The 144,179-nt window shown below is 28.9% G+C and overlaps 2 protein-coding genes across 3 annotated transcripts; both read left to right on the forward strand.

Annotated features, from left to right (window-relative positions):
* The first annotated feature begins 1,824 nt into the window (after window positions 1–1,824).
* Window positions 1,825–45,136, forward strand: LOC123305697. The gene is made up of 7 exons (XM_044887486.1): window positions 1,825–1,893; window positions 35,655–35,925; window positions 36,293–36,489; window positions 38,860–39,211; window positions 39,283–39,450; window positions 39,922–40,219; window positions 44,805–45,136. The coding sequence occupies exons 2-7, from the start codon at window positions 35,672–35,674 to the stop codon at window positions 45,084–45,086; spliced, it is 1,551 nt and encodes a 516-aa protein (XP_044743421.1). The 5' UTR covers window positions 1,825–1,893; window positions 35,655–35,671; the 3' UTR covers window positions 45,087–45,136.
* A 2,430-nt stretch (window positions 45,137–47,566) lies between these two features.
* On the forward strand, window positions 47,567–83,527 carry LOC123305693 (G protein-coupled receptor kinase 2). Of its 2 annotated transcripts, none has more exons than XM_044887480.1 (8): window positions 47,567–48,183; window positions 58,377–58,472; window positions 74,222–74,724; window positions 79,494–79,941; window positions 80,662–81,014; window positions 81,085–81,348; window positions 81,407–81,513; window positions 82,762–83,527. In XM_044887480.1, the coding sequence occupies exons 1-7, from the start codon at window positions 48,132–48,134 to the stop codon at window positions 81,479–81,481; spliced, it is 1,791 nt and encodes a 596-aa protein (XP_044743415.1). In that variant the 5' UTR covers window positions 47,567–48,131; the 3' UTR covers window positions 81,482–81,513; window positions 82,762–83,527. The 2 variants fall into 2 exon arrangements, with proteins under 2 accessions (XP_044743415.1, XP_044743416.1); XM_044887481.1 differs by having other exon boundaries at window positions 81,410–81,513; window positions 82,762–83,517.
* Window positions 83,528–144,179: the final 60,652 nt, after the last annotated feature.

Raw genomic sequence — 144,179 nt, forward strand, 5'->3', positions numbered from 1 at the left:
AGAACAAAATAAAATTTTTTGAATTCTTAAGTAAAAAAATACGATTTTTTTGTTAACACAGGTAAATTAGATCCGATCTTATTGGAATTTTTTTAAAACCCACTAATTTTGGATCATTCTTTTCAGCTGTAATGTCATTTTTTAGATAGCTAACACTTGCTTAATTCTGGGACCATGAACTCCACATTCTTGAAATCCGTTAGAGCTAGGTTAATTTTGATCACAAATTTGAAAAGTATGCCTCAAATTTAATACGATTACATACTTGCCTTAACAAAATTGAATAAAATTTGGATGTGATGGTGAAAAATTAAATTTTTTTGATTCTGATGACGTCATTAAGTTAAAAAATTCCATTTTTTTGATAACACAAGCAAATTTGACCCGATCTTCTTGAAATTTTTTTTAAAACCCACTAATATTTGGTCGTTCATTTCAGCTGTAATGTCAGTTTTTCGCTAGCTATCACTTTATGTGCTTAATTCCGAGACCAGTCTCAATATTCTTGAAACTTATTAGAGCTAGGCTAATTTTGATCACAAATTTGAAAAGTATGCCCCAAATTTAATAGGATTACATACTTGGTTTATCAAAATTGGTTAAAATTTGGATGTGATGGAGCAAAATTAAAATTTTAGATTCTGATCACGTCATAAAGTTAAAAAATTTGATTTTTTTGATAACACAAGCAAATTTGATCCGATCTTATTGGAATTTTTTTAAAACCCACTAATATTGGGTCATTCTTTTTAGCTGTAATGTCAGTTTTTCGCTAGCTAACACTTATGTGCTTAATTCTGGGACCATAACTCAACATTCTTGAAATCTATTAGAGCTAGGTTAATTTTGATCACAAATTTGAAAAGTACGCCTCAAATTATATAGGATATATACTTGGTTTATCAAAATTGAATAAAATTTGGATGTGATAGAGCAAAAATAAATGTTTTGGATTCTGATGACGTCATTAAGTTAAAAAATTCCATTTTTTTTGATAACACAAGCAAATTTGATCCGATCTTATTGGAATTTTTTTTGAAACCAACTAATTTTGTTAATTTTAATCACAAATTTGAAAAGTATGGCCTAAATTTAGTAGGATTACATACTTGATGTATCTAAATTGCCAAAATGGTACTTTTTGATACATTTTAATGAACATCGAATATGTTAATAATAACTATAATTTTAATCTAATTTTATTTGTATTCCATATACCTTCTGCTGATTTTACGCTTACAACACTGGGACTACATAAATTATAAGAGTAAAGTATCTCAAAATCTACCACAATCTTAAGCCAAAAAAATTTCTCAATGTATATACGGAATTCTAAATTAAATAGTCAAAGAATCAAAAGACTGTATATGTATAAACCGGTTACAGACGAATGCGTTTTATGTTGTTGGAGTAAAAATATGATCATGAATAAAAGTAGAGGAAATAATTGTTGATTTGTGTTTGGTTCTTTCTTCAACTTCTTCTTCAATATCACATTGAGAGAGTAAAGAGTTGATTCGTTTTCTGCTGTACACCAGAAGACAACACTGCAAGCCTCCGCAATATTAAAATTCAAATATACGTAGTAGCCGCAGCAGAACAAGAAATAGTGATACCCACACTTGAATGGTTTAGAATGTTTACGATTTTAGTGCCACTAACTCAAATAGTGTTTGTTATTTATTGATTATTGGGATTGATTTATTCTGTGTAAAAAAAATTTTTTAAGTGAATTAATTTTGTCCAAAAGACCACCACGCATGTGTATAGTTTTTTTGTGTGAAAACTCGTGGAAAAGTGCTTTATTTAAAATGTAAAAGTTGTTTCATTTTTATATTTATTTGGGATATTTTAAATGTAAGCCATATTTGCGAGTATTTGGAATAAATTTGGGTAAGTTCTGAGTAAAAAAAAACATTTATTTCATTTACATTGATAGTAAATGCTATTTAAAGTTAGATATAGAGCTTTTTTAATTGACTTTAACTGGATGTATCTTTATGAAAAATTAACTAAAAAACAGCTATATTTGCTTTATTCTGAATTTAAAATTATAAATAAAATTAAAAAGGGTACATTATTTAATGTAAAAAGTTTTTACAAATAGTTTACCGAGATTCAGTTTAATTAAGTTGAAATAAATGAAAATTGATTATTTAGTGCGTAAGTGTATGTGTACGCATATGTATAATATAGATTATAGACTACTGAAAATGAATATCTTTCTATAAACAGCTATTATTAAACCCATATTGAAAACCAACAATGTAAAGACGAAAAGATCATAAACCAAATAGTTTCACAAAAAAAAAATCCTTTGTCATGAATTTTTCACTGACTAAAAATACACGATGCCAAAGTCTATTATGTTCTCTGCTTAACTTAAGGAATCGGGATAGCAAAAAGAGCCTCCGAAAAAGTTGTTATCGCGAGAAGGCGGTAAAATCGAAACAAATCTTCCCTTTTTTAAATTTTTAAAACATTTTCAAATAATTCATTTCAAAAAACAATTATAGTCATTGTATGTTGGAAGACGTCACTATAAAATCTCGCACCACCCTTAACTTAAGAGTGGACTTCCTATTACTGCCTCTGCCTTCAAGTAAGGAAGGACATTGAATATTTCTCAATAATAAAAATGCGTATTCATTACATATTTACTCAAACCGCTAGGGGTAGTGTTCAATAAGGGACCCTTGCGCGATCTCATCAAAGGAGTTAACGGCGAAATAAGCTCCCCAATTCAACTATGAACTAGAGAAATGAGAGTAAAAAAGGGGGAGCACATTATGTATGGAATGACTGCGAATCCGGGAATCCAACTTCAAAAGTAAATAAAGCAAAATAGATTAACGCCATAACGTGTAATTAAGTAATCAAAATGTCCAAATTAAAGTAAAATGTAACAAGTTATAACAGCAGGATTTTATCAAATGTTTGATATCCTTAAAGTAATGTCAATTTCTCTTAGCCGGGAAAACGTCCTTTTCTAAACACAGATTGTTTAAATTTTGGAAGAAAAATAATTATTTGTGAATATTGCTAAATAAAATCTGTAGCGCCACTGAATTACATTGGCCAATGGCAAACACAATAATGTTATGCCCCTTTCTTTCAGTAGTACAGTAACAGATTTTTAAAAAATCGGCTAATAAAGGAAAATGAAAGAGACCTCGCATTTTGCTAAAACCCCATGGAATGTATTTCGTGGTTGCCAAATATCATTAGTAACACATAAATTAGTGGTGTAAATGTTTCTATTTGATAATAAACAATAAATTTTTAATTCAATGAAACGATCAGGTACATTTGAAAAATTAGTAAATAGGCAACTTGTATGACGTAAATGAAATGTGTATAATACATGTGTAACTATTATACATGTATAACGTATACGTGATTCAAGTTGCTTATTTATTAATTTTGTAAGTCAACTTTAACATTAACCGTTTCATTGAATTAATAATTTATTAACGAGCTCGTTTAAATACGAGCGGTTTCATACCTTTTCCTTTATTTGTAACATCTTTAAATGTACTATAGCATTGTATGCCAAATTAAAATTTTTCTAAACAATCGTTTTGACAACACTTACAATAAATCCCTTTTTCTAAAATTTCATCGCCCTGTAAGTATTTAAAAAAACGCTTTTCCGGCTATAAATATACTTAAAAATTATATGAAGTCAAACTGTTACTTGAACCACAGGGTGGTTCAAGTAACAGTAGGTTATTTGAACCAACTTAATACGTGAAGTTCATACTATTAAAACAATTATTATAAAGGCATAATAATAATAATAAAATTTAATAATTTTTAAAAAATAGAGTTAAAATCCCCCCGAAACTTTTCTTCTGATTCAAATGTTCAGGCATAGACTAAAAAAGCAAAGCATGCAATTGTTACCGATAACAATCTGGATCAGATACACTCACAGGCTCGGAATTTTGATTCCAAAAATCATAAAAATGCTTAAAGTTTCATGCAAGTATATGCTTTTATAAGAGAGTTGTCATACGAGTTGTCTCAATGTGATGGTTTTTTGATCTACGAACCTTTTTGATAGCATTCATACTCTTCGTTTTCTTACTTTAACTTATAATTTGTTTTTTCACAGTCATGTTTTCACGATTTCAAAGAATTCTCTTCGTGTGAGGTCTAAACCATAATTTCCAAACTAAATTTTTTTTAAATAATTTGATTCTTCACGCTAAATTATATAATAAAATGCAAAGCGTTTAATATTTACTACTTAAGGTAGTACTATCAGTAATAGACTTTGCATTCAAAATTTAATGAAACTTGGCATAGTTGTCCATTATTATATCATAATTAACCAGTTAAATTTTTAGGGGCCTTCAGAGAACTGAAAAAAAGATATTTAAAAGATATTTTAACATTGATCCTTATGGGAAATCACAGATTTTATTTTATTTCACAAAACTGGACGTTCAGATTTTCAGGTCTCTGAAGGCCCCTAAAAATTTAACTGGTTAATTATGATATAATAATGGACAACTATGCCAAGTTTCATTAAATTCTGAATGCAAAGTCTATTACCGATAGTACTACCTTAAGATGCTATTGTAAATGGATTCATAACTTATTTTTAATTATCATTGCGTATATCCAAAAATTTTTATCTCATTAAACGGATATCCGATTATTAAAATGAAACAAAATCCTTGACTTTAATCTTTACGACCTTTTTTTTTTTAATTATTTAAACATCAACTTAAAAACTATTAGGTATTTTTTACTGTGTTACAAAATAATTTTCTAAAATATTAATTAATTATTTAAATTATAATATAATTAATAATGTATTATTTTTATATATAGAAAATTAAGTTTTAAAAAATATTAAAATTCTAAAAATAATATTATTATTACTTATTGTAACCACAAAAAATAATAATATAATAATATTTAATGATATAATAATTATATTTTTAATTAATTATAGTATTTATTATTTTATATACAGAATGATTCAGTTTTAATAATTATTTTTAAAGGTGTATTTAAACTATTTATTTAATAAATATGTATATATACATTTTTTATAATGAACTTTAGTACTTTGAGTGTCTCTGGTATAGGGCTTTTCATTTACAAAATAATTCTTTTTTGTTTCGGACTGTTTTCAATCAAGTAACGACATATCTTATATTTTCTATCATTGTCAAAAAGCTCTGCTTGATTAACTTTCTAAAGTTGAATAGTTTTTTGACAACTGTCCGAAACAAAAGCAAATCGATGCAAAGGTCTATTCGCATGAGGCATATAATTGAAATTTCCATGGTAACGAAACACCACTTTGGAAAATTCTTTAATAATATTTATCATAATCAAAGTTATACAAAATAAATTGTTCTAAAGTTTAATTTACTTAATCAGAAAATTATTTATTTGATCCTGAATGGTGCCAAAACTTGTAACAGTAGGTTATGATTGGGAATTAAATATCTATTGTTTGAATAATACATTAAATTCCTGTATTGCCTAAACTTTGGCCGAAAATATCAAATCCTTGTAATTTAATTCATTATAACCATATACTGGAGTTCCAATCAAGAGCATATTGCATATTCACTAATAACAAATTATAATTGAATTCCGCTAATAACCAACGAATAAATTTTATTCCACATAAAATGATAACTCATTGGATTGATAATAATTTTGTTGCTCATGAATTTAAATCACTACGGAATTTTATTTTAAATATGACAACTTCTTACAACAAAAAAATAAATATAATAACACATTATATAACAATTATTACAGTACTTTTGCATTGTGTTTTTTCTATGTAAGATGGGGTCAAATCTCACCGAATAAATATAAATAAATTATATTTTATTAAAAATATTACAATTTTTTTATTTTTAAATATAAATATATCCGGTCGAGAAATAAATTAAATAAACTAAAACAAAAAAAAATTTTATTTTTAATATTTATAATGAGAGCTTCTCAAAGAAAAATAGTGATTTTTTCTGAAGAATAATGTTTTTTGTTCTTATTATATTAAATTTAAATTAAATTTGCCGTTAAACGAGGTCGTTTTAATTACATGTGTGTGTAATTAAATTTTGAATTATGGAAATTCTCTTTTGAATTATATTGATTGTCCACTTATACGCCGTAGAATTATTTCAAAATAAATTAATATCTTAGTGAATTGTTTTTAAGCATAAACTAATAAAATTTGCTTATCCAATTATCTAAATAATTTCTGTGTGAAGGCTGTTGTTGCATTAGTTTTTTTTTGCCACAAATTCTTATATAAATGAAAGAATAATTCATCTAAAGTGCATTTAAGTAATTTTTTTTTAAATTAATAATTCCATTTTTTTATAAATTATTAATTAAAAAATTGTTATACTGTTGAATAAATTGAATAAATAAAGCGGTAGTGACATATTATCCTCCATTGAGGCTGTAAACCAACCGGTTTCTATGAAAATTTGCGTTATAATATATTGAACGCCAGCTGAGAGACAAACCATTTATCATTATTCATGTTATTTTATGATTTCCCCGTGCGATAGCGTTACGAAAGCGATGAGTTGACGTCACTGCCGTTTGTACTTATAGTTTAGAAATACCATTTGAAATTGTAAAATTGCATAACAAATAAATTTAAAAAAAAATTTTTTTTTTTTAGTAGTGTTTCTTTTCTTTAATTCTGTATAAAATAAATAATATTTTAATCAGTTTAATGAATTTTAAATTAAATATCGCGTAGATATAGGCATGAATTCATTAAATAGAAATGTAAATATTTCAGACATTTCCTTTTCTGTGTTAGCCCTTCATCCATCGCGAGAAATTTCTATACACAACTGGATGCGTCGTGGTGATGTAACTCAATATTAATTTTTTTACGGGGTCATATTGTAGCAATGTATGTGCGCTAAACTACGCAAATGTGTTAAAATTGAAGAAAAATTTACATTATTTTTAAAGATGAGATATGAATTGATAATAATCATCACATTTAGAGATGAAACTGATAATGCAAGTTGAAAATTTCGAATAATCCTGCTCTTTAGACTTTTTATTTTATATGCAAGTTTTTATTCATAAAGTTTTTTTTTAAATTAAGTCTCTAACAGCCAAACAATCTAACTAACTAACCAATAAATTTGTAAATTTTGCCTATTAGGTTTTTTAATAGAAAAAATATTGTGCGATTATAACATTAAAACTGTAATGGCTTCATCCTTAGACACCAAAGTTTTCTTAGATCCAGTGCTTTATTTAATTAGGCTTAAGCAAGGGCAATCTTAATTTTTTCAATAAAATGTATTGGATAATACATTTTACTGCAAGTATCTGTATCTATCTCTTAATCATGAAGAAAAATTCATAGCGCAGAATCTGCGTTAGCAGCTAATTCCCTCAGAGATTGAAAAAATCATACATTTATCTTAAAATCAAATATTGCATTTTTAGTTTTCCAAGAATATTTATTTCGAAAACTAAGCATCTAGAGAACAAAATCACAAGAATACTATTTTGCCTAAAACTGATAAGAAAAAACAAAAATATTTTTTATTTTGAAAAAATTCAAAACTTTGTACTTTGCGCATCTCCTCGCCTCTTGCTTATCTGTCGATTTTTCTCGTTGACAAACTTGACTTTTCAAATACCAAAATCTTTCTTGATACCAAATTTTATTTAAATCGGAATTAAATTGCGATATTTATAAATTTTCTATTTTCTATTCAAACATCTATTAGGATCGATGAACATTTCCAGAAATTTTTGAAAATTCCATCATTAGTACAAAAACAATATCAGCTTCGGCAATTCGCTAAATGAACTTACTAATTTAAGATGGAAAAATTAAATAAAATTCGATGAAAATAGATTTTTTGCTATTTTGAACTACCATAAACTTTGAGTTAACAGTATCACAGTTAATTTTTCTAATCTGATGAATGATGATTATTTAGACAGAGCGTGTATAAAGACAAAAACAAAATTTTTTATCGACTTTAGAAAGTATCACTTACGCCATTAAAATTAAATATTGACGCAAGGTATATTTTTTAGTTTCCGGGAATTTATATTTACAAAAATTTTTTTGGTTCTAATAGAAAACAGTAGAAAAATAAACATTTATAATTTTTAGTTGTAAATAAAATGTGTTATTTTTTTTGTTATATTTAAAAATATATTTAAGAATTGCATGACCAACAGTTATTACCAAAAATTATTATAAGCGCTTAGTGTTTTTATTTATAAAGATGTTATATCATTTTTTTTCGGTTTGTTAATATATCACAGTAATATTTTAAAGCTTTCACACTGTTTTAAGGCTAGCAAAAATATGATATAATATAATACATATCAATAATTTAGGAGGTACACAAAAAAAGCACTTAGGCATGAAAAGAATGAGAAACACGAGCTTGAAAACGCTCCTTTTCAGAGCTACAGGATTTAGAACTATGCGATAAAGAATTATTTACAACTTTTGGGCGAAACAATTTTTCGAGAACGAATTCAGCAGAAACTCGATTCAATATTTTCTAAAAATCATTTCGGAATGCGGCAACCAGTACCTTGGAAATGGAACTACGATAACAGGCTTAAACGTAATAATTAGATGTACATAAAGAAACCATAGTAACTTACAATAACACTGTTCAAATGTACGAATGAATTGTCTAATAAAAAATAGCCAAAATCTTTTAATGAGACCACTGCTGTTCTTTTTAAGAATTAAGCCTTCAAAGAACGTCCCATGAGATTTGTTATCCGTTCCCTATATTCCTCGGCATTCTAATTTATCTCTCATAATTATGGTTATACTTATTTTAGTTTTCATAATCACTATGTATGGTGTGCTATTAACAATGCGATAATTTGTGCAAAAACTAAAAATTATGCAGGGTCTGCCATTTAATCAAGATAAAATTAGGCTTTAATTTCATTTTTATGTCTTTTCCTAGTTCAGTGCCATTTATCGAAAGTCACATTCAATAAAGGACTGAATTGATGCCTTAAATTCCAATATAAGAAGCAAAGATAATAATGGTTTAGTGTGAAAGTAATTCAAAAACTATTGGTATCCGGTTGATCAAAACTTGACATGATTGAAAAATGTAATACAAAATTTCGATCATATTATTGACGTCTGTAAATGCATTCGTAATTTAATTTTTTTATTTGACTGATATTAAACTAAATTTTACTAAATTTAATAAGCGCTAATTTTCTTCAGCTGAATTGGCTGACTATTATAATATCACCACAAATTTTCTAGAATAGTGCACTAGCGCAAGAAATGTAAAACAATCGATAAGATTAATAATGATTGTTTTTAATTTTACTAGTATAATTATAAATGCAAGTCTTTGATTTTCTTGTCACATTATATACTTATATGCAAGTACATTTATTTATTATGTTTGTCATTTAAAAAATAATTTAATTTTCAATAATTATATACTTCTGTAGTTCTGTGTATAAATAAATAAAATGATCAAGTAATCAAGGTTACTATCTACTACATTTTTGTAAATTTTTTTTATGAATTATTAAATTATAGTTAATTTGTAAGTTTTACATATTTATTTATTAGGAATTAATTATATTTTTTAATGAAAATTTAAGTAGTCAATTCATAGCAATTCAGATGTATGGACAAGTGACGAGTTGGTCTAAATCTCTATTTTTCTACAGTTGAAACACTAAACAATTTTGAAATGGCCTCTGCCAAAAATGATATGTGCGAGTGAAAAAAATTTTAGTGGAACTTGGTCTTAATTTATGTATTGTTTTGTAAAGACACAACTTCGGTAATAGGGCTTACATATACGCAATGTATTGAATTAAGAAGAAAGTTGTATAAAATGATCGCTGGAGATAAAACGATCCTCTTCTGTTTAAGCGACTTTTGCAGTCTTATATAGTAATTTAAGTGGAAAATATATTCCTCACTGGTGGATTCGCGGTCTGTCAAAATTCGTGTTAAATCTGGCTATCAGTATAAATATAATTTTAAGATAGACTCTTTAAAAATTTTATAAATGCTTGGTTTTCAAACCAAACAAAAAATTCATGAAAGATACACAAAAACTGATCTGAACCATTTTTCTTCACCAGTTAGGTTTCTTTCATCATTGACAATTTATTTCGCGATATTCATTTAATATATGCAGAGAAATGTTTTTTTTTGAGAATTCGAGAAATATTTTATTTTAATGCACCAAATTTTGTGAACTTCTCTTGCTATTAAAATTTCATGTCCTGTTCATTGTATGATTTTCGCTTATATTTTGTCAACTGATTATAAAATGGGGAATTTTTTGGAGTAGAAATTACTCTGAAATTGACCTAAACGTTCAAAATACAAGTGTCCAATATTTCTACAATAATTAATAATTATAAAAGTCATTTAAAAAAGATCTCTCACTTTTTGCAAACAACGTAAACTTATAGTGACATATATAGTTTGATGAGACGTACCCAATAAAAATTATTTGCATCTCCAAGATGGGTCCAACATTACAATTACGGAACCCTAAATTCGCACTTGAAATATAACTTAGAAAACTCTACATTACGTAACATTTCAAACAAATAAAAAAAATCAAAATCTGTTCGTCCGAAATATGATGCCACACACAAATAGTCAAACAGGCACACATAGCGGTCAAACTTACCTCTTTTTGGTGGGGTGGTTAAAACAGAGGCGAGAGAATGCAAAAAATTTTTACTTCTTTCTACAGAAAAGTTCACTTGGATTTTATATGTCATCATGGAGAATTTTTGCAAATAAAATGAAAAAATAGTTCTATGGATCAAATAATATCGATAAAACTTAATTAACAACAATATTTTTCGGAGATTCCTAAAAATAATAATTTCACTATTATTTTAATTTTTTTATTTCAAATGATTTTGACGGTATATGCAAACAAAGTTTTTTGGCGCAGAAAAGTCCAGAATTTATGGTTGGGACCATTGTACACATGTAAACTTTTTTCTTTGGGTTCTATTATATTATTCAAACTCTTTAAGCCACTAAAAGTTTATCAGGTTTACAGAAAGTAAGAAGTGAAAATCCATTACTATTTACTACCTATTTAGAAAATAAATTTTCCGTTAATAAAATATCTGTATGTTTCCAGGATAACTTCCAGGATATATTCATTGTTTACTGTCCTACTACAATCAAAACTCGATTCAATACGTGTATTTACAAAAATTTTTAATTATCAACGTTTAATAAAATTAAGTAGGTACACATTATTAATATAACAACATTAATATAATTGTAAATGTGTCCCCAATTTCCTATTTTCAATTCCAGTTCAGCTAGTTTTTTATTATTGAATGACATTTTCGACCCCAAACTACATTAAAAAATTATATATTTATTGAAAATTGATAAATTAATTCTAAACTGTTTATTGTGGTTTATTGTATTTGCTCGCGTTCACCTACAAAAATTACATAAAACCGTTATACTTATTCAGGTTTTTTTTTTTGTTTTGTTATGAGAAAATCCATATTGAACACAAACGAATGATCTATGTGATTAATTGGTCGTTGCTTGAAGTGTAATTATTATAATTATTCTAAATTATGACAAGCATTAATTATTTAATACCTTATATAGATGTTAATTACTAAAAAAAATACTATTAATTATTATTATACATCTTTATTTCAAACATTTAGAAATCTTTTTAATTGTAATTTATTTTACGTGACTTAAAATGTTTAAATAAGTTTTTATTTATATGTTATAAGGATTCTTAATGTTCCAATTCTCAACCATGTTTATCATGAATTAAATGCGTAATCAATTTAGTATAATTATTGTTATCATTGCTCGTGTAATTATTTAAATTCTGAATCAGATTAAAGGTGACATTAAATAACTTGTTTTAACCCTTCGGCCGAACCATATATTTTTTTGTCGCTAAAACGAGCCCAATTCCATGTACAAGAAAACTGCAGAGATTTTTTTAAAGGTAAAATCCTCCAGAAAAATGATGTCGTATTTTTAATAAGAATCGAGTAAAATGAAATTGAAGAGTTGTATACGTTTTTGAATGGATAAGTATTGTATATATGACTTAACTAAAATAGTACGCTTGCCACTTACACACATGCGCATATCTCGAGGACCAAAAATTATACGGCTATGAAATGGACTGCAAATTAGAGAAGAGAAATAGTACAGCTATCTAAAGAACATTACAGCTTTCAAAATGAGTCTTATAAAAATTGGAATAGCGCATCTTCAAGTTTATTTCCTTTGGGAATGATCCTTGGTAGAACTTAAAAGAGACAAGGGAAACAAAGTTACATGCCTGCATATAATATGCATTTTTAACAAAATAAAAAGTGTCGCAATTTTGTTTATTGAGCTTACACAGGCTGTTTTTTTTTTAAGTTGACATATGCTTAAAACTCGAAAATTAAGTTTTATCGATAAAAATGTTTCAAGCGAAAAGTATTGGGTGTGTACTCCATAACTGATAATCGATAGATATGGACACTTTAAATTAGAAAGTTGTTATTGATAAATAATGTAACATTTTTCCGCAAAATGTACACCTTAGGCAAAAACGAACTGAAAAGTTTTACCCAAAAAAATTGATTTATTTCGTATAACTGTTTCTGCAAAATCTAGACACTCTTCGAAAAAAATTTTCCAATAAATTCAATGAAAGTAGTTTACTTTCTATAAAGACCATTTTTGTTCAAATTGAAGGAACAGACGCACAAAGAGCTATAGTTTTGGTATCAATTACTGCCTAAAATATTCGATTTACAAACAAATGTTTGCGTATTTATAAAGAACAACTTTCTAATTTAAAGCGTCCATCTAATGTTTACCAGTTATGGATCAGAGTGAGGTTTTAGTTGAACCTGGAAACTTAGATCGAATTCGATGCCGGTAAAAGTTGTGTGCCCTTGAACAAACATTTTTCTTTTAAAACATTTTCCTCGATTAAATTTATTTATCGAGTCTGAAGCATATGTCAACTTTAAAAACACTCTGTATATTAAAGCTGATGACGTCGTAAATATCTATTTATACAGAACCATTTACATATTTTTAATGCAAATTTTTTACTCGATACAATCAAAAATGAAATAAATAATTGAAAGTGATTAAATATAATAATACTAGTTTTAAAATGAAATACTTATAGCCATTTTAAAAAAAAATTGTCTTTTTCAAATCCTACCAACATAATGAACCCACCTTAAAAATAAATTTTAAGTTCTGAAAGACCTTAATCTTTACAATTTAATTTAACAAACCATTTACACCCTGTACAACTTACAATGAATACTTCAGACACTCGTGTTGATAGCCTTAGCAGCTAAACACAAAAAAAAAAAAAAAAAAAAAAAAAAATAAATAAATTTTAATAAATTATTTATCCTATTGTTATACACAAATACTTATTCTTGTTAAATGATAGTAAAAGTAAAATATAAGTCTTATGCCTACTAAGTGGTTTGTCGACATAATCTGAGACGATTCAATTGTGTGATTTTAATCAAAGCCGTTGAGTGATAACTTCTCGGCGTGGTAGGTAATAAAAAAAATATCTACATAGTTATTTTGTATGTTAGTATGCAAATAATGGTTGAACGAAATACAGGTTGTCACTTATATATCTTTCTAAAGTAGATTGTAACGAAACGAATATAACTGATTAAACGAATCACAGAATTATATATTCTTCATTCATACTACAAATTTAATTTTAATTCTCAAAAATTCATTGTAGAAATAAGTTTTGAATTTCGACTGCCTTCATTAGGTACTTATGATACGGACATGAGCTAAATGGCATCTTTTTCATAACATCTCAACAAAAGATCCAGAATCGTAACTTGTTTTCGAAAATTTTTATTAAGGATTATGTCGCATCGTAATTCGAAAAGAGCTTTGGCCATTTGGAGATCGTTTAAAACTGATTTCTGTATATTGATATACGTTTATTAACAAAAGCTACACGTAGGTTTCTGCCCATTCCTGTTTTTTTCTTCAGGGAAAATTTCTTTATAAGATACTAACCGTTTCCCGATTCAAATTAAAGAAGAAAAACTATTTATTTATAGTCGTCATCTCCCTTATCCTTTCCCTCTGAAACACTCGCAATATAACCAATGCTAACTTTAAAAACAAATCCACCATATATTATCCTTCAATCCAGTGGCCCGCCTCCTAAACACAAGCTTCTATCTCTTGGGCAATAAGACAGTCTTTGCCTTATGAGCTCAGACCGTTCGCTGAACCACCTGCACTGTGTGTATTCAATATACCATTGGAATATCATAAAGAGCCTAAAAGCCTAGATGTTTCCCTCCTAGGCAGTGACTCCTGACCTTAAGTATATCAAGAAAGCACATAAAAAATTTGTTATATTGTAAACTGATTTTTGACAACCGAGAGTATCAATTTTTTATGGATATTCTAGGAACGAATATATAATTTTCATTCATAAATTCAAGCTCTGTTACTTATATCTTTTATGCACGTACACAATGAGCATAATAACTTTAGAATTGTAAGGCAGTGTTATCATGAACAGATGAATACATTCAGCTAGCTCTCCAACTACAAGGATTTCCTTATAGCATCCTATACATTCCAGATACAAACAGATAGTGAAATATACAATATCTATGTTTTTATGTAAGGCATTATGGATGGGCGTTGTACTATGCTATACCCTGGTAATATTTTATATTACCATATAATGTAGAGACATAATATAGAAATACGTCTTTTGTTGTTTGAATGTGGGATGAACTTAGAAATATCAAAAAAGGAAACAAAAAACAATAATGTTATTATTAAATTCTATTTATAATTTAATATTACGTTTTGTAGAGTTGATGTAAATTTGGTTGAGAATTTTGAAGTTTGATTCACTCTACTAGGTATTTAGTGGAGTCTACTAAATTTTAAAAGTCCAGTCACATCTCTAATTTATATGACTCTACTAGGTCCAACATTAGTTGCTTATGGGTAAAGGGAGAATTTTGAGGTTTGATTCGCTCTACTACATAGTGAATACATAAATATTGTTTCATAACATTATAATCGATTGTCCTTGTTAGTAAAGTGTGATAAAAGTCGCAGAAACGAAACAATGAAGTTCGAAATTTTACAATTTGCATAAATAATATGCATTTTCTATTTGCATTTTAAATTGACCGTAAATATACTAAATTCACAATTCGGTTAATAGTGATGAAAATGATTCCAAACTTGTTACTCGGAAGTTTTTGGGGTCGCTGGGTGCCACCTAAACTGATCATCAGAAATTTATTTGCAATTCTGGTGCGAGTTCAGGACTACACTTTTTTAAATTCACTCCGACAATTCACTTTATGTAATTCCATTCCCAATAAAATTTGAACCAGCTCTATTATAAAAACAAAAATAACATGTTACAAATATTGACCTTCATTCAATCAATATATTTAAATTTTAATTTCTAATAAGGTAAGAAGTTTTTCTTTGTCCAAAACGACTTTGCCATTGTCCATATTTATAATTATATATAGAATAAAAAAAGTTTTCTCTGCTTGAATACATAAAACAAATTCTTACTAAATACGGTTAGAAAGTTTTAGATTCGTTTTTATTTTGCATTTTTACTTTACATTCATGTTGACCTATAAAATAAAATATAAATAAATAATTGGTTGATTTTTATATGGGCGATTAAACAAATTAATATAACTCACTTACTCATTGAGTACAAATGATAAATAAATAATAGAGTATTTAATTGCATGCGAATATTTTTAAGTAACACAATCAGTAATTAACATAAATAATGTGATCATTTTCAAATCATTTTAAATACTTTCGTCTTGCTGATGCGGGAATTAATGTTTTGGTGAGGAAATTAAAAAAAAAGAAACGAATTTTTTCTCTTCCCTAAACTTAAATACTTAATTGTTTGTCGACTTGCGTCGAGAACAAGAAGTAAGCCTCAGCCAAAATTCCTCGCAACCCCCAGAACACTCAGATTAATATTTACCAAATCAAAAAAAAGAAATATTAAACAGTGTCACTAAAGGGAAACATCCCGGTCTGAAAATAAAACCGAAACAGATCAAACTGCGTGCTAGGCCCAAAGATAACGCCGAAGGCGATTACCCCCCAGAAAGTATTAACAATACAAATAAAAAGTCTACGTTTAAAATAAAAAAAATATAAAGTTTGTTTATTTCATTAATTCAAAAAATATAAAATGTTTTACATAACGTAATTGAACTTGAAACTTACATGAAATTTCACATGTTGAATTTAAAGCCAAAATACAAAGTTTTTGAAAAAAACATCTTTCGATATAACTTTAGAAAAAAATTAACATATCTAAATATATAATAAAATGTTACCTGTATGTAGCTTGCGATCACTGTGAATCCAGCTCCCTAATTTACATTTTTAAGGGGCTGTGCTCACATATGAGATTCGAAAAGTCACAAAAACACAGGTAGAAAAAACCAATATTAAATTACACAATTTTAAATAATTGAAGAGTGTCTATTTCACTCTTCAAACTGTGCGTCTTTCAAAGAAACGACATTTCACAAAATATTTGATAACATTGTCGTATTGCAAATAAATATAAATTCTTATTAAGAATTAAAAAAAAGAAATATTAAAATTTAATAAATTTAATTATATTGCCACACACTAAAGGTGTGTTAAAAAATAAAGTGAAGGCATGATGGAATAAATAATTTAGATTAATTATTCCAACATGTTGTTGCTGTGCCAGTTCGAATTTCAAAGAGGTAGTTCTTAAACATGAATCTAGTTAGCTGCGTTTTTTGTGTACCGACTGGTGGCAATAAAAGGAACTAAAGTTGAAAAAAAATAAGGTACAGTCGCAGACAGAGTAAACTTTTCAATACAATATGTACCGTCACAGACAGATTTAAAGTTTGATATTTTACATTATTGTTGCATACTTTATTACTAATTAATTAATTATAATTAGTTTGCCAACAATTTGTAACACTCCCCCGCCCTAAAAAAATTCGAAGAATAAAGAAAAAGAGAATAAAGCGGAGAGAGGAGAGAAAAAAAAAAATTAATTTTGCACTATTTGTGGTTGATAGGGCTTCAGGTGACTAACATGCACACGAGATAAAGTATTATCATTCTCGTCAAAAAGCTCGACCGACACTGGTCCAGTAAAACGTAAAATTCTTTTTGGACCTGAATATCTAGGTTGAAATTTACTGTCAGTATCAAAGGTCGCACGATACTTAGGAAGCTTCACACAGACTATCTGATCCACCCTGTATTTAACATCTACAGTATTACCTTTACGTTTATTTATAATTTGATTCATTTTAACTAATGCTTGTTTAACCTCTTCATGTGTTGGTGGTTTATCTGCCGTAAAATAATTATAAGTTTCTAGCCCTAAATCCAAGGTGTTATTTAAACGTCGTTTAAAAAAAATTTCGACTGGAGAAGTTCCAATAGAAGTATGATAACTATTGTTATATTGAAAAGTAAAATATGGTAAAACTTTAGTCCAAGCTTTATGCTCCAAGGCATATTGCTTTATAATACACGCCATATTAATTTTTAAATTTCTATTTAATCTCTCTGACATATTAGCACATGCGTGATAGCTTGAAATATAAGCTGCTCTAACACCATGATTGAATAAAAAATTTTTGTATTTTTGGGCCACAAAACATTTGGCATTATCACTAACAACACATGCAGGGTAACCAAATTGCATAAAAGTTTTATGAAGAAATTTAATAACCACTTCCGCCGTTGCCCTACGTGTAGAGTATGTAATAGCAAATTTACTAAATGAATCAAGAATAACTAAAATATATTTCATTCCACCATCCAAAGATGGAATTAAAGGACCGATAAAGTCTATGTAAAGTTTATCCCAAATACCAGTGGGAACCGTTGACTTTGTGTGCACATTTGTATTTTTATTATAAGGTTTAAATTGTTGACAAACTGTACAATTTTTAATAAATTCTACAACTTTTTTATATAATAAATTATGATAAAATCTCTTGGCAATTTCTCTATACGTTTTAGTTACAGCACCATGCTGACCATATAAAGAATTATGATAATATTTAATGACATATTCAAGCATTGAATCTGGTAGAACTATTCGTTTCAATTTATTCCGTCCAACTTCGCGCAGCAAAAGACCGTCTTTAAGTGAAAAGTTATTAACATTATGGCCATTTTTTAATTGATCCATTATGAATTTACACTGATTACAATTCTCTTGTGCAAGCTTAATTGAAAGAAAACCCTGAGGTTCAGTAACTAAAGTATTTAATAGAAAAACCGGGTCGTTTTGTAAAGATTCATCCTTGACCAAATTATTATTGTCAACTAAAGATGGATCTTCACCCGAATAATTACTACCATTATCATTTTTTAATAAAAAATTATTTGTAGAGAAATTACCATTCGAAAATAATCTAGATAAACAATCTGCTGCAGTATTATCTATGCCCTTAATATGTTTCGGTGTAAAATTGAATTTTGACAGTGTCAAAATCCATCTCGAAAGTTTGTTAAATTTTTGTGGTGAATTAAAAAGATACACTAAAGCATTGTTATCGGTTTCTAAGAAAAAATGTCTATCGACAAGGTAGTCACTAAAAGTATTTAATGAAAAAATTACAGCTAAAAGCTCTAACTCATAAGCGGAATATCTCATTTCAGCGGGATTTAATTTTCTAGAACAATATTCAATTGGGTGTAAATTCCCATTAATATTTTGTAATAAAACGGCTCCTAGGCCAACAGATGACGCATCCGTTCTCACAACAAAGGGATATTTATCGTCAAAAATAGGAAATTTCAAAATTGGTGCAGATGTTAAAGCTCTTTTTAATTTAGAAATAGCTTCGACATGTACATGAGTTATTTTAAATTGAACATTTTTCTTTTTTAATTCATTCAACGGTGCAACAATAGAACTAAAATGCTCAATATAGCGAGCAAAAAACGCTGCCATTCCGATAAATTTTTGCAATTCCTTTATATTTTTTGGAATTGGCATGTCACAAATAGCACTAATTTTGTCAGGATTAGGACGTCTACCTTCTGATGATATAATATGGCCAAGAATTTTTAGACGTGCCATAAAAAATTTATTTTTCTTTGGATTTAAAGTTAAATTAAGTTTTTTAAATCTACTTAATACCTGGTTTAAATGAATTTTATGATCATCAATCGAGCTTGAAAAAACTATAATATCGTCGTAATAAATTAAGATACACACATTCAACAAATCGTTAAATTCTTTAATTAGAAAACGATATAAGCATTGAGAACTAATATTAAGTCCAAACGGACAACAAACAAAAGAAAATTGTCCCCATTGCGTATTAATAGCAGTAATATCTCTGCTCTCTTTACTCAAGCTACACTGGTAGTAGCTCTTTGACATATCCAAGGTAGAAAACACTTTTGCGCCTCCTAGACTAGAAAATACGTGATTGATCGATACATTTGAAATCGGATCAAACACAATTTTTTTATTAACGAACCTATAGTCAGCTACCATGCGAAAACCATCCTGTTTTTTAACAAAAAACACAGGAGATGCATAACTAGACTGGCTAGGAACTATAATATTTAATTTCAAAAGCTCATCCAAATGTTGCTTTAAGAGTAAAGATTTATCTTTTGGTAAAAAATATGCAGTTTTATAAACTGGTGTATCATCTTTAAGTTTAATATGATATTCATAATTTTTTGCTCTCCCAGGAATTTCAGAAAATACCGACTTATACTTTTTATATAATGCATCCATAAATTCTTTATCCCTTTCTGACAAATTTAGTGGTAATTCACAAATAATATTAACGAAAAATTGTGTGCAATTTTTTTCAAAAGGAATTTCAATATTTCTAAATGAATTAAAAAATACTTTGTTATTACTAAGGTCTAATATCATACCACATTTGTTGAGAGACGGTGCTCCAATAATCATATCAAAAATGGATTTTTCCATTAAGTAAAATTCTAAATTCCAGCTGAAATTACTAATCTTGACGTGTAACGTAACCTTCTTCTTCATAGTTACATAATTTGATCCCGGTAATGTAACAGTAATTTTTTCATCTTCATAAATAACTTTCTTAATTTTTAATTTACTAAACATTTTTCTAGAAATAACATTTATAGTTGATCCCGAATCTAAAAGAGATAATATTTTAATATTGTTCACAGAAACATAAATTAAGGGCATCGAAGATGCATTTATTGAAGAATTTAATGTGTGGCATGGTTCAAGTTTTTTGAACTTGTTGTGTCTCTATTGGCTAATTTAACACATTGTTGAATTTTGTGTCCTGTTCGTTTGCAATAAACACAAAATATAGATTTACTTTTATTTAAATTTGATTTTGCTATCTGAACAGAAGCTTTTTTATCATTTTGACCTGTAGTTTCAGGCTTAAGATCCTTAACATTTTGAACATTTTGAACATTTTGTTCAATATTAACTAAACTAGAATTTTGATCATTAACACTATTTTGTCTTCTATTTTGATACAAGTTAAATTTATTAAATGAATTTTCTCTTGTTATTATTTCTTGTAAATTTCTTACAAAAGAATTTAAAGAAACTAAAGTTTCAGGAATTGGAAGCAATTTAATCAAATTAAAGGTTTTCTGATTAACATGGGCAAATATAATTTGTATAACTATTTTAATGTCCTCTTTAGGCATTAGTATTTGCGAGTATTTCAAAATATCAGTTACGAAATCAGAAAACTTTTCATTTGGAAGTTGTCTTCTTCTAATGTATCTATCAATTGCAATTTGCAATTGTGCAGGAGATATATACTCAGATAATAAAATATTTGAAATATAAGTCCAAGTTTTATTATTTGAAATTTGCTTTGACCAAAAGTGTTTTGTATTTGAATTACATTTTGTAATTAAAAATTTAATAAGAGAATTTTCATCAACTAAACTTAATGAAACAACACTATTAGTTTCAATAATAAAATTAATAATTGAACTTGTATCAAATAAATCTAAAATTTTAATGTTATTTGTAAGAGATTCAAATCTAAATTTAAAATCTTGAGATTTCTCTTTACTTATCTTGGTATTTAGTGATGAAATAATGTGTGTTAAATGATCTACATGAATATATTTTGCCGCTTGCGTATCATACGACGTTGATGGTACCGGATCAATTAAACATTGTATTGTCTCATCCTTTTGTTGAACTGATACTTGAACATCTTTGTCAACGACATTAAAATCCGTTTGTATTCTTTTGTTGTTGTATTTTTCGTCTTTAACAGGTTTTGGAAAACCACGAAAATCTTCGTCGTCAGACGACATTTTTCCCTTTTATTTGATTTCCTCAAAAAAAAAATTAACGAAACGAAAACAAAAAAAGAAATTAGTAAAGTTCAACAAAGTAAAAATTACAAACGTTTGAATTAATTTTGATGAAATATGAACTTGTTTCAAAATAAATATTCATGTAAATAAAAAAAAAGTTTTTTTTTTAAAAATAGCCAATAAAGAAACATACAAAAAAAAACTATGAAATAAAATTTGGATTTACAACTTAAATAGTAGACCAATAAAGGTAATCAAAATAGCAATATATTTTAAGATTACATAAAATGTGTAAAAAAACAAAAACAAAATCTAATTAATTCAAACTAGTCAATGTTATATAATTGGATTTATAATGTCAATTCCTTGAACAAATACCAAAAAAAATATTAGATATTATTTTAATAAATATCCAATATTATGTAAAAAAATTTTTTTTTAATTTTCAAAATTTCAAATTTATATACGAAAATATTCAACTTACGTGATTCCACAAACTACATACAAGAAAACTCTACTAGTCAAAAAAATTTTAGAGAAAATCAAACGTAGATTCTTTAAAGTAATGTAACCAGATATAACGCAAAAAACTAAAAAAAGTGTTACGCTCACTACCAAATGTACGAAAATCGTAGATCGCGGAGCTCTGCTAACAAAGTGATACGCTCGCTACCAAGTGTAAACGAAATTGGTAGTTAACGCTCTCGCTACCAAGTGATGCGGGAATTAATGTTTTGGTGAGGAAATTAAAAAAAAAGAAACGAATTTTTTCTCTTCCCTAAACTTAAATACTTAATTGTTTGTCGACTTGCGTCGAGAACAAGAAGTAAGCCTCAGCCAAAATTCCTCGCAACCCCCAGAACACTCAGATTAATATTTACCAAATCAAAAAAAAGAAATATTAAACAGTGTCACTAAAGGGAAACATCCCGGTCTGAAAATAAAACCGAAACAGATCAAACTGCGTGCTAGGCCCAAAGATAACGCCGAAGGCGATTACCCCCCAGAAAGTATTAACAATACAAATAAAAAGTCTACGTTTAAAATAAAAAAAATATAAAGTTTGTTTATTTCATTAATTCAAAAAATATAAAATGTTTTACATAACGTAATTGAACTTGAAACTTACATGAAATTTCACATGTTGAATTTAAAGCCAAAATACAAAGTTTTTGAAAAAAACATCTTTCGATATAACTTTAGAAAAAAATTAACATATCTAAATATATAATAAAATGTTACCTGTATGTAGCTTGCGATCACTGTGAATCCAGCTCCCTAATTTACATTTTTAAGGGGCTGTGCTCACATATGAGATTCGAAAAGTCACAAAAACACAGGTAGAAAAAACCAATATTAAATTACACAATTTTAAATAATTGAAGAGTGTCTATTTCACTCTTCAAACTGTGCGTCTTTCAAAGAAACGACATTTCACAAAATATTTGATAACATTGTCGTATTGCAAATAAATATAAATTCTTATTAAGAATTAAAAAAAAGAAATATTAAAATTTAATAAATTTAATTATATTGCCACACACTAAAGGTGTGTTAAAAAATAAAGTGAAGGCATGATGGAATAAATAATTTAGATTAATTATTCCAACATGTTGTTGCTGTGCCAGTTCGAATTTCAAAGAGGTAGTTCTTAAACATGAATCTAGTTAGCTGCGTTTTTTGTGTACCGACTGGTGGCAATAAAAGGAACTAAAGTTGAAAAAAAATAAGGTACAGTCGCAGACAGAGTAAACTTTTCAATACAATATGTACCGTCACAGACAGATTTAAAGTTTGATATTTTACATTATTGTTGCATACTTTATTACTAATTAATTAATTATAATTAGTTTGCCAACAATTTGTAACATTGCGATTTCTTCTACTGGTTCTGTTTACATGCTAATATGCAAAATCTATTTACACGTTAAATATGGTATTTTTTGTATTGATGGAATTGACATTATCGAATGTTCTCATTAATAATTATAGTCCCGGAACCTCGTAAGGCCCACTTAACTTCAAAACGCTATAAATGTTTTAAACTAATATTTTTTTAGCGAATTGCCGAAGGAAATGGAGTATTACAAAATTTTGAATTCTTTCAAAAATAAAAACAATTTTGTGTTTTTGATCAGTTTTAAGCAAAAAAGTAATTTTGAGATATTTTCTCTAGTCGCTTAGTTTTCTTAAAAATTCTTGAAAAATTAAAAATGCAATGTTCGATTTTTAGAAAAATATGTTATTTTTTCCATCTCTGAGAGAATTCGCTTAGCTAATATTTTAATAAATGGGTAATTACTACAACCGGAAGATGAACGGGATCAGTGAATCACTATATATGTTTGGTGTAAGTTGCTAGTCTCTACATTCATGACCATTCTCTCTATGTCATTGGCCTTTGCCAAAGGTTGGTCAAGGCCTGGCAGACCAATACTTAGTTTATTAGCCTTGGCTAAGTCATTAGCAGAGGTTTTCAAAACAAGACTTGTTTTGAAAGCCTTGGCCTAGGTTTTGGCAAAGTTCAAGAAAATACGGAGTGAGACAGAGAAGTGTGCAATTTTGAAAACGATATAAAAAGAATTCCATCAAGTTTTCCAAATTATCTATTTAACTCCTTAAACTACATAAAAAAACATTAAAAATATTTAAATACTGAAGAAAAGTCCTTATTACTTTTAACTCCAATAAAATGACTCCCGTCTAAATGAACACATTTGTTCAGGTGAGCCTAGAAGTTATTCACCATATGTATCAGCATTGCCACTTTGGTTTGCCACGGCCTACTGATTTATTTGCTTAAAAACACAATTTATTTTCTTCATTAGGTACAAACTTAATTTTCTAAAATTCATTTTTAAATAGTTTAGAGTGATAAAAACGGAATTTTAAGAAATTTTATAGATCCTTAAATTATAATACGCCTTGAGCCTTCAAAATATTTGCAAGAAACAATTTTATATGCAATTTTGGAGTTATATTTTTCAGGTAATTCAGCAAGCTACAAAATATATATTTAGCAAGTTAGGTATTTGCAAAGCACTGATATCCATAACATTGAATTTAACGTGTAAATAATTGTTAATTAACTATTGACACGTCAACATGAAAATAATCGCAGTGTTTATTTAGTCTAAAAAGATCTTCTCTAGTCGTTAATTTGCAACTATTTGTTTAAGTGTTGACAAGAATATACTGAAAAAATATTAAAAATAAATAATGAAAGTCAAAATCAAATATTGACATTAAAAGGTCTTTCTTAACCGGATACTTCTACTATCTATAAGTTAAAATGAACATACTTTCTTCATTTGAATTAGCATTAACAAATTTTGCAGTGGGTTTAGTTTTATTTTTAATTCGTTAGATTAATTAGAATCCAATGTTCCATTCAGTCGAATGGGCTTTAAAGTTTCCCATTTTTGTTTTAATAGAGAGAAAAATTAACCAAAAGTATTTTGAAAAATGTAAAATTGGTGGAAATACCGGGAAAATTTATGTAACCCCTAAAAAATAAAAAAAATTGATTCGAATCAACTTTTAATAATTTTTTGAACACTAACTCTTTGAAGTTGTCGCTAAGCAAAACATAAATATTAAGTAAATATGAATTTCGGCTACAGTATAGTCATTCATCATCAGTAATTTTTCTCCTTACAAATATGTTGCTCATCGCTAATTTGGTGGCACTCCTGTTAGTGCTGTTCTAGCCAATCTTAATAGCATGGGACAGGATGGCTAAAAAAATTAAACAAAAAATTAAATAATGAATAAGCACCCTTGAGACTCAATTTGTAAGGCCGTTAAAGTTCCTACGAAATGTCGAAATCGTAGTTTCGATTCCTACCAAAATGTATTTATTTCTTCATGTGCGATTATTACAAAAAAAATTATTACAAATGTAATTATATCTTTAATAAAAAATTCTTATTTAATTAAAGAGTCTTTAAAAAAAGTTTTTTGTTAATATGACTTTGGTAGATGGATAAAAACCACCACAATCAAAAGCCACATTTATTTATGAAATAATTCACAAGCCGTTGAAGATAATTTAAGTATTAATTTTTTTATGGTAGATAAATCATATTGGACATCAACTGTTTATTACATTATGATTTCTTATCCCAAAAATTGTTTAATAAATAATGTAGGTAATTACTTTTTGTAATATCCGTTTACTGCCGCAATAAATATCACACAATAATAAATAACTAACTGTTCGTTAAAATTAATGAATCAAAAAAATTTTAATAAAAATATCAAAATTTATTTATTTCCTTTTACTGTCAAAAATAATGTCAATTAAAAAAAAAAGTATCGATTTGAATATGATTTTTACTTTACCATTATACAATGTATATAGATATAGTAATCATGTAAAAAATAGTTTTCGGGTTTTCATCAATATTTCATGTTTTAAGGACTCCTAATAAAATTCTTATATTTTAGAAGTAAGATCTAGTCATTCTCAAAAGTTAGATCTGGGATTTACTCAAAAACTTCTGTGTGGTTCACTGTTTGAAATGCAATATAATTCAGTATATACATATTGGTTAAGAAGAAAACGAAGAGTTCTTATTGTTTTTTGGAAAAATCTTAAGAGGGGAAGGTGTAGTTAACAAGAGACCCAAAATTGAAAACTTTTAAACTGTGAGAGATACAGAAAATCTTTAACAACAAAAAATGTTTATTTTATTAAACAGTTTTTTCATACTTTTAATGATTTGATAGAAAATTTACTGAAAACTATTTTCCTTTCACATGCAGTATGTCGAAATTCATTTAACAAAATTAAAGCGATTATTTGAATTTATTATGACTAAGTTTTACCATCATCGATACAACATTTCTCATGTTAAAATACAGGGTGGATCAAAATGTACACAGGAAAAACATTGCTTCAAACTGGTTTAAAAAATTTAATTTTTCAATTTTATTACAATAATTTTTTTACTTTTAATTTTTATCAAGCGGTTCCCTGTATGATAAAGTCAAATTGAAGTCCCTCAACATTTGGTCATGAAAAAATTTCATTTCCTTTGAAATAGATTTATCATTGTCTTACTCTATAAACAAATTAATACAAGGACTACTGGATGCCGTTATCCTGAAATTATGGAAAAAATTTGCAAGTATTACCGCTACTTCCTAAAAGCTAACATCAAATTTTTGTTAGAAAATATTACCTCTATTTTTACCCTACGTTTATAGAAATCAGCAAGTGAAAACAAGCAATTGACTGTGATTTATTGACATCACGTAAGTTAAGAAAGATATCCCCTCTTAGATAGCCACACATTCATAAATGATATTTCCATAGAATACATACTATAAAATTTGCACCTAATTTGCGCCCTCGTGGGTAAACAGTGATGATTACAAAAAAATGTATCAAATAAAAGTTGTTTATTTTTTTATAATAAACATTTTTTATATTTAAACTTTTATTCGATCTCTAACGGTGTACAAGATGGGTCCTTCGGACCCGAAATTCAATTGACCTATGTTGTTCATTTACGAACTCGAGCTCATTTTTTATGTACTGAACACGCTATAAAATTTCAGCTTGATATTTTTTCGTTTTCGAGTTATCGTGTACACAGACGGGAAAACGGACAGACAGACAACCGTAAATTGTAATCAATATTTTTAAGCGTTACAAACTTGAGACTAAACTTAATATACCATGATATATTTCATATATACATGATTTAAAAAGCGACCAATATTGAATTTTCAAACCATAAACTATTGAAGAGGTTGTTCTTCAGATACAAAAACAAATATTTAAGACAATATCAAATGTATTTTTCATCGTTTTGCTTATGGGCAGTTATACTTCAAATATATATATTTTATTTGAAACCTTACAACAAAATTTTATGATTTTAATTGTAAGTAAATATCAAAAACAAATCTAAATATATTACGAATGAACTTTAAAAACAGTTATTTGCATAAAGTTTTCAAAGTTATTACATATATGTTGTATGTATATGTTAGATTGTATATTATAGAATGGAGATGAGGTAAAAATCCATTATTAAATATTTACATTTATATAATATAAAGCGTGGGTTTGTTGTATAATATTATATTTAATACACATATATTTATAAATACATTACTTCCAATATACTATATTAACTCAAAAGATTTGTAATATATGGTAACTAATCTCAATTATACTCATTTGTAATTGAGTTGTTTTTTTTTTTCGTAATAATTGAAAAGTTACATACAGTTTTAAAGAACTTTTCGAAAGAATAACGAAAACGTCCGATGAAAATCATGTGACGTATTTATTTCATTTTTTGGGACGGTCAACAAAAGATTTATTAAAATTTAAGATTTGTATAATCATACATCACGCTAAAGGGTAAATCGACGAAAACGAATTTTTAAAATTATATACAATTAAACATTATTCAGCTAAAACTAAATAGATGGAGTGACAGTAACTCCGTGTCTAGGATAACATAATGAATGTGATGAACAAGCGCAAATGGACTACTTAGGTGAATTTATGAACACCAATACCATAATTTTGTTTGTAGCATCAATATTTGTAACCGATACAAATTTGTGACTAAACTAAATATAGGTACCCTGATATAACAATACATTGTATAAATCGTTTCCGTCTGTCTGTTCCTAATCCCTATGTGTGCTCAGATCTTTAAAACTACGCATCGGATTTTGACGCTTTTTTTCAAATATATATAGAGATTCGTGAGGGAGGTTTTATGTATAATGCATGCGTAATATAGTAGAGTAAGGGTTTGAAATAGGGATTTAAGGGAATGTGCTTCAAAAACTTATAAAGTTGTGCATCGATTAAGCTCAAATATTGACAAGATTTACAACCAGCTTCAAGGATTGCTTTTATTTAATTTTAACCTACGGGGGCATGAAAGGGTGGAGCAAGAAAGTGGGGATGAATAATCGTCGAATATTTTCAAATATTCCCAAATGGGGTATCAAATAAAAGAGCATGACGTGAACATTACAAAACTGTAACCCCTACGCAAGGGGATATGGAAGAAGGGGTGAGAGTGGGGATGTTGCCCAGCAAAGCGGGTAGTTCACAGCTAGTTTCATATATATTGTATAAAAATTAAAACTGAAAGGTGAATAAAAATTCTTCTACTTCAGCTACATTATTGTTTTTAGTTCAAGCGCTTGAAGGATTTTTGTGACTGATTAAGATATATGTACCGTGAAAAATCACTCAAAACAAACGTCTAATTTTTGTAAAACTTTTGACTTACTTTAAAATGTCTATAATTTTTCGAATTTTAACCCTTATTAATCGATGGTTTATGCATACGTCGAGATTTAAAATATTGACTTCTCGACTCTTTGGTGGGAAAATTTCTCTTGTCGGCAGTTTCTAATCAGTTGAACACGTTTAACCCGTTCGTTGCAAGAGCTTCAACACCTGAAATTTAAATCCAATACACACGTGATTATTTTAAATTTGGTTCTTTGCCACTGGTTATTATTATCACTGGTTCTTTAGTCACAAAACAATTCCCATTTTTCATCTCCTGCTTTACGATATTTTATTTTTTATTTTAACAGAACCTTTTACATGTAAATGGTAGGCCAATCTTTAAATAAGATATCTATACAAACAAATAAAATTGAACTTACATAATGTATATGGAATGTTTACACAGTACTTATACCAAAACAACCAATTTTTGTCAGTCTGTCTGATTGTTCCGGCTAATCTCCGAAACGGTTGGACTGATTTTTACGGGGCAGATAGCTGATAAAATCAAATTCCTTTACAATATGCAGCGAGCTACATGGTCGAAGGTTGACGTGGGTTAAAGGATAATGTGGTAGATTTGCTTTAAAGTTGGCATTATTTATATTGCCAGTATTATGAACAGGAGTAAGTGAGAGCAATGTGAGAACAAAAGCTATAACGCGGTCGTTGTTTTCAAAGTTGAAATTGCACAGCGAAGCGGGCCGGTAACTGCTAGTTCTAATAATATACTGATTTATTGGAAGTATGTTTAATTAAAAATGGGTGTGGAACACACAAAAAACGATTTCATAAATGTTTAAATTAATTCCAAATAAAATTTCTTAATCTAAAATTTAATTCAAAGTAATTAAAATTAAAAAAATATATTCATGGCATTTTTTGATAATTATTCCAAGAATAGGGATTTATTATTCCTTTTAAAAAAATTTTGTGAATTAATGATTTAAACATTATATACATATATGTATTACCCTGTATACATGTATATATATCAAGGTATACTAAATTTAGTCCCAAGTTTGTAACGCTTAAAAATATTGATGCTACTAACAAAATTTTGGTTTAAATGTATTTGAAATTATAAAATCACCTAAATAATCGATTCTATTTCCGGTTGTCCATCCGTCTGTCCATGAACACGATAACTCAAAAACTCATCTCAAATCAAAACTCATCAAAATTTCATCTTGATATCCCAAGACGAAATTTTTATAGCGTACTCGGGACGTAAAAAGTGAGTTTGAGTTCGTAAATGAGCATCATAGATCAAAAGAATCTTGTAAGCCGTTAGAGATAGAACAAAAGCTTAAATGTAAAGAATGTTCCTAATAAAAACAACTTTTTTTTTGAAACCTTATATTTTTTTGTATTGAGGAAATAAATTAAGAGAAATCTTTGATATTTTTTTCTCCAAAACTAATAATTTTGAAATTTTCGAAAACCAAATATAGTGGTGTCATAATTGTGTTAGTTTTTGTCTTGCATAATTTATTAGAAATAATGCAAGAATGGCATTCAACACTTTCTATACAGGGTTTCCACAACTCAGTCAATTTTTTGTTTTCACTTATTTTATTAATCTTTAAAATTTGTGGGGCAATTTGCTAGACTTATTTAAGTTGTTTTAACTTATTTATGGTATTGTAAAATCCTAAATGGCCGAGCGTTTGACTACTTAGCCTTAGGTTGCGTGTTCGAATCCAGGCAGCGGCAGTGTGAACAAATATAATTAATGCGTTCTGTGGAATTGATCACATTGTCGTCTCTTGGATAAGCATGAAGTAACCGATTTCACCCACATCATAAAAATGTAATTGTAAAAATTAATGTAATTTAATGAATAAAAATTAACAAACAATCAATGATGTGGGTGGCCTCTGTGATAAGGCGTATGTCAGAAAAACGGAAGTTAAACCTCATTATTATTTATTGTATTTATAATATAAAACCCTACAATTAGCGACCCCAATACTCTTTTAATAAAAAATCAATTATTATGAATAAATAAATAATATAACTGTTATATAATTCATAAAATTTTAATATTAAATTTTTCAATTAATAAACTAGATTTTTAATAATAAAGATTCAATTCTTATTTAAATAATTATAAATTTGATTTGGTTTTTTGAATCCACAGTCTGACTAATAATAATAATAATAATAGTAATAATACACTTTTATTAATTTTTCTGTTCGTCAAAAAAATCTCACATACCTACCTATATTTTAAACTCTCACAAAAAAAAAAAACAGAGAATCAAAATCATTCTGTGATCTTTTTAAAATGACTTGAGCGAGTATAATCTAAAACCATGAGATGGGCAAGTTCATTGAACCCATAACTTTTTAAAAGGTCTGTTGTAGATAAAGGTACCTATAGTGTTAAAGTTAGTTCTTTCTGTTAAAAGAATTCCTTTTTTTGTGTGTTGTTATATTAAAAGAATTTTTAAATGTTTTTTATTCTTTACTTTTTATAACGAACTGATAATCTATTTTTAATAGCACTTAAACTCTGACTAGAATCTAAAGTCTTCTATTAGTAGACAAACGTAATTTCACGTTTTAAGTTTAGATTATTCTAAGAATTACCTAATGTTTTTGAAATATTTTAAAATACAGCACCTTACTCAATTTCTGAGCCAATGGGAACAATGAGAAAATTGTTTTCAGACATTCGAGTGAGTGTCGACACTGCCGAACGAGTCGTTGAACCTAACTTAGTTTCACACATATTTCTATCAGTAAATTTTCTGTAATATACTTTTCTACTTTCTACCTTTAAAATTTGAAATAAGGTACATCAAAAACCTGGCCACATACACTATAAAACATTTCATCAAACGTGTTTGACAAACTCTTTCATTAAAAAAATTTATTAAAAGTATGGAACCGTAAATTAGATATGTGATTTGTGGTAATCTGTGATTTGAACTCTGGTGTTAACAATTAACCCGACAATAAAAATAAACCGTCGTTATAAACAAACACAGGCGATATTTTCATTCAACGGTTCACACACATACAGTACAACTAGAATTCTGGACAATTCTAAAAAGAAATAAGCAATATCGTTTTATATTACTTAAACAGAGATAGAAAACATATACAAGTAAAATATATGCAATAGAACATACGTGACAGTTCTAGAATTTGCTAGACTGTACGGTAACAATTGATTGTAACTATATAAACACCGCACAGTCTGCGATACCGTCAGATTACAATACATACTCTTCAAGTTAACTACAGAACCAGTCAAGTTTTATCATCTATCGGAATAACATTAAAATAAAAATATTGTGAACTATATCGTATTAGTATGTAGTAAAAACTTAACAATAAAAATTTGTATAAGTATTTGAGTATAGACAGTTCATTTTTTTTATTACACAAATTTGATTACGTTAAGCCCGCTACAGAACCACCCATTTTATTTATACCGCAAACCCAATTTATTATTTTCTCTAGAGACATACATATTCTCTATTAAGTTTTTTACATCAGAAATTAATGGAATTAACATAAATTAAGGCTCATTAATTTTCTTTTAAGTTTTCGTAGATTATCTCAATGCATTTATTGTTAGTAAATAGCTCTTACAAGGTTATACTTTTTCTAGCGGAGGTGACCAGCGTTTGTGTAGCGGAAAGTATACTTCGAATTCGCAAACTCGGGTCTGCCCGACTGGCCTCTACCAACTGAGCTATAAAATGCATACGACAGTAAAACTTTTACAATTGCCAATAAAATTTTATCTTTTATCTTTATCTTAAATAAAAATTTAAATAAAAAAGACTTTTTAAAGGGCAAGCTTTTATTGAACTATAAAATAGAAAATAAATATTTCTATGAGTCACTCATACCTATTTGTAAAAGCTGGAGGAGCTCACTTCAATATATCAAGCATGATTCAGAGCGTCCCAATTTTTACAAATTATCAATTAAATTTACAAATAGTTACTCTTAGAAATATTTACTATCTACTTTTTAGTTCAATAAAAGCTTGTCCCTTAAAAAGTATTATTTATTTAAAACTAAAAATGGTATGTTTATCAAATATAGTGGAAGTGTTGGGAAAATCAGGCCATGGCTACCATATAAATGCATTGTCATCCGATTTACATATGTGATTCGTATTCTACTCAACTAATCCTTTTATTTGATACCTATATCATGGGATTACATAAAAAATAACTAGTCCTCCAATTAGCCATATTGGATCTAGAATGACGTTACTTAGATAACCACGCCTTGTTATCCCAATCAAATGTTTATGTAAAAATACAGCTCAATTGTGAGTTGATCCGAACAAATATGCATAAATGCATCCACACATACATACATTGTAAGTTAAATAAACGCTTGTAAAAACGAAACTTCGAAACCTTAAATCTTATTCACGCTATTCATTTTCACACAACAAATCGGAGATTTTATGTCAACAGGGTGGAAAGTAAGAATGTATAATTATATTTCATCGAATAATATTTGATATAAAACAAATATTACATTATAATGATAATAGACGTTAAACTGAAGTAAAATATTTAAAAAAATTGGGTAATCATTGTTAGTGTTAGGCAACTTGTTTAACTTTTGTGTTATACACATGATGTCAGAAATATAAACAATGAAAGAAATGTTGTTAGAGTTCCGTAGCTATAATAATGATTGATAATCATGCTTTTGAAGATTCTTTCAGTCTATTTATTATTTTTATTTGTGTTTCTGTTTCTATACGCAAATGGCATAATGCATTACATAAACTAATTGAAAAATAAAAAGAAATATTAGGCCAAGTATACCAAAGGCTAACTTTGGCAAATTATGCTCGTACGCTGAACGTGAACTTTTATTAGTAGATATCGATAAGGCGGGTATTTACTTACCCTACGCGAATATAGATAGGAGAGATTGCCTATCCGAATTACTATATCATTTCGTATCAAGAAGTTTGATTGTTACAATAGTTTATTTTGTTTCTATTATTGAAGCTTTTGCCTTCCTATAATTAAAAAAAAAATATTTTTACGTATGGAAGTGTTAATGTAACATTTATTTAAATGTCATTTTCTTTCTTATCCGAAATTGAGAGTAGAATTTAAAAAATTTGCTGCCATTTCTTAGAAGGTATTATATCAAACGAATACACGTTTTGGTTGATACTTGATACCTGCATAAACGTTGCATATAATTACAGAATAAGCATCTACAAACACGACAGTCTAAAAAGGTATTTGTTAAAATGTAACGTTCCTCTTGTGTAACGGTAATTCCAGATTTATATTTTATTTTATTTAATACACTATTTCAAGAATGTATATTTAATAAATTTGTTGCTTTTGTAAAAATAAATATAAAATTATGTAAAATATAATATTTAAGTTATATGATTATTTAATTTCAATTTTATTATTAAATTATCAAGTTTTATTTAATTACGCCTTCAAGCAAGTACAAATATTCTATATTTTCGCGAACAATCTTTAGAGACACATATTTCTCTTAACTTGTTATAATAAATTATATTAAACTAGCTGTGAACTACCCGCTTCGCTAAGCAATTCCAATCTTAAATACAAAGATTATTGTGTTATTACCTTCACTTCATATGTCGTCACTTATTCTCCTTTTGTTCAAATTTTCTTCGATTTAATTATTTTGGTGCGATAACCAAATTTTTTTAAAACAATCTATGTTACGCGCTCATAATGAAGCTTTCTATACGTGAAATAAATTTTCAAGTCGATGAAGTATCTTTTTATTCTTACCCCTACATATCTTGAAAGCTGTGATTTAGTTCATACCCCCGATAAAAAATTCACAATTTTTAAACGGCTAAACTAACCTTCATATAACTTACAGTTTTTTAATATACACATCATGCCTTTTTATTTGATATCAGACGTGGGTATTTTTGAAAATATTCGATCGTTCATCCCCACTTTGGCATACGCCCTTCCGGTTGAATTACAGTTGTATAATGTACACGTGATGCTCTTTATTTTATATATCACTTGGATATATTTGAAAATATTCGATTGTTCATCCCCACTTTCACGCCTCCGCCTTCACCGAAGGTTAGAATTTGATAAAAACAATCCTTGAAGCTGATTGTATATCGTTTAAAATTTGAGCTTAATCGATGCAGAACTTTTAAATTTTTTGAATCAGTGCAGACCCCTTTCAACACCTTATTCAACTCTTTATAGTTGCATTAAAACATACATACCTACATACATACAGAGAGAGTTACTTTCGCATTTATAATACAAGTATGGATAATTTGTATAAATTTTAAAAGGAAAACTACATAGACTAAACAAAAAAGTCAACAGTTTTTGTTTCGCCAAAAATTAAAATACACAATATTTTCAGATGTGTATGCAGATATACTTTGTCATCCTGATTCCTTTTGGGCTCTACCATTTCTAGGGTAAGGAGGTGAGCTTGAAGAAGTGTCACTTCAATATACTCTACAAATCGAAGCGTTGTCGTAGCCATCAAAAATTCAAGACTATTTGTAAAAAAGAAAAAAATTTCAGTGTTTGTCTTGATGCACCAACGTGCTACGCTCATTATATAGAAACTGTTACACCCTTTAAAAAACTCAATTTTTTCCGATCAGTTTAATATGTGGTTCGTAGCCGTACAACAACGTCCCCAAGTCGGAGACGATCTAACGCATCAGCTCATGCATATATATATATCGAAACAGAAAAACTTAGTTTTCCACACTAGTTATACACGTTACTATTATTTCAATTTTCTGTATGAATATAGATAATTTGCAATCAAGAAATGGAAAAAAGCATAACAGGACTAGTACAAACCAAATAATAATTAACTTAAGAAACCGGTTAAATTGAAAGGTTATCTATAAGCAAAAGGGTCATTGCTTATTTAAAGTAACTTTATAATTGTTACCAGTTTTTTAAAATTGAGAAACATTTAATACATTGTATTTGTTTTTACTTACAGGGTGTTTCAGGGAAAAAATGCAAGACTGCTGTTCTTCGGGTGGAGGCGGTGGAGAACGAATTCGCCGTGAACGGACAGCTCCGTTAAGTCCACGTTTAGCCTTACGCCGTGTATTGTTATTGGCTGAAGGACGACAATTTCGTGAAGCTGCATCGGTTGTTGCACGGCTTGGTCCAGCTGGCTTAAGTACCGTGGCTTCAGAATTACCAATTGATTTACTTGTGGAGTCGTTACCGCATTCTGCTCAATTATTAGAGGTGCTTTTTAATCGGTAAGTAATTTTAATGAGCCACAAAATACTAATCATATCTTGATTCTTGCCGAACTGTATCTTGATTATTTTATGTAAATTTTTAATATTAATACCTAGGCATTTATTCTATTATCTGGTCTGTGGTACTAACCTTCTTGTGTATGTAAGTAAAACGAACTTTTTACTGAATAACAAATCCAGGCCGAAAGCCTCATTGGAGGGCTACAGCTGGCTAAGAGAGATAAAACGTTTCAAGGAAAATATAAGGGTTTAAATATTATAAGATACTGATGCCCCTATCACTCGAAAAATGAATCTTTTGCATATTCCATAATCAGATGATGCCAAAACAATAAACATAATTTCAATTGAAAAATTTTTACAGTTTAGTAGCATTAGGCTTACGGCCGGCAATATCAGCTGATCCAGTTGTTTGGCAATTAGTACGATTATTTGCATCACATCAGGATTCAGCCTTAAGACAACGATGTGGACGTTTAGTACAAGCGTTAGCTGAATGGCAACCTGGTTTACGTGGGGAATTAATCAATAGGCGGCGTGCATTAGATCATGCTGTCGAAGGTATGATGATTATAATGAGAAAATAATTTTATGTAAATAACTGTTTTTATAGAAGCGGAATTCAATTATAAATTTCAGTGCTGAAAGTCAATTTATTTATGTATAACAACTTAGAAGTGTCTATATAAACTTGAACTGTCACCAAAGAAGTCTTGCTATCGTATTTATGTTGAAAGCGAAATTATCCGGAATCTAAGCTCAAATTTTAATTATAGTTCAAATTATTAACTATAAGTTGAAATTTTCGTTATATGCATAGATATAACATGACCTATAGAGGAAATAACACCCGGGCCAACAAGTCTAGTTTCATCTTATAGTAGCATCGAATGATAACATCGTTTTTTAGATTTCACAATCAGACCCAGGCCTAGCTCCCGGTCTGCGCCTGGTCTTGAGTAAGTAAAAACAAAATTTTTTTTCGTATTGTTTTACCGAATCATATTTAGTTTTACCTGTATCGATGTTTATGATAATCTAATATTTTGAATTTATAGTATGACGTGATAATTACGTGTACTAATCAGTTTTTAGTTTTCTGCAAATAAGAAAGTTTTTTTAATCACCACAATTTTTCTACTTTAACAGCAGCAACAAACACGGTTCATAAGCCTTTTCTAAGACTTGGCAAACTAATGCTGGTATTGGTTTGCCACCTAGTTTGCCGGCAAACTTGTTACTTCCTACATAACATAGAATAAGTGTATTTAAAAAAATTCCTCTAGTATGCAAATTTTGTTTCAATAAATTTCGTAATATAGTACTTTTCACGAAGATAAATGTGAAATGTGAGATTTAGTCCGGTTGCTATAGAATCTAATGATAGTGATCCAATTTACGCTAGTGCTTTCAATTTTCGAAAGAATCATAAAAATTTGTAGTAAACAAAGACATTTATGTCATAAAAATTACCAATTTTTATATACAGTAAAGTTTCTACTCTATCATGTAGAGAAGATATCTTAACAGTCAGGCAGCACATCGTCTGTGCACAATAATTAATTGAATTACTGAATAGACCAATAGAAGACGATCTCTACTTTCTAAATCGATATTTCAGCTTCATTTCTTACTATATCGTAGACAAGGCATATACTTACTTTTTATTATAAATAACTTTAGTTGTTATCTTATTTTTGCTAGCTGTAATTCGTGGCTTCAACCACGTGCCACGTTAGCTTGTAAATGCAGTTTCGAAAAATTCAAATACATTTTATATAAATATAAAAAAAGGAGTAAATGGTATTAGAAAACCATAAGTGATCTTCTTCTCTCCTACTTTAATTTGTTCAGATTATGGGTTCATTGTTTAAAATGATCAAAAGTAATTTAGGCGAAAAACAGTCGTCAATGCCCGAATCCAAACCTTGCCTATAGCTAATAAATCAGACCTTAATTTGCCAACTCTGGCTTAAGCTGAGCGAAGGCTAATAAATCAAAACTTGGTTTGCCAGTCTTTTCCAAGCCATAACCAAGGATAATAAATCAACTTAATTTTTAAATATTTTTTGGATTTTATTATAGTAGAGTAAATATGAGTGATCGTGTGGGCAAAGACGTGTAACTTACAACAAGTACATAAATTATGTCAGATCCCGGTTGGGGCAAACCTGTTATTTAATATACTGCCAATGCATGAATTTGGAAGCCGATTAGTCCACGTAATTATCACATCGTACTGCACATGACAAATATTACATTATTATAAAGGGATCGATCCAGAAAATTAAATTTTTATACTTGCACTCAGTCTTGATATCCAAGCTTGGCACCAAAGCTTAAAACAATGTTTCATTCGATGTTAGTACAAGATGAACTTGGTATTAATTTCCAAGTTTAGACAGTCCACTGCTCAACAATCTTCAACTATAATTGAACCAAAGTATGTCAGATTGGAACCTTTTCTTTTTGAAAAGGTTACATATACCTAAATCAATAAAATATGAAGTTAAGAATGTTAATCCACGTTGAGGCGCTTATATGTCCTTTAAATTTTTCTGCGAATGGTACTAGTCACCTTAATCAATTCCAATTTTACAAATTTTCATTACAGAAATGGTAAGATATAATGAAAATCCCAGAGGGTGCAGTTGATTAAATTGGGCTAAAGTATTTTTTAAATATTTTTAAAATATTGGTTTTTTTAGCCTGAAATAAGCGAGTGTTAAAAATCAATAATTCAACTATCGAAAAAATTCATAAACACCCGCAATCAGATTCCGGACTTCTTGTTTTTACAGTTAAAGTTAAAGCAGTCATCGTGAAATTTCGAAGTGATAGTTTTTAGATCTTATAGGCCTTAGGTCTATTATCTCTTAAAACGTTTCTTACAATTATTTTTTGCTTTTGTTTTTTCTTCAAAATTTACAGGACTCGGTTGCCATGGTTTAACAACAGATACAAGTAATGGAGGTTTAACTCAACTACATTCGGCGCTAAAAACAGAATTATCACGACATATTGAAACATATAAAAGTGCAATACATCGTTTAGATGAATTAAATTCATCGCCAACATCCAATAAAAATTTAACACAATCATCACATCAACGATTACTATCGTTACGCTATGCAGACATACAACAACGATTAATCGATAATAAAACATTATTAACCTTATTAGATAAACCAGCATTACAACAATTACGTCCATTAATTGAAACTTTATCAGATCGTGTTCAAAATGATAAAGAGGCATTATTTTGTGTATCACAATTAAAACGGTAAGAAATGTTATATAGATAATTGAGGAGCATAGCATAGAATTTGAAACATTTTTCTTATTTTTATGCAGGTTGCATCCAGTGGATGATGATAAACCAGTTGCAACAATGCTTATGTCATTTTCGCAGGGATGTGGTGCATTATTGGAGTTAATACCATCCTCGGAGCATCCTGATAGTCCTTGTTGTAGTGATGGGTACCATTCGGATCTTGAACCAAATGCCATCTCCGATCCAAGGTATGTAAAGAATCTCAACCACTCATATTTGGTAAAACAGGAAACAAGAAATAGTTTAACATTTTGGATGAGACTAAAATTTTCGATGGCGAGGTCACCGGTTTACCTTGTACTTCACCGATAGCTCATTCATAGAGAATCAGCACTCCTTTACCACTTCAGAAGCTTGGCAGAACGAGCTAAACCATTTTATCGATGCTTGATCGTCAGAGAAAATATCAATATCGCAGGAGATTAATGTGTTCGTTCTTATCCATTCAGATTCTCAGAGTCAGTTCTACAGCTTACTTTGCCTTCAGGCCAAGATCTTGAAAATAAAGCTGTGGGATCTATAAAATACCATCAAAAGCAGATTATGAAATCGTTGTGGGAGTAAAATTCAAATTTTTTATGAATAAAACAGATTCAAATGCTCCGGTTTTGGATTAATTTAATTTTTATTTAACTATGTTCCTCTTTATTTGTTTTCAGACGTGATTTAGTCAATCGTTATGCGAATTTATATTCTCAAGCACGGCTACATACATTAGACGCTTTGGATGCATTACCGCAATTACAACATGCAACACAATTAAAAGGCAAAATTTTATTTTCTGTGATAGTATTAGCATATCGTTCTGCGCAAAATTTACGAGAGAGAAAAGTACGTGAAGTATGCCGTTGTTTATGTGCGGAGCGAGGACAAGTTGCTAGACAATTGGAAGCAAGTATTGGACGTCATTTACGCAATACAGCGGATACGTTTCCATTACATTGTGCTGAGAAACAGGTTTCGTATTTTATCATCAGTTTTATTTTGGGGGGTGGTACAAATAGGAATTATAATTTCTATATGAAATCCAACTTACAAAGTAAGATGGTTTTTCGTTGGTTGTAATCTCAATGCTTTCAAGCTTACGGCTTTGTGTACCAAACTAACCTACCTAATACCCCTTTCCCCTGTACTGGTAGGACCACAGTCTCTAAATTTGAGTTGTCGTTGAATATGTCTGTTTTACATACTGGATGTTGAATTGTTATTTATTTTCGCAAAAAACATTGGTAAGTACATTGGTAAGGAATGAGTTGGAGAGGTGGGGTGGCAGGACGGGGGACAGATAAAATTTATAGTGGTAAATGAAGAATATAACGTTTTTTTTAATAAAGAAATAAATTCAAGAAATTTGCGACGGTCAAAAATGTTACGGAATTCTGCTGACTTACAAAATTCATTCGGACGGAAAATATAATGCGAGGCAAGTTATTACTTAGTTATATCAATATTTTGTATTTTATAGAAAGAAAATTTTTATTGAATCATAATTTATTTTCCCTGTTAGCACTTTTTTCTTAACACAGCTATTTATCAGCAGAAGCATCTAATCAACAATCAGATATTGAACCATATATTTTATTATAGAATCAATATTTTCAATTTGGGGGAATCAAATTATTATTTTATTGTGCTCAGAATTGACTCAAAGATCAAAGGCAATAACTCTTGGCCTGCCCAGACTTATGAAATGGTTTCGATTTATGTGAAAATTATTAAATCTCCTGCTTCTCATTGTATATTAAAAGTATCTAATGAGAGAATCATTTTTGGCAAATTATTTAATACAGTGTACTTCCTGTAAGCTAGTAAATATAGACAATATCTCATGATAAATATGTTATACAGGTTGCCTAAAACCTACAAATATTAAAATTTGAAAAAAATTAAAAATTTTAAATTAAAATTTTGTGTTGCTTATTGTATTTTAAATATTCAATCATTATATAATATTTGACGTCATAGCACGTTAAGGAAAAATTAACATTAAAAAAAACTTTAACTTAAAGGAAAACAAATAAATTAAAACTAATATAGACAATAAAATTACAAACTAATTATTTAACATACTCGTGGACACAGAAATTGAATAAATAAATGCAAAATTTTGCGATAATTATTGATATGAATTTACCAAAAAATTACGAATTTTGTAAAGAAACTTCGCTTACGAGCTACGATGCTATAGACGAGTCTATCGGATATGATTTTGTATCAGGGATTTCATTAAATTTGTAATTTAATATTATTTATGAAAGTAGTTACAGAAAAAAAATAATAATAATTTTATTTTTAAATCAGTTGCTAGTTTTTGGTTATTGACATCATTAAATTATTTTAATGTATTCATAACAAAAATAGTAAAAATAATAGTACTGTGTTGTATAATATTTCTCGACGATGCATGATGTGTATATAGGTAATAAAACCTACTTCTAGTAAATAAAATTCTACTTTGAGAAATATTATCCACTTGAAAACTATTTGACCCACTTCAAAATAAATAACTTACATGTGAATTATATAAAATATGTTGTATATTCACGTGTAAAAAAGTGGTTTCATGTGAATATATTTCTTACTCAAGAATTCTGAAACGTATGAATGAGGGTCTTTAGTTTCTCAGTTTGTTTTTGAATATAATGAGTGACTCAGTTTCTTTGCTCGGGACTGTATAGCTGTATGTATTAAAACTTGAATATGATGAATATTAAAATATTGACTTGACGTCAGAGATAGATCATTAAAAAATTTATTAATTTCAACCAATAACTAACAACTTGTATTCCATAATATATTTATGAATCATCACTATTCCAATCACAAAATTGATTATTAATTATTAATATTCGGCCCATTGATATCTTTACAATTCTTAGATTGCACAAGTCTTGTTACATTAGATCAAATTATACAATTAAGGAGCGTCTATGCTATCTATTAACAAGATAATCGACTTTGATTAACCACATTTGAAAAAAATTAAATAATAGTTGTCAAACTATAAAGCCTACTGATAACCAATCGAAAGGGCATATATTTTCAAATCTTGTCGTTCCCAAAACCTGCCGCTCTGGTTTAAAGCCAGGTATAGCCTGAATACCTAAATCCTCCACTGATAAAATATAACTTTTTATCAAATGGCAATGCTTTTTTCATGAAATGGTGAGCCTATTTTCAGGAAAAACTTGCATTCCACTTGATAGCCATCAATTGAGTATATAATAAGATTTCTTTGAAAGGTGCACATGTTTGAGTTGGCAATACTCTTTTGTTTGAAAACCGATTTGAGAGCAGACAGTTGCTTTATCAGTAGCTTGGTTTGCCATTTCATAATGAATAGACTCAGATCAGAGCAATGCTTACAAATTGTTGAAATTTTTTTTTAATTTCACGTAATGGACCTGTTAGATGGCCTCCAAAATCCTACGACCTAACTCCATTACGCTATTTTCTATGTAAAGTCTCTTTATTACGCCGATAAACCAGAGATGGTTGAAGATTTGGAATACAACATTAGGCGATTTTTAGAGAATTGATGCAAGTGTGAAAATTAAGCATCCAGATTTCGCAAACAGTGCGCCAGCTACGTAGAAACACATGATCGAAATCGTATTTAAACAATAATGGCATAACATTATCTTTCCCATAAAGCCTTCATTGATATGATAAATATTATTTTTGTTTTATTTTAATTTAAAGTTGTGAATCTCTTAATTTCAAACTTGGACAATAAGATCTTAAACAACGAGAATGTTTATTCCTTGCAGACTTTAGTTCAATATATCAACACGCCATAGAAATTATGAAAATATAAATACGAAACAAAGAATAACGGATCAAAATAAATCTGATTCAAAATTTCTTTGTGGCACATGATTGATTTCTAGATGTATTAACCCTTTGTTGTTCCTAGAGTGACGATACGATACGATTATTATGCTTTAATAGCGATCTAAATTTGTTATAGATATCTTTACTATGCAATATTAATTATAAAATATAATTTATTTATTAAAAGATACATAATAAGAGAATAAATTTACTATTACTTTATATTTACACAAATCCATATAAACATTTAGTATGACACAAAATTTTTTTAAATACTTTTTTTTAAATAATGTATTTTCTGTAGGGAAAATATTTTTTAATTATTTTTTTCACATATGACGTCTTTGTTGAAAAGTTCATTAAAAATAATTACAACGTGTGTCAACTAAGACGAAAATATTACAAGCAAATTTTTTATTTAGAATTGACTAAAAAAAATATATTCTCCACCCCATTAAAAAAAATACAAAGGTTTGTATATACCTATGTCAAAAATAACATTTAATGAAATACAATTAAAAACAAGAAATTTTCAGGCAAATCAAAAAATGTACCTAACATCTTTTTAAATGTCAATAGATTTGCCACAATTTCCAGCCGACAATTTGAATTTTTTGTTTGTTTATCATTCCCTTGAAGACCAAATCGACGGCCGAAAGACCGAATGGCGGAAGGAATAAAGCAAATACTCCAAGTAATTCTTGGGTATTTCAAACAGTTGGAATGATGTCTTATTTGCCGTTAAGCAATCTACTTAAATAGTGAAGCAATGAAATATTTTTCACATAGAACGGCAAAGTATTTGCTCTGTATTTTCTGTTTGATTATTTTGTGCACTTTAGAAGTCTGAAGCGTAGCGGCTACAAAAACCATCTATTGACAAGGTTATCAGCATGATGAGTCGCATCATTATTAGATTCTGGGACAGAAAGGGTGTTTAGAAAAATCACTAATATATCCTTAAATTTCGTGAGTCTACCACCAAACTTTTCTCTACAACTTTTTTCGAAAGTGCTGCGTTCTCAAATGAGCACGATAACGTCCTATTTAAGCTATCGGTTTGAAAAAAACGCAGCAGGGAATTCGCGGACACTATGACCACTTTATAATAACATTAATAATTATTAAACAATTCAGCAAAAATGAACTATGTATGTATTGAAAAGCAAAAATACTTAAGTACGGCATGTTCAAGGTGATAGGCAAGCTCATCGGTGCATATTTTGTTGTTTAATATTTATTAATGTTATAAAGTGGTCATAGTGCCCGACAAATTCCCCGCTGCGTTTTTCAGACCCATAGCTTAAATAATCGTGTTTATTTGAGAACGTAGTACTTTCGAAAAAAGTGGTGGAGGGAAGTTTGGTAGCCACGCCAAAAGGAAGCCACTCAGGAAGTTTCAAGTATGTATGAATCATTTTACAAAGCATCCTTTCTTTCCCACGAACTAATATTTTGTTCGTTCTAAATAATGAAATATATTGTGTGTTGGCCACAATTTTTAGTCCATCCAGTATTATGTTTATACAAACACTTTGCATAATATAGGTACTATACATTTTTACTATTATTAAACACGAAATGGGGGTGTTAGGTTGCGCGCTATGTCTATATATAATTAAGCTGTTATTAAGTTATGACCCTACATTGATTACCGAAAAATTTCCATTTTATAACAAATATACATAATGTTTATTTTCATTTCTAGGTTCGCGATCAAGTATGTCGAACATTACATGAATATCCATGCTTAGAAACATGTACAGCCCTACAACAATATATCAATGATGCAACACGCATGTGTTGGTGTTTAGTAAATCAAGCACCACCTTACACATTAGATATGGATTTTGCCACTGGTACCATACAATTAAATCGCCATACACGACATCACACATCAGATCGTAAAAGTGACATAATTAAGTCATTTTTATGGCCAGCGCTTATGGATAAAGATATTTGTGTGCATAAAGCAATTGTTATTACATGAAATTTTGCAGCGTGAAAATTTTCTATTTTATTAAAAAAAAAAAGGGAAGGATGGGATTTTATTCGATATTTTTGTTTATTATTTTTAAGCGCGCTATGTATATTTAAGTTGAAAAAAATTTTCGCTTTTAAAAGCTCTCAGTCACACAATATTATTGTAGTTTCTTATATTCTATTAAATTTTTGAATAAAATATATTTAAAAAATAATTATTTTCAATTTATTTTTTACCCAAAAGCATTTACCTCAAAATATTATTCTTTTTCCAAGTATTTATCTCAAAAGTTATGAAGTTAGTTACAATAGAGATGATGATTAAATTATTTTTACCACTTCAAAGTGTCCCAGAATGGCCCTGATAAGTATGAACATTTAAAACTCCTAATTAACAAATGGGAGATATATACATGGAAGTTGCGTCACTTCTATGTATCGCCATAGAGACTTCATATAAAACTCCAGTTTTGCAGGAAATAGATAGAGAATAATAAATAATTCAAAGTTTTTTTTTTCAATATTAATTTAAATTTCAAATTTTGCTATAGTATCAAGTGTAGTTTTACAGTATGATGTGTAATTTACTAAATTCGTATCAGTCATATACTTAATTATAACAAAACTTAGTATTTATAAACACTAATTGTAACTTAAAGGTTAGCGGTTTTTAGCATATGAAGAAAATCTTTTTGAATTCACAACTAAAAATATATATATTAAATATATATATTGTATATAGATAAAATACCATTTTTAAAGGTTCCGTTACTAAATGGCAAAAATAACATTTCTAATTTTACAATTTGTTTATATAGACCTTTTCATTTACAAAAATGATTCTGTTTTGTTTCGGACAGATGTCAAAAAAGCTGTTCAAGTAAAGACATGTTACGTATTTCCGTTGAAACTATTTAAGAGTATTAGTATTTCGGTTTTTATAAGATTAAATTTAATCACATGGTTGCTAAATCAAGGGAAACCAAATTATTACAACTTTGCGGCCTATATCTCGCATAAAATTCAAGTATGATCAAAATCATTAACTAATTTTTATCTTATTTTTTAAAACCTAATGATACCATTTTCATCAGAATCGAATAAATGTCAAATCCATAGACAGATATGAAGATACCGTAAAGGTTTCTTTTTTGTCATTTGGCAACATAATTCCAAAATGTGATTAATTTTGTTCCTAAGCTAAAATTGCGAAGTATGTGACCGCTTCAATTTTCTTCAGGTACTAATAAACTTGGTTTACACAATATGACAAAAACAATTATCATTCCAAAAGGACCAGTTTATGGGCTTAATTTTATAAGAAGGGCATTATTAATCTAATGTTATCAATGTATAAGTATTTTTCATAAAATTGTCTTTCACATTTTTGCATATGAAGTATCTAAATGCTATGGCTCCTGACTACTGAGATATAAGAGGCCAATTTTCGACCTTTTACTTTTTAACGAATTGGCGTAATATTAATATATTAATTCAAATTGGTAATTGAAAGTATTTTTCAACTACCGTCATTCCAAATTTTATTTCGATAACGATAAAGCTTCTACAAATGTTTCTTATAAAAACACGAATATTTACTATTTAAGGACCGAAATCCAAATGAATTCGACAAAAATTGAACTCATTAAACTACAAATTATTTTGAATATTGTTTCGCATCTAACCACTATGGAAATAAAGTTTAGGAATGGAAATATGACTGCTATTAATCAGAATATCATTTTTTTACTATTTACTATCTCTGGGAAAAAATAATTTGTGAAATGATTTTCGTTTTTAATTTGAAGGAAATTTTTTTACTCATTCTTTCGACTAACCACCGTACGTTTTTATTTGTGTCTATTTATAAAAATTTTGATATCCACGATAAAAAAAAAAGAAAATGCTAAACGTTTTATGGATATACATTTAAGAAATAGGTGAAAACAATTATTATAGTAAATATATTCTGGTAATTTCTTCAATTTCCTATAATAAAATGCATCAAGTGGTTATAAAGATTATTTCATAAACAAACAAAATGATAAGATTAATTTTTTTTAAATAATCATTCTTAATAAAACAAAATGCAATCAATGATGCTAATTTATGATTTTTTTGACCTAACAATTCTCGAGTTTTATTCGAGTTATCGATTTACAATTTTATATTTTTACTACCTTCAACTGTTTTTAGTTAGACGCGTTTACATTCACTTGTTTCTCTTTTTTGAAAATGTAATGTTGGTAGTACTGTATCAATGATGGCAGATATTCGTGTATATTCGTGTAAAATCGGAACAGCTACTGTCGTAACAGGCTATTTTACATTTATTTATGACATTCCTATATTATATCACTTAAATAAAAAAAATATTTTGTTTATTTTAAAATAAAATATTCAACATTTATTGTATGAAATTCAGAATTTAAATCATTTGATATTCATCATTTACAATATATTTGGAATTGTTTTATTTAGAAATAAACCAAAAAAATATTTTATTTTACTAGTACGCACATATAGAGAGAGCCTACTCGTGGCTTTGAACTGAGTGTTCGCTAAGTACTCCACGGATAAATTGTTTCAATTTTCAATTAAATGTCATTGTGCAGTTGTTTCAAATGAACGAAAAAAAATTGTTTTAAAATCGCTTGAATAAAAATTACTTATATATTTCATAGTGTGTGGAAAAATAGTGTTTCGTTTTTTTGATTAGTGATTTCATGTAGGTGTTTGAATTTTTTGACACACCCGTGTGGCTTGTCTGGAAAGAAATCTCAAAGTGTTTGCAAGTGTCAATTTATTTTAGTGTCTAGACAAAGTAATTTTTTAAATTGAAAGCGATCAGTGTTTTTTAAACTGATTTTTATAATCGGTTTATTTGATTACAAAAAAATTTTTTTTGGCACGACTGCAAAAAACTGGATTAAGGTCTGAGACCCGTGTGAATAATAGGCCTGAGTGTTGTTTGAAATAAAGATATATTTCATGGAAACGGGTCGCCGGCGACCCGGGTGGACGGGTATTTTAAACAGTCAAGCTGGAACTCATGGAATTAGAAAATATTGTTGCAAATACGGTTTATTTGAAAGCAAGAGAAGGTATTTTTTGTATTTCCTATTTATTTTTTCCAATTTGATTTCTTTTTATCCAATTATTTGTGTATGTGTTTTATCTTTGTTCATTTTTGTTACCTTCGTATATAGATATGAGAATATGTCTAATTGATTTTGAAAAATCAAAAAGTATGAACAAAAGAATTTTAGAAATATTTTTTGAATTAGAGAGTTTGTTGAATTTTAAATAATTCTTTTAAGGGTTCCGTAACTAAACCTTTTAGTAGCAATAATTGTTAAATTTACATTAAATAGTTATCACCAAAATTCGGTAAATTTGCATGATTTCGGGTAATAACTTAAATTTCATGTAATAAGTACTTGTTCTCAATTGATACTGTTAACCATTAAAATTTATTTTGGTTAATGGAATGCTTCACTACGAACGTATGAAAAAGCATTTCCTAGTATTAAAAACTGGCAAAAATGGCAACTTTTATGTGTTATTATTCACAATTAGATTAATATTTTCAAAATAACTTTTATATATTTTTATTGATAGGTATGTACTTAAGCTAGGTTATGCTTCTAAGAATAAATAGCTTAAATTAATTTTCATGGCCATCGAGGGCGGAAAATATCTGATTATAGCCAAGTTTCTTTGAAACCAATTACCTATTAAAGTTTTGGATTCAATTTTTTAATTTACTACTTTCCTGCCTATTTTGACAATATACAATAAGTAGATATCGGGTGTATTGCTAACATCGCGTCTCAAGAAACGTGAAGGTAGTATTCCTTTCGCAAAAATAAGAAAATTGTTACATACAAATAAAAGGCTTCCTCAATAAACGTTTTTTATTTTGAGAATTTCTGGATTCATATTAGTAAAATTGAAGTTTTTATAATAAGCAATGTTGTGTGAAATAAAATTTACTAAAATTAACCATCAGGTCATTTTTTTTGGTAAGTTTAATATAGAAAAAATTATTTAAATTTGTATATATAAAAAAAAAATTATTATTAAAATTAAAAATGATTTTAACGAAGATTCATAAGAAAGACTTGTCTCTTCTCCCTTTTTCTGAAATTAATAACTTTTAGGACATCCTACATGTTATACTTTCATGAACAGAAGCAACTTCTAAAACAAATTTTTGAAGAGTATATATTTGTATCACTTAATTATCCTTTTAATTAATCAACATGAATCATATTCCAGGAAAAATTAAAATGTGTGATGAAGTAAATATAGTATTGCTTTTATTGCAAATATAAAAATGTTAACGGATTGTTGTTTTTATTGGGAAAACTTTGTAAATTGTTTGTTGAGTTATTGATGATGCATAAGGAAGAATTGGAAGTTAAGAATGATGTAATACTTAAACTTGTTAGTATTTAATATTAAATAATTTTTTTTAATCCCGGAAACACAAAACAAAGGTGTTGTTTAACCGCTATGGGTGTCTGCCTGCCTGCCTGTGGCATAGCAGCTTCTAAACGGATGAACCGATTTTGATTTTTTGAAAGATAATTTAATGGAGAGTGTTCTTAGCTATGCTTAACACTGAAACAACTAAACAAGAGGCAATATGGAAAAAATCGATACAGTTTGGAGAAGCTATAAGGAAGAAGGTAATTTAATGGAGAGTGTTCAAGCTATGTTTGAAGTACGAGTTCCATACTCGAAAGTTTTGTCGGGGTTGTTTAAATTTTGTAATTTTCACTTAATTAAAAAAAAATTTAGGTTTTACTCAACATTTCAAAAATCAGCCCCTGTTTTATATATGTCGCAGTGAACAATGATATTCAGCCGTAGTGTCTAATTTAACATTTAATGAACTGGCTGGCTAATTCTTAGGCTATTTATAAAATAGGATGATCATTTGACAAAAAACATGAAATATCTGACATTCGTAATTGTTTATTTATATAATTTAAAATAATAGTATATTGATAATTGGTAATCATAAGATCAAATAGCGTAACTCAATAACTAAGTGCACATGTAAGTAATTAAAATATTTTAGTTAAACTTCCATGGCATTTGGATCCGTAAGCACCTTTGTTATTACGATACTAATTTGCAGAAGACATACAACTACTTTTTTGGAATCTCTGGCCACCAAATGTCTCTCTCAAAGAAATTGGACTTCCTAAAATTTCGTCTCCATTTTTGTACCTATCTCATACCTGCTGTGAAAGGCAAGGTCAATTAGATATTTGGACGTAAACCCCAGTATCCCTTTAGTACCACGTAAAAGTCAGCAATTGATGAAGTCGTGCACAAGTTACACCATTACGCAACTCGCACTTACTATTGTCTTTTTCTAGAAATGTCAAAATCAGCTAATCGATACTTATTAGTGAAAATAACATGCTGGCTGGCTATTCTTCTTGGTTGACGCTTAGAGAGGATTAGATCAATAATACAATTCACTAATCATGAAATATAAAATAGTATTTTATAAAATACTTATTAATTAAATAGACTGAATGATTGAATCGAATCGAATAAAAAATATCGATTTTTGAGTTGAAAAATTGATTTTGCAACTTAATAAAATACTTAAACGGACTGATATGATCGAATCGATTTTTATTGATTAATCGAAGTTCTTACAATCGAATAAAAAATATTGATGGTTGATTGAAAAAAGATTTTTCACATAAAACATTCACTGTTAGATCTACAATTAGGTATTCTCTTATGAATGACTCATAACCTTCAGTAAGTCAGTTTAATTCACATTTAACCGATACTTTTTAAAAGAGTTTCTCCGAAACCTATATAATTATTTTTACCTAAATTGAACTACCATTTTTTAAAAAGGGATAAGACATAGTTTAAAAAGATTTTTATCACTAATACCAATAAATAAATCCGATTTTATTTTACAATTCCATTTATATACAAAGGAATTTATTCAAAAAAAAAAATTGGTCACTCTTATTATATTGTCATATATACAGAGCGTATCATAAGTCTTGTCCTTTGTCCTGGGAATGCATCCGATAAGTCATAACTAATCTAAATTCTCCAGTAGTTTTTCGATCCGATGCTCTATTTACACGATAGGGCTTCCTAAGCTATCGTTTTTAATTTAGAATAAGAAGTTTATATAAGAAGCAAAGATGTGGAAATTTATTTTTACGACAACTTCTCTAAGTTGTAAGTTCTAAGTTCAAAAATGAGAAGTTGGAAATGTTTGTATTGTTTTCTAAGTGTTTTACAACTTTGAACTTGAACTTGTTCGTAAATTTAACTTGAAAAAATAAATAGTCCGATGATAAATTGTAGTAGAAATTAATTTTCTACGAATTTGGTTATTTAGAAAATTATAATTCGCGTTATAACTTCATAAATATTAATTTTAGAAAAAAAGGTTTAAAGTAAATGTGTTAGGAAATTTTTAGATTTAAAAGTTATTATCATTTTCTTGTTTAAACAAATATTAGAAGACATATCGGTTAAATAGTCAATAAGTAAATCGTCCTAGTTGTATAAGTTATAAACGGTTATTTATACAACAAAAAAAAAAAAAAACATTAGTTTACAAAAAAGGTACGTAATTTAATTATCTACAATAAAAGCTATTACCAGTTTTGGTCTAAAGTGCATGGTTATAGAAATATAGCCTAAAACATGTTTCCTTAAAATGGAGGCACTTCCTCCGCCTATTTTTGTTAGGATTTTGTGCATTTACATTCAGTACGTGATACTGAACCTATTTAAATAATAAAACAACTCCTGTAATTTAGCGCACTATGGACAAGAGTAACTAGCTTCTATATAACCTGTAGTATATTACCGTATTTCATAATTCACATTTCATTACCGTATTTCAACTTAATTAACAGGGATTTTACTTAAAATTATTTATGCATTAAGTATTTGATTGTGAATCTTTTTTAAAAAAAGGCTAAATTGAAATTCTGTCATTCTCTGTTTTCGACTTATATATTAACCTAAGGTACCCACTACCCAGAGATACGATGTAAACGATGTGACTTATGATGCACCCTGTATATTGATCTTTGTTATACATATAAAATGGTAGAGGTGTACCTTGTTTAAACTATTCGTTTTCGATATATTGTACATTGTTGTATGTTTATAATAAATAACTGTACAATTTATTTTGATAATGATATGCAATGTCATTAATTAACGTGAATTTCCTTATCAGTTCATATTATTAAAATATGTGTGTGTATTGTATGTGTGTTTAATAATAATATTGTGATGGGTATATTGTGTGTATTGAATGTATACTATGGCTCATAAATAACTGAGGTAGTTTGGAATAAAATGAGAATAGGGAATATTCATGAAATTTTAATTTGCTTCAAATATTTTTTTCCGGAAGCGCTCACAAATTATAATGCATTTACTTAATTAATTCTTATATATTATTTCTCCATATTGCCTTCTGACGAAAAATATACTCACGGACTAAGATTGTACCGCTTAGGAAAAAACATGCTAGACATATAATAAATAATTCTAAGGAAAAAATATTTTAAATTAGTTAAATAATAAGTGTATTAGGCAAGCATGATTCGAATGTAACAGTTTTTAAACAGGGTAGTCATGGGAGCGGAATGCCGCACGAGTCGAGCAAATACTTATGATTCTTCATCAGCGTAAAAAAATCATTCGTTTAAGTCCATTAAAAACAAACCATATAAGAAGTCCATTAAAAGTAAAATTCAGTTTTTTTTTTTATTTGAGATTAGTTTACTGTAATTACATTTGCCCATCATTCAAAAACAGTGATGAAAAAATGATCTAAAAATATGTGTAGACATATTAGTGAAGTTTGGGGTTATTTTGCAATTTATTATACAAAATGACGATGATTTTTTGTCAAAAATATTCGGAAAACATTCGCATCGTTTTTTTTTTGCGAATGCGAATGTTAAAAAAAACGCAAATATTCGCAAATGCGAATATTAATCCCCTCACCAATTTATATTATTGCATGCTGTGTTTTGTTCTGCCCACCCCAATCAAACGAATGTTAGTTCTCAAAACTAAATGTTTTGTATAAGTATGCTTACTACTAAGTATAGTATATATAGTATAAGTATAGTTACTACCCTAACGCTTTGTACAACACATTTGATATTTCCGTTACATATCAACACTTTACTTCGTATAAAGAATGAATAACAATTACTCAATCGTTATTCAAGACGATTCAATTTTTGTTAGTCACAAGTGTTACAATTTACGATATGTGTGTATTGTTTGTGTGTTGTGTTCTGTTGTGTATATTATTATTAAGTACTTACTACTCGACAGTACAGTCTGTATATTAAAATATATTAAATTGTAACTGAAATGATTTTTAGGCATATTTTCCCCGAAAATATAGACTTATGCATTGAATCGAAGGTCAACGGGAACAGAACACGAAAACCAGTAGTGGCGACTTGAATGTGCCATAAAACTGTTTCGAAAAAATACTGACTTAATTGAAAATTAATAGAATCTTAACATTTATAACATATAACAAATAATGAGAGTGCACTCAAATTATGTCATTTTTTCCGAAATTTCAACATCGTTTATCTAAAAAGCGCTCTTCCTGGCTATAAGTGTATTGAATTATTATTTTATTTGCTGAAGTCCTGGTGGTTCAACCCTATATATATATTTTCCCCGCCACATTTGAGCATTCTTAGCAGCCCTTTTTTATTCAAATGTGCAGAAATTCGCTATGCAGGGTTGAACTAGAGGGTATTAGTCGAAATATAGGTTGAGTAGTGTCTGAAATGTGCCGTCCCCTTTTTATGTCGTGATATATATGGTTTTAAATTTAAGTACAGCCTCCCGAAATTAAACTGGAGGGTTGAAAATCGGTATGTACACTTCGTGTAGGTTAGGTCAGTTCGAAGGATGTGCCTTAGGAGATGTCAACTTTTCAGCTCTTCATACTGCTCTTTTGAAAAGTATCTTTTTAGTAATGCATACAAAACGGGACGTATAATAAAGGATAAATATGAGTTTAGTGATGGAGCTCTATTGCTCACGAGTTTTTACAAATATATATTTATTATCATTACTCTCTTGTTTAGAATATATTCTGTGTTACTGTTCTTTACCATGCTAACAATAGCAGTCAATTTACTATTATAATATATTGACGACTACTCTATTTTATCTAAATTAGCTACTAAAACAGTTATAATACTCAGAGGCGAATCAAAAATTTTCAGATCCTCGGGCCAATATTTGGTTGAGACCAGGTATGGATTTAAAATTTAGCGTCCCTTAGACAGATAGAAAATTGACGATGATACTGTTGAAGTTTTTAAAATCAAATCTTTTGTATGAATCAAATCTAAAACAGTGATTCCCAAAGTGGTCCATACAGCCCCCAGTGGTCTACGATGTCCTACCAGGGGTCCATGTGAGTAAAAATAATAATTGAAGGTTTTGAGATGTAAACGGGGATTTCATTTAAGTACTTAATTTTATTTTGGTTTACAAAAAACAAATTTTACACCTCACTACAAACACATATTTTGAAGTGAAATTTCAAAAAAGTAATATTAGTTAATCAGGGGGTCCATATAAAAAGTTTGGGGATCTAAAACATAATTCAACTGCTTTTAATTAAATATTCAGTTTGTTTATTGCTAACTACACATTTTTTGATCCATTATAATTGAATAAAGTAGTTCCAGAGACGTACTCCCAGAGCAATCTTTGAATTTGATAGCATAAATAGAATTTGATAGGCATGCATTTTTGGGCTTAAAATATTTGTTTTGAGGCTTTCTCGAACCTATAGAAGTTTTTAAAGATATTTTTTAACGAACTGACATTCAATTCAAAATCAAGGCATTTTGGTACTTACATTTTCGAGCTTAGAATATTTTTCTTCTACCACTTCTAGAAGTTGGTTCGTAAAATTTGACAAGGTTTTACGAGTTCTAGGCACAAAGTGAAATTTTTTGTATACATGATTAAAGTAAACAACACAAATAAATAATAATAAATAAAAACATGGGAAAAATTTACACAATTCAATCTGATTAGTTTTTGCTTGTAAATAATTTGGAAAATGTAATCTTTTATATTATGTTTTGAGAAAAAAAAAACTGAATACTTTATAATTTATAAATAAGTTACTAATTATTCAATTGATATTAATTATTTGCAATTAAAAATTCATAAATTATAATTCATAATAATTTTATATAATTAATATTTGTAATAAATATTTTATGTATTTAAAATTCTGATTAATAAATATTTTTATTATACCTACTTATTTGGCTATGTTTTGGAAAGTTTTCAAAACATACAAAATTTTTTTAAATATATTATTTTAAATTAAGAAGTTAATTGCCTATTATTTATTTTTGATGGGGGGTGGGGTGAGCTAAATACATGCGATATTATTCTAATCCTTGTGAATGCTCGAGGATTTTATTCATATAACAAGTGAAAACAAACAATTGACTGAGTTAATTGTTGAAATACCATGTATAGACAGTGTTGATTACGCAATGGTTGGTTTTTTGACGTCACGTAAGTAAAGAAAGATATCCACTCTTAGATAGCCACACATTCATAACTGATATTGCCATATAATACATACTATAAAAATTGCACCTAATTTACGCCCTCGTGGGTAAACAGTGATGTTTACGAAAAAATCTTTCAAACAAAAATTGTTTATTTTTTTATAAGGAACATTTTTTTCACCTAAACCATTGTTCTATCTAAAACGGTTTACAAGATGGGTCCTGCGAACTCAAGACCCAATTGACCTACGTCACTAAGCACGCTACGAAAATTTCGTCTTGATATCTCTTTCCGTTTTTGAGTTATCGTGATTGCAGACGACAGACCGATAGACAGACAGAAAACCGGAAATGGACTAATTAGGGGATTTTATGAATGCCTATACCAAAATTTTGTTCGTAGCATCAATATTTTTTAGCGTTACAAACTTGGGACTAAACTTAATATACCTTGATATATTTCATATATGCATGGTATAAAAATAATTTCTCACATGAAATACTTGAATTTTCATTTATTTTTGGTAGCATAGATGATTATTACTCCGTTATGAACACAGAAATAATAACTCTTTGTGTAATCAGATTTATACCATGTTTACCTTGGTTCATTAAACAAATATGCATTTATTTTGTCAAGTTATCTTTTAATAAAATAATAAATAAAATATCTTTTTATTACCACAAAAATGTTGATATACTATCAAAAATATCTCACCAGGAAATGTATATTTTAGTTTGTTAGTTTTTTTCTTCACCACTTGAGGTTTTCATTGATTGTGAAATGTTTCGCTTGTAGGGTGTGTTGCAAATAAATATATTCATAATGTATTTTGTTCCAATAAGAACCCACGAAGGTGTTATAGGACGAAAACCTGTCAAAAAAAAGTTGCTCATCTGACGAATCTTATGTAAAAAATGCGCATTAAAGATTCTAATCAAATTATGTAAATGATGTTATCAAATGAAGTATTTCGATCGGTTCAGTTGTTTTCGTACAAACTGCAAAAATCGCGTTTTTTTGCCATATTTTCGTAAATTCATCAGTCAAGCTTTTTAATCGATATTAAGACCTAAAATTTGGCTTGAATATAGGTTTTATAGCCTCCAGTATACAAAAAATTTTAAGAAAATAAATTGTAAATTTTTTGAGAAATGTTGAAAAAACAAAAAAAACTTATTATAAAAAGTTGTTAGTTAGCACACGTAAGATAATTTTACTAAAAGCTTTTTTTTCTTAATGAGCTTCCCTACAGTTTATCTTTCGTACGTTTCTTTTGACCATAATATTTTGATCATAACACTCGAAGGGGTTGTTTTACACAGCTAATATAAATGCAGTTTTCAATTTTTTTAATGTGTAAAATAGTTATAATTCATTGCGTATATCAGAAAAGATGCCCATGAATCGTTTGACATTTACTATTTTAAATTTAACAGAAATTTATGGTTCAAAATGTTGACCATAGATGGAGCAGTAGCTGAAATGTCAGATTAAATTAAATTTGTGTTATTATTTTTTTTTAAATATATCTTTATAAATTATAGCTTATGTGTTTTTCTGATGTATGAGCTACATTATTGTTCAGTTTCATTAAAATCCATTCATTAGTTTTGCATGAAAGCGTAACAAACAAACAAACCAACACTCTTACTTTCACATTTATAATATACAGGGATAGGGAGGGTATTATTTTTAAATATAGGTAGTTTTAATTTTATTATTTATTGAAATATTTTTTTATCGAATTTCTATTTTTTATTAAAAACTATTGAATCAGTACCACTATATATTACGTAGATAGTGTAATTAATAAATAAAGGCATTACATCTGTGAATTGAACATACATAATTAATGTAGGGGTGGTACAAATTAAATAAAAATAACAAATAGGCATGAAAAGATTTTAGATACCGCTTTTTCCGCAAAATGGCGGCTAAATGAAAAAACGCCTAAAAGGACTAAATAAAATTTGGAAAAGTGCTGATTTATAAACGAAAAGTGGGAGAGCGATAAAACTTACAAAACAATATGCAAATGCTTTAAAGAAGGCAGTTTTCGAATGATATGAAACATATTTCAGTGCCATGATTATTTCAGAAAATAAAACATTGTAATTCCAGTAGTGTAAATTTTGCTTGAAATCTCTATGAAAATTTTTTATAGTTCATATTCAAGAAAAATAAACAAAATAATTTTTAAAATTTTGGTAATCTTCTAAATTTTAAATTAAATTTTATAATACAAAGCATCAAAGCTGTGATACTTCACCTTCGCAAAAGCTGCAAGAGGTGATAAATATTTTTGAAAAATATTTTTAAAAATTTGAAAGTAAAAGTTTTAAATGAGCCATTGCAATGCCAAATTCGATTATTTTTCGCAGATGTTTGAAATTTTGGTAAAATTTTGTGTTTTTTTTAAATACTTTTGATGAGTATGTAAGCCGAAAAAAAGAATTGTTTTGAATTTTTGAACAATTTCAATAACATAAAGTTAGTTATATTTTTAAAGTTTTTGTTTTCTTCTTTCTTTTAGTTTTGGAATTCATAAAACTAATAACGATTGCTCGGTTTATTATCATAAAATATGCATGGATCTAAAATTATTTCTTTTAGATTAAGTATAAGTAATTAATAAATAATGAGCTTAACAATTAATGTTATTTTAATTTTTGATTTTTTGTTTTATTTCTAGGCGGAACCGATAGTAATAAGGGGAAAAGTAAAAAGTGGAGAAAAATCTTACAATTTCCGCACATATCTCAATGTATAGATTTAAAAAATAAAATAGGTAAGTTGAATGTTATTTATTTTTTAAGTCAAAATAAAAAGTGTATTAAGAGATCAATTTTTGTATTATATAAATACGTATTTGGACTACAATGTGGTCATCATCAGTGCGTATTAGCTTATCGTAATTATTCTTATAGTATATGTTGCTCGTTGCTTTTTTGGTGCCAGGGTCTGCACGTGCTTACGGAGTGCCGCCTATGTATGCCACGTAAAGGCTTAACATTAAAAAAAAATTATATTTTTTATTTCGGGAGTCGACTTATGTTAGTTTAAAAAAAGAAACCGTTTTTGACTGAAAATTCGAGATCAACCTCCCCAAAAACCCTCTTATACGTCATTAAAAATGGTCTTTTTAAAAGAGTTTATTAATAAAAATATCTTAAATTTCGAGTTACTTAGCATTTTGACCTTTTTTAAAATCTATTAAAGTTATTTTATTCTATCTGATTTACTTTACGATTTAAAGTCCCTTCACCCCAATGACGCGGGGGTTAAAACAAAAAAGTGCCGCCTTAAATTACATAGGCTTTTTTTAGGATAATTTTTTGAACCCAACGCAAAAAACTGCAAGTCAATGCAAATAATTTTTTCTTAAGAAAAAGGTTCGTTTATTGTATATTAGTTGTGTACTACTCTTATTGATATTGATACTCTTGATAAGAACCGTTTATCTGTATGGTTTAGTCATTAGCAATATTTCTGGTCTCTTATAGGAAAACTTTGCTTCCTATTAATCAAAACTTCACATTCTATGTGTAATTATTGAATGGTTTAATTACTGGAGTAAATCTAAGCAAAAAAAGGCTGTTATATGGATTAAAAGTTCGAGCAGCGAAACTTTGGGGTTTTTCTTTTCACATCAAAATAAGTATTTTTTGAAATTTTTTACTTTCCCGGAGTGGTGCAACATGTTTAAAAAACAAAATGGCGTCAAAAATGGAATTTTTTTCAGAAATTTTATCATTTTTATTTTATATTCGCAAAAGGGGACATCGGTGGATATCCAAATTTGGTAGGTTTGTAGTCAATGTTAAGAACTACTCCTCATATTTTGGGGGGGGGGGTTTCGTCCCTTCCCCTCCCAGTTATATATATATGTACACATACATATGGTAAAACAGTTCATTTGACTGTAACTTGAAAAATATTAGATTGATTTTAATGAAACTAATATCAATAGTATGTTTCATTACTTACAACTTTCGGTTAAAATTTTAGCGAAATCCATTTCATAGTTCGGCCAAAATTTCCAATTTAGTAAATTGTTTAAAATGGCTGCCATTTTATGCCATTTTGTCCTACGAGGTTAAATTTTTTTTTAAATTGTAGCATTTTTTATTATCTTTCGATTTTATAATAAGTGGCTTACCCGTAAAATGACTCCTTGATCCATATTTTTGCGAAAAACGGAAAATTTAACACTTTCTGGAAATAATTGTTTGGGGGGTGTATAGACTGGCTTTGGGGGGTGTTTATTGCTTTGGCTTCAGAAAACTATTTTTAAAAGAGGTCTATATGGTTTAAAGCAAAATTTTTAAGTTTTAACCCCCGCGCTGTTAGGGGGAGGGGTTGTATGGAATAAATGCATCTTAAAAGGTTTTAAAAAGAGGTCAAAATAGTTTAAAATGCTAAAGTAACCCAAAACTTTAGATGTTTTTATTAATATAGCCCTTTTTACAAGATCCACCCCTCCCCGTTTCGCTTTCATATTTTTGCAAATTCAAAATTTTTATGACGTATAAAGGGGTTTTTGGGATCGCTGATCTCGACCACATACGTAATTCTCGATACACAAGGCGTAATTTCACTCTACTAAATGGTTTGTGCTAATTTTTGTGTATAAATTGCAACCATGTGACTAATACAAATAATAATAAATTTTTTAATTCAAAATTGTTTATTAAAATTTATGTTACCTGGACTAAAATATATATTTTGAATGGAAATATAGAAATAACTTAAACTAGAAATTGTTTAAATATTATTTGCATCAATAATTAGTTACACTAAATTAAACGAATGAATTTATGACTATTAAAATTATATTTTTGTATGCATAATAATATAATTGCTTGTTCTCAATTTAGTTTTAGCCATAAAATTCTTGAAAAATATTACATTGCATTTTTACAAAAAAAATTATTTTAGTATTAAGCGTTTCGGTATTTACCGTGAGTAATAAATTTTGACATCAATTTTCAAAAAACTAAATTCTTTGCTTTGCTACTATTGAAAAAATATTTGTATTCTTGCCTTACAATATACAAGTTTTTTCAGAAAGAGGATTAAACTGTCAAAGCCAGTGATGTAAAAATAAAAACTGGTTAAAATAACACTCACCCTCAGACTCCAAAACTGAACTTGGTTTGGAAGAGCGTATATATATGGTGGTTATTGTCATAACAACGCCCATAACTCATTTCAGAAACGTTCGCATTTGGATCATTGTCTCTATGGGCATTTTTTTTCAGGATGCCAGAACTACAAAATCACACATTATGAAAAAATTTGATCAAAACCCAATTCTCATAACATTCGTCCGGAGTCCATTATAAAAAACTTTTATGGATTTTTCAATGAATTGAAAGACAATTTTTTTGGCTAAGACCCAAAAACATTCCATATTCCACAAACATGCAAAATGTGAATGAAAGCTTATGTTGAATCTTTCACATTGTTTATTTTTTTGTTTGAGAAATTTTGAACGTAGAATATTTTCCCATTACGTACTTTCATACGTGCATAAGGTACAAGGTTAAAATGAGAGATATGCCAAAACATATCAACAATGTTTGTTTGGCATTAATTTTCTTATATTTATTTTTCACAAATCGGACAATGGAATTAATAGAGTATTTATTATTATTATTCAAACGTAACGCAACGGTATTATATTGATGAATAAAAGCTAACGTTTATAATATTTATTTAAATATATAAATAAATATACATCATTTAAAATCTACGTACAGAATGTATACTCAATAAATGGTGACTTTTATTAACCGACTTCAAACAAAAAAGGAGGAGGTTCTCAATTCGACTGTATTTTTTTTTAAATGTTTGTTACCTTATAACTTTTGACTGGATGAACTGATTTTGATAATTCTTTTTTTATTTGAAAGCTGGTGTCATTTAAATTTGGTCCATTGTGGTTCCATTTCAGTTTGGTCCAGTTCTGGCAATTGCATCTATGAGAAAACCATATAACTGTTAAATTTGCATTAAGTATGTGCGCCACAAATAAACGAATAACTCAATATAACGCCAACCAATTTCAATAATTCTTTTTTTGGTGGCAAATTAGTTAGTGTACTTCAGATTCACTAAAAATTAAAAAGTAAAAAAACTTTTAACAAAAAGAAAACCGATTTCAAAAAAAGTAAAAAAATAAAAATGCACTAAAAAGTAAAAAAATAACGATAATATAATGTAGTTATAATTCTAGTTATTTTTGGAGTCGTTGTCAGCCAAGGAAACAACTGTGACAGTAAACTTTGCTACATTAACTTGGCTGACACCGACTCCAAAAATAACAATCATAACTGCATTATATTATCGTTATTTTTTACTTTTTAGTGCATTTTTATTTTTTTACTTTTTTGAAGTCTGATTTTTTTGTTAAAAGTTTTTTTTATTATTTTTAGATTTTTACATTGGAATCTAGAGGTTTATGCAAGAACCAGCAGAAAGAGAGTGGGGTTGTCAAAAAAGATTCAGTGATCTGTTGGCGTGATATTGAGGCATTCGTCCATTTGAAATGAGAGTACGAGAGGCACCATCTTTCAAATAGAAAAAGAATCATCGGTTCACTCAGTCAAAAGTTCTGGGGAAAACGCCAAAAATAAAAATTAAAAAAATCCAGTCGAATTGAGAACGTTCTCCTTTTTTTGAAGAAAAAATAGGTAGCTCCATTTAAAAAAACAAATCATTGGACCCGGATGGCTCGGAAAATAAAACTAGAAGCATTTTTTCTTTTACCCTACTATAAATAGATTATATCGCTTTTTATACCATGTATATATGAAATATACATAGTATATTAAGTTTAGTCCCAAGTTTGTAACGCTTAAAAATATTGATGCTACGAAAAAAATTTTGGTATAGTTGTTCATAAAATCACCTAATTAGTCCATTTCCGGTTGTCTGTCTGACGTCTGTCTGTCCGTCTGTCATCACGATTACTCAAAAACGAAAAGAGATATTAAGCTGAAGTTCTTACAGCGCACTCAGGATGTAAAAAGTGAGGTCGAGTTCGTAAATGAGCAACATGGGTCAATTGGGTCTTGGGTCCGTAGGATCCATCTTGTAAACCGTTAGAGATAGAACAAAAGTTTAAAATGGTCCTTTTCAAAAAATAAACAACTTTTGTATGAAACATTTTTTTTTGTAAACATCACTGTTTACTCACGAGGGCACACATTAGAGCAAAATTTAATAGTATGTATTAATATGCAAATTGTATAGTATGTATTAATATGGGCTTATCAGTTATGTATGTGTGACATGTATAGGTAGGTATATGTGTAATGTGATAGAGTAATCAATACTTTCTGTACATGGTATTTCAACAATTAACTCAGTCAATTGTTTGTTTTTACTTGTTGATATTCCAATTCGTTCTCGAAAAAATTGCGTGCTAACTTAATAAAAGCAACCTATACCACATCCACAGCTGAAAATCGATTCATGAGCATCGACTTCAAAACGCAATTGCACACTTTTCATACTCGAATCGACTCAGTGCCTTTACCTACATGTAATATAACTAATTATAAAGAACACAACCAGTTTTTTTTTGTATGTAGTACAGTAGAATCTCGATAACTTAAACCTCGGTAACATAAAAACCTCTGTTACTTCAAAAAATACTATGTTCCCTTCCCATCAGAGCCCAAAACCTTTATAACTTAAAATACGCAACCTCTATAACTTAAATAAATAATCTCTGTATAGGCCCTCAAAACTACATAGAAACATGTACATACCTCTATATTAACTAGGGTACATAGAAACATGTACATACCTCTATATTAACCTTTACCTAACATAGACCCTTGATAATTTAAAACCTCTATAACTTAAAATATTTTGTGTTTCCCTTGGACTTTAACTTATCGAGATTCTACTGTATTTTTATTTCTTTTTCTATATATAATATAAAATATAATATTAATTTATTCATAAAACAACATTTAATCTCGCATATATTCTAAATATATTTATTTATTAAATAATATTATGAGATTCACATAAATATATGAAATATTTCTACCAAATATAAATGTATTTCATCTCATTTTATTTTATTTTTTTTTTAAATAAACAACAACAACAACAATTTTAGTAGGTCAATAGACACATCATTCAAACGTATTATTATTTATTATATGTATACATACTCATATTCAAATACCAAGTGTTAAAAAATGTTCAGTTTTTTGGAGGTAATTAATTTTTCACCGTTTAAAAGTTTTTACTTGGCAATATACCCCAAAATTCGTAGCGCAAGAGCTGCGTTTCAAGAATTTTTATTTCGAAAACTAAGCGTCTAGAAAAAAATCACAAGAGTACTTCTTTGCTTAGAAATGATCAAAAAATACAGAAATATTTTTTATTTTGAAAAAATTCAAAATTTTGTACTTTGCGCACCATCCCCCTATTGTTTATCTGTCGATTTGTCTTATTAACGAACTTGACCTTTCAAATACCAAAACCCTTCTTGAAACCAAATTTTATTCCAATCGGACTCAAATTGCGACCGCTAGAGAGTGTATAAAAAATCTATACACTTAAAATAACTTAAACAAAAGTTTTATGAGGGACATGACGTCAGATTGGACGTAGTTTTTCGGGTTGTTTTAATAGCCAATTAAGTATCTAAACGCTAAGAGATAGAATAACACTTTAAATTACTAGAAACTTTAAATTACTAGAAATTACTTAGTTTCGAAGGTAATGCGCCTTAAAAATATGTGATTATTGCATTTAATCGAAAGAAAACGCTTACTACGGAAAAATGCTTTAGCCAAAATTTATCAAAGGCGATAGAGAACATTCGCATGTGTCCATGACTTTGACGTTCAATTATCGACAAACTTTAAGCTTATTTTCTTCCGATAATGCGATTTTTAGGGCGCATTTCCTCCGAAAACTAACGTTTTTCGAAAAAATGTTTTAAGCAAAAATTATTAGTTTTTTTATGCGGATCAACTTGAACGTTTGAAAAAAATTTTGTTTACCTCCATCATCAGTGCAAAAGCAATAGATTCCATTTCCTTCAGAGTAAATTCGCTAACACAGAGCTATGTGTTAAGTAGTCTATCTATGTTTGAGCAGGATTCTCACTCTCTCTCAATGAGCAATCATAACCGATTATAACGACGAAATTGAAAGGTTCCAACTGAATCCATTTATAAACACGTATATTATTATATCGGCTATAACAACATCGATTATAACGACATAGCGGTTCTATTGAACAATAATAATTGGAAATATTGGTGAAGATTATGGCATGTGCATACATGCTTTTTCAGTTAAACAAAACAACATTTTAATACTATTTTGAGCACTAAACCTGATTTTGAGCCTTATTAACTTTTTTTTGAATCTTGTATGTATCGCTTATAACGAATACCGGTTATAAGGACAATAATTTGTTGGACACTTCAATATGCTCGTATAGTGATTTTTTTCAGTTGCCTTAAAATTATTTCAAGAAGCATTAACATGTTTCTGGTAGGCGGCATATAAAAAATAATGTATATAAATACTTCGTCACGTGTGTGAACTAAACAATTTCATACAAGTACTAGCACTATTTTTGTAATACCCGGTATACAAAAATAATGAACATATTACATACTACACATATTATCAAAACAAATTCCCTAAACATTCATATTATTACATTTGATTTTAGTATTTTTTATGTTTGACGCCGATTTTGTAGCTAGTCGACGGATCGACTTGAATTTGATCTTAAAATATATGCGAATAATTATAATTCTGAATCTATATCATTGGAATGTTACATTCAAATTGATGAATCCAAAATGGTCGCCATTGAATTTTCCCCCTAATGGATTGTTGCTAACGAAAATAAACAAAGAAAGCTTTAAAAAAATCACATTACAATGTGTAAATTGGAAAAATCAATATAGACAATTACATGAGTAAAATAGTGAATTAATTTTATTTTTAAATGAAATCTTAAAATAATGAAGATTTTCTTTCTAGAATGATCTCTGATCAGTGACCCCTTAGTCGTAATTTTAGTCCGCTTTTGTTGTTTTGTTTTCGTAAAAAATGGCTATTATCCTTTCGGCCATATTGGATACATTATTTTTAATTTTGAAAAGCACACTTTTTACCAGCTTTTATTTAATTTCATCTGTCCCGTTGTCTGTCTGTAATCAAATCTTGCAAGTCAAATTTGATCCACTTTCCGATTGAGCTAAAATTTTGCATGCACATTTAGTTTGGATGACAATGGATGGTAAGATTGTGGCATCATGATTTTCCCATCGCTTCCAACATATTTGATATGTATTCATTTTTTTTTAGTCTTACTTAAATTAAATACTTTTAAGGGACAAGCTTTTATTGTACTAAAAAGTATAAAATAATTTTATCTATGAGTCACTTACTTTTACCCGACTATTTTTAAAAGCGCTTAATATCAAGAATGAATCGAGAAATAATTAGGCATGTGGTGTAGATGAGGCGTTCAGATTCATTTTTGATTTTTTATATTGAGCGCCTCAAGCTTTTACAAATAATCGGATATGAGTGACTCATAGATAAAATTATATTCTGCTTTTTAGACAATAAAAGCTTGTCCCTTAAAAAGTATTTTTTATTAAAATTTTTTTAAGGATATAGATTCTGAACTATAATTATTATGTAATTATCAAGGTAAAAATCAAATCGATTCGTGAACTGTCCATAACATTGGTACAGAAATCCTATAATTTTACACCACTAATATGAAAATACATACATAATACACCATTTTATTTTATCAGCATTATTATTATTATTATTATGTTAGAGCATACCACCACTAAACCAGTCGTTAACACCACACAGCATCAGATTGTTATTACATGAGGATAAGCTCAATTTAATGAATTTTTTTTGTTTTCGATTAAATTATCTGATATAAATGGATTCATTTACTATTTTATTTTTCTGGTGGATTTTAATTAACTTACCAGGCACTTCTAATTAAATTTACTATCTATAAAATAATTTATTTTTTATAAAATATAAAAGTAGAGGTTATGCAGGATAGGGGAAGTGGTGGTGGTATCCAGAATCACAAAAATATTTGTCAAATGTGTTAAATGGAAAATAAATTGATTTAAGGACTTTGCCTAGTTTCGTTATTGATTCTTGATTCCTAGTTATAGGGTGAAATCTCTGAGCTGTCCTTATGGTTAAGCATTTAATACTACAAATAAGGGCTTTTAAATATCGATAGATATACAAAGATGTCATATACAGAGTGCCCCTTTTCAACAAAAGGGGACACTCGAAAAATAAAAAATACTTCTTCACACTTTACGAATTTTCTTAAAAAACTACCGCTCTCGCATAAGAAGTCAATGAAATTATCTGTTATTTTTTGCTCAAATCACAAATCTGACTTTAAAAAAAGTTAGATAATGTTAAAAAAAGCACCCTTTGGATCAGATTTTCTCAAATTTATGGTACCTAACGTAACTCTGAACTCTGTGGAAGCTCCTAGGCGGTAGAAAACCCCCCATCCCCCGTAAAGAAAATAAAATATCTAGTTGTAAAAGAAAATACAGTTTCAGTTTAATACAAGTTATAACAAATACAGTACCCAAAACAAACATATTAATTAGTATTAATGTGATAGATGGACTTGATTCGATTTTAGGAGTAATTTTGGAAAATTTTTTACCTTAATTCAGACTCAGCATTAAGTCGATTTCTGTATTTTGTTTTTATCATGATCAGGTGTGAAAATCCACTCTCACGTGAGTTTGTTGTTGCCTAAGGTAAAAGGAAATTCACCGCTTTGCGTTAGAGTTCAGTATATTCTTCTTCCTGTCTACCTGCACACAAATCAATTAAAGACATCTGCGGGCATTTCTAGTAATGATAAAAATTAAAATATAATTATTTAATTTATAGAGAAGCCAACATAAGTCAAGTAATATGCGCGCAAGTAACAATAACTATAGCAAACGCATTCTACGCATCGACCGATGGGCGGATCGTCTTCACCCGAACACCGACTTGTACATGCCATCCAGCCGCCATTATATAAATCTTGTCGCGCGAATCCTCTACCTTCAAATGGCAAACCCCTAAAGACTTGCGCTTCGGGATTCTAAGAAAATGTAATATTGTGAATAATTTTAAAACAGGCTAATTTCTATTTTCCTTAAAGCACACGGAACCCTAAAATTATATTTAATATTCTTTAGTTGTCTGTTATAAAAGTAATTAATAAATTAAAACAACAATGTAAAATTTTAAATCGATGACGTATGAATCTGTCTATGAATATACAATTATTTGGCTACAAACTTTATTTTCAACGTCCATATATGGATAAAATATTATATTAAATGTCTAAAATAAGACTTGTTAATGGTTAAAGTATAGGTACCAAATATCTATCACAAATTCTAAAACTTCAATAACAAACTTTAGTCGCTTGTTTCTGTGTTAATAAATACGTTACTAGAATTTGAAATGTTATCATTTTATTTCAATGAATACATACTAGATTTCTTTGAAAAGCGAACAAGTATGAATCAGATTGACGTTCTCAATGGTTCTAGATATCATTTCAATGGTTTTTATTATATTTTCCATTTAAGAACGATGTTAAATGTTTATATATCTCCACTGATAAAAAAATTAAAATAATGACAACCTCATCCTGAAGTTGGCCATTTCATATTGAAATCAAATAAAAATACTTTCAAACAATTGCCTAACGATTGGAACACGTACAGCTAAATATTTGTATTTACAATAGAATGAGATTGCATTTAAAAAAATTCATTGATACAAAATCACTGATATAAATAAACAAAATCATTACTTCTATGAAAGAGATTGATTTAAGTTTAAAGTCATGCATTTTATTGATGGAAAATGAAATTGTACTTAGTTGGAATATATAATCGTGTGAATAAAGCGAACCGATGAATTAAAAGAAAATTTCTTTGCGTTTGCTTTAAATAGAGGATTTGGTTATGATGATTGCATATCTATCATGTATGGTCCATATGTGATTGAACGAACTACTTGAAGATTATTGTTACTAACTTACAGAAAGTTTGTAATAAACTTATTCATCATTTTTATAATATATACCATTTTTTGATATTATTTTATATCGTTTGACATCAAAAGCACAGTTGGTTAAGCTGTAGTATTAGGACACTAAGTCTGTAGGATACTAAAATCAACTGTCGCTGGTTCAAACCAGACTCGAAGAAATATAATTTTTGTTTAAATAAATCTATTAGAAGGTATAAACTTTATATTTTTTCACCTGCTCATGTAAAATTTTGCAGTTTTTCCCCCTCCTCTTTTCTCACAGGGCCTCGACGTCGAGAACTTGAGAAAATGTTAATTAACCATCCCTGAACAACATTCTATAATTGCATTTACTTTTGACCTTTTTTCTCCTAACTCCACTTTTTTCTACCTGTCTACTGGAATATACATCTTTAATTAGTTAACCACATTGTAATTCGCAGTTGTTTATTCGTTGTGTGCGTAGTCATGGTAGGGACAATAAAATCGATGCCAGCGCTTCCAGTGAAAAATTTTGGCGTTAAAGGGGGCTGTTATGACTAATTTGCAGTTCTTTACATGTTAATGTTATAGAAATGTCAAATTAAAATTATTGAAAAACACGAATTAATTAAATTTAATGCATTAACAAGTGAAAACAAACAATTGACTGAGTTAATTGTTGAAATACCATGTATAGACAGTGTTGATGAAGCAATCGTTTGTTTTTTGACGTCACGTTAATAAAAAAACATATCCACTTTTAAATAGCTACACACACACTGATATTCCCATATTAATGCATACTATAAAATTTGAACCTAATAAGCGCCCTCGTGGGTAAACAGAGAAGTTTACAAAAAAAATTTTCAAACAAAAGTTGTTTACTTTTTTATAAAGAACATTTTTTACATTTAAACTTTTGTTCTATCTCTAACGGTTTACAAGATGGGTCCTACGGACCCAAGACCCAATTGACCCATATTGCTCATTTACGAACTTGACCTCAGTTTTTAGGTCCTGAGTACGCTATAAAAATTTCATCTTGATATCTCTTTTCGTTTTTGAGTTATCGTGTCCACAGACGGGCGGTCGGACGGACGGACGGACAACCGGAAATGGACTAATTAGGTGATTCTATGAACACCTATACCAACATTTTTTTCGTAGCATGAATATTTTTAGGCGTTACAAACTTTGGACTAAACTTAATATACTATGTATATTTTATATATACATGGTATAAAAATTGTGAAAATAAGAAATCAAATTACACAAATATTATTTTTCAAATGTAAATTATCATAATTATTTATTTAAATTTGTGAGACAATAATATTTAATTTTCAATGTAAGTCTTAAATACAATCCATACAATTATATATGCATCTATACAATTCTATAATTAAAGTAGTGTATCGTTACTATGGAAACGAAACTCACGCACGGAGCGAATACGTCAATACACTGATATCATCCATACAATTCTATAATTAAAATAGTGTATCGTTACTATGGAAACGAAACTCACGCACGGAGCGAATACGTCAATACACTGATATATAAGCTGCGGGCAAGGAGCAAAATTTGTTTAATAACAAGTCTTGTATTGTCATATGTCTATTTATTCCAATCTGATAGCAACTGGAAAATCCTAAAAAATTAGAATTACCACATAATACACAGTATCTTTTAGCGTCTTCATCAATAACTTTTAAACGCAATCGCTTTGACCCAATTAACGGGAGATGCGTCATATTAATTAGACTGCATTTGAAAATGATGATTAAACATATCGAGTGACGTATATATGCATTTCACGGCTAGCGATCAAGGTCTCAAATGTTATAATTTGAGACCTTTGAAAATAAATACATTGACAACTTATTGTTTTCACAATAATTTTTCGAACGCAATGACGTCTTCAATTTGACCTAAAACCTTTATCATTATTTTTTTTATTTAAGTCAAATAGTTAATCTCTAATCTAATTTCCACGAAAATTCTTTAAATAGCTTCGACAAATTTTATTTTATTTTCTTGTCTGAAAAAATTGAAATATTTTCTAAAAATTTTCTCAATAAAAAAGTCATGTTATTTTTACTTAAAAAAAGGTACAGAACCATTACTCTAATAGTATTATGGTAATAAATAATATTTCATAAGTAAAGGTAAAAAATATTAATTAATAAAAATATATATAAATGTTATTAAATTACTTTCATAACCATCTATAAAATTTTTTTTTTTTAATTATAGGCTTTTTCGTACCATTTTTTATTATAATGTTCACAGGGTTGCCAGATTATATGTTTTAGCGATTGATCTACCACTTTTTATCCTTTTAAAAACTTTTTGAGTTAATAATATAATTTGTAAATGTTGTTTCTTTTTTTTAAATACTGTATTATGCTTAATTAAAATTTTGCAAAAACTACTGGAAAGTTATTGAAAGATTAGTACAAAGTGATTTATTACAATTTAAGCTCTCAGCGCGTTAGGTTGTCCCGTTTTTTGCGATACATTTCAAGCTTTTTTAATGTTACTAATCTATCAAATTATTATCAATCAATTTTTCAAATAAAAATTTAAATTCTCAAAATCAATTTTTTGTATTATAAATTTTTCATTTATTTTAAGACGCTCGCGTCTAAGGCTGCCACGAAATCAAATATTAGTTGCGTTAGGCCACACGCCTCGCACTAGTATTCGATATTTTTTTAACTTTTTTGAATTTAAGTATTTTCTATGTTAAAAGGACAAAAATTAAATTCTACTCACTGGAATATAGAGAGGTTGGAACGCTCACTGCCTATAGCGCCGAACGAGCGGTAAGCGAGGACGGTGCAAAATGATTCGGGCGTGTATAAGTGTTTCTTTCTAACTCTTCAGTTACATATCTATATAATCATACAACTGTATGTATAGTCAGTCACTTTCAAACCAGGCTGTAGGAGAAAGACATGTATACCCGTCATTTTCTTCTCTATCTCCTCGCTGCCAGCAGGCTAGAGAGCGTTCCAGCCTCTATATTTCAGTAATTCTACTGCTTTTTTATTCCTGCAACTTTTCGAACGAAATCTTCTGGAACCCAGTGTTTCTAGTTGTCGCATTGAGTCGATACTAGAAAAAAACAAGTGAAAACAAACAATTGACTGAGTTAATTGTTCAAATACCATGCATAAACAGTGATGATTACTCTATCACATTGCACATACATATACAATTTATGTAATACATACTATACAATTTACGCCTAATTTGCGCCCTCCCGGGTAAACAGTGATATTTACAAAAAAATGTTTCAAACAAAAGTTGTTTATTTTTTGATAAGGAACATTTTTTACATTTAAACTTTTGTTCTATCTCTAACGGTTTACAAGATGGGTCCTTCGGACCCATAGGTCAAGACCCAATTGACCTATGTTGCTCATTTACGAACTCGACCTCGCTTTTTACGTCCTGAGTACGCTGTAAAATTTCAGCTTCATATCTTTTTTCGTTTTTGAGTTATCGTGTCCACAGACGGACGGACGGACAACCGGAAATGGACTAATTAGGTGATTTTATGAACACCTATACCAAAATTTTGTTGGTAGCATCAATATTTTTAAGCGTTACAAACTTGGGACTAAACTTAGTATACCTTGCATATTACATATATGCATAGAATAATGATGGTAATATAATATGTTTATCAAGTCTCATATCAGTCGATATCAGTCACCATGAAACAGATATTAGAAATTTGGCGGAAGACTTGAAACAAACAATGAGAATAAAATTATGGTTGAACACATTACTCTATACGCCCAACAAAAACAAAATATTTTATAGCTAAGTTTCCAAAAATCGGTTTACAAGGAATAAATCGCATTTGTCGGGGGTTTTTTAAATTTTGAAAATTCACTTGTCTATAGAGATATTTGAATTTTATAATTGATTGATATCTGAATAGAATCATAAATGCGAGCTTAAGCTGTGGCCCACCCTGTTCATATGTATATGAAACAATATTGTGATAGAGAGATATTGAAATTTATTTCTTAATGAAATGCTAATTTAATTATCAAATTGACCTTTTTATTATTAATAAGTTATAATTATAATTAAATACTAGAAAAAAAGAACGATATTAATAATTTCATTTTCAGATTTAATAATAATTATTATAAATAAACTTTATGATTATTTGAAAATAACACTTAAAATAAATATATTATTTATGTTTGATTTATAATATGAATATTAAAAAAAAATCTGTAAATGACTTACACAAAGGTTACTTATACATAATTTTTTTATTTATTAAATTGATTGTTAATTTATGACTCTTCATTTATACTGGATGCAGAGTTTCTGAGATATCGCAATATTTGGATCGATTTTATTCCGTATCTCAAAAACAAATCGACCAGTCAACAAATGCCCCCGATTCTTGTACTTTTTGGATCAAAATTACTTTATATACTGAGTTTTATCGACATTAGAGATAAAAATTTTTTTCGAAATTTTGCAATTTTTTTTAAGGGGTACCATTTTGAAAAAATCGAGAAAATCGGAAAGAAAATGTTGTTTTGGAATTTGATGAAACTGGTTGGATGGGGTAATTTTGATCCAAAAAGGATAAAAATCAGGTTAATTTAATGATTGAATGCAAAGTTTCTGAGATATCGTAATATTTGAATCGATTTTAGTCCGTATCTCAAAAACTATTCGACCAGTCAACAAATGTACCCGATTTTGATATTAACAGGATTTTCGAAAAATAGAAGTAACCAGGGCAGATAGCATATGAGTACCAATAACATATCCAAATTTCAAATCGATAGAGTAAAGGGTATAATGTTAGTGCTTGAAATTCAAACGCAACTTTTACCATTCTTTTCTGGAAAATCGCTTTTCTTTATAAATATTTTTTTCCACCAATGAATATTTAAGAGGAGTCTTAAAAAAATTATAAAGTTTCACGCCAATCAAATAATGATTTCACGCCATTGAAAAATATGTATAGAACCGTCTTAAACCAAAATTACAAATCTTCAATATTTCGAAAACTAAGCTAGAAATAAAAAATTTTTGTTTTTACTTTTAGTCAAATTCATCATTAAAATTGAAAATAGAATTTTTGACAAAATTGTATTCCTAAAATTACTAGTATAAAGCCTCTCGTACATCCTCCAAACAATTTGCAATGAATGAATCCGAAATTTCTGTAAGCTAATACAAAATGTTTTAGAAAAGTTGTATAAACTGTGGGATAATTTGAAGTTAAAACCAAAGGAAATTTTTTCATTTATTTATAATTTTTTTTACGTTGTTCAATATGCAGCACATATTACATGATAGGTATAGCTATTGTAAAATATTATTTTGTTACTACAATTTCCCGGCGGGAGGAAATCTGTTATAGAATGTATGATATTTTCCATTAATTCCTTTTTTTTTTTGTTACAGATGTAAGATATGAATATGTTGTTGACCAGCAACCAATCGGAAGGTTGCTGTTTCGACAATTTTGTGAAATGCGTCGTCCGCGATATTATTATTGTTTGTGCTTTTTGGATTCAGTGGAACAATATGAATTAGAATCAAATGAAAAACGTGGTGATCTAGCAAAAATTATTAAAGAAAAATATTTTTCTGATGAAAATAGTGATATTATAAAATTAGGTAATTTAAATACAGACATTTTACAGCAGAATGCAAATAAATTATTAGAGCAACAATCGAACGGCAGTGGAAGTATTAATTTGTGTAATAAAGATTTATTTGCGCCGATTGCATCAGCAATTAAAGAGTATTTATCAGATGAACCATTTAAAGAATTCGAGAACTCGATATACTTTTTACGTTATTTACAATGGAAGTGGTTAGAGGCACAACCTGTTACGTACAAAACATTTCGTATGTATCGCGTGCTTGGGAAAGGTGGTTTTGGCGAAGTTTGTGCATGCCAGGTGAGTTTGAATTATCTTTTTTACCTTTACATTCTGTATTATTTCGTACATAAAGGCGTACCAAATATGGCAAGGGTGTCCAAATACTATCGCATTACAATTCCCGACTCCAAGAAACTATAGGTAGAACTTAAATGGCGATGGAAGAGGGTATATTTTTCTATTTCTATGGTTTAAACAAATAAAAACCATAGAACATGTGATCTATTTTATACCGTCCAAAACTAGTAGATATAGACGACAGGCCGTTGCTGAAATTTTTCGGATGAAATGACCCATCAGGAATCATATTGAAAAAGAAGCTCCTATTTGTAAAAGTAAGTTTAAGCACCATGGCGTTAGTTTTGCAATGTACAGGTGAGTACAGATGAGAATATGGATGTTACCCTTGTTATCTCACCCCTGCGCCAGCAAATATGTACGGCGTTGTTGGATACTAGCTCTGCATAGGTATTTGATGCGAATTACATAAATGCCGTACAGAAATAAATTGGGTAAATTCGGTACCGGTAGTTAAAAAAAACTTTTGATCTTCCGTCAATTTCCGAAGCCCTACGTGTTCATTTCTGTACGGCATTTATGTTATTCACTTCGAATACTTATGCAGAGTTAGTAACCAGCAACGCCGTATATATTTGCTGGTGCAAGGGTGAGATACCAAGAGGTGTGACATACATATTCTTACCTGTACTCACCCGTACTGCACAAAACTGGCGCCATGGTACTTAAACTTGCTTTTAGGACAATGTATCTCTACATTGTTTTCTTTGGTGACGTTTTCTTGAATATCTCTACTTCTATTGATCGGATTGAGGCGAATAAAAAAGAGAATTGTTTGTTATGAATTTTTGCATCGACCTTGCCTGCTATCTAACCCTGAACAAAATACCCTCAAAATCGCAATAAAGCAGTTGTAATTTCATATTTTCAACTTTCTCTGGTAACTTTTTCGAAAAATGAAAGAATTGAATTGAAATTCTGGAAATAGATATAACTTATGATCATGAACCGAAACATTACAAAACAAAAAAAAAAAAAAAATCATAAACAATTTCTTAATTTCTTTTATTCGCCTCAATCCGATCAATAGAAGTAGAGAAATTCAAGAAAACGTCACTAAAGGAAGCAATGTGGATATAAAGTGTCCCAAAACAGCGTGCAAAAGGTCGTGCGAAACGTTCCGGATTCAGAAAACTCCTTTTCTCTGTTTTTTACAACGAAAGAAACCTATTTTTAAAAAATTAACCCTCTCCCAAAATTATACGAATTAATTATCAAAATCCGGCAGATTTACCTTACTAAAAAGTATAACATATTTTACTGGAAAATCGATTATTAACTGGTAATTTTTAAATATTTTTTGTGGCAACCCCGAAGAGGTTTCTATTATCTAATCAACTTCAACAGTAAAAATTAATTCTTTCAATTTTTTGTAAAATAAATATTCCTTTTAGGCCTTAAATTCATATTGTCTGATACGATGAGTCATAATTTTAATGTGTTTTAGAAGTATTTTCTGTTAAATAAAATTTTTATTTTTTAAATAAATATTTTTAGTAGTTAAGATTGATTTAAAATAAACACATTAATTTTAATGTTCATGCACTGTTTAAATTGTGTGATGTGAAAAATAAATTTATTGTCTAAATGTAACTAAAATTAGCATGTAAAATTTCATAACATTTACACCGCACCACAACGAGTATAGAGTAATTTTAAACGAATGAAATGAAATTAATTGTACACGTAAAATTTATTACATTAATTACGTGGTATCAAATATTACATTAATATAGTGATTTAATTTAATGGAAATAAATCCCATAAAGGACCCCGCAATATTAGATAGGAAAATGGCTTTCTGTGAAACTTTTTCTAACCCACATTAAAATGAGATATATATTATATTTATATAGCCCGAAGCTCGAAAACTACTCGTTAAAAAATTTTGCCACCAAAACGTCACCAAAAAATAAAACAATGTAGAGATAAAAACCGACTGCAGAAGGTCGTGAGGATCGTTCCAAATCGAAAAACTCCTTTTCTCTGTTTTTTACAACGAAAGAAACCTATTTTTAAAAAATTTACCATTTCCCAAAATTTTACGAAGCTATTATCAAAATCCGATAGATTTACCCAACTATAAGGGAAATTAAACATATAGTAAAAAATGTTTCTTGTATTCATAATACAAATAATTTTGTTAACAATATTTTATTGGATCAATGATTTAAAATCACTCTGTCTGAAGAAAGAAAACATTAGTCAGTCAGTTGGTTTGTTAGTTACATTAGTTTATCGAATTTTATTTTAAATAAACGTGGTTTTGAAAAATTTATATTTGATTCTAAATTAACATTATATGATTTCAGGTGATTTGTTTTTAGCTTGATTTATTTCGTATGTGGTGCCCTAAATTTTATGATTTTTACTACCAATTTGTATTAATAATTTACTAGCTAGTAACGTAAATACCATCGTTAATTTCTATTTTAAACGCTATGCCTAGTGATAGTGACGCTATCCGGTTTGTGACACTTCTGATGTTTTCCACGTAATGAATTACTCTTCTAAGTGCTAGTTTATTTTCAGTAAGGTTCCCTAAGTCATCACATTTCATTTATTAAAATTAATAAATAAAAAAGGGATATGCCTTTCACATGTCTAGCTGCTTTCAGTTGTTTGATCGTCAAGAACAACTGATTGAACTTATTGTTAATTTAGGGTAATCTACCATAAGTGACGTTACAAAATTAACCACTATGGCTGACATGTTTCTTATAATTTTTCCGCATTTTTTTATGAGTCGCTGAAGGGCCGGAAAAGGTATTTTGCTTCTATAAAATTTCTTAAACATTTTATGAAGAAAAGTCTTATACAAAAGTCCTAGGCATTACAAAATGAGACCCTGTGCAAAAATCACTTTTTGCAACTTAATTTTCTTCTTTATAAATTGTACTTTCAGTCTGTTTTTATGGAACACCAATTCTTCTACTTTTCTTCATAAAATGTACGAGAAATTTTATAGAAGCAAAACGGAACACAATCTTGGTTGATTTTTATTTGATAAAACGCCCATTCCACTTGCTATAATGATCGATCTATATCTATAGGAAGCCTTTTTCACGGAGAATCCAAATATATGCTTAAATTAATTTAGCATACATTTGGAATTTAATATATTTAGCAATATTCCATTTTCGTTATATCATTATGAAGCCCAAAAACTCGAATTTATTTCAACAAATGCGGTTCCGATAGAAACGGAGATACACTTTAAATATCATAGAATACATGAATTCACAAAAACAACAGGTTAATTGCCAAAAAAAGGATATTGTGGATGTGATCCGCCATAATAACTTTCACGTTTGTTACGCTGTGGAGCACAAACACCTAAACTGATTAATAAATGAGGTAGCGTTAGAAACCTGAAGACAATCGAGTAACAAAGGATAAGTTAATTCCTAAAAACATAAATATTGCGCCTTCTACGACCCCATATTTTCCACGATGTTCTTTTATTGTGTAGCCCAATAGTCTTTACTGATTTAAGTTATTATATGCAATTAACATCCTGAGGGCAATAAAGATGACAACAAAAATTTTTAAAAACTAAACAAGAATGACTAAATTTAAATATAACTATAATTATAAATTTTAAATAACTAAAAAAACTATGTTCAAATAATTTATCACTTTGCAGCCCGATTAACAATTAGCTATTAAACTATCCGTGTAGCCGGATTTATCACGGCTTACAATGTTTAATATTTAATTGTAGAAAAAATAGACTTCATTTAGCTTTTCTTTATAATTTATATACAAAATTAAAAATATATATATATCTTTTGATTTCCTGGAAAATGCAAAATTATTTTTTAACGTAGTTGGATTTCTTTAGCTATTTAATTTTTTTTATAAGCATATAAAAAGAAATGAAGGAAAATTGAAAGAACTAAAAATTAAGAAATAATTTACGTTTTACTTCTATAATCCGCAATTTTGTATTCAATGATTTCTAGAACAAAGCGGATTATAGTTTTACAGCGTGAGTACACCTTTTTACCACTCCCTTCTACTAAGTTGTATAGTTTACATGGAACTAGCCGTTATGTAGAAGCTTCGTTGTACAAAGGTAACTTAATGAACAAATGTCATCATGCGATGTCTATCACTCCTTCCTCACTTTTGCCCTCATTTTACACACCCCTCACTTTACGTCAGTGCAGCCTCCCTTCGGATTTTACCCTGGGAGCGCGCTACATTCGCATTTTCGCAACGTAGTTTAGACATTTGAATTGTATAAGTGAAAGTATGATTTCTTATGAATATGGATTTTGAGAAATTGTGGTTTAATTGAGAAACCTCCGTTATTATAAATATACCAGTTTTTAAGTTTAATCAAACGCGTTTTCAAAAAAATTTATTTCAGCTATAAGTAGTATGATTATAATCTAGTAAACTAAATAAACCTCTTTAAAATCGGTGTATTAGTTTTGCTTCTAATTTTGGTTTTAATGCTCGAACAAACTGAAAGGGAGACAACAATTTTGTGATAATATGGATGGATGGATATAAATTAATTTTTTTTAACCATGTAATAAATTACAGAAGAAACTTTCCAAAATTTTGCTGTTTAGTACGCCATTAGTACAATTTTTTGTCGTTTTAATAATGATAGCTGTTTTATATAAGACGGTTTTTTGTGTATATACATTATAGCTGCTCACTGCAGATTTATTAAATTACTTTTTTTATAATTGCAGGTTCGAGCCACTGGTAAAATGTATGCATGTAAAAAATTAGAAAAAAAACGTATAAAAAAACGAAAAGGCGAAGCAATGGTCTTAATTGAAAAACAAATTTTACAAAAAATCAATTCACGTTTCGTAGTGAATTTAGCGTATGCGTATGAAACAAAAGATGCACTATGTTTAGTATTAACTATAATGAATGGTGGAGATTTAAAATTTCACATTTATAATATGGGAGGCGAACCTGGTCTAGAGCTATGTCGAGCACGATTTTATGCCGCTGAAGTGGTATGTGGTCTGGAGCATTTACATCAGCAAGGCATTGTTTATAGAGACTGTAAACCAGAGAATATTTTGTTGGATGACGCCGGACACGTACGTATCTCAGATTTAGGCTTAGCTGTCGAAATACCTGAGGGTGAAACTGTTCGTGGACGAGTTGGAACTGTTGGTTACATGGGTAAGTACACATAAATACTTGTAGTTGATTGGAATTCTGGTAAATGTTTACTTATCTCACTCTTGCTAAAAAAGGCTTTTTGGCCCTTGCGATCTTGTGATGGCGACACCCCATGTAATATATGTAATTTTTCTAAAAGTGAGATAAGTAAACATTCACTGGAATTCTTCATTGTTTTATGTTTTTATCTAGATACGGACAAAACTTTCAAATTTCGAATTTTCTACTTGAAGGGTTAGAGTTTTGAGGGTAAATTGGGAAGCTAAACATATTCGAACAGAGCATAAATAATTTTATTCCGTATTCGTATGGTTTCTTAACTAAGTTCTAGTGATCTTTTTGACATTAAAAATTTTCAGCGAGATGTATCAGAAAAACTATTTTGGTTTATTGGCTTTCTTTCAAAGCAATTCTTTAAAAATCGAATTGAACAACTAATAGGGGACGTTAGCCAAGGTTAGCCAAGGTTGTAGGACAGGTTAGTAGTCCTGTTTAGCTTAAAAGAAACTTCTTGAGGTTAGAAATTCAGTTTTTTCTCTCTGTCGTTTAGTTGATAGTTTCTACTATATACGATTAGTTGATTTTATCCTGCTGATAGTATATCCAGCCAAAAAGTTGAAAATGATAAATAATTCTTATTTAATTTACAAATAATCATTGAAAAATAAAGGTTTTGACTTAATAATTGTGTTAATTAAAATTTTTATGAACATTTTTCAGCTCCAGAAGTTATTGACAATGAAAAATATACATTTTCACCAGATTGGTTTAGTTTTGGGTGTTTATTATACGAAATGATCGAAGGACAAGCTCCATTTCGTGCAAGAAAAGAGAAAGTTAAACGTGAAGAAGTTGATCGACGTGTCAAATCTGAACCAGAAAAGTATTCAAATAAATTTAGTGAAGAAGCCAAAGCATTATGCCAACAATTATTAGCCAAATCACCAGCGAATCGTCTAGGTGGTAAATCTGGACGGATGGGTGCTGGGATTGTCAAACAAGATGCATTTTTTCATTGTATTAATTGGCGAAGATTAGAAGCTGGTATGATTGAAGCTCCATTTGTTCCTGATGTAAGTTTAAAAATTCATTAAGAATTAGTTGTTGTTTTCAAATTTACAAACTTCAATGTTCCATTTATAGCCACATGCAGTATATGCAAAAGATGTACTTGATATTGAACAATTCTCAACGGTGAAAGGTGTGAATTTAGATGCAACAGATGCTACATTCTATAGTCGTTTTAGTACCGGTTGTGTATCTATACCATGGCAAACTGAAATGATTGAGACTGATTGTTATAAACAATTGAATGTGTTTGGTCCGGGTGATACACCGACTCCTGATTTAATGATTACAGCAACACCAAGTCCTGAAGATCGTGGATGTTTTCCTTTCAGGCGGAAGGTATGATTCAGTTATTAAATTTTATTTTTAAGAAGATTGACTATAAGATTTGTTCTAGAAGAAACAACCCGACCGTACCCGACCTATACCGGTGGCCGATCATTTACTTCCTGCCACAATCATAGAAAGCTGATAGAATAATTCATTTCGAAAATTATAATTAAAGTAAGTAAATTTTTCCATCGTTTAAAATGTAAAGAGAGTGGATAAAGTTTAAGAAGTGATTCTGACTTAGAAGTAATTTTTAGTTCCGCTAATCTTTTTAAATAAAATTTCGAGTAAAGAGGAGACTGCAAGGTTTTGCAGTTAGATTATTATCCTTAAGCACCTGATTCAGCCCCGGTATCTTTAGAGATTCAGATTTACTTGAATAAAAGCTGAAAGAGTAAAACGAGTGAACGTAATGTGAAAGAATTTCTTATTGTGCTTAACCTTAAACACCTGCTTCAGTAAATTATGTTAATTCCTATTGACATTTCTATAAAAGATTCATAGCCTGCTTGAACTCATAACAATTCGTTCATAGCGTGAGGATGACATCTATTGACATTTCTATAAAAGATTCATAGCCTGCTTGAACTCAAAACAATTCGTTCAGAGCGTGAGGATGGCAACATTTTTTGTATATATTCCTCACACTAAATAAAAGTGGTATATTTCAGTTCCATTTTTCATATAATATCACTCTACTTCCTAGTCTGCATATGTTTTTTTACATTAATTAAACATCACTGTTTTGAAGAAAAAAAAAAAGGAGAACTGCGATCAGAGTAATAACGTGAATAAGTCCTGAAAAATAATATTTTTGGGAAATAAAAATGGGTTTTTATTTATGGTCAAACTTTACCATTCGCAAATCAAGAGTCAGACCTACCATTTTTTTTAGTATGAGTGACTTCTTGTATTTGTTTATGCCAACAAGTGAGCTGTAGTTATGCTGTCTTTTCGTTTTAAATTTGGTTGTTTCAAGCATTTATTGCATCTACAAAATATCATTCGCTACATTACTCTAAAAACAATATTCAAGATTTACAATTATAGAAATTTACCAAGCAGTTAACGATAATTTTGTATTAGTTCAAATTCCGACTGAATTTTGACGCATCGTTTTTTTTCCTATCAAATTCAATCTATTTCGTTTTCTAAACGAATGTGACCATTGGTATTTTGAAGTCAAAAACTTCTTGATGATGATGCATTTCTTGAACTTCTTAAAACGAAAAAATAACTTAATTAACAAAGCTTACCCTTCGCGGTTTCTAATTTTATTCACAGTATTGTAAGTCAAAATTACCTGCCTTGTCGATATTTACTTATGCAAGAAGTCGAGTGTGTGACATAAATTTGGCATTCCTGGCTCTTGGTTTCGCCTATCTAAGTAAAAATATAATGAAATTCATTTTCTGTGTTTAGTCAGGAAACAAACCAAAACGTTCTTCACAACATTCTCTCTACTAATGTACAGCGGCAAGACATCTTGGTATATTATTTTGAAAGACTGACTAGGAAATATGACACAAATATATGTGCACTCATACACATACACCAATCTTAGGGATTCCTTACTAGACGTAGCAAAATAGTTACCAAAATAAAAAAACTAATAACGAATGTCTTTGATGTTTTGTCATGTTGGAATTTTCATGACGATATGTATCTGTGGATATGATACTGACGATGACACGTTTTGGATATCAAAATCGATGTCTTAATTAGATAAGAAAATATATATTCTCATTCATTTCGAATGAGAAACTTTTTTGTATAAATATTGATATACATTTTGTTTTTTTAAATGTTAGGCTTTAAATTTTCCAGCCTAACGAAATACGTTTACATTACCTACTAAATCAAAAAAGTCTTAATTGCAAACAATCTAAAAAATGTAATGTGATTTATTTAGGGCTGCAATTGCTACGCAAAATCATTGAGTGAGATAATCTCTAGGAAATCGGATTCTAAATATGAAATTTTTGCAAGAAAAGGTAATGTTTAATCTAAGCGCTTTCATTTTAATTACCACATTAATATAAATGGATTTAATGTCTTTTTTACATTATAATTAGCTTTTGAAATTTTCTGTGCTGGTGATTTGAAAATGAAAAAGAAAGCACTTAGGATACATATTACGTTTTAATTAATTGCCTCACAATTTAGCTAAAATTAAAATTTTAGCTAAATTTTAATTCTTAGCGTTTTAATTCTTTTGTGTTCATTTCTTTTTGAGATTGGTGTAAACGTCAATTTTTTTTTTAATTTTAAATATCGTGTAAATTTATGATGCTATAAAATTTTGTAGAAAAATAAATTATTATTTAAGTTGACGCACAACAAGAAAAATCATTATTTGTTAAGAAAATTGTAAATTTTATTTTACGAAAAGAAAATTGTTTTTATCGCAGAAGAATCGATATTTTTTTTTTTTTTTATTTTGTATTTTAACTATTCATTGTGATTATAAAAATAAATATAGGCCAAATCTTGTCATGTAGGATTTTTTGAAAACTAAGTGTTATAAATATATTTTTTCTTGCATCGTATCAGACTAGAAAGAAAATAAAATAAAATGTGTTGAAGGTAGTTTTAAAATAATTGTATTTTGCCTAAGAAAATTCATAATACATACTCAAAATTCGATGTTTTTATTTAGAGAAATAATTTTGAATTTCAATTTATTGATAAGAATTAATAATTGTTTATTTGTTCTTTTGGTATTTAAAAATCCAAAATCATTTTTCTGATAAAGATAAAAAATTACACAATGTTTGGCGATTTAATGAAATTTATAACGTTCTTGAAAGTGTTTTGTTGCTAAGTCGGCTAGTTCTATACACCTCAAAAACGTTACGCACATATAATTAATAAGCCTCGATTTGTATAGTTGGGTAAAAATAAAACAATCGTTTTAAAATTCTGCAACACATTTTAAAATATAAATATGAAGTAGATAATCAAATCTTTGGTATAAAATATGTGTTTTAGTTCTTCCAGAAAGAGAAACTTGTGTGTGATGTGCGCGTAAAATTGCGAATAATTAAAAATTACAAAAAATTTTGCACAAATTTTACATGTTTCAAAAATATTTTAAAAAATCGTTAGTGTTTATTAGTAGAATTTAAAAAAAAATAAATAATAAAACAAAACAAATCTGAAAATTCGCACAATCTTTTTACTGAATCAATTTTTTTTTTTTTAATTTGTAAGCTTTTTGAATAAATTAAATTTCTTTAGTTAATTTAAATTATGTAATTGAGGAAACAGATCAACAAATATATTTTATTACGATTTTTAAGTATTAAAAAAAGGGAATTTAGTGAATTCAGGACTCAGTATTTTTGTACTTAAACTTTTGTAGATCGGATCGCACAAAAATTTAACTTTATGTCCACGGAAACTCTTCAAAAGGTTTAAATAATGTTTTTTTAAACTAGCTAAAAGTAAATCTTTATTGGGACACAGTAAATCTTAAAAAAGACTACATGAAAACAATATAAATGCTACATTATCACTAAAACAAAAATAATTTTTATTGATTTTATAGCGAATACTTTTTGTCCAAAATTTTGTTTAAATTTTTAATTAATAATTGTAATGAAAAGAACAGGGATTAAAGTAAAATATATAAAATAAAGATATGTACTTTATCAAAATCAAATTTAAAATAAATAAATTCTTCTCTTGACAAATTAAATTTCTCAAATTTTGTACAAATTACAAGGATAAAGAAATGGAAAAATTACACAGTGATTACAATCTTATTACCACTGCTGTGATACCTTATTTCATATTTTAATAATATTTCCACTTCTTATTTATAAACCATATAAAAGAGTTAGTTTGGTTTTATAGCAAAAAGTAACTTTGAAAAATTGCCGCGCTCGATATGTGCACCCTCGCGCGCCGTCTGATCTACACTGGTGCGCAATGTATTCCCGGGCACTATGTTATTGTTCGACTTCTTTCTATTTATTTAAATTAAAAACGAAATGTGTGTAATCCATTGAAACGTTGCAGTCTCGATTGAAAATATAAAAAGGTGATGATATGTTAAATATAACAATCGCTATTAAAGTAATATTGTGCAACGTTGACTAATAAAGCAAGTATAAAGGTCTAAAAAAATCAGTTTAGGTTCGTAATAAAAAGTAACATAAATTTGATTGCCTGAATCCACGATTTTATTAGTATTTTCAATATCAAGTTTGTATACTGGTAGTATTGTTGTAACAGGGGCAAAAAAAATGTAAAAATTGCTGCCTGGTAGATGACTCGCTTCGTACGTCCTACTAACTAGAAAAGTCCGTGAACTAGAAAATAAAATATATATTATTTAAAAAAAAAGGTAAAATTACAGCTAAATATAAAACAAAAATGTCAAACGTGAATTATTTAAATTAACTAAAGAAATTTAATTTCAGGGTGTGATATTCTAAGAAAAGAAACACTCACATTTTTTAATTATATATCCCTCTAAGTAAAATGCAGTATACACAAAAATAAAATTTTAATATCTATTTTGAATATGAAAAGAACAGTAATTCTCAATTTACATAATAATGTGGTAAACAACTTACACACATCTTTTTTTTTTTTTTAAAATATAAAATTTGCTCAATTTTAAAGTACTTATAGCTAAATATTTTTATTCCCCAGTTGTTTTTATCTCAAAATTTTATCGACACGCGTAATTTTATTGTTAAATTATTTTTTTTTTTGTATTTAATTATTAAAAAATAAAAATTTGTAAAAACCCGCGATGTATTCCTCCGGAAAGCTTAAGCCTTTAATTTATTAGAAATTCCGGTTATGCTTTTATCTATGCTCTGTCATGGGAAAAATATTTCATTGAAATACATCTAGGGCAATATGTATATTACTTCAAGAGTGATATAATATACTAGTCATTATGAATCTAATCACAGGCTAGCTTAGAAGATCAAACTTTTAGACAAGAATAAATTTGTTGTGTTATTTTTTTAACCACGTGCTTGTTTTAATATTAACTAAGCATTTTTAAATGAATATCTTCTTTATATTTTTATAAAATAATGATAATTTTAGGTTCTTCAGTTTTCGCTGTGATAAAGTACATTATATAATTTTAAACAATATATACGTAGCACATTTTCGAATATTAACTCCGGATTAATTTTATTCACTTCAATTTTTGTATTCCATTGTTTTTCAGTTTATCTTGCCACTTTTCAACGCGTACATTAATCTCCGTGCCAAACTATAGCCTATTAAGTTTCAGATTTTAAGAGAACATATTTTAATGCCGCTCAAAAAAGAACAGAAGTTGTATCATATAAAAAATACTCAATAAATATTTCACAATCTAATATAATTATGTATTTCTGTAGCCATTTTTTAAATTAACGACATAAGTCATCTATAGGTTTCGTTATTTCAACTATAGATTTATAAAAATTGGACTGTGGAGACCAGAATGGAGAAGAACAAATGGTGATTAACTGGATTATGTAGCTTTGCATTTGTCCAAGTTTTGATTTTTTTTTTTTTTATTTGGTGGTGCTTGGTATTATCCAGTTTGGTATTTATGAATGTCACATTTCTACGCAATTTTTAGTGAATCGTGTGTATGATTTTCTTATCTCTATTATTTTAGTGTATACTGCATTCTTTGAAAGAAATTAGGAAATGGGCAAGCCTCTCCACGAAAAATTTTTAAATAAGCATTGTTAAACATATCTAACTAATTATAATATTTTTCGTTACTTTTTTCTGTGCTTGAATGTACGAACCAAACTTTTTCTAATTTAATATGTCTTTAAACCAATAAATAATTTTTGTGAGGCATAAAAAATATGATCGGGCCCATTATTTTGTAATATAACGACATCCAAAAACTTTTAAAACACAACAATATGTCAAAAATTATTGTACCATAGGTATATAAATTATGAAATTGAACTGTTTTTCTCCTTGTTAGGAAACATTGTACTAAATGTAGTTCCTTCTAAATTTCCCCCAAATTATATTTATTAACTGGTGGAATATTTTTTATTGATACTTACATTATGTTGTGGTATTTATAAAGAAGTAATATTATGGCGCGCTGTCTGTGTTAATAAAATTTTCACGCACACATAAAATTATACAACCTACTGAATTTTGTGATGCAAAATGGATCGTGTGAGGGGTAAAAAAATCTCTTTGAGATTAATGTCAATTTAGACCCGGTCCAATATTATTTAGTGGTGTGCAGAGACTATATCGTTGGTGGTGGGGTCTTAACACATTTGTTTGAACGAATTTTATGTATTTTTAAACATAGATGTCTATGCTAAAATCTAGTAATATTGCCGGGCATAATAATTTTACAAAATGAAAGTGGTGTATACGTATTGTCAATTTGCTATCTTGTACAAACCTAATTAATAGCTGGAGATAATACTCTCGTACAACCAACAATCATTTAATAAAATTGTTGTGTGCTATTTGTTCAAATTAGAGAACGTGCAAGAGGAGAAACATTTGGAAATAATATCTTTAACAATACAATTGCCCTTTTAAACTTACAAACATTTCTAACTGCCAGCCATAAATTGGCAGGCAAGTTAAAAAAAGAAGATAAATATGTTTATTACAAACTTCTGTGTTTAAAAAAATCATTTTTGGATCTTTCTTGTCCTTTATAAAATACAGTTCACTGTAATAAATTTAAAAAAAATTTTGTATTGTATTTGCAGTAGCCGTAAAAAACCATAAATGTACCTTATTATATTGCAATTATTTTAAATAATATCCGTCTAAAATAAATTTGCAAGTATGAAATATTTTGATAAATGTATCCATCATCCATTTTGAGAGAAATATATATTGTATATTTAGATTTAAAAAAATTTTTAAAACAAATTTGTTTTATGTCAATTTTTGGAGACATAAGATCGATTTTCGACGGAGAGTCCGTTATTTTAAAAGTGCCATTATACGCATTTTACAAAATTTTTAAATTATTTAGAACTTGTCAGCATAGACTTGTTTAAGTTAATATGAAGTCTGTTTATTATAATTGAGTCGTAATTCAACTTCAGGTTCTCTCTAGGTATATCATTCATCTACAAGACGAAAATTGATTTTAGAAAATCCGAAAATTGTACTTGAACAAATTTTGTATTGAAACAAGTACTTATGCAATTTTCCTTGAATAAAATATAAAAAACTTTAAATATAATCACTAGTTATTAAACAATTTTTGATATTTAAGAAAAAAATGTAATTTATAAAAAACTAAATAAACAAAAACTGTTCTATCAAAAAAAAATTTGATCTGTGACAAATTTTTGTATTTTGTCATAAAATTTAGATTTCGGTGTACGCGTTTTTCAATTTTAAATAAACAACGAGAAATTTTTTTTTCGTTTGGAAATAAACTCTGTTTTGGAATTATTTGCTGTTTCCAATTTTGTGCCATAAATACGATTCAAAAAAGGACAACAAGTTATTTAAGAATAATTTTCTTGAATGTGGTTTTTTTTCTAAAATTAAATAATATTATTCTCTACTGTTACAGTTTTCGCAGACACAATTTTTTTTCTAACAAAGCCCAATTAAAGCTTGATTGACACTTTAATATTGTTGCAGTAAATGTAGTTTATTGAATTCTGTAACGACATCAATTAAAATATCGTTTCATATTGGATCGAAATCTCATTTGGTTTATTTATAAAAATCGCATACAAATCGAAACCGTTTGTGAATCGAGTCTAAAACTGTTGAAAAACAAGAATGTGTGTGCAACCGAAATTTTCGCCGCCATAAGCAAACAGTACTGAAAATTTTACATTAAATTTTTTTATACATTTAAATGAAAATATTTTTTACTGTAGTAAAAAACATTTTAAAACATGAAAACCCTCCTGTCATATATAATATTATTGTACTTTAAAGAAAAACATATTAAAACGACGCAGTCTTTTCAAACAACAAAAATGTAGTCATGTATTTATAAATTTATAAAAATAGGTTAAGTACAAATTGCAAGTTCTTGAAGAAAATGATCTCACAATTTACCGATTATAAATTGTGTGCCAAAATATTGTTGTTTTGGTGTGTGAGAAAATTTACTCTTCCAAACTTAATATTTATGTGACTATAATATATTATGGAAATACTGTTCTCAGTAGCACAGTCTTTCTAAAGTCCGATTTAGATTGTCGAAGTCATTTGAGAATTATAAAATATTTGAAGAAACACACAATCTTGAAAACATCACTAGTTATCAAGAATCCATCGCTACGTCCAATTTCTGATCGGCATGTTTCATAAATGATGCGTGTTCTAAAGTGTCGAGGTAACTGTAGCAATCGAAACAGTATTCATTTTTCGAAAATAACTCTGGAAATATGCATGTTCACTAATAAAATGCATTTATTAAATCGCAGATTTTTTAAATTAAAATTACCCTCTTTTTGGTTTATTTCGTTTGGTTCTTTCGAATTTTTAAGGCAATTATTGGTTTAAATTAATAGAATTTTTATAATTTTACGAATGGCACAGCCCACATGTAGTTACTAAAAATTGTATATGCCAATAAAATACATTTTCATAACACTTTTGCTGAATGTTTGACTCGATCGGGATACAGTTTTTGGAATTTTAATGTTTTTAAATAAATTTTGCAAAATAAAAATTGACTTATTATTAGTTTTAATAACGAAATTGTTGAAATTAAAAACAATTATACCGAATATGAAAAAAAGGATCGGTTGATTGGCAATATCATAATTTAAATTGTAGGTAGGTTTACACTCCAGGAAAATCGCACAGTTATGCCGATGAAATAAAACATGCCATACTTAAGAAATTGCAGATTTTGGATCAAACCTTTTTCAATCTAAACAGTGACTTATATTGTAGAATCGTAAATTTTTTTTTATAATCAAAATAAACGTCAAAAGTTGCGCTCTGCTCATTATAGATATTTCCTAAATTAAAAAAAAACTTTTTAGATGGTGTTAACACTCTCATGTTGTATATTTAAGGAAAATAAAAGAATATAAAGAAAGATTCTTTTTCTTTTGTAAATTTTTGTTTTTTTTTTCTTTTTTAATTGTTATTTGTCTCAACATAAATATAAATATTATTATAATAAAATGTAACATAAATTTTTCCAAAAAAAGAAAAAAAAAGAAATAAGGATAAAAAAACAAACATGTCGAAATTAGTGGAATATGTAATAAAAAAAATGATATTAATTATTTAACTATGTATTATTTTCTTACAATCCTTTTTGCTTGTCGTACAGATTGCTTACCGATTTTTTAAAGTTTGATTAAGGCAAAAGTGTCAAAAGACCACCTTTTGCAAAATTTGATTACCTTGATGCCTGTCGTGCAGCCAACACCAAGTAACTTTTTTTTTTTTATTAATCCTTCCAAAGGTAAAAGAATCACAATATTATGCTTACTTCTATATTATCTCAATGATATTAGCAGAAATAAGAGTAATATCCCAAAAACTTATTATCCTATTACAGTAGGGGATCGGATTATTCCCTATTAGAAGCGGAAAGTGGTTTGAATATTATATGGTGTTCTTTACTTTAATTAGAGTAAATTATTTGTTTATTTTTAAAAAAGTAACATTTGTTGTGATTGGATTTTTCTTCTATCTTTTCTGGTTTAAAAGATATTTTTGCAAAATATGCATAATCGACAATTTTCAACTTCTCTAGGTCTAGCTACCTTCTCACCCGTTTGTTTACTCTTTGTATAGAATGTCTTCCGATAAATTCAAAGCTAGATCTATGGGAAAGAAAATGAAAAAAATCCCAGAATTTCGAGATCTTTGGCTTCCCTTTAGAAATTGTCAAAAATCAAATACGTTGCTCTTATTGAGGACGCTAAATGTGCAGTCAAATTATTTGTACCTTTGTGTTATTTTTTCAGAAGGTAAAATGCCTGAATAGAACCCATAAATCTTCGACTAATCTCCAGCATTTTCGAAAATATTTGAAAAAATAACTTTTGATAATATTTATAACTTCGTAGAAAAATCAATGTCATTCACAATCAAGAAGTTGGCCACAGAAAAGGTAAAAATACGATTCAAGCAACCTTTGACCTAAATGATATTATAAAGACACAAATTGAAAAAAAATATGAACGTAGCTGTAATATTGTGTGATATGGCCAAGGCATTTGATTGTGGAAAAGCCATACAAAATGCTGGTTTAAGGAGTACTTAAAATGTCTCATATCAGCACATACCGATAGGAAACAAAAAGTGCAAATTAAAAGACAACCGGAAATGGACTAATTAGGTGCTTTTATGAACACCTATAACAAAATTCGAGAATTTTCTTATCGTTACGTATATGAATACTGTTTCAACAGTCCTGAATTCAAAATTTCAAGATTCTAGGGTTAACCGATTTAAAGTTATCTCGTAGCTATACCAATGCTTTAGAGTAAATTAAATTTGATTTTCGGGTCGATACAGGTCAAATCAACACAAAATATTCCTGGACATTATATGAGACAAATTATATATTCCTAGACATTTCAGAAGTTGATGATATTTAATTTTTTGGAAGATCTTACGTAGATTAAGCACGATAATGATTTTTTTTTAAATCTAGTAACTGGTTAAAAAATTACATCCATGTCAAAATTTCGAAAATTGGTTATAAACGCTGATACTAGAAGAAGATAAGATTTGACATTTTGATGCTCAAAAAGATTTTTAACTATATTTTTGCAGTCATTGATGTACACAATTGATTAAAAATTTATTCAATTTGATTAAAGAATCAAATAGAATTAAGATTTATTATTATTATTTATATATCGTAAAACCTTTTATCCTCTAAAGTCTATAAAGATCATCCAAAAATATTATTTTTTTCTCTAAATCATGGCAAAGTTGTCCCTACATTCACTGATCGGTCTATCGAACAACTCTGCGTATCCATTTGGCTAACTTGTCAGTCTGGCTTATTATTTAAAAAAAAAAAAAAAATTAAAAGTAAGCCTTATATTTTACTTATTATTTAGACCTAATCAGCAAAGGCTGATAGTGATCTTTTATTAATTTATTTTATGGCCTGAATGAGGAAGGGTTTTTATAAATTTAATTTTTCGAAATATTGGTCCTCTTTATATAATTTCAATTGAATTTAAATAATCGATGAAATGCCAATACCTACTCCATGAAATTTTCCATCAGGGTTTCTCGGACGATGAATCGATATCAAGATGAGGGGTCAATGAAAATAAAAGCGAATTAATAATTAATATATTAATTAAATAATGATAGTATTTAAATATATACTATATCGAAAGAACAGTAAGTTTTAACTCCCAAGCGCTCGCGACTCTTTTTTAAAACATATTTGTTCATAAAATGGAATGATAGAAGCACGTTGGATCAAATTTTTTGTACCAAATTGTAGATGGACCTCGTTTAAAACAACTTTTTCGATGGCTTGTTCTAATTATGGTTAAGCGTTCAATCCATGAAGGTTATAAAGAAGGAGAACGATCGCTATGTACTAAAGCATTAGCGCACCTGTCCCTGAAAATTTGTAGAATTTATAGTTCATTTTCAGCCACCAGCCGCGCTGTCGTCGGTAAGTAGTATATTAGAGCACAACAGCCCGCATTTAATGAGACAACTTAGCGATCCCAGCGCCTCACTTATTTTGTCCATATTTTGGGGACAATATTTTCTATTGCGATCGTGCTCCTTCTTTATAACCTCCATGGTTCAATCTATAAAATCCACAAAAAGTTACTTTTTTCTTTAGTATGTATGTAACAAGTCAAATATTACAGAAAACATTAAAATAACTTATGGTATATGTTACTAGATGGCAGTGTTTGTTACTACTAGAAGTTTCAGAGATATTGGATGAGACGATTCGACAAGTCAATTTAGTAGAAATATTTTTAACAAAATTTTATTATTCCTTTATTTGTCTAACAGTCATTGTTTTGAACTGTCAATTAGTTCCAACTTCTGGTTATAAATATGGATAAAAATTATTTTCAAAGCTAGTCATATCGTTTAGATTAGAGAATAAATAAGAAATTTTTTAAAACTGATCAACATAATAAATTATTTACGATTAATCCGAGTTCGATTTTCAGTAGAAGTTGAGAAATTAACATTCTTTTTAGCTATAGCACATACAAATATCGGTATTCGTACTTCTTTAGAGCGGGTATATTGGTATAAAGTTAATAAACTTTTAACATAATGATGAAATATTTGATCCCTGCACTTTCCTTAGTTTTCGGTCAAGTTTTTTGAAGCTATATGTCGACAATCCTTTCGTCTGAGGAGATTTATCACTGAGAGATTTATTCTATTTTTTAGATCTATTCATTAATACCTCAGGCAATAGGGTACGTGGAAATAGAAAGTTTCATCTCTCAGTTTTACTCTTATCAGTTCCCTCAGTTAAGTTTCTTGCCATAAAATTGGTGGATGAAAGTTTTTATTTTTGCGAATTAATGCCATTGTATCATATTGGTTAGATCTTAGAAAAAAATTAAGTGACTTTTCAAAGTAGGAGAATGCTACTTGTATCAGAGGTATCTCTCGAGGGGGTGTGATATTCTTTATTTTTGATTATTATCTCAAATCCGAGCATAATCGGGCATATAGTCGTAAAAAAGAGTTTTTTTGACTTTATGCTCGTTCGTTATTCATAAAGTATCACCAAAATCGATAGATTCATAAAATTTGACCAATATCATTTCCCATAAGCGTATATATAAAATGCGTTGTGTTTTTCGACCTGGGGTTAAAATTTGCTATGCCCTATTTTTCTGGTTTCTATCCTTAAAAATGCTGATAATAGTCCTTCGTAAATGATATACATATACATATAAATGAAGATAAAAATTAACAGTCATTAAGATAAAAAATTTTGGATTAATTTCCCTAATTGTATTATATCAATTAACATGTATGCCGATTCCTATTATAAATATTACAAATTAGTCTTAGACAAGGAAATATAACAACGATAATCTATCTGTTAAAAGAAAATTTTTATAAATATTTCGAGGGGTTTGATTATAAGTATTTATAAGGGATGAAAACTTTATATTATAATTTTCTTTTCGTTTCTAAGTGACTGAATGATGTATTGTTATTCACACAACGAAATACTGAATATACAGAAGGGTGAGTTGTGATGTATAGATGAAGGAAGGGAATGGTGTGTGCATGTAACCAACCCTATCATTTAGTAATCACGGATGCATTAAAACATTACAATAATCATCTTAATGTCAAATATATATACAGGATAGTGCACATCAATAAGCGTGTACATCAATTTTTTTTATTTGGTTGGAAATATGTTTTTAAAAGGCATAGAAGTCAAAGTGGTTACATTACTGGGAATGGATTGAGAAATTTGAATAGAAAAAAAGATAATAAACAATTAATTGAGTTAATTGTTGAAATATTTTGTATAAAGAGTATCGAATACCAGACCTTGAATTGTTTTATAAATAAGATAAGTTTAAATAAACAAAAATCATCGAAATAAATTTCGATTTTTGCCCCAATTTCCTAGATCAGTTTTTTGTATTTTTCAAATACGTATTTTCGACTACCAAGTAGTCATCATCAGTAAGAATTAGCTAGTGATTACTCTTATTATGAATGTTACTCTTTGCTAATTTGGTGGCGGACTGCAGTCCGCAAACAAAGAATTATTCTTACTGATGATGACTACTTGGTAGTCGAAAATACGTATTTTAAAAATACAAAAAACTGATCTAGGAAATTGGGGCAAAAATCGAAATTTATTAACAACATTTATGTCAAATAAAATAAATGGTGATCTTTTGGCCGCCCCCCCTTTTGAAATTCCCAAAAACTTTCTTTTTGCACCCTTTTATATTACCCGAATGGTTTGATATGAAATTAAAATCAAAAGACTAATTATTTGAATCTATCTTCACATTGTCAATCTTCTATCTTGTATAGCATTAGAAAATGGAAAATTATGTTCTAGCCTAATTTGCGCCCTTATGGGTAAACAAAGATGTTTACAAAAAAATGTTTCAAACAAAAGTTGTTTATTTTTTTGTAGAAAACATTTTTTGCATTTTAACTTTTGTTCTATCTATTATGGTTCACAAGACGTTAATTAACCTTTTTTAAAAAAAAGCTTAGTGGCCGAGCGAGCTAAAGCACAATAGACTTTAACCGTTTGACTACTTAGTCTAACATTGCGAGTTAGAATCCAGGCAGCGGCAGTCTGATCAATTATAATAAATGAGGCGGCAAATTGATCACTCTGTCGTCTCTTGGATAAGAACGAAGTAACCGACTCCACCCACAGCATAAAAACTTAATTGTATTCGAATGTAGTTTAAATAAATAAATATTAAAAATAATGATGTGGGTGGCCTCTGTTATAGACGTATATGTCTGAGGAGGTTAAACCCCATTGTTATTATTATTATTATTATAAAGACTTAATTGGCCTATGTTGCTCTTACACGAACTCAAAACTTATTGTGTGCTTTTAAGTTTTTAAATCGGAAAAATTTCGCAATATACAAATGTGTGTCCGCCTGTCTGTGTATCTGTATGTGTTTTTGTTATATATTAAATTTTAAGTATGTGTAACAAATAATGAGCGCCACTCTATATATTTATTATTGGAGGGACTAAAATATTGTTACTCTGAATACGTCATTGATGATGTCTGATAGATGTTTATAAATTTGATGACATCATATTTACGTTACGTTGTCGTACGTCGTCGTATAAATAAATCAAGGTGGAGATAACTGAAAATACGGCGCTGGCGTTATTTATAATTTTTTTATTTTTTATATTATTTGGGGGTTGGTATCTGCATAAATCATATTTGTAATTGTATACAATTAGATTTTATAAAACAATAATATATAGGGAGCCAACACTGTCCACGTGCCATAAAGTTGAAACATACCATGTCAATCCAGCGTGAAATATCTTTTTGAGCTACTTGTATTGTTTTTTTGAATATATCCAAAATCGCTCATCAAAATGTTAAGTCAATCCAATGCTTGTGATTAAGTAAGTAATCAATGCATTTGTATAATATTTTGAAATTCTTTGCAATATTTTCAGAAACATTGTAAATTTCAGCCCAAAGTCAATCAAAGAAATCGAAAATATTTTAAAAGTCGGACATTTCTCGATTCCTTCTCTTCTTACGTGAGATTCAATTTTGTCTTTCCGAATTATAACTCGTTGTGCGAAAAGGATCAGTGCTACTAAATCTCAGTTTATCTGGTTTATCGGCGTAGACAAGTGACTTTATAAACTATCTTATCTCCAAAGCAAACAATTTAATGGCGTAAGATCGCACGATCTTGGAGGCCAATTAACATGTCCATTGCGTGAAATTCATAAAAAATTTCATACATTTTCATGAAATTAAAATTTGTTAACAATTTACAAGCTTTTCTCTGGTGTAATTATGAAATGGCAAACCAAATTAAACACAAAGCAACTGTGTGCTGTCAAATCGATTATCAAACAATAGGTCCCCAACTCCAAGGTCTAAACCTCGACAACAACAGTAACTCTACTATATGAATGTAATAATTGATTTGCCCATATTTTAGCATATTGAAAGTGTAGAAGGATCGAAGGTATTTTTGAACAGGTTTTTTTTCATCGCATTTATAAAGGTGATCTAATTTCACCTTTTTGTAACATTCCATTTACGATATGATATGAAATATTGCCCAACGTTCAAATAGATCTTTGTACTGATATCGATTTCAATATATCTTTCATTAAAATTTGAAAATGTGCAAGAATAGATGACGAGATCTGCTATCAAAATTAAAAACGATTGATAAACATAAAAGATATAAGCAATTAAATCGTATTTTTGTAAAACAACTTTTGATATATAGTCTCTATGGTAATTACAGGTTATGACGTCACCAAGTGTTATTTTCCTTTTTTTCTATTTTTACATTTAATTCCTTCATATTTTCGTAGTTATTGATGTCATCCAAAAATTAATTTCACACGCTGTTTTGACTTAAAAACGAACGACTTTTGAAGCAATAAAAAAGTTTTAGGGCAAAGGCCCATTGTTCACTTGTTCTACAGAAATAATAATTGTATAAAAACTGTGTGTAAACTCTTACGGATAGATTGTGGCCAATTTAATCATCATATCAACAAACCTGCAACGTTAGAGCACCTAATATCTAACATATCGCAAGTTATAGCCGAAATAACTATTTGAAACTTCCGAAAAGTTATAGAAAATTACCCCGAGCGAATAAACTGCCGTAGAAAGTTCAAAGGCGGCGATTTGACTGACATAATTTTTCATGTTAAATTAAGTATGTTTAATATTCGATTAGTAAAGGGCAATATTATATTTTGTGTGTGTGTTTTTTTTAAAATAATGTTAGGAAATTCAATATTGGATCATTCTTTATATAGATGTCAAGGATATTTTTTATAATATATGTGTCAAGGATATTGTTTATTATTCTTCGTATATAATACCATCACTATCAGAGTAAAATAAAATTAAATTTTCGTTTTAACAATAGAAAACAATATTGAAAAACAATAGTACTGCGTATCATCTTTTCCCATCTCATTATATAACAATTAAATGCGTTGCAATACATTTTAATTCACTCTATAGTTAACGTTGAGTCTGTATAAGAATTTATTAACTTTTTGGCGGTCATTTTGTATCTAAAAAGAAATTTTCCATGCATATCTAAATCGGGTGATATTTATGGTAAGCATGATTTTCCCATCACTTCCACCATATTTGAGATAGATACGTTTTTTAGTTAAACATTAAAAATTTAAATAAACACGATATGTACATAAAGAAACAGGTATTTTCCAATGTATTCGTGTTGAAAAACTCCTTTAAATGAGCAAACCGTTCCCTTTTTAAAAAAACCTATTTTGCCTCCCCTAAGTGGGTTGCGTGAACGTTATTGTTATAAAAACATCCGTATTATAGTCCTATTGAACCTTAGACCATTAAGTACATGGACTGGGCATTGACTGTCTTTCCGTACAGTGTGCCAACGCCAAGTCAAGTCAAGTTTGCCAACGTGGTAATTGTATGGGTCAGCGAGGGAAATTTATCAAAAAAATACATTTATCGAAATAATATAGGGACATTTATCAAAAAAATATACATTGAATATAGGGACATTTATCAAAAAAACATACATTGAATGTCAAATTTGCATATCACAAAAGGATTTACATAAAAATTCGTCGTTTCACTGAACTTTTTGGCTTTTTTGACTTACAAAAAATACTTATCACGTATCACTTTCCATTGTTTCTTACGAATCTACAATGACAAGTATGATAACAACACTTTGTTATGATGGATTTGACCCAAGCAATTACCTCAGATGTTGGCACACTTCCATGTACTTAATGGTCTAAGTATTGAACTTTTAATTTTGAACCGCTTGAAAGTAATTTGAAAACTGCTGAGCTTTTTTCCATCACTGTATGTCGAATATGAACACAAAGGGCCAAAGACAGAGGGCATCATTTGTTTATTGTTATGATTTTATTCAGTATCAATTAATTTATTTTTATATTCATTTTGATTATTATTTTAAGCTTAGTTTAAGGATAATGTAACGCTAATTCGAGGAATAATGTTGGAGAAGAGCTCAGAATAGAAGGTGAAGGCATATATACATGTATGATACAAACATGTTGTAAAATTTAATACTAACTGTGTAAGTGATCTATTCTGTTGACAATAACAAGTTATTTGAGATATTTAATTACATTTGATATTTATTAATTTCCTTCTCCATTCGGTTTTATTTATTTTTTTTATCATTGTCTTTTAACTTAAAACCACTTGTCGCCTATTCTTTTATATTTGATGCAAAACAAAACAGATAGTTCTTCTAAATGACATTCAAATAACACAAGCAAAGGCGAGAGAAGTTTATTATTAAGGTAGTTCCTCCGCGACCGTCCAGTCAAAAAGTTTTGGACTAATACTATCATTCAGTGCGTTAACTGTGCTATGACTATTATACATATACAATATATTATTTTCAACAGACTGTAGTTACACACAATTATATCTTCTATTCGTATACACACACATACTTTGATATATACATTTAACATTAGTTTTTATATGCTTTCCACAAAAATTATCGCTAAAACGAGTTATTTATTTAAGTTTTTTATCGAAACTATATGGTAAATAATTTTTATTTTTATTTATATATTTTCTAAATATAGTATTCTACATTATATTAGTTTTTCATAGAGATGGTGGACGTCATTCATTGGTAAATAAATATAATATTTGTAAATTTGTGTATTTTTATACACTTCTCCCATGTACACGTACAAATTGCGTCACTTTTAATTGCTAATATCTCATGAATGGCATGGTAAATCATCTTCTAATTTTAACAGCAAGTGTATTATGAATTAAATATTTTATATTCTGAGTTTTGAGAAATTCTTGGAATATCACTTTCGTGTAGGTACTACCTTAAATGGAAAGATAATTGTTTGTAATCATACAGGATGTTTGGAAATATTCAACTAAAAATAAAATCTAACTAACAGAGATTTTAAGTTTTTGTGACTGAATTGATGTGTACAATAAGCGCAGATAAAATCATAAATCATTACGCTTTTATTTTGATAGATAGCATGAAATAAGCATCGATAGGATCTATTCGTAACTTTTCAATTCATTCAATCTAGCCAAGATAATTTTTCAAATAATGTAAATCCTATCAGAGTAGATACGTATTGATGTGACTGCAATACAAAATTAAATTTTAAGACGATAGAGTATCGTGTATTTAATTAGCTGTTTAAATTACAAGAAGTGTTAGATGCGTAATTATGTTCCCGGAAAGGCTAATTAATAATAGGGGATAATTCTGAGGTTTCCCATGCTTTCAAAGGTTTCCCATTTCCTTTTGGCAAAACAAAGTTTTATATGTAATCTCTATGGCGATACCCACGTATTACGTCCATAGTGGGTATCTTCCTCTTTAATTTAGGTTTAATTAGGAATTTTAAACGTTCATATTTGGCATACTAGTAAAGATTTTTCATAACAAACTTCACTTTTCTATGTGAAGTGAGATCTTCATCTGAAGTGATAATACGCCAGCCAAATTCTACATTAAAATCGAAAAACGCGATGTGAAGCTGCATTTTTGGTATGTTATTTGGACCCCTTAGAGAAGTTTGAAACTACGTTTTGCAAGCAAAAAAAGTTGTGCTATGCCTAAGTAATCTGTGAGAAACTGCAAAATTTTCGGACTTTTTTAAGTTTTTGCAGTTAAATTAAAATAGCACCCCCAAATGCGAATTTTCAGACATTGCTGATTGGATTTGCTTTTCCATCATTTGTCCACATTTGTCCATCCAAAATTTTCGTTTGTCCACTCTCTAATTGGAAGTTATGACCGAATTAAAAATTATAAAAAAATTCATTTAAAAAAAATAAAGTTTTTAAAATTTCCATTCCAATTTGAAATAAAAAGTATCAATATTGATTTAAATTAATTATTTACAATTATTTAGATCGTTGAAAGAAAGAGCTCCAGATTTTTTACTCAAAAATTTCTGGTTCTTTTAACCCTAACATACCCTAGAAACATCCCATACAATTTATACGATTCTATGTACAATAGCAGTGTCTTTCGAGTATAAAATACAATGAGTAGGCAGGTACCTACGTATTGTCTGTAAATATTTTGCACTCATACTAATCAAATGAAAGGTAGATACTTTACAGTAGGTTCACTATATACCTACATGATATCTGTTCTTCGTTGTAGGTATCAAGTATAGGTAACCTAAAAACCTACTTTTTTTGTTTTTTTATTTTTATTTTTTGTTAAATGTTTCAAGAAGAATGTTCAATGGTGGAGAAGAATTGACAAGTAGCAAATTTAAATGATGAGTGTTAAAATGCAAAAAAAAAAAAAATATTTTCTTTCACTAATTTTATTATAATTCTGGAGTATATCTTGTATAGACTGAACATTGGATTCGAAGGTTTGGAATAGACAAAAAATATTGTCGACTGTGCATTCGAAACAAGGTAGGGATCAGAATAGCCAATGGTGATATAATAAGTTCAGATACAGAAAACTTATGGGGGGGGGATACGAACTTTTCATGAACTTTTTTTAAGTTAATTTTATGCGTTTCATGTATAATAATAAACACATCTTGTTATTAAGAGGCTAGATGGTTAGGTTAGGTTATATTGGCCACGAAGGACACACTTAGGATATACAGCTCATTGTGCTACCATATATGTGTTTTACCACCTTTCCGCTGATAATTTCATCTATCAGCTCCTCAATTTCAGAAGCTGAGTGCACCTCCTTCATGCATTTACCATGCACTACACGAGCCCATCACAACTATTAATTAAAATAATTTTGTGGCGACGGCGGGAATCGAACCAGCTACCCTAAGCATATCGCGGACGGAATTGGCCAGATGGTTAAATGAGTTATATTTTTGTAGCTTTTTGATCCCGATATAATGATTTTTATTCAAAAAAGAAGAAAATTTAAATGATTATTCGATATTTTTCACTTTTTGTTGAAACTTACTACAAAAAAATTGATACAACTTGGTTGTGCATCATCCTATTATGGATAAGTTGAGGCAAAAGTTAGTTTTAAATCGTTTTTTTGAACCTGGGTTAAAAATTAACCGCAACTTAACGTTTACTTTTTAAATTAGAGTGGTCCGCTAACTTGATATTAAGTTAACAAGCCACTTTACGAATTTCCCAACTTTACCATACTGAGAATTCGCCGTTTTTTATCCGTAAATTATTCGTGAAAGTTTAAATTTTGACACTAATATATTAAGTTACAGTATGGTACAGTTGGGAAATTTTCATTCCGTAGGGTAGTGGTTCGCTAATTTAATATTTAATAGGGTCCCCTTAATTTTTTCAAAAAGTATTTGAGCGGCAAAATAGCACATTTCACGAATAATTTACAGATAAAAAGCGGAAAATTTTCAGTATTTAAAGTGGCCCGCTAACTTAATATATGTATAATTTTGCGTTTGTTAACGTTCGTAAGTTGTAATCATTTTCTAAACTTTTATTATTATTGGAAAATGTTTAAATTGTAAAAATTAATTAAAAATTCTTAGGATTCATATACTTTAATAGCCTACGTCCAAAAATATCACATCTGCTACGAGCAAACATGTTTTTAATATCATCAAATACACGCACGCAACTTTATAAAATTTCAATAAAAAATATGGAAGATTTAACTCTCCGACATCCGCATTCCGAAATTTCAATTCTTAAAACATTCTGTATACATCAAAACTATTTTGAATCATTATAATTTTTACCAACACGTAACACAATATTGATGTGTCTATATTATACGTTACTTACGAAAAAATCCATATACCTATGTTTTATAAAAAATGGATTGATTGGAATACCGAGTGTTTCGTTTAAACTGACACATGCAAGTATACCTTGAAAAATAAATTTTCTTAAGGAGATAGTTACTGGAACGATTTAAGATATATGGCGAACAATAGTCTCGCCATCGGTGAGTGAATTATAGGAAGTTATCAGAAATCTTAGTCGCTAATGTAAGTAAAAATAATTGTTTCTTTACAGATAGACTAACACATTTATATGAATGTAAATATGTTTGTAGTCGCCCTATTAGCTCAGTTGGTTAAAACGTAACCAATTCCGTCCGTGGTATGCTTAGGGTAGCGGGTTCGATTCTCGCCGTCGCAACAAAAATGAAATTAATATTTGTGATGGGTTGGTGTTGTGTATGGTTTAATCATGAAGGAGGTGCACTAAGCCTCTGAAATTAAGGAGCTGATAAATGAACTTATCAGCGGAAACATGGTAAAACACATATATGGCCAATATAAACTAACCTAACCTAAATATGTTTGTATGAATTTATATGAATAAAAAGCGAAACACTGTCACAATTATAAGTATTAAGTAAGTAAGAGTATAAGGACACAATTTTGATTTCCACATTCATTTGCAGGAAACCCAAACTAGAGAAAATTTTTTCTTTTAAGATGTGTGTTTATTAAGTAAAATGTCATCTTTCTATAAAATGTGGTGAAAAAATGATTTCAATTTATTTCTAATGCAATAGACCTTTAAAAAATTGAATCGATAATATTCTGCAAAAATTTCTAAAATTGCTTATACATTCGATTCCAACAGACTCCAAACGCGTTTTGAAAAATTGTATCCAACAAATATGGATATTTACGATAAAATTTTGTAATTTAATGGTTTTACTTATTTTTACCAGGGATTACCAGGGATTTAATTCTAACATGCATAGCAAATTTTTCGATCAACATATCGAGTCCTACATCTAACATCAGCTCAGCTAACTTTTATCTCTCAATAGCCATCAAAGCCAATCCTGCTCTCCTTTCCTCTCCCATTATACTCCTTAGATAGGTTTTCAGACGTCTGAGTGACGAAAATGATCTTTCAGCCGTTGCTGTGGTAATTGGCCAGGAAAGACTTATCTCAGGGATCCTAAGGGATCCTAAGGTTAGTAATTGCAAAGGCTTTATATATTTTGTATCCATTTAATTTGTAGAAAGAACATGATTCATTTGAATGTGTATGCTATTTGTTTTTGTGGTGTTAGATATTTTAAGACGTTTTTTATGATGTTAAAGAATATCAGAAATTTCACATAATATGTAGTAAATAAGTTATTTTCATTATTTTATTATGTGTTTAAAGAAGTCCAGAATAGTAAAGAAATGAATAATTTATCTCCATTTTTATTATGTTTTCAAAAAATTCGAAAATTATTGGGGGGAGGGGAGGCACATGCCCCCAGGTGCCCCCGTAAGGACGCCTATGGTTGCACTTATTTCCTGCACTTTCCCAAATTGTTAATCAAAATGATATTTAGGTTATTTATCAGCGTTAAGGGTCTGTATTATCGTTTCCAATCAATATATAGACTGAACTAAAAGTAAACACTCTACATCTTTATGTATACTGGAAAATATATGTAACAGTAGCCTACAGTAAACTCGGTTGCACTATAACAATACCATAAAACTGCTATTATTATAGGTTCTATATTGTGATAATCGTATGGTAGTAAAAATAGGCTCACTTAAGCTCTAGTTACGACTACATCGACACTCGATCATATGAGAAATATCGAGTAAAACCACGACGTTTCAAAATTTTACCGCCGCCGTTGTCGACGCCACCTCCACTGATTGTCGTCACATCACTATGTGCATACACAAACGACGCTTAGCTCTCGCTTGCTTGATGAACATCGTGCCACCGACCGTTGTATGTTAGCTCACTCTGGCTATGGATAGATATTATTTGGTGAAAGTAACCGCCTCTTTGTAACTCCGCCTTTACCTTTAGTTTTTATTTAACTGCCTCGAATTTTAGTCATATTATAACGTTCATTCATTTCGCACACTTAGAATTAATACACATAAATAATAATATTGCACAATTAATTATGATACTAATTAATGAATATATTAATAATTAATTAAATTTTAATCGATTTTAAAATCTATAATAGTTTAGTGTTTAAGTTCGTGATTTATCGTGAAACTATAAAATTAGTGGTTTATTTATTTTATGTGATTTTTTTCATTCAATGCAAAATTCCCGAAATATTTGCTTAATAAAAAAGGGATAATTTTTTGTGTGCGATCTTTTCTATTTTTGTTTAATTTGGTATTTATTATTTTTATTTTAAATATTAAAATAAATGTGTAGTTGACAAATTATACGTCGCTGACAGCGCCATTGAATATAGAATTTTTTGCTACTGCCCAATTTTTACAACAAAGCACAAATCAAAATGGATTTACAATTTTTTTGCGTACTAATTTTTGGATTTATTAGAATATCTTATGGTAAGTTTTTGATTAAAAAAAATTTTTTTTTGTTATTTTGGCGCTCTTTTATACGTTATAGTAATGTATGTATACATATATGAGAATAATGTGTCCTTGGGAGCCATGAACTTGGATTATATAATTTTCACGAAGTAGGTAAGTTCATGTTTCTCGAATGGTTTCATTTTAGGCAAGCGTAGAAGCATTAATCGAAAATATTCTCCAAGGATAAATATGTTTAAAATGTTGATGAAACTGTAAATAATTCCTTTCCTTCCTGCCTTTTTTTTCATAAAGGAAGATTAAAACTATAAAGAGAAACAAGCAAATTTACTTAATATTTAGGGAGCTACTCTTTTGCTGTTATTTCCTACAAAATTTCAATATTTCAAATTTGTTAAAAAATTTGCTTGGTTTAAAGAAACCTCTACGTAAATTAACAAACTACTGTTTAATTTTTAATTATGGTGGGAGCGCTTAAAAGATTTGATTAAGCTTCACAAATAGATATGCCAATCAATAGTATTAATGAAAATTTTTTAGGCAGGATTTCTTAAATGTAATTTTTTTTAAATTATCGGACACCAGTGAACTTTTATAAGTTTTATCACTAATATGTATCTTTGTTTTTAACTAGCTCAGTTTTGTTAGTTTAAGCTATTTATTAAAAATATTTTTTAGGCAAGTCATGGTGATTTGTAAATTAATTTTTAAAATCCAAGCCATTTAAAGCAAAACTATTCAAAAATGAAATCCAGAAACCATTCAGTTTATTCTAAGCTATATTTTACAACAATCATAGTTAGTAATACTTGATTGTTTTGCGAATTGTGTTAATTCTTTAGTTTCCGCATCAGTTTCTTGTTAAAAACCATGTTGTTTGTTACAATATAAGCTCAAAATGCAATGACAATTGGATATGAAAGTTATATACAATTTCTTTCGGCTTTTAAACAAAAAATAAGGCTCGAAAACACACATCCATTAAGCTATATTTAAAATAAATTGGAATGAAAATGTAGGTGTTTTTATTCGAAAATTTGAAAAACTGAAACTTTTGCAGATTGAACTCCATTTCGATTTGAAATTCGTACGACTATTTGTTCAAACTATAGCCATTGTGGTCTAAAAGATTTTCTAAAATGTAATTAATTGACTTTTCTACGTTTTGCTTGTTATAGTATGTGGAAACTTAAAATATTTCTTATCAAATTAATATGAAATTATTTTAAAGGGAAGTAGAAATGAAAATATTACAATAATAAGAAAAAAAATTATAACACCAACAATATATGACTCTAGTTTTTGATCGTCCATGCATTCTTTTTTTTAAGGAATTATTTGTACAGAGAAAAATGATTTTAGGATTTTTATTGTTAAATTTCTTTTAAAATTATGTTACAAAAATAATAAATTCTCCTCCCTTAATTCATAAGGAATATAAAGGATAGTAATATCGTTTCCAGTATCTCGAAATTCTTGAACAATTCTATGTTTACCACGTAGTCCTACGTTGTGACCATCATGTACAGCTTTTGTTTAAATATGTTTAGGTTTCCAGATGCAAAAAAAAAAACCTTTTAATTTGCCCATGTCCTCTGTGTCACAAAAAACAAATTTTAAAACTCAAACCAAGCAGTTAACATAGCGTCCTATACGAGACTCCAAAAGATGCATAAATTGTGCCCCCCTCTAACTTTTTAACCATGCAATATAGAAATCTGAAAATCTGCGTCGACGTACCTACTCAATAAAAAAATTATTTCGACATGATACGTTAGTAAGGAAAGGTGAAACGAATATTACAATTAGCAGATTATTTTGTTAGCTTAAATTTCATGAAATGTCCACCTTAGGTTTTCCCATATTTGAAACTTTTATAGAATTTTGAAAAACCCATTCAACGTTTTTGAGCATCATGTTGTTCGGAAAAAGATTTATAATACTGACGATATCCTTCTAAGCGAGTACTATTCAATCTTGGTCCATTGTTTTTATATACATTCGTTCACATATATATCTACAGACCAAGAAAAACTTGGAAATAATGGCTCAAAACGTAAGGATATGTTGAAAATGCGTTTCATTTTGTATGCCATTCAGTATAGTTATTAAATTATGTAATTATTGTATTTTATATCTAAAAAGTTTCTAATATATAATTACTAGATAGGTATAATAAATATCTTACACTGTTTGTTATTATACATGATGTAGTGTATTGTACTTTTGATTGTGAAAGGTGAATGACTTTTGATTTTGTACAAAAAAAAAGATCTTAACTTCTTCTATCCACTAGGTAATAGTTTTTTTGGAACTATTAACAAACGTGAAATGTGAGAATTGTAAAAATTATATTTACTTTAAAGTACAATGAACGTGTTTACAAAAAAAGAAAGAAAAAAACTATTCAAAAACCATAAAGCATGGAAACTTTTTACAAAATATTGTTTTTATGAATTTCATAATCAATTCGAGCAGTATATTGTAATTTAATTTGTGTTTTCGACCTTCGATTCCTACTCGGTAGAGTAGATCATCAAATTGGTGGAAGCGCAGATAAGCGTATTGTACATAATACCCATTTGTTAGTTGTAAACAACAATTGACCAAAAAGTTATAATAATAAATAAATAACCATAAAATCTGACAAGAAAGAAACAGGTCTAGTAGTTTACATAGAACAGTCAAGCTCCATTGATATCTTGACCGGCTAGAATTTTTCCAATAATGGGCCCCGACTGTTAATGCCGCTATATTTCTATTGAAATTGTTTCTTTCTTTTTAGATTTTTTTTAATGCAATTGGGTTTTTGATATCTTGAATTACTTATTTGATTTTAGACTTTTTAGTGTCCCGGCACTGAACAAATCCTCTTATTATACTACATATATTAATTTTATGAACCAATTGGAAACCATTGGAAAGGTTTGATTAACCTTTTTTATTAACGTATTACTATTTCGCTCCAAAAATCCGCCATTTTAATTTGTTCCTATCAAAGAACACTTGTGTTTTAAAAGACGAATATAACGATAGATACCTTATCTGTCGAAATCCTTCAAGCCGTTTGGAAGTAACGAAGTAATATAGAAATTTACAAACTCGCGAAAAACATAACCACTCCGTGACAGTCAGGTAAAAATTGATAGAATTTTGATTGCAAATGATTTCTTACTAGACTGTATACATTTTACAATAATTGATAATTTCATGGAGAAATAAATATACTCTTTTAAAAAACAATTATCAAATTAATTTTAAATATTTTTAATATAATGTAAACAAAATTAAGACTTTGGTTTTAAATTTCATTATATTATCAAACTCATTAAAGTAGTTTATTTAATTTCCGGTAATTTAAATAAAATATAAATAAAATTATTAAATTAAAAACGTAATTAGATAATAATATTTTGATAAATTTGTTTCTAGTTATTTTGAATTAAATGTGTGAAACAAGACTGTAAAAATATTAACTGTGTACTTAACGTTGGCGATTTCTCTAATATTGGAAAAAAATCGAGCACTATAAATCGTTTGTCGCCCCGGTTTCAATTACAACCTATAACAAAATATAATAAAATGAATAAGCTAGAAAAAAGGCGATAATGGTAAAGTTGGGGAAACATCACCGATTTTAATTAACCTTTTGTAACATGGTTCATAGGACCCCAGCGGGAGGCATATATAGTCCAAGATTTTTTTTAAATACGTTGGATTAAAATTTTATTTAATACGTTGGATTAAAATAAGTTGGATTAAAATTGTCATCTAGTAGGTATTTTTGATCGCTGAATACGAATCCATTGTCAGATTAGATGAATTTTGTCAATTATTCTGAAAATTTTGAAAAATTCTGAAAAACGCTCACAAAATATTTTTTTGGCAGAAAAAAACAATTAAATATTGATGTTGGAAATACTAAATTTTATATCTAAGATATGAGTAGTTTTTAGACACCATGTTCAGAAAAAATATTTAATTTTTAGTTATTTGCAAAAATTGCGATTTTCGTAAGGCGTTAGAGAACTCGTGTAATCTGACATCGGATTTGTATTCAACGACCAAAAATAGATGACAATTTTAAGCCAAAATAAGCATTTTAAAATAAATTTTGGGCTACGTATGCCCTTGCCTGTGGCTCGATGTTCACCCATGACTTGGTTAAGTTGGATGAATGTATTGGGGTCTGATAAACACGTTGCAAAAAATTTTATTAAAATCAGTGCTGTGCTGTTTCCCAACTTTCCCAATACCAAAGGTATTTGGTATATCCATACCAAATAGAAAAATCCTACTAATCGATATGAGCTAAACTCTACACTTCTCTTTATATTTTGCAATTATTATCAACTGATGAAATGTCCGGTTGTTTTGTTTCGTTACAGAAAAACGAATATAAAAAAAACGTAGGTACATAATATTTTTATACTTAAGTCCGGATTCTTATGTTTTTAACTGTCGATTTATCCTTAAAACAAAATATTTCATTTTATCATTTAATTTTATATTCAAAATTTTCTGAATTTTATTTTCAATTTTTTTCTAAGTTGATTAGCAATCCGTTTGTTCCTGTCATTAATTTCTTGTTTTTCCTGTTCATATTCGTTTAAAAAGAGTGTCTTAATTTCATAGAAGACATTCATATACAAATTAACACATAGCCAAATATTGCCTGGATTATTTATTATTTCATTAGTTATGCATTGTATTATATATTTACAGAAAAAATGACCAAACGATAAATTCTAGTAAAATATATTTTCTACAACTTTACTGCTGATAAATATTACCATTTATTTTATGACTGTTTGATGTTATAACTCTCTCTAAACTGTTGTATAACTTCAACACTTGGTAACCTTTATTGGCAGCTATTTTTGTATTGGCAACCACATTCCATCATATAAAGAAAACAATGACCTTTAATTTGATATTATAATGATTATTCAATAAATCTGTCTCATCTTTTAATTCTGAGATCCAAGGTATTAACAGGTTCCGGTTAAGTGTTAAAAGTAACAAACACTTTTTTTGAGTTTTGTATATATCTCTCTTTAAAATACATAAATATGATTTTTCTAAAAAAGTATGTGCATGAAATTACATCATTTTTTATGCCATTTAAGAGCATCAATTCCAGGCTCTACTAATAATATTATAAAAATTAGTTGTTTACGTTCAATATCGTTCGTTTATTAACATATCGATATATGAATATAAATTGTCTAATAATGTGGGTGTATATTATTATTTTATAATTGGGGGCAGTGTTAGACCATGCATCAAAATGACATGTTTTTTAAGGTACCATTTTTTTTAGGATCCATTTTCTAAACCATTTTTTAAAATATACAATATACACTATCAAAATGAAACATTTAACAATACATCCTAATTTGCTTAGGATCACCTACACCTGATTGTTCCTGAAGGCGCTCTCTTCAGCAAGTACAGAACTGCATCATAAAAATTATTTGACTTAAATATTGAAAACTGCACGTTTCTCTTACAGGCCTCCACTTTTCACCACTCCGAGCATCCAGCTAAAGCTTTAATCGGTATTTTTAATAAATCGAATAAGTGAATGAGGGTTTTTCTCGAGCTCCTTCCAGTTGGGCTAGATTGTTGAAAATAGGTATGTAGGTTAGATAAGCATCAAGTAAGTGCCTTTTAGGATGTCAAACAGCACCTCCAGTCCCTTTTTGTGTCGAAATATAATGGATTTTTGCGGGTTAGTGTTTAACGCACTTGAACTGGAGTGTTAATAATTCAAACTCTTTATAAAAAAACATAAAAAGCAAAAATTGACATATTTTACACGTACAGCATGAGAGAAACTTGAGAAAATAGAAGTTATAATTTTTTTTTGCTTAGTTGAAATATCACCTTATTTCTGACATATCTAATAGAATTATACATATGTTTAAAATAAGTCTAAAATATTATATGGCCAAGACAAATATAGTACAGTATTGTGGTTGTAACAGAAACAACTATAGTGGAAGTATTGTAAACAATTGATAAAGCACTAAGAATTGTGTGTGAAGTATGAAGCCTACGCTGGTACATTAATAGACAAAAATTATACCTCTTATAAAAATTATACTATACACTACAAGCTCATATAGAGAATGTTAGATTTACATCTAGGCATATAAATATCACGAGTGTGATAGAATACATGCGTTAAGCAATGTATCTAAGTGAGAGGTATTATATACATGTGTTGAAGCTTCGATATGCGTTGGGATAGTTGTAAGACGCTTGGAGAGTGGGAATTTCTTAGTTGAATAGATGAACTACAACAGATAAACCACGACACAAGTCACTTTTGCAATTTCATATAACACCTATAATACTTCTTACTTAGATGCATTGCTTAACGCATGTACTCTGTCATACTCGATATTTATATGCCTAGATGTAAATCGAACATTCTGTATACTCTTATCGTGCATATAATCCAAAACTTTTTAACAATATTGTAGCGAAAAAACATACTTAATATAAAGAATCAAAAATAATAAAAAGAGAAAAGCAATAATACAGAGTTGTTATAGCAACCTATTTACAGAAACAAATATGAAATGAAAAATGTTAAAACACAATAAACAAAAACATTTTCTTTACAATACTTAACGTAAACATTGTTCAAAATGACCATATTATTGTTTGAATGTATTATATACAAGGTGGGATAGAGAAGGGTGTGATTTTGAAAACGTTGTAAAACAAAAAACCATCAATTACTTCCAAATTTTTTCAACGTTCTTTGAGTACGTAAAAAAAAAATTATTATATTATATATTTTTAAGTAAATTGTAAATTGTATTTTTAATTGAAATTGTTATAAATTAGTCGGATCTTACAATTAGCGCTTTTTTCTTGTGAGTTTACCTGAAAAGATCAGTAGATCGAGAAACTGTGCCAGCAAATCGATCACAGTTTATTATAAAAGGTGATAATTTTGCCGCCTGAAAGAATGTGTACCTACGCCTAAGTTGACGTGATCTTACTGGAGTTATTTTGAGCTCAGTAACCTTTATTCAATTTTCTTGAATGTATTTTTAAATAATTTAATTTAATTTTAGTTGTTAAAAATAAAGTTTACTTAATTTAGTCAAAAATATAATTAATAATTCATTTGAAAATACAATTTATATAATTCGTAAAAGCTCTATTGTGACTTTTGAGGTGGGAAAATTTATTTGGAAAAACTAATAGGTTATTGTTTTACAGTGTTTTCAAAATCTCTCACTTCACTGCCTCACCCTGTATTGTTAAGTACAGTTCATTTACCTATAATACGAAATGGGTTTTTATCTAACCAACAAATATCTACCAGACAAAAATAAGTTAAAAATAAAATCTTAAATCGTTAGATTTTAATAGTAAATGACTATGATAATGTTGTAGAAGTCAATACAATCTTACCCCTTATGTCCATCAATGAAGATGTCAATCATTTTAGATTGATTATCTTCGTAGGTAAGCTCATATTTTTTCGGGAGGCAATTTATATACACAATCAGACACATGGAAGGTGATCAAATTACAAATTAATAATGTTAGCGATCGATCAAAAATAGAAAACTTTTTATGTAAGTTATATAGTGACCTTATAATCTAGTTCATAACAACGTCGTAAGTTAGTTTTTCTTCAATTCATTTTCTTGTAAGTAGATAGAAAGGGTTTTTTAAGTTGACTATTTTTTCTCACCCCCAAAACTTTATTTGAAGTTTGAAATTTAACTAAAAAATCCACGACTTCGCTATTGATAATGATTCAATTCAAGACATGATTCATTTAATGAATCATTGATTCCTTTAGAGAACCTACCTATACCTCATTTATCCGCTCTATATACTCGAAACATAAACAATGCCAATTTTGAGGACCGACATGCCATCCTTCAACCTGCTTGTCCTTCCTAACATTTACTTTACTTACATCTTGGAAAACAACGTTTCATTCGGTCATGGCGTTAGCTGCGTTCCCTTAAAGAATGAAAGAAAAAGTGATAAAGAAAGTTTTTGTCACAAAACATGAGCATATATCAATTTGTACATTTCTAACCCAAAAAATGACAAAGTTACCTATAAATTTCAACCCCTATTTTAATCCCTTGAAGAATGAATTTTTTGAAAATAGTCATACAGTAAACTTTTGTTTTGAATCATTCTAACTAACTTCAAAATGGACTAATATCATGCAAACTTTCAAGCCTTTTTTTAACTCCTTAATGGATGAATTTCCCTAAAATATCTGCTTAGTGCACACTTACGTCATTTAAGGAACATTTGTGAAAAATTTCGTGCTTCTAGACCTAGCAGTGCTTTAATCTAGCGGCTTAAGCTGAGCGTTGATTAATCAGCCAGTTTCTTCTTAACCTTAGAATATTATACATAGACAACGCGAGGGATATGCTAGCCTGTAAGTGGTGATATAATGAATGAGAGAGAATTTCCTCATGTATACTCTGTTCCATGAAAAACGAACCAATTCATATATCCTAAGGGCTATTACTGTAAATTTTTATGCGGTGAGTAAGATTAAAATGTGATTTACTATTGCAGATATATTGGAACAGAGTGTACATTGAAAGCACTCTCATGTACCGTGGATCACAATAACATTTTCTATTTTTGTTCTTTTCAGTTCATACTGAAGTTCTTCTTCTTTGCTTCTCAATGTTCATACGTAGTAGTTTATGTTAAAATTTCCGAAAACAAAATAATCTCCTCGTAGAAAATTTAATAGTTACGCTTCTGTTCCCATACAAAAACATACGTACATAATACAGATCATTGCTATCTATTTTGTTGTCAGAAATGAATCAACTTTCACTAATAAATTAATCGTATGCGAGTTTACCTCACATACAAGTATGGAGGTGTGACCTCGATTCATTGCATTCAAAATAAATTTAATGTCATGGCAAAATAATTAATTTTAATTAAAGAGATGTTTATTATTTTATATTCCATGTCATAAATTTTAAATTAATTTTTTTTAGAAATGCGGATTTACCATTGATCTCGGATAATTTTATTTCAAAAAACAAGTTTACAAAATTATTTCTTCATTTTTTATTTCAAAGTCAAGGCTATTGATTCTTGGAATAATTACTTAATATGATTAATATCGATTTCATAAGCAATTTTGAGAAATTTTAGCAATTGGGAAAATACTGAAATATAAAAAATAAATTTTAAACGTTTTTAGATCTTTATACAGTATCAGTAGGTTTGCCAGTCTTACTACAATGATGTTTTATTATAATATACGGTAATATTATTATATACTGACCGTTACTAGTCCATTTCACTAGACGTTTCCAACTTTAAACAAATACCATTATTTTCCCCCGAAAGTGGAATGAAATACATTTCCTCTTAATTTCGAAGAGGCCCAGCCATCTGGCTTCGATCTTATAAATTTTAAGGTTATTTCAAGTTATAAGATTTTTCAATACAAAACCTTTTTCATTCCTGGTCAGGTCCGTAACTAGGGCGTGACAAAGGAGGCACCCGCCACCGGCGCAAAAGAAATAGAGACGCAAAGCAAAACGTTTGTTATATACGTAAAACAAAAAATTAGTAAAGAATCATGTAAAAGGCGGTCATTAATTTGAAACCCACTAATTTTGGATCATTTTTATCAGCTGTGATGACTGTTTTTCGCTAGCTATCATTTATGTGCTTAATTCCGGGAGCAGGACGCCACATTCTTCAAACCAATTAGAGCTAGGTTAATTTTGAGTCGATCTTATTGGAATTTTTTTTTGAAACCCACTAATTTTGGGTCATTCTTTTCAGTTGTAATGTAAATTTTTCTCTTGCTATCACTTATGGACTTTATTCATGGACCAGGACTCAACATTCTTAAAACCCATTCAAGCTAGGTTAATTTTGATCACAAAGAAAAGTATGACCCAAATTTAGTAGGATTTTTTTTAAATATATTTATTATACTGTATTTTCAACAGATAATGTTATTTATACAGTAAACTTAATAAAATAGAGTAATTGCATTAATAAATATTGGTTATATTTGATTTGTGAGCCCTGTGTCTTGAATGAAGTTGAGCACTTTCTGAATGTTTTCGGCATTATCGGTTATTAGGATTACACACTTGTTTGATCAAAATTGGATAAAATTTGAATGTGATAGAGCAAAATTAAAGTTTTTGGATTCTGATGACGTCATCAAGTTAAAAAATTCGATTTTTTTGAAAATACAGGCAACTTTGGTACGATTTTATTGGATTTTTTTTTGAAACCCACTTATTTTGAGTCATTCTTTTCAGCATTTTTCCTCTAGCTATCACTTTAACCAATTCATGGTATTTTATTTCAACAGAAATAAAACTATTTTAAAGCGTCATTTCTATATTAAATACGATCTTAACCATTAATTGGATGAAATATAGATAGATATTGATTTTTTACATATGTATTGACTAAAATTTTGGATAAAGAATTTGACAAACAAACAGTAAACAAAAGAATAAACTTTCTACATAAATTACTACTTTCTTCATAAATTTTTTTACAAATAAAATATAGGGCATATTTCTTGATTCACTATACTTTTCTGATTATTAAATCAAAATGCAAAAAAAAAAAATATTGTCTAGAATCTAAACAAAATCTAGTTCTGATTTTAATAAAGATCAAGAGACATTATTATTGTTGTATATGTATGTACAAGAAATGAGATATACTCGCCCCAAAGGTATTCCGCCCTATTGGATATCGATTTCTCTTTATATTATGTGCATTTTATACTCACATTTAATAAATATAATAATAGCTTTCTACTGTCTGTGTCTAGAGATTATTCGCTGTGCTAACTAACTTGTCATACTTGTCTGTAAATTGCAATAATAATATTTTATGTTAATAAAATTTTGTATTCGTCAAATGTCATTCTATAATAAAAAATATTTTTTTAATCTAAATACATTTAGATTTGTTTTAAAAATCAATGTTTCTTAAAAAACTTTCTAAGATTTAATCGTTCCAAAATACCAAATTCTCAACTAAAGAGAGAAATAAGTAAGATTTTCTTGAAAAACTTGTCTTAATGAGGTGTGATATAAGCCGTAAAATAATGACATGTCAGGGCATTCTTAACAATGGCTCTACCCTGTTTATTGAATGAAATTTTTGAGACCCACAAGAAATATGATTTTTAGTCTTATAATTCTAAGCTTGTTCTCAAAAGAAGAAAACACTCCCAAACAGTGCCAGATTAAGCCGGCGCGGGGCCTCTAGTAAATTCTATCAACGGGTGTGTGATTTTTTAATATTCGTAAATTTGCCTGGGGCTCCCGACAAGGAGGTCCTTTGACCAAATATTTGTCTTCTTCGTTCCACTTTTCTTCTATTTTACCCCCGTTTTTTTAGTCTTTGAAAATTTATCTGCAGCCCGCTCCTATAGCAATTGATAGTCTTGTTACATGGCTAATTTGCCACTGCACCCAAACGCATCATTTTCGTAAAGTCTAATAAATAAATCAACAACAACTCTTTAAGATCAGCATCAATGTTTGATGTATTCTTAAATTGAAATTTGCGATATTGGTTATAAACTTTTTATTCAATTTTTCGTATGAAAAATTATAATACCAATGTGTTTGCTGGTCGATTGATTTAATATAGGTAGATACAAAATCGTTTTCAAATCGTTTTCTGAGCAATAAAAATTTTTCGTATTTTATTGTTACACATTTAAATGAAAAATTGTTTTTGATTTATCGATAAAAAATAAAACATAAACTGTTTATTTTCTTTTGCAATTACAGGAAGTTTCAAGACCAAAGTAAAGCATAAAAATTTTCAATTGAGATAAAATTATTCGTTTTTGTCTGATTTTCTACCTGGTTTTTGTCAACCAGTACGATTTCCAATATGAAAGAAAATTTTGTCCAAAATTAAGTTTTCTCACAATTTCGTCTGGTTTAATTGTTATATTTTCGGCGCCATATTTTCAAAGTTAATTTCTTCTGGGTTTTTCAAACATAAAACGAAAAGGAAGGTATTTTTTCAAATGAAGTTTTTTTTACAATTATTGACCTATGATATTAAATGGCGAAAGATATTTACTTATTGATTCATCCTGTAAAAATATATTCTGTATTACAGTATATACAATAAAAGTTTTGAATACATATAGTTTTTCGAAGTGATGATGGAAAGTAATGGTTATAAGGTGTTGTAATGGATGTTTTAGGATGAATATTTTGTTGAGTTGTTATTTAACAAAGGATAAAGGATAATAGTATTGGATATATGTTAGATAAACGTTGAGAAGTAAATCGGTTTTTATTCAAATGCAGTGCCATAATATCTTGATGTGTTTTATTATATTTTTATTTAGGTATATGTGTGTATGTTCTTACGTGCGTGTGTGCGTAGTTTATATCCAGGGAAATAGAGAATTGGGAAATCTCTACTCGTGTCGTACTTGACAAAAGACTCCTACCGACTGAAATACTAATCCCATTTTTCATTATTAAACCTTCCTGTTGTATGACTGCTTAGTACTACTTCACGAGCACAACTTAAGCAGTGGCTTCTTTTCTCAACTAAATCAGCTTTACGGTAGCTAATATTCAACTACGCTACTGAGTGTTTTTCCTTCTCTGATCTGCCTGTCGCAGTTCCTTCAAGACAGTTGCTGCATACCGGATGGCTACCCATTCAGCCTCTCCTGTTAGCAAGCCTTCCATTAAATTGGAGTTACAGTAAGTCCCAGAATTCCTTCTAGGTCTCTTCAATAATTAAAGAACCTCTTACACTTGAAGAATACATGTGCTTCATGCTCCACATTACTTCTTCAGTCTTCACTCATTCCTCGGATTCTGCTAATTTATATTGTTGAAGATTTGCTCTATAGCATCCGCGTCTGGAGAGAAGCTTTGTCATGTAATAGTCGGCTTCTCCATGTACACGCCCACGTGAACTCGTAAAATTAGGCGATGTATCCACCTTCCGTTGGTCCAATCATTCCATATTGGGGCAATCGGCGCCGGGTGTTTGATGTGTTGACTACTGATTATTTCTTACGCTGGGTAAAACATAATATTACAAGTAACGACCTTCGAATTTCGATAAAAAGCATTTTAACATAAAAACTGTCAGTATATAATATACAGTTAAGCTTAATAATTTCTAAAATAATTTTGAATCCGATATCTAATTTGAAAATAGTACAAAAAACTGACATCATTATGATTAAAGTCAGAAATATTTATCTATTCTAAATTTCCGTAACCATTGATTCTAATTTTGATATTGATTCTATTTTATTTGTAATATTTGAAAATTTTACCCCTTTTCTTCTCCTTTAGAATATTTTCCAGGATAATTGGATGTTGTAATTGGCAAAAAGTCTAATTTGAAGATTTTTGAAAGGATGAGTAAAAGTTCATTAAAATGGAAAGATATAAATATTTAAAAAATAGTTTATGACATTGTTGAAAAATTGATGATGATATAATCAGTTTTAACAGACTCATAGATGATACATTACCTAGGTTACGTTTGAAATTAGAAAAGGAGGTAGCCTGGGGGGAGATTGATTTGTGAAGGCTAGGGAATGAGGAGGTTAGAGACAAAATACAATAACAAAAGACAATAATGACGTTGCTATAGATAAAGATAAAATATAATACATAAATGTATTTGATTGGAAAGAGATGCACACAAAAATAAAAAGCTTTTAAGCGTCATTTTTCTATACATACGTCACTTCCTGTTATTGCTACGTTTATATGAATATATGACATTTTATTTAAGGTTTTTTATTATAATAGGGGGCAAAAGTCTTTTTTTTCGTAATTCTTTGTTGTCATTATTAAATTTTTCAATCTATATTGTTATTATTTCGAATCGATTGTCGCCTTGACATTCACACTGTATAAATAATAAAAGTTATACGTGTCTTATTTTCCTTCTCCTTTCATTGTATGATGATTGAAAATAGAAAAAAAAATTGCTTAAACGATGATGAATTGCTTAAAGTGTTGATGAATCTGCTGTGTTTTGGGGTAAGGATGAGGTTTAATATAATGAGCTTCGCTTTGACCACTCACTGTTATATCAGGGTCAAGATGACTAAAGACGTTAGCATAAGTATGATGACCATTTTGGTGAAGGTACAACTGTTAAATTTGGAAGCTTCAGTATTTATTGTTGGAAAAATAATCAATGAAATTTGCAGTTTTAAGCAACGGGAAAATAATTTAACATTGCCAAATTATTCTACTTCAGGCATAGAGAGAAGCACAGGTCAAAAATAATCTTGTAGTTTAACACAGCAGCCGTAGTGGATTTTTCATAGTACGCACCAATTTCCCAAATAACCTTGCAAACACTGATTAGTCAATCAGTTCATACATGCATAGTCGACTGGGTATATTTTTCATTTCTCTTTCAATCGGAAAATTTTACTTAGCGACCGTTCATAGTTTTTATATCCTAGTCTCTAACCTTCTTAACTATTGTCAATGATACAAGTTTCTTCCTTCATGGCATCTTAAATGAGAATCGAAAAGTTCAGAAATAAAACATTTTCCCTAATAAATTCCATTTGCTTTTCAATAACGACCTATAGTTGTAAATATTTGTAAATACACTTTTGAGAAAAATATCTCTTTTATATTTTTGTTATAGATTTTTTTTTTGTTCAAGTGTATTCGAATATAATAATATATTTGCAGTTGTTGAGTGATATATATCTCAATTTTATTCTACTCTTGATATACAATTGAAATATTATTCGAGTTGATAGTGAGTATCGAGCAAGAAGCTTACAGCATACAAAAATATTTTGAATGATTCCCTTTGTCACATGAATAACACAGCGAATCATATCGTGATATTCGTTTCAGATAACATATCTATCAAAACTACAATCAATATGATATACAGGATGGTTCTAGATCAGATTTGGTTATCTATTAATACGATGTGCGAGCTATTACATATACAGGGTGGCTCATTTTAATATATAATGGCTAATTAGCTCGTTTTTCATTCATCCAATCAAAAAATAACTTTAGCAAAAGTTGCACCGATTGATGGAGGACATCATGTTCTAGCATCACATTGGACCTAGTTCTTCGGGTTTCTTTAATAACTAATATAGATCCTTAGAAAACGGCAAGGGGTATAATAAAAATTTAAATTAGAATCCTCATAAAAAATTAACATTTTTCGTCTATACAATTTTTTCCGAAAATCGTTACCTTTCGTAGGATTACCATTAATCGAAAGAAAAGTAACTACAAATCGTTGTAGTTACTACTACAAACGTCAAAAGTTGTCAAGGGCTTTAGAAGACATTCGCCTGTGCCCATGACTTTGACCAACATTTATCAATAAACAATAAGTGTAGGTTCTTTCGAAAATGCTAGTCACATTTCCTCCGAAATCTAACGATTTTCGAAAAAAAATTTTGAACAAGAATTGTCAGTTTTTTTTATGAGAATCAACTTTCTAATTTCAATTGGCTATTATAGCAACCCAAAGAACTAGGTCCAATCTGATGTCAGAACACGATGTCTCCATCAAACTCTACAATTTTTATTTTTTTTGGAGTTATTTTTTGATTGGTTAACTACAAAACGAGCTTCTAGCCATTATAGATTAAAATAACCCACCATATATATAAAGAGGATTGTTTTTTTTTAAATAAACTATAATTGTTTAGAAAAATTATAAATTTACAAATGACTTGTATAGAAAAATGTAGTAATAATGTAAAACAAATATATACTAATTGTTTAGTTTACAACTTGGCATAGGCGTCTATCAATTATTTCATATATTTCTATCGAAGTTTTTATAGTTATTAGTTAGAAAATTAAGGTCAAACGGTGTAGTCTGGTGATGTTCAGAAAATAAGTGCTTTTCACTAAGTGCTATAATAATTAAGTATAGAAACATATATTTTAAATCAAAACACTAAAAAAAGTTAATTTGTGGATCGGCTCGATAGCGGTTGGCTTTGAAACTACAGGCGTCACAAACGTACTTCATTTTGACTCAGCACAAATGCATAAGAGTACGATACATTTTTGCCAGGTGTATTTCAGCCAGTATCAATTCTAGAAAATGAAAATGTGTAGAATCATCACAAAAATATGTTTAAATCTTTTTTATTTAACGCATCGTTTTCAAGTCGTTTCCGGCTTGAATTAACGTTGCTTTATTGTTGTTTCTTTTAGAGCGGGAGAGGATACCATCTAATCTAACCGCTTTAGCACCGTTGGGATACTTTGAATCATATTTCTTGCTCTATAAAAAAAAAATTCTACGCCATACGATAATTATTTGTGAGTTTAGAGTATTCTCTGAGAGTTTCAGTTATGTTGGATTTTACTGCTAATGATTTTTGCTGGCACATTAAAAATATAGGTTCCAAACCTGAAATTTGGGCAACCATCCCCGGCTTGCTCAACAACATGAAGGACCTCATGATGGATAGAATCAGTTACTACGCGGAACCCTTTGTTAAAATGTAATTTTTTATTTTTCACAGTTATGAATTATGTGTGTATACCTATTAGATTTTTCAAATAAATGTATATAAATAAATATATACAGAATGATTTTTAAGTTGACATATGCTTGAAACTCGAAAAATAAATTTATCAATAAAAATGCTTCAAGCGAAAAATGTTGGGTATGTAGGCGCACATCTTGCGCAGACATGACCTAAGTTTTCAAGCTGAATTAAATGCTTATTCTACTCCATGAACAATCGCACAAAAAGTTAAATTTTTGATATCAATTACTGTCTCAACTATTCGGTTTACAAAAAAATGTCAATCATAAAGAACAACGTATTTATAAAGAACAACTTTGCTATTTAAAGCGTTCATCTAATGCCTGCCAGTTTGCCAGTTAAGAATCAGAGTTAGGTTTTAACTGAACCTGAGAAAACTTAGAACGAATTCGAAATCGGTATAAGATGTGTGCCTTTGAAACTATAATTATTCGTATTTTTCGTATAACTTAAGAAAGATCCTGTATAAAACATTATATTATAATATCCAGTATACAAAGTTAATTTGAAAATGCTTTTATTATATAATTTAATCAATAAAGTTGTCATTTCGTTTCTATTATAATATGTATAAATAAAATATAAACTATTAACTGTAATTATATTTTAATAACATTTATATAATTATATTTATAAAATATACCGCGTACCCGTTTAAAAAAGTCCAACTAAAATTTTTTTAATGAAGTTTCGAAAAAGCATGACACAACCGATAAGAATAGAGGAAAAGTTTAAATTAGAAAGCTTTTCTTTATAAAATAACAAACAACTTTTGTTGGAAACATGTCTTCGCCAACCATATAATTTCGTCTCCAATCAAACTAAACTTTTAAATTTTCCAAAAACTTTTCGTAAAAATTATTTTCATCTGGATTGTTTTAATGACCACCCGATTTATGTATCTGTCTATAAGTCAAATAAAATTAATAAATTTTATATTTGGTACTTGCTTAATCAAAGTTTACATCTTCCGTAGACTAATGTTGCTAAAAGGATATTAGAAGCTGTATTTGTGTTTCGTCTATAGTGTTAAACAAAAACTATTTGACTAGTCATATAATGAAATATTTTATGGCCTTTATTTAACTGGCAATGTTCATATTTATGAAAATTAAAAATGTTAAAATTATTAATATAATTTTCGGCTAATTAAGGTCCACTTGTGTTTCCGATCGAGTTAGAATACTTAGGACACACAGATTAGGACGAAAATACACAATTTAAGACTTTTCTGATCATCTTTTGAAAGAATGGTGGAGGGACTTGGAAAATAAATGATTGAGATTCAGTTAGGTTAACCATAATTACAGTTTCTATTTTAAATTTGATCATTCCAAGCGTTTATATGTCCTGAGTCACATATGGGTTTCACGTTTCAGTGTGCATGTAGGCCGGAAACTTAAACAACATTCGTATAGACTATCGTGAAGTTGCAATAATCTCCTAGCTTTAGGGCGATTTTAAATTTTTACAGAAATCTTGTGGTTCAAAATATAATATAAGATATAAGATAAATTAAAGATTTCTGTAAAAATTTTAAATAGTAAATGTCACAATTCATGGCTACTTTTTCTGATATACTCAATGAATTATGACTACTTTATAATTTAAAAAATTGAAAACTGTGCATATCTTTTAGCTGCGTAAAACAATTCCTTCAAGTGTTATGGAACGTTGATAAGTGAGATCAAAAGAGGTGGAGGCTTTAAAACGGTGGTTTTTACTTTTAGGCCCAGTGAAACGTGTGGGTATATCAAGCTAGTATTTCAATAAATAGATAATATTTTTTCTGTTAGTAAAACATTTATGGTTTTCTGTGACTCCATTTTTTGTCACAGCACATATTATTTTTATTGATCACGATTAATTCTAGTAATGAGAATTATTTTTATAAAAATTAATAGAAGTAGTTTTTTTTATTTAATATTTCTTTTATATTTTTCTAGTCATAAGTTATAAAACATTTCATGTATAAAACTGTTTCATATTGAAAATTATATAAAAAGCGATTATAAATTGATTATAAAAGTAACTATACGAACTAACGTATAGAAAGGATAAAAATAATACATTTATGTATTTAACTGTAAAACTTAAGTGAATTGTAAATATGGAATTGATCGGTTAAGCAAAAAATTTCAAATGATGCGAGCATTTGTACTACAGCATTCAAAAGTCTTGCACTTTTTTACGATCAATTAGTTCCAAATGTATTTGCTTTCGAATAAATGTTGGATGCATGTGTGGATAGGCAAACGATTAAAATGTTAAAGTATTTTAATAACCAAACTTATATGTGGCCCGAGAATACGAAATAAGAAAACATTTATCTCAAAACTATATTAGATATTTTAAGTTTCTAATAAATTAGGCTTGAAATTATTTTATTATTAAAAAAAAAATTAATGAGTTATCTTTTGAAAATTAAATTTTGGTAAAAATTTTGCTCTGAAAATTTGTTGAACATCGAGAAAAACGAATTTTCTGATTGTTCATTTAAACGGCATACGTTTTCAACTAGATGTATATAAAAACGATTTTATTCTATGTGTTGGTAAAAAAAGAACAAAAAATTGTCCTATTAGTTTTTTAATGGTTTCTTGGTTTGGTAAATAATACATAATAGCCTTTAAAAAATTATCTCTTTGATAGCCTACAAAGCCCTTTATGTAGTCTTTTCTTTTCGCACTTTGTTCTATTTTCAACATTTTAAGTATTCATGTTTAATTGATTATTTTATGCAGATTTACGAATAGAAAAACTGACAAGATAAATATTCAAGTGATCTGTAAATACTAGAAATAGAAAATTTTACAAGGATTATGTTTATAAAACGTATTATAATAAAATAATTTACCAATCACGTACAAACTTAACTGAAACTAAAGGTTTCCGAGTCTCAATATAGACGTACGTGTATTCTACAGATTGTATAATATATAACATGTAATTTTAGTCGGATAAAAATTGTACTTACAACTCTAAAATAGAAAAAATATTTTTATTTAACCATTAGTATAAACGAAGCTTAGGCTAGAGCTATCTCGACTATATATTATAAATGCGAAAGTAAGGATGTTTGTTTGTTTGTTTGTTACGATTTCACGCTAAAACTTGCGAATGGTTTTTAATGAAACCGTACAGCAATATAGCTCATACTTCAGAATAACACATGAGCTATAATTAATAAAGATCTGTTAAAAAAAATAAAAAAATTAAATTTAATCTGACATTTACTATTTTAAATTTTTACAGAAATCTGTAATTTATGGTTCCAAGTGATGATTATAGATCTGTTCCATCTATGATCATTATGGTTCAAAATGATGATTATAGATGGAACAGATCTATAATCATCACTTTGAACCATAAATTAAAATATTCTATAAAAATTTAAAATAGTAAATGTCAAACAATTCATGGCCAACTTTTCTGATATACTCAATGAATTATGACTATTTTACATTTAACAAAATTGCAAACTGTGCACATCAAGAGAGGAGGAGGCTATAAGGCGGTGGTTTTTACTGTTAAGCCCAGTGAAACGGGCGGGTATCAGCCCAGTATGAAATAATTCAATAAACAATGTATACAAAATTCCTTTCGTCATGTTTTTATTCACTAACGTTGGCACCTTCGAAAATGTTTTTGTATGATTGTAATGTTATTCACATAGCTTTAATATGTTTATACGATTCACTATGGTTTATATGTAGTATTTCTTGTATTTCAATAACTTACGATCATCGATAAAGGTGTTCTGAAAATCAACCAGTATAGACTCTTGTTTATTGAAATAGGACCTTGTTTGTTTTGTCAAATGTGTTGTTGAAATATTTATGTACATGGAAGGTATTATTGAAAAAATTTGTGTAAGTTGAACTTTGTTCCTATTTTTAAAGCGACAATAATAAAAACTTGTAGGTATTTGAAAGAACAGTATGAAAATCTTACGTATTATGTGGTCACAATGTCGCAAAATGTAAAGAGCTCTTCCTAATATAGGTTCTCATTTGACGTTATCTTTTTCAAAAACACAAAAGTGCTTACTTCGTGCTTTCAAAAGAAACAAACAAAAATTTCTCGTTTTGTAAAGGCTGTCCACAGTATGTCCTTCGTCTATCTACGTTGATTAAGCAAACCTTTGTAGTCCTATAATTTGATTATTTTTAACTTCTGTACGTGCGTCAAATATTAGCTCTTTTAACCTTAACCTCTACATATTTTTATATAAATATATTTATGAATGCACCAGCTTATTAAAAATTGTTGGAGTACGTGATTATTGAATCATGTTTTGTTTCATAGAGAAAATATTATAGCATTATAGCAGAAAAATAATCTAAATTATTAAATTCATTTTGACTAATGACCAATATAACCAAGTGTTTTTAAATTCTGTGTCGATGTTTCAACAAAAACATTGACCAACAGCTTGAAACCAAAACTAAAATAATAATTATTCCTGTGCAAGCTACCTGGCACGAAACTTTCTTTTTTCTAAGTCTTATACTATTTTCCAATTAAGTTAAACGTTGAACGCTGCATCAAATCAGGTATGTTTGTTTTTTTGATATGTGGTTTTCAATAAAGCTGTAAAACTATCGGTCTTAAATGAAAACCGGCTTAATCTTAATCTTTAGTTTTTTTATGAAAAACCAGTCCTTTCATGTCAAAACCGGCAAAAATTGTAATACGGTCAAAATTTTCAAGATTTTTTATTTTTTTTTGGTATGATCTTATCATTTACCGAGGTAAAAACTTGGATTTCACATTGCTTTTACATTGCAAACAACATATCAAAAAAATTCTTAGCGAAAAATCTAGCTCTAGAGAAAATCTAACAATAGTGTGTATACACGTTTAATAGAAATTCTAGCTGCAGTAAAATGAACAAATTTTAATAACATTAAATTCATATTAACAAAATATTTAGTTCAATGATATGAGGTAAAAATCTCTACTTAAATATCTATATTCTAAATCATCCCTTCTTGTTAAATATCACAAATCTACCCTTCGACAACGATCAAAGACAACCGACTAAATATTTAGTGGTTTTGTCCATCATCATTGAATGAAAACTATGTGAAGTTGGCTTGTTTTTACGTGCTGTATAACATATAACATACATATATATGTTTTACGAGGGTGAAAAATGAAAAAGTCGTAAGCGACTCGATTCAGTATATTAACGTTTATATTTTATGGTACCTACAATATACATGTTTGAAGGTATATTAAAAGGAATAATTGAGTATAGTTGATCATATACACGGGTGTTAATTTTATTTTATTCATTTTGACTCATCATTAATCTAACAGTGATAGCCTTCTTAGTGATATTTATAAAGAAAATTTAACAAAAATATCCTACAGTACGGGTGGGGGGTATGGCTTCGTGACTTATACACTCACGAAACTTTGTGAGTGGCTTCATTACAGTGTAACCTACAACAAATTTATTTATGTTTTGCGAAAACTTTGGAAATTGGGGCGTTAGCATAACAAAACATACAGTCGTTAAACTGACGTAGGTCTGAGAAAACGGCTCATGAAATATGAAGGCCAGTAAGTACATTTAATTTTACTTATATTTATTAAACAATGGTGTAAAAATTAGCCGGTTGTTCATAAATTTTCATACCCCCGTTTTTCCACATGTTGGGGGTGGAGGCACCACCAAACGGCCCAATATTTTTGGAAATTAAATATACATACTGGCATACATATTTCATGAGCCGTTTCCTTAGACCTACACCTTAAACAGGTCAGTTTAACGACTATATGTTTTATTATGGTAACGCCCTAATTTCCAAAGTTTTCGTAAATAAAAATGTTGTTGGTTAGACTGAAATGAAGCCACTCACGAAATTCGTGAGTGTGTTAGTCACGAAGTGATACCTCTAAAAATGGGACCCATTTTATTTACAAATATTTTCTGCCCTTGCTGCCAGTATAGAAAACAAAAAACTTTTATGTTAGTGGTATATTTCTTTCGAGTGGTTTTAGTGCTTTTTTACTACATTAAAAGTTCAGAAGATAATGAGTACATTATGACCATCATAAAAGGTTAATGTATTTTACAAATTTAGTTAGCATGGACCCCGTAAAATAGCTTTTCCGGTATCCAGAATGCAATTTCGTCTTTCAAGTCTCTCTTGAGCATATTTTCAAGGTGAATTTAGTGTCCTTGACGTAGGTGACAGAAAAAATGTTGTAGGGTTAAAATTATATCTAAAAAGCTTTTAGGTATAGAAGGGACGTTTGGATTATTTGGAATTACTTGAACAAGCCAAAATTTATGCTAACGAATTAAGATGTAGCCTAAAATCACTGAGAAAGGACCTATATATAAAAGGGGTTTCTATTTAATAATATTTAAAGATTCAGTGCAAAATCATAGTTATAACTGGATAAAAAAATAGGTAAGTACAAGTATATCCATCTGGTATTCGAAATTGTAACTACTGAATTCGGAGCTACTTCTGATTTTAATTAGTACGAATTATTATCGCTAGTTGGCGAGTTGCAACTCCCAGTATCAATAGTAGAATGTCAAACACAAATAAATAGACACCAACATCTTTTTGTTATCGCGTTTTATGCTTGCACGGTCTCTGAAACAATTGTCACCCCGGATGTATCAAATAATAAAGTTCGTATTCATATAATAAATATAATATTCATCATTTTTCCACCCCCGTATACGTATACATATATTTTCCACCCCCGTATTATATGTTAGTGAAGGACAAGATGTTCTCTCATTCAGATCATTTGAGGGTTGTTTTACTTTAGCATTCACAACATTATTATATGCTTTTTCTCTCCTGTGTGTGTACTGATACACTCAATAATCATCGACTCAAAGACCCTTTATTTCCCTTCAATATATCTATAATTCCAGGCACATATAACAACACTCTTTGATAAGTTTTTAAGGAAGAAAATATTATAAGGATGAAATTCAATATATTATATTAAATTTTATTGCTCGTGTCTATAAAAAAAATGTAATAATACTAAGGACCTAATATATTTTATTGGGTACGGAAGATAAAGGTGTTATCTTGGGTGATTATTATAACGATTATAATCGATTTATTATTTTGTTTTCAATTTGTTATCAATTGAGATTTCTTTTGGATTTAAATTATCGAGTGTATCTTGTATGTTTGTCCACTCATGACTTGAGTCTTATGAAACTAAGTTCCATTCCATTTTCTGAGTTTTGTAATAGATGTATAGGAATATATACTAATAAGCGTGATTATTTGTATGTAAAGATCATAAACCAATTTTAATGTAACCTCACAATTCGGAGGTTTGCGAGTCGAAGAGCGAAGAAATCGATATGAAAAACTTCAATAGCGTAGGCCCCTCGCTTCTATTTTTCCGTGGAATATAACTTTGAAAATAGCTATATATTAATATATAGTTTTGAAAAATTTCATAATTGATCCAATTTGGGATAGGGAAATGGAGCTTCTTTTTTAGCCTTTGTTAATCACCTTGGTGGTGCCCTTTCACATAAATTTGTCTTTCCCTAAAAAATTTAATATTTTCTATTTTTTAGTCTTCGTTGATGGACTAGGTGCTGCCCTTGCGGTGCCTTTCCTACAAATTTGTCTTTTCTCCTTATTTTTAGTTTTCTTTAATGCCTTAACAAACTTTGTGCCCCTTGTGGTGCTTTCTCATACAAATTTTACCTTTTCCTCCCTTTTTTTAGTCTTTGTAAATGCACTTCCAGTCGCCTTGTGGTGTCCTACTTCGAGGGCCCAGTGGGCAACTGCTCTTTTGCTACTATACTGATCTCTTGATTGTGTAGCCTGCATACAAAACTTGTTACGTCTACAGTGAAACTAAGTAGATAACATTCGCGGAGGTGCTATGCCAATAAATTGATTTTTGTACTGTAAAGTAGACTAGTAAGAATAGAATTCTGTTAAAGTATTATATTATAATCTCACATTGTCAAATGATTTATTACTCCCACAGTTTGATATTAGAATCGAAAAGGTAATATTCCTACATATTTAAATAATACAAGAAATATACAAAAAGTAGTATACAAATTTTTATAAATAGAATAGATGCAATGGCCGGCGTTGCATGAAAAAGAATATATCAGATGTTTTAAAGAACATTTTGGATCATTCTCAAAAAATATAAACCAATTCACGAAAAATCTGTAATATTCTAAATCATTCCCGATCATCCCAAATTATTCTTGTCAAATTAAAACTTAGGACATTTCCTGATCATCCTAGAATGTTGTAGAACGCTATTTAACATTTTTACTTAATCTGGAACATGTGAAACTTTAATATGCATTTTAACATTCTGGAACATTTCTTCATATTCTAATACATAACTGTTACTCTCTCACCAACTAAATGCCGCTCAACACATTTTCGGCTCGATACATAGATATTCTTCAACTTTAAACTTTCTGGATAATTTAAAATTTTCTTGGCTCACTTAAAAAGAGGAACTCTCTAAAAAAATTTGGCTTCTATGGTACTTGTATGAAAAATTATTCCAGAAAATGTACGCCGGCTGTATATAATATAGTAGCTATATATAATATACATTATAGCTGTTGTTTTCAATATATTCAAGTTATTAGTATGTTACATACAACAATCATTTCGTAATCAAAATACAATAATTAGGAGAAAGTTTTATTAATAATATTAAATAAATGTTTTATTAAACGGTATACATTTTATCACGTGCGTATCATGTACCATTGTACCTATATATAAAAGTTAACTTGTAAACATACCCGTATATAATGAGGTGAGTGGACTCCTCAAAAAGTAGATCAAATACAATTTTACCGAATGTTTTAACAGTTTTTTCTCTATTTTTAAAACTTTCTACAAAACTACAAAATTTATTTCTTACAGTCCAATAAAAACCTACTGTTTTTATAGTGGAGAGCCGTCAGATTTATACCTTGGAATCCAAGAACAGTCAATGAATCTTTATAAAAAATGTGCGACTGCATTAAAGAAGTTAAAAACAACAATTTGTGCGATCTTGCTCAGGGGTTGGGAGCAACTTCATCTTGGGGTTGGAAAAATCTATGCTGAAAATGACAATGGGAATCGATATAGGAATGATTTCTAAGCAAAAAGTGTCATTGAAACATATTTCAAAAAGTCAATACTCTCCGATTTGTGGGCGATTAATTTTTATTTTTTTACTTTCAAAGTTTCTTTTGTTTTATCTCTAACGGTTTACAAGATGAATCCTACGAACCAAGACACAATTGACCTTATGTTGTTCATTTACAAACTTGACCTCACATTTTACGTCTTAAGCATGCCATAAAAATTTCTGCTTGATATCTCTTTTCGTTTTTAAGGTATCGGACCTACAGACGGATAACATACCTGGGACTAAACTTGGAAGTAAATGTTATAAAAGTTTACTAGATTTATACAAAATTAATGTAGGTGGATTGTCTACAAATAATATATATGTCTAATTATAAATAATATAGTTACTTTGTACATTTTAATTGCACAACCTCAACAAAACAATACGTAGGTGTTATCAAAGTTGTATGAAAATTATAATGAAAAACTTTATATTATCATCGTGGGTGTGACGGGGGTGTATTGTGTATCAGGCATCCTTCATATTATGTACAAAATTTAATGAACTAATAAATTTGTTCTTTTTGTCCCGGTGTATTACACTAACTGTAAATAAAACAGAAAAGTTCTGTAGAATAAAAAAAAAAGTTTACCTTATTTATTAAACTCAGGGTAGTACACTGTGACAAAAGAAACGTACTCAAATCAGCCTATATCATAATTTACGCATGTACCAGAAGAAAATGTGTTGTCTATTACAGGCAAATAAGACAAGCAAAGGAGAGCTAACAAAAGAACACAAATCAGCCTCTTTTGAAATATAATCTTCATCAAGTTTGATAATTTCATTATTCTGCTTAGGGGATAGATAAAATAGAAATTTTAAATATTTTCTTTGTCTCAACAATTCATATGGTGTGACCTTCGAGGTCCACACGAATACTTCCCAGTAAAATCATTAGTTAAATAAATAAAAAACTCGGGCGAACATTATGAAACTCTTTTTGGGTCATATTGCCTTTAATACGCTTCGATCAACGCCTCAAGGATGTCGATATCATTTTTTGGTCGCGCGATATTGGACCCATTAGAATAACTTTCTATACTGATTTAAGTTAAAAAATCCTGACATCTTAAAAACCTAAATATTTTAAATTGGATTCCACCCCGTCCCCTCTCCATTTGCTCGCCTTAAAATCCAATGGAAAAATAAATTTATATTTCAAATTTGTGAGATTGTTTTGATTTTCATTGAGATTATTTCTGCTAAATGACTGGACTATATTAAAAAATGCTTTTGAAATAGTTTAGGTCTAGGATCAGGTGTCGTATTTTAAATCATGAATTTTCGTAAAGGACAAGTTAGAAGATAATTGAATAAAAAATCAACAAAGTAGAATCATCGTAGATATTGCGTAAGTTAATGTTTACACTATGTAGCACAAATGCCTTCAATGATTTAGGTTTTAATAATTCAATCTAGGTATCGTTAGAGTCCCGATAACGGTTATTATGGCATATGATACGTGACTTGAAACAAAAACTAATATAGCGGGGATAAATCGTCCAGTTCATAAATGTAAAAAAATTTTTAAGAACATAAAGAATTGACTCCGGTGCCTTATAAGCCGTGTAGTCGACAACCTTACCAGCATGAGTGTATAGAGTTGAAAGCAGGCTCTCAAATATTGATTGGACTGTTGGCCACTGCTTATTAAGCACCGTAGTCGATTTAGTTTAAAAGTTATTAAAATTTTTTAAATTCAATTATTTTCGTATTTGAATATTGTCCTCAATAATATTCAAATTTTCAACCATGCCAAGTTAAAACATGATCGAAAATGAATGCTACGAAAAGGAACGTGAAGAAAACAGTTTTTAAATACAGCATGATTGTTCAAACACTACGCCTGGTTCTAAATGTGAAAGTAAATTTAAAATACATAATATAATTTTTTTCTTCTTTTATAAACGAGAAACATTATGGACTGTGAATTAAATAATTTTAAGTATTATGGGAACATTATTACATTGCGAGTCATACTTACTAACTACTGTACGTAGATACGGGTACACATACTAGCTGTAATATCAGTTTCCGGTGTTTGTGAAATTACATACAAATCAGGAAACTGAGATAATCATAAAATTAAAATAAAATGTATGTATTATTTAAATATAGTTTATTAATAAGGTTCCGTACGCAAAATATAAGAACTATTTTTTTTTTTAGAATTATAATCTACGATAAAAACTATTTCGAATGAAATATTCGCGTTGATGAACTTTTGTATATACCTAACCTATTATCAATAAAGAATATATAGAAACAAGTGAAATAAACAATTGACTTAGTTAATTGTTGAAATACCCTGTATATAGATAGTTTGCATATAAGATTTTTTTTTAAATTTGATAAGCTTAAAAACATTTATAGGCCCATTATTTACAGCTATCTACAAATATTCAATCTTCCTTCTTGTATGGCTTTTGGGAAAAAATGAAAACTTAAGTTTTGCACTAATTTTTTTAAATGAGTTAATTACATTTTCTTATATTCAACTCTTGTTCTATCTCTTGTTAGAAGACGGGTCCGACGGATCCAAGACTGCTCATTTACTCATGAGTAATTGTGCTGACAGACGGACAAAATGGACCAATTCGGTGATTTTTTGAACACCTATACCAAAATTTTATTTGTAGCATGAATATTTTTTAAGCGTTACAAACTTGGAAATGAATTTAATATACCTTAATATATTTCATATTTACAGGATATAAAAAAGCGGGCATATTGACAAAATATATATTTTTTTTTCAATGAAATGATTTTTTTCTTGTATGAGCAAATTAATGTAATTTTCGGAAAAGTATATTAACAATTATGTAGAATCTAAACCATGAAACCACTGCACTTACATTTCATAGGAAGAATATTTTGGAATCGTTTTACTTTAAAGCTTTGACAAAAATCAATTCTAATGATTTTTTAAACACAATGCTTGAGCCATTGTTTAAAGACGATGACACAAAAAAGAATTATAATTAAAAAAATAATAATGACAATAAAAAATTTACACAATCACTACCGATGTGGTTTTACCATTTTTATTGTTACATACAAAATAATATGTTTAGAGACAAGTGTAATTTTGGTATTATGTTGAACGGCTGAAAATTGGAGAGTTGCCAAGGTATTGCCCAATAACTTTTCCCACAGCTCAAATTTTCATATCCGGAAACTTCCCTTTTAGAAGCATAGACAATTTTTCATATTACAAATATTTATTAATATAAATGAGAATGCGAACCTGTAGTTACTCGTTTTATTGCGAATCTGCTATAAACTCAATAAATAATTTTCCAAATGCAATATAACTTAAACACATTCTTAACATGAATACTCTCGGATGGACTGACTTTTCCATCAAAATTTCCAAAATGAATTATTATTTATCTAATTTTGTTTAGACATTTTTTTTTTCGTAAGTTATCAACTAACAACATTCAACATCATAAATTGGATTTATAAAAAAGGTGAACAGTTTCTTATGATTAATATTATTTTAATAAAACTAGACACGCCCTTCTGCTTCATTCTTTCGGTTCATCATTTCAACTGTATCTGCTCTACTTTCCAAATTCTTACTTAACCCTTCATAAAATAAAATTAAATGTTCCTCACTTTCACTGCATTTTTTCCTAATCCCAATTTCCTAGCCTAAATCTTACAAATTATCTTCGTTCACTAAGTTCCAAAATACGAATGAAATGAGCCCCATCTTTCCAGTGATTAATTCTGACAAAAGATTTTAATAATTTTTTTCTCTATCTAACTTATAAATATACCGTTATTTTTGTTTTGAAATGGCTCTTAAGGACGATATTCAAAGAGTAGGTACTTGAAGAACATGACGCATTGGCCTATATTCTAACATTTTAAAAATCAATTACCTCCTTACTTAAATACCTCAATGAATATTCATCAAGTTTAACTTTTCCCGTAATTGAAACTTTTTTAGCCCCCTGAAGAAGAAATTCCCGGCTATGCTAAAACAAAATTGTTAAACATGACTTTGAAAACATATTTTCAAATTTCCAACCATTCTAAACTATCTGGACTATCCAGTACTACGCCTGACCCTAGACTTTTAGAATATATTGTAGCCATGTAACAATTTTAGTACTTTTTAAAAGTGGGAAAACATATAATAATAATTGAAATGACATCATGATAATAAATATCATAATTAATTATTATAAACACTGTTGTTATATTATTTACTAAAGTATTAAATCACATTTAAAATTATATTTGCAATCATATTGAGGTTATATGCGTTTAAAAAAAATTGAGACCCATATCAAATAAAAAGTACGACGGTATAATAAATGTAACTAGTATTTGGCCTTAAAATTATGTCATAGCTTATTAAAATTTTAAAACAATATAATGTAAGGCTGTCTGGCTGAGTACAGTGGCAAAATTTAGGCTGTTCCTTTTCCCTCGGTGTACTATCTTCACAAATAGTCGCATCAATGAATATTTTTACTCGGATATTCTCAAGAACAGCTTCGATTTTGATGGTTTTTTTTAAATGTTTAATGTTAAAATTTAATAATAATAATTAAACGAATATCTCAGAATAAAAACTACTGGTAGATTACAATGTCCCAGTAATGTCTCTCCAAGATGTGGAGGACGCACAGTCAAATTTGAGGACAAAATTCGTTTAACCGAATATCAAGAGCTGGTAAAAATCATAATATTTGACTACGATAAATAGGTATGTTACTAGACTTAAAATACGAAATTTCATGGAATTTGTTGACAAAACTACAATGGCGGCAGGACTAATGGGAAATTCTTAGAATAATTATTATCATTAAAAAGAATTAATATTTTTATTGTAAATAAAATACAAGTGTCTTTAAAAATAATACGTACTTATTTCAAATGAAGAAAAACGAAGAATTTAAAGAGACAACGTCTGTATAAAAATGATACTTACAAGTCTTAATCATACTTATCATGACTTATCACAGCTTATCATTTCATTCTAGTTTTCATCAGATGAGATGATAGACATTGTTATTTTATTATTTTTACTAATTTTATAAAATAAACAATTTTTTTTTTTTGGAAATATTTGATTAAAACTGTCTAACGAAATTGAATTTTGTTAAAAAAAATAGACGTGATATGCTATTGTTTGATCGTACATCTCTTACCTATAAGATTGAGAGCTGTTAGATAATTTTTGTTTAGTTTTTCTTATTTGAACAATTATCAGTTTGAATAACAACTTGATTTTTGTCCACCCAATGGTGGGCACAAATATAAAGAATTATAAACTAAAAATTTTTGAAAACATATCATCCATCTACCGTATTCCTATAAGACCTGCAATGTTAAATATGCCTACATTTGAAGTCATTTATTTATTTTAATAATCAGGCAACCTCCCTAAAATTTTCAGAATTGATGTAAACTTTTAAAAAATCAAGCCTTTTATCCAAAATTGCCCTGACGCTCGTACATCCTTAGGTATATTTTTAACTACAATGTCAAATAAATAAATCTACATAAGATATTCAGTGTATTAAGTCTGTTTAAGGTCTTACTATTGTCAAGAAGATTAAGCACATACGCATTTGGATGAATTTCTGAACGATAAAAGAGGCGTTAATGAAGCGAAAACGCTGTATTTATTTTTACTTCCTTTGTGGGGGACTCACAAGAGTAAGTTGGAAAGAAAATTCTCGCGCTCACCGTGACTCGATTGTCAAATTATTAGAGTTTTTATATTTTATTGTTTCAATTTCATCGCTTTTTGTTTGTTTGCTTCGTATATAAAAAGGAGCATAGATGACAGGAATTTTCTTTTCGTTGAAAGATGAAAATCAAAAGACTAAATTTCCATACTAGTTCCATTTATTAAAATCAATCCATCTAAGGAAAAAAACTACTTTTCTTGTAATTTTCTTGATCACCTAGCAGAAAATCCCTTCAAAATGACCTGTCTTTTTTAGAATATTTAGTTTTAATACTAAATAATACCCTATAAAAATTTCAACTTGCCTCAAACATATTTTTTGAATTAATTTGCAAAGTACTTTTGCAAACATATTGCACAATTAAAAACCCTCGCAAATGGTCTGACTTGTTAATGGTACAAGTTGCCTCAAAGATTTTTTTGGGCAGCAAAAAATTTTATATTTTTGATAATAAAGGGGTTCCAAAGATACAAACTTGATTGCAATAACAAGTCTAGATAGTCAAATGCTTTCCAAATCTCGATTTCATCGATATGCTTGGCATTTCCTACATAGGATGTTGACGATATTGACAATATATTTCTCAAATAACTTGTCAAGGTGTCACAAACTGCTTCAATCTATAAGCATTTGTCGATAAAGACGCTTCGTTATCCAGTACTTTCTTCTTAAGAATGCATTAAACAAAAGCTACAGGTAAAATGAGAAATTAAAAGATATAGAGAAATCCTAATAACAATAATAGAAGCAGTTTTTAAATAAATACTTTTGAATTCAAATTTTATTAAAACGTTTAATAAGATTTATAGTTGAATTTATCATGTTTATAGAGCTCTCTCAGATTGAGTTACTACAAAAAAACACTGTACATAAATACACCAGAAATATATATGTATAAATCCTATATAATAATCTGTTAATGTGTAGGGAAATACCTTACAGCATTGGTTGCAAATCCCGCACAGATTTGTTGTAGCTTTATTCCGAACAACTTGAAACAATCAACCATTTCTGTACAAATTGTTTCTATAATCCTACCGTAGTATATATAATATGGTATATATTTATGTATATACATAGGTACTATATATAATTACCACGTGGCTACCAAACATTACAACTAAAACAGTCCACATAATCAAAATTTTTCAGAGTAATACAAAATTTATTCTCAATCCCTAAAAGAATTTAAATCTATTCATTCTTATGACTTTGGCTCTCGTGAACGTGACTTAAAAAATGTAAGTAATTTGTTGTGTTCAATCACCAAAATTACAATACCCCCATCCACATTTTCGCGGAGAATCTCCGCCGATTATCCTCACCAAAGTTATTCAAAAGAGCACCCATTACTACACCCCCGCGTTACTTCGTAAGTGTTTCATTGCAATGACTGACATCGTGCTAAAACAGCTGCTACGGTATATCTTTGTGAGTATACCTATCTTGGTATACGCACAGAGAAATATATCATGGTATACTAGGTTTAATCTCAAGTTTGTAACGCTTAAAAATATTGATGCTACCAACAAAATTTTGTTAGAGGTGTTCATAAAATCAGCTAGTTAGTCCATTTCCGATAGTCCGCCTGTGATCATAAAAATTCAAAAACAAAAAGAGATATCAAGCTGAACCGTACTCAGGACGTAAGAAGTGAAGTTGAGTGCGCAAATGAGCAACATAGGTCAATTGGGTCTTGATGGGTCCGTATGACCCATCTTGTAAACTGTTAGAGATAAAAAAAAAATTTTAATGTAAAAAATGTGTCTTATGAAACAATTTTTGTTTAACTGGGAATATGGGAATATCAGTTACGTGTATGTGAAACCACAATCGTGTTATATGTACACGACTGTGGCTATCTAAGAGTGACTATCTTTCTTTATTTACATACATGGTATTTCAATAATTAACTCAGTCAATTGTTTGTTTTTATTTGTTTAATAAAATTAACAGCAACAATTGTTTTGTTTATTGAAAAAACGTTTATTAAGAAACCAGCCGCCATCAATAGCAAGAACTTTTGAATAACAAGCTTTGTAAAAGCCACTGTAACTACTGAATTACACAAGTAATCACGAGAATTTGGAAATGTAGACTGTACTCGTTTGGGTGCCTAGAGTTAGCCTTGACTTGGGGCTGTTCAATTGTGTTTAAAACATCTCCTTTACTTCATTTAATTCAAAACTTTTTATTATCGTGAAATACGCTACTAATCTAGAAACAGTCAGTGTATTGGATTTGTTGGTCAAATTTGTTGTTAAATTATATTATTCAAAGAAAACGAAGAAAGAAATGAAAAGAAAGATTATTTCGATCCCGAAATTAATGAAGAAAAGAAAGAAGAAAGGTGGGGATTTTGCATGTACCACATTGTTTTCAACAACAGCATATTAATATTATATTTAGGGGAAACGGGGATTGTTATAGCAAGTACAATATATAACATATATCTTCTATCTTTATTCTCATGGGACTACAAACTATACTAGAAAATGCCATAAAATATTGCCATCACTTTCATCAAACATGATTATTATTATTATTATTATTATTATTATTATTATTGAGACAAGTAAAGTTGGTGGGTGGGTGTGTGATGGGTGGCCAGTCGTTCGATGGTACTGCACATCATCCTTGATATATAACTCGCCTTAACTATCCTCTGTCCTTAAGAGTAAAGTCCTAGAATATTTGCATTTTTCATGCACATATATCTTAGGAGAATGAGGAATCATTTTCCACCATAATATATTCTTTAAACAAGTAAAAACAAGCAATTAATTTAGTTAATTGTTGAAATACCATGTATAGACAGTGTTGATTACGCAATCGTTTTTTTACGTCATGTAAGCAAACAACGATAGCCACTCTTAGATAGCTACACACATATTACCAATATTCCCATATAATACATACTTTATAACTTTCGCCTCATTTGCGCTCTCACGGGTAAACAGTAATGTTTACGAAAAAATGTTTCAAACGAAAGTTGTTAATTTTTAAATTGTTTATAAGGAACATTTTTTACATTTAAACTTTTGTTCTATCTCTAAGACCCAATTGACCTATGTTGCTCATTTACGAACTTGACTTAAATTTTTATGCCCTGATCACGCTATAAAAATTTCAGGTTGATTTTATAATTACCTATATACCAAAATTTTGTTGGTAGCATCAATATTTTTAAGCGGAACAAACTTAATATACCTTGATATATTTCATATATACATGGTATAAAAATGAGTCGTATTATTAGAAATATAATTTAAGATTACCAATTTAAATTCAAAGTTACTTTAATTTTGTTATTTATTTCCAAAATAATCCATACAATCAAAAGTTAGATAGAAATATGCAAGTTAAATATATCTTTTTATCTAACAATATCTAGCAATATAAATGATCAGATGATTTAAATTATGGAATGGCTTAGAATTTCCATCGTGGATACGACATTTCTCATATCTTTTGATGATTAAAAAAATGCGGGGTTGATCATAAAGTACACAGGGGTTAAATTCCTTCAAACTTGTATTAAAACATTTAACTTTTCAATTTCAATCTTTCGTTCGAGATTTATTTTTAAACGTTCCCTGTTGGTTTTGGGTGAATCGTATTCAGGAGGATTTCGTGAACACGATGCACCTAAAATCAACCGGGACATATAAAAATACAAAATCTCGACCTAAGTTAAATAGGTGGCGGTCAGCTGTTGAAATTTAATTTTGCATGAAGTATGGTAAAGTCGAATGGTAGCCTTGCTCCAGATTTTTTACTTAAACTTGTTTTTTTCAATTGGTTTTCTCGTCATGTAATACATATTGATGGCGAACGGTCGCGGTGGTGGTGATGTCTGTTATATTTATAGTCACGTGCAATTGTTATTACATTACTTTGTTGATGACGATACGATGAACGATGATGAACAGAAACAGAACACTATTTTTTGTCTGTCAGTTTGTACCTATTCGTAATATATATTTTTTATTCATTCGTCATAATAATAATTTTTTCTGTATAAATGGACTTGGAACGGTTATGGTTATTATAAAATGTTAGGATTCCGTTCATGTTGTTTAAATTCATTAAGTGTAAAAATGTGTGGGTTATCTTTAAAACGCCTGTACAAAGCTCTTACAGATCTACTACTAACTCAAATAAGTCTATGTAGCAAAATTTCGATAGTATTTAGTTGCTTTGTTTGGGAGCAAGGCAGTCTGAAAATTGAAATGTATTTTTCTCTTGTGAGAATGTTGATATTGTTTTATAAGTACGCCTTTATTTGTATTTCTTCAATTATTTGTACGCCCTTAGATTCAGTAAATTGGTTGCTACCAAAAATGTACCATTGGTAAGGATCGTTCATCCTTATAGTTTACTCTTAATTTGTAATTTTAATCATTGGAATCGATTTTGATAAACATAGTGAATATGTTCCAACGATGATGGTATAATCACTATAAAACTTTCGGTAAATACAGCCAAAACCGTTATCGTACCATTTACCAAAACGAGGCTAAAACACTAAAAATTTTAAAGCTCTTTGGTAAACTAATCCCATTATTCGCAAATTAAATATCTAGGAGTAACCCTAGAGGCTAAACTTCAGTACTCATGTTGACAAAGTGACACAGAGATCGTCAGTAGTGTGGTAGTATGGATACGTCACATATTCTCAGGAAGATCGTGGGACCAAATCCGAACAAATCATTTTGGCTCTATAAAACAATTGTGCGACCAATGATTGTAAATGCAGCAATATTGAGGTGGACCAAAATCACACAAAAAATGATGAAAAAAATGCATGACGAAAAATATATAAGACTACCATGTAGCAGTATTACATGTTGTATGTACTCGACATCAACCATGGCAATAGAAGCACTTCATAACTTGCTTCCGCTGCATGTATACATTGTAGCGGAAGTGAGAGTAAGAGCTTTCCAGCTAAAAAAATGGCCTTGAATGGATTCCAAAAAACCAAAAAGCAACCTTTTAATTAATCGAAAACTATACCATTACAAGGATGACCTGACAGATATTCATTGGAAAACAACGTAACGAAAACAGGTATCCATGTCATCCTTGGTGGTAGATACGCCTTGATAATCCAAGACAAAATATATACCATAAGTAAATGCACAACTGAAACCTTCAGAGGAATCACAAGAAACTCAGATAGTCAGGCTGCGTTTAAAGCGCGAAGTTCCCCTGAAATAAACTCCAAAACAGTTTTAGAGTTCATCGAATTACTAAAAAGTCAAGGGAAACGAAGAAGCTGGCAAATTAGCCAAAATGGTTGCATTTACTCCGTTAAAAGACCCAGAATCATTTCGTGGGGTACCAAAAAGTTCAATAAAAAATAAAATAAAAGACAAAAACTCTTATAAAAGTTCGCTGAGGTAAAATCATTTGAGGATACTTCCTGGCTTGCTTACTGGCCATTTTAAACTCAACAAGAAAGAATATGCATCAAATAAATCTCACCAGGAACGCTCTCTGTAGATTTTGCCATAAAGAGGATGAAACTGGAACCCATATTACTGTTTTGGAGCACCTGTGAAGTAAATGGGGTATAATAGATCAAACTAATCGGAGAATAAAAGATCATCTTAGACTTCCACCTTACTTAAATTGAATCTAATCTTCGTTGGATGAATTAAAAATGAATTTTTAAATCTCTTTTCGAATTCTTGGAGCTGCAGAAGGGCATAAAGCGTTAAAAACTTAGAGAAGTTTGACAAAACCAAAATGTGATTAATTTGTTTCAGATAAGTAAAGGAGGATTTCCTCTGGGATTCCCTTCCAAATTGCTCTAATAAACCTCTTTAATAAACGACGAATCTAATAAACGACCTTACATACTGAAAAATTTACTAAAAAATAACTTCGGGGAAAATATTATATCACCGAATTGTAAACAGAAAACAAAAACTCAAATTTAATCGGATAAAATTTACCAAAGATCGGCAGAAATTACTACTTGTTTCATAGGATGTATCTACGAGAATGAATAGGTAAAGTAAATGAATTTAGTGACTAATAGCATGACGCGACTAGACGTTAGATATCACCCTAGGTGGTAAACAGTAATATTTATTACTTGATAATGGTGCAATCAATGTACTTAGTACAAATAATACGTACGAACTCACAAATACACACACGCTCAAATTATAAACGAATGCGTTCATGCGAATTACTGATAAGACAAAAGTCAAACTACTGTCTATATTACTGAAACTATACTCGGTCTTCACAAATAGAAAAAGTATAAATTGGCTTTTCTTTATTTCGGGGAAGTAAAAAGTTTTTGTTTTAATCGATAATACTAGAAAAAAATAATAATACTTTTCGAAAGATTAATAGTACTATGAAAATATGAGATTTAGAAGACAGTACAAACCGATTTGTCGTTGTGCTGCATGAAGTTCTAGAAAAACTACTAAATAAAATATTTATTAACGACAATACATTTCTATTAATTACTTCGACAAAGCCTTTCTATAAAATACGTATATACGACAATGCATCATAGAATTTTTGATGCATTGTCATTAATAATTTGACACCAAAGTTTTTTCCTAATTTGGGCCCTCACGGATACACAGTGGTATTTACGAAAAAATGTTTAAAACAAAAGTTGTTTTTTTTATAAGGAACATTTTTTTACATTCTAACTTTTGTTCTATCTGTAACGGTTTACAGGATGGGTCCTACGGGCCCAAGATCCAATTGACCTATGTTGCTCATTTACGAACTCAACTTTTTATGTCCTAAGCTCGCTATAATAACATCAGCTCGATACCTTTGTTTGTTTTTGAGTTATGGTGATCAAAGACGGGCAGATGGGTAGACGGACAGACCGACAGACGGACAGGCGGACGGCCTGAATTGGGCTAATTAAATGATTTTATGAATACTTATAGCAAAATTTTCATTGTAACATCAATATTTCTAAGCGTTACAAACTTGGAACTAAACTTAGTATACCTTGATATATATTTCATATATACAGGGTATCAAAATGCAATATGAGATCGTGTACATATAGCATATTTATCTATATCAACGAATTTTGTATATTTTTATATATGTGTGTGCAAGATCTTCCTTTTTTCTTTAAAGTATAGTGCTGGCTAACTACTGGAGTAAATCTAAGCAAAAAAAGGCTGTTATATGGATTAAAAGTTCGAGCATCGAAACTTTGGGGTTTTTCTTTTCACATCAAAATAAGTATTTTTTGAAATTTTTTACTTTCCCGGAGTGGTGCAACATGTTTAAAAAACAAAATGGCGTCAAAAATGGAATTTTTTTCAGAAATTTTATCATTTTTATTTTATATTCGCAAAACTAATTCGAAACTAATATCAATAGTAGGTTTCATTACTTACAACTTTCGGTTAAAATTTTAGCGAAATCCGTTT

The sequence above is a fragment of the Chrysoperla carnea genome, chromosome 1, assembly GCF_905475395.1.
Source record: "Chrysoperla carnea chromosome 1, inChrCarn1.1, whole genome shotgun sequence".
In the NCBI taxonomy this organism is placed as follows: Eukaryota; Metazoa; Arthropoda; class Insecta; order Neuroptera; family Chrysopidae; genus Chrysoperla; species Chrysoperla carnea.

Bases quoted from the DNA above. Each gene is read 5' to 3' on its own strand.
- LOC123305693 (XM_044887480.1), top strand. From the start codon at position 48,132: ATGGAATTAGAAAATATTGTTGCAAATACGGTTTATTTGAAAGCAAGA. The intron at 74,725-79,493 runs GTGAGTTTGAAT...TTATAATTGCAG, and splicing joins GCGAAGTTTGTGCATGCCAG to GTTCGAGCCACTGGTAAAAT. The intron at 79,942-80,661 runs GTAAGTACACAT...AACATTTTTCAG, and splicing joins TGGAACTGTTGGTTACATGG to CTCCAGAAGTTATTGACAAT.
- LOC123305697 (XM_044887486.1), top strand. From the start codon at position 35,672: ATGCAAGACTGCTGTTCTTCGGGTGGAGGCGGTGGAGAACGAATTCGC. The intron at 39,212-39,282 runs GTAAGAAATGTT...ATTTTTATGCAG, and splicing joins TGTGTATCACAATTAAAACG to GTTGCATCCAGTGGATGATG. The intron at 40,220-44,804 runs GTTTCGTATTTT...TTTCATTTCTAG, and splicing joins TACATTGTGCTGAGAAACAG to GTTCGCGATCAAGTATGTCG.